Here is a 121,896-nt window from a genome sequence, read left to right as displayed (position 1 = left end):
CACAGTAATTCTGATGACACTCATTTATCAGGTAAGGGAGAAGAGAAACTCGGACCTTTAGAGCAAAGTCAGTCATTCCATTTTAGCAACCATATTTTACTTTATACAGTGTAGGTCAGCAAAGAGAGCCTCTCCTACCCTGTTTAAATTAATAGATAAGCCTTTCTGAAGACGAGGAGTGAGTAGCATGAATGTTGTACAAAAGGATGCATTTTTTTTACACAGCCTCTGTCCTTATCTAGTTCATCTAATATTGATGATGATTATCCACAGAAAAAACCACAGTGCACTGTCAGTTAAAGGAACTGTTTCCATGTCTGCAAACAATGCTTTTCAGTCTTGTTGCTGTCTCCTGAAACCTACCTGTCTAATGTACCCATGAGTATTTTGAGATACTATATTGCATATTCATACCCATGGGAGAGAGATCCCATTTGGGGGAATACAGAGCTGGGAGCTATGCTTCTCTCAGAACTTACCCAGAGAATGGCCCTCTTGCCAGTTGTCTCTGCCATGCTGGGGACCTTCCCGAAGGCCACAGCTCTCCTTTCCTCCTGCAGGACATGCTGGCCCTACCTATTGCTCTGGTGGGCCTGCAGGTAGAAGTCCTGCAGAAGGGAAAGAGGCACAGAGGCAAGTTTTTGAGACAACAAGAACCCAAGAACATACAAAGGCCCAAATATGGTGTCACTGGTGGAAGTACTGGAGGGACCTCACAACCCTCTTCCTGAGGGACATGGCAGATGTCCTTCCGTCCCTTCTGCAAGCGTTTGTGAACCAGTAGGTACCAGGTGCACCTTACGGACAAGTGGAAAATATCTGGTACAGCTCTTCCCTCCCTCAGATGTGTACCCTGTCTTTGTCAGTAGTAATGAAATACTGAGCCTGTGAACTTCTGAACTGATTGACTGCTTCTGTTTTCCAGAGTATTTTGTCATGATATCGTATCAGGACTTTCTGTGCTGGCTTTTATCAGCCACACCTTAAACAACAGCAAATTAAACCTCAGCATTTTCCTCACATTTGGAGCTTCTGTTTGCAGTCCAGCAGCTGAAGATTTTCCTGCACTCATCCTGCCTCTCTCCTGGAGATCAGCAGCAATGGCAGAACAGGCCTTGTGTCTGCTCCTACGGGCTGCAGGAAATGGGCTGATGTATTCATTTCAGCCACCAGTGCTTTAGTACATGCTGTAGATCACTGCTTCATGCTGAGTGCAAGCCATGGGGGCAGATAACCTATTCTGTCTTTCTTGTGATGCAAAGCGATAACTTATCTCAGATGGTGTAGCAGTCAGTAGGGTAATGATCTTGTAGTTACCTGTGCAGGACTAGAGGATCAGAACCCTTGCATGTAAGTGGGAATGAGCGACTGTCTCTTTGGTTAGTTCACTAGTGAATTCCACTCTTCCTGCTTATATACCTCTAGACGGCTTCCAGATAATTGACTCAGCTAGTATCTGCAAGGTTTCATGCATATAGGTTTGATAGAAATACTTTCAATTTTAGAGGTGTGGCCATTTTGGTTGAAAGCCTCTGGGACAAACCTGCTTTGCAGTGAAGGGAGAAGAGGTTTCATTTGACCTCTTCCTTAGTAGCCAGTTCTCCATTTTCATCTAAGCAGTCTCCATGGGGCTTTGAGCTGCCACCTGCACTTAGAAAATCTGGGCCAGATTTCAGGTGCTGTGGATTTTTGTCACCCTGGAGGTCAAATGTCTATAAGAGAGAAGCATCTATAGCAGGAATGCTCTTAAGGTATACACGCACATCACATACAGTGCTGCCTTTGTTACATCTTGATAATATATTTGCCACTTTTGCTTTAGGCAGTAGCTGATAAGAACTTAACTTGTCCCAAGACAGTTCTCGAAGCTGGCTCTATGTACATAGATATATAACTCACTTGTTACCATTAACACAAAAGAGCATACTGATGAGTGTGTTCAAATTCCAAGACCTGGGTTTTTCTTTCTACGGCTGCTGGTTATCATTCTCAAATCACCCCAGCATTACTAATAGCACTCCTCAGAAGCCAGCCTACAAAATTCTGATCCTTGTTAACTCCCCATTGATGTTATAGGAGATACAGAGGAGAGCAACAAAAAAAAGATTGCATGCATGAATATTCCTATTTCCTACTTTAATGATAAATACATAGATAACTAGATAATTCTGATGGGCCTACCAAGACAGTGACTTTAATGGTTTCTTGGTGGAATGGCATCTAGCTTCAGATGCCGGCTCAGAGAGATACTGCCTTCCGTGCAACCCCAGTCCTCTGCAGAGAGAGATGCTGAACACCTAGTTCTTAGTTTGGTCATCACAGTGGTTCATAAGAAGCAAGAAAGCAAGGCTGAAGAAGCCAGTTAAAGAACTGGGCAAGACCATGGTGTGAGGTCTATTTCCTTCTTAAGTTCCCCTTGCTTGTTTAGTCCAGTTTTACCGTGGAAAGCAACAACAGTTATGTACCTATGGTTAAAGCAAGCATAGGTGGTTGATTCAGTATATAGACCCCAGGCCATCCAGATACTTGAATATAAACAAATATCATCTGTTTATGACAAATGAAATGACAGCAAAAACTAACATCCCTGATGGACATTTAGTACCCTTCCCTTTTTTGCCTCATTAGCCTGCTGAGCATACATAAACACACTACTATCTGTGCACAGTTGTTACTGTAAACTTGTACGTGTGTTAGAGAACAGAAGGTGTATTTGGTTACATTTCTTTGTGGTGGATATGTTAGCAATTTGCACTGGTTTCATTCACTGCAGTATCAAGAACTAGAGCTGCTTCTTCTCTTCCTAAACAAGAAACACAGCTCTAAGCTAAAGGGAGTCAGTCAGTGCTCTTCAGGCAAATTAGATAAATGATCAACGCTTGGCAGCTGGTTTCCTTGTTTTGTGGTGACTTTTTCTAACATTATGCCTCCTATTTAGAGCTGAAAAATGAAAGAGGAGGAAAACTTTGAATAGCGTCATCTTGAAGTAGTCACGTCTAAGGTGCAGCGGGTGCATGTATTTATGGCTGAGGCTAACTATTCAAGAAAGGGCACTTTCAGGGCAAGCTGACTCTGGTGAAGCAGAAGATGGCAGTGTCCCTAGCTTCATGGTAGTTTGCTCCTGTTTTGCAACAGCTCTTTCTAGCTGGAGAATCAGCTACAGCCGTGATAAATCAGTGATAAAATAACCAGCAGAGGAGGGGTATTTCTGAGTCTGCCAGACTCCAAAAAGCTGGTGCCAAGATGTTATATCAGGAATATCATGGTTCAGTACAAAACACTGCAGAGCTGTTCACCTTTATATTGCCCTCTTCCAAATGGAAAGGATATAGCACAGGCTGAGATGCCATACTCTGTATTTGCAGTCTGTAAGTTGGTTTGCTCTACCTATATATTGATGCAAAACAACTTACGTGTTCCTATATTTGCGTTGTTCTTCTCAGCCCTTCCTTGTTAAAGATGACAGTTTTTCCACGACCTTCTGATTCTGGGATTTAGTGTCCAAATTCCTTTTCTTCTCTGAGGGCATATCCTCTTTAATTCATTATTGTGTTCTGGCTTAAAAACCATAAAAAAAGTCCAAAAGAAAAAGCTTTTTTTGTCTACATTTACTTTCCATACTTATATGCACATCATTTTGCCACAGCATAGATGGGCTTGTGTTTCAAAATGATGTGTTTTATGGATACTTACTTCTTGTGTCTGAAAGAATCCACCGTTCCTTGTTCTTAATTTCCATGCTCACAAAATCAGGCTGTTTGGTAAATAGCCTTTTTGTTGAGCAGCATTTTCTGCAGGTGACAGCTCTGCATGGACGGGTACCAAATTCCTCAGCTTCTTATTTAAAGCATTATTTTAACCACGTCAATATTATCTTCAACAGAACCAGTGGCTCTTCTTCCCTTGGAGGAGAGTACCTGTTACTGTGTTCTTCTGATAAATATTTAAACACAGGACTATCAACTTACAACTCAGTATTTCTTAGTGCAAGTTCTTTCTGGCAGTGCACCTCAGATTACCCATGTTTAATTCTCTTCACAAACAAACAAATTCTGGCCTAATAGCACTAATAATCCCAAACCACCACCTATTTATCTCCAGTGCAAAGGAAGAACCCATGGCAGCCTTACACCTAAAGCTAATCTTACAGTTCCTGGAACTGTCTCCCCAGGTTTTTCACTCAGCTATTTTTGACTGATTGATATTTGAAGCATCCAGTGATATTTCTTGCATCCCTACATAGCACAGAACTACAGTCTAGATTTTTCCATAGGTAACCTATAGAGCAGACACAGTATTTTGAGCTTCAAGGATTTAGGAACAATCCGTTTATTCCATTCCAACACGATTAGTACAGGCATGGCGTGTATGCTGTGTAGAACAACCAGTACTGACAGCCAGCATTACTTTTCTTAGAATCAGGGAACTGCAAAATGACTTGGGCTGGAGGGGACCTTAAAGACCACGCAGTTCCAAACCCTGCCATCATCAGAGACATCTTACAATGCATCAGGCTGTCCAGGGTCCAACCAACCTGGCTTTGAACACTTCCAGGGATGTGGCACCCACAGCTTCTCTGGACAACTTTCTTTTTGCAAGACTCGTTATACTGTGTCTCCTGCAATCACCTTCTCTTAAATGCTGAAAACCTTTTGACCACTGCTGTATAGGAAAGGCTGTCCTAAGCCAGGCCACAAGTCAAACTATTCTGCCTTCTGTGGGCTATAGCATATGAGAGGAATTGCAAGAATAGGACAAATGGGGCAGCAAACACTGCTAAGAATACTCTTTAAAGCCTTCCCCAGCGTCTTGAGCCAGCCATGGAGTTTGTGTTTTCCACATTTCATTTTATCATGTATTACTGGAACCATACTCACTATATAATCTGAAATAATCTCACATATCTCCTTCCAGTTTACATTTTGCAGGCTTTTTCTCTGTAGTGCCTATTTTTGCCCAGATACTGCATGTGACTGTCTGATACTATCTACTGTGGCAACCACTTTTCTTTTCAAAACTCACAGCCTGTCTGAGCACACATTTTGCTAGTTTTCATATGGTTTGGTTCTCAGATGGGTGGAGGCAAAGGCCTTGGAAGCAAAGTTGCAAAGTGTGTTTCTATGGCAAGATCCAATCTCTTTTTCTTACAGGCACAGTTTAAGACAAATGAATCTGGATCTTGATGTGCAGTGAAAGTGCTGCAGTCTGGATCATATCTCTTTGAGGGCTGTGCATCCTCACTGATTGCTTTCTGCCTTTCACATCATGTACTAATAAACAAGAACAGGGAAAATATTGAGGAAGATGTATTACATCTCAGACTACTCTGTAATCTGCCATCTCCAAACATCTCTAATGCTGGTCCCTGCCAGCAGCATTAGCTAACACATCAGTATTCCTATGCAAAAATAGGAACAGCAGCTCAGTATTGTGGTGCAGATATCAGCAGATGTTTCTTTAAAAACCTGAGAGTGGATCAGGAAGAAAAAACATTGTGTAACCTTTGTGTGGCTTCAGATTCCCATTCTGCAAAATGTGAATTGCAAAACTGAGCTCCGCTTGAAAGAAAAATTATAAGCTTAAGTAATTCATGCAGTGTAATTCATCAATATCAGTATGAAGAAGGAAAATTGGGTACCAGTGCTACAAGCTCTGGATTGTTATTAAAATTAGATTTCTATTCTCATATTAATTGTTGTGCTTACACGCAGAGCTCCTTTGGTAGGAGAGCACCCCTGTCCCAGTGGTCAGGCTGTAAACACACAACAAAAGCTGCTCCAAGTGTTTCCAGAGCTGCAGCTCAGGGTTAGTTGGAGCAGAGTGGTTCTCCTGGGTCTTCTCTGCTACAGGCCAGGATGACAGGTTTCCCAGGGAATTCCTTCCTTCTTTCCCCCTCCTCTACCCTAACTACAGCTCTCAATATATTTTACTGTTACTATAGTTATTCAAAAGACCCATGGTTAAACTTCCCATGACCCAGTTCTTATGGTAAGGTGAATGTGCAAGACCACAACTGAGCAATCAATCTGAAGGATGCAAAGATTTGAGTTGCATAGGACTCTACAACAGATAAGGGGAAATGGTTTTAAGTCGAAAGAGGGAAGATTTAGGTTGGATATCAGGGGCAAGTTCTTTACTGTGAGATGGTGAGGTGCTGGAATAGGTTGCCCAGAGAGGTTGTGGATGCCCCATCCCCGGAGGCATTCAAGGCCAGGTTGGATGGGGCCCTGGGCAGCCTGGTCTAGTATGAAATGTGGAGGTTGGTGGCCCTGCCTGTGGTGGGGGGTTGGTGATTCATGATCTTTGAGGTCTCTTCCAACCCTGGCCATTCTGTGATACACTGGCACGGTTTGAAGCTGCTAAGGCAGAAGCAAACTCCCTCTATTCTTTATTCTGATATGGAAAAGTTCAGAGAGAGAGAGTGATACACAGGAGAGAGCTATGATAAATTATCTTTAAGTTTGCACTTTCACTCTGCATGCTGCATAGCCCTCAGGAGCATAAGTTAATGTTCCAGTAAGATGAAAAAGAGATAGAGTTTTGGGAGCTGGTGCCACCTATATACACACTGAATATCAATGTCATTTATTTCACCTGACATGCTTACACAAATATGTTAAACTTCAAGAAAATTAGCTTTTCATCTTACTCTAGAAAGTTGAATTTGAGCTTTGGAAAGAAACCACAGAGCAATTCTTTATTTGTTAGAAAGCTTTAGCTGCCTTCTGAAATAAGGTGCTGCTGAGAATAGATGCATTGATCAAAGCTGCTCTGATCAGAGGGGCCAAGGGCTTTGTTATTGGTGTGGGTTTTCTGTTTATGTTTGTTCTTTTGTTTGTGTCAGCTTGTTTCCCTGACTCCTTTACCCTCCTCTCTCTCCCACGCAGGTTTTTCTTTTTCTCCTGACCAGAGCTCACAGACATCAGCAGTGAATGACCTGCAGCTGTGGGGGTAGTACTGTTAAAGGTAGTGCTGAGGATTTGCCATGTGGTGCCTCAGTCTTGGACCATGGTTTTAAGCAGAAGGATCTGGCCCACGCTTCTTTTGGGTTTGGACTATTGTCTCTGCTCTGATTTAACACGGTCCATAAGAGCCAGCAAAAGCTGGCTGCCTTCATTCCTCACAAGCCTCCATTATGTGGCTTGCAAAAACCGGATGCCTTGCAGCTTCGTTCTCAGTCCCCAGCCACCCAGTCCCCATCCAGTTGGTATTTTTCAATTCAAGCACTTTTGTTCTCAGAAGCAGGTGAGATGCAAGATTAAACAATCATTTTACAACCACCTTTCAAATACCTGCCAGAGATTTCTCCAATTAAGTTAATCCTCCTCTCTCTCCTTCTCACACAAACATTTTGTATGGAAGTAAATTCTGTAATTAGTCACCTAAATCCTCTAATCCCACCTGTCTGGCTCTGAATCCTGGCAGCTGGTTCAGTGGGCACAGGATGGGGTGAGCCCAGATCCTCAGGGCTCTGGGGCTGCTGCTTTCCACAGCAAGGGGGATGCTGCAGAGATGCAGCTCATCCTGGGACTGCCACGTGGCCCTGCAGCCTCTAAGGGGGGACAAGCTCTGCCATTGGGAAGCATGTGCTTTGGTCCCCAGGTCTACATTCTGTCCAAAGATCCCCTTTCCCAATAACAGAAATAAAAGCATAGAATCGTTTGAGTTGGAAGAGATCCTTAAAAGTCATCTAGTCCAACTGCCCTGCAGTGATCAGGGACACCTACAGCTTGATCAGGTGCTCAGAGACCCACCCAGCCTGACCTTGAGTGTCTGCAGAGATGCAGCATCCACCACAGCTCTGGGCAACCTGTACCAGCGCCATCAGTGATGAAAGCTGCTAGCTGGATGTGGTTTGACACAGCCCACATCACAATTTCAGGATGTGTAACTGTCCAGAAAATCAAAGCAGACCTTTCCTGTATATGATGGAGTGGTGTTGATCAGGTAGCTGTCTTCAGACGTGAAGCAGTTAACACAAAATGTTCATAATTAGACTTCATATTAGCTCTCAATTAAGGTGAGCGGGGGAATGTTCACACCTCTCTCAGTGCTATTATTTCAGCCTTACTGGCTGGCAGGCTCAACAAGACAGCAATGTATCCTTGTCATGGGGACCAGCTGTCCCTGCTTAGGTGAAACAGTCCCTTTTTTGTCATTCTGTCCCATTAAAATAATTCATCAACTCCAATGCATTTTAGTAGGGGCTAATGGTGCGACCCTTTTTTCCCTTCAAATGTCCCTACTAATTACTTCTACATATTGCTGTCTTTGTTATATGGTAAAATATTTTGCAAGTTCTCTTTTTTTCTCAAAAGAAAAAAAATTCAATAAACAACAACCTGTTTCCAATACAAACCTTTTTGGGAGGTGATAAGTCACTACTGGATTATTTTGTCTTTTCAAACACATTGCAGTTAATTGCTTTTTGGGCAAATATCTGTCAACACCCTCTGCTGGACAGAATCCAAATGCTCCAATTGTAAATCACAGACTGTGGTGTGGGCAGCTGGCCTCCATTTTGTGGGACTGCAGGTAAAGAAGCAAATAGGAAGAGTGGAAATCAGTAACTTTAAAAACTGTTGAATACTGGGGAAGGGGGAAAGGGTAAAGTTGGAAGGGGCCTACAAAGTTCAAGTCCATCCATCTGACCACTTCTGAGCTAAGCAAAAGTTAAAGCATGTTATTGAGGGCATTATCCAAATGCCTCTTGAAGGCTGGCAGGCATGGGGTATTGACTCTCTCTCTAGGAAACCTGTTCCAGCGTTTGGTCACGCTCATGACAAATTTGTCTTAATGCCCAGTCTGAACCTCACCTGCTGCAGCTTTGTGCCATTCCCACATATTCTAAATATATATCTTAAGCTATAGACTCAAGCCATATAGGAAAGTGATATAGGTAATTTGTGGAAGGTTACACAACGCAAGAAAAATCAGACTGCATGAAAGATCAGACCATCTTCAGACCATGTAACTTGTTTTTAGAAGTCAGCAAGCTACATTTGAAAGGACAACTTCATTTCTGCACCCATCTAAGGGAGGTCCTCAGCAAAGAGAAATCTCTCCTGGTTGCTTTAAAGACCACCTACGCTGCTTTTGAGGCTCACTTATGCAGTGGCTACCACTGCAGGGCAGAAACGGTCGAGTTTGCCTTGACTTCAGAGCAAGGCACGAGCAGAATCCTATATGCAGCCAAGGCTGATGCTGAGGATGGCAGCTGCTAGGGGCTCTGCCCACAGAGGTGGCTCGGTTCTGAACAGACGGTGAAGTTACTGATGCTGAGAAGAATGAAAGGAAGGTGAACAAAATCAATATTAAGATGTGTCATGGTAAGATATTTCCCCTCATATCTCCTCTCCTCTCTTGAAAAATGCCTTTCTCAAACACAAGGATCTGAAAGATATGACTGGTGGGGCATTTCCACAAGGTCAGGAATTCCAGGATGACACACACCAAAACAAAGAAGCAGAGCTGACTTCCATAGACCAGCCAGCATTAATCTCTGTTGGATGAGCATCTCAGCTTTCTGTGGCATTCCCATTGATAACTGATACAAGAGGAACAAACATCAAGAGGCAAAAGACTTAATAGGAATGAATCTGCTTTGACTGAATACCCAGGTTTCCCTCAAACCATCCTTTCTCATAAGGTACCACCTTCCTGCCTCTAGCAGAGGGGATGTTGAACGAGAGCTGTGGCTGGGTTTCCAGCTGGTTTCCTCACATCCCATATGTTTCTCAGCAAGAGGGAAGAGTGGGCTCATTATTCAGACAATTGAAAGACGCCGTGATTCATCAGTCAGTTCCTCATGGAAGGCTTCATCATCTCTGCTGTAAGGGGTTTCAGCTCAAGCAATCTTATACTCATTTCAAGGGGCTTCTTCTCTCGTTCTTTCTTTATTTCCTTTAAATTCAAATGAGTGAGTTCAATCAGCTTGATGACAGTACGATAATAGATTCACACCTATGAGAGTATTCAGAAATTTACCTTTCATATGACCTTGTGCCATGCCATTAAGAGAGACTAACACTGAGAAAATTTGGTGTGAAACTATGCAAATAAGTCATGCTCAGTGAACAAGAACCTGGTTTTAGCCTAGATAAAAGTTCACCAAAGCTCACATCAAGTTAAGGCTCTATCAAGTACAATAGCTGAAATATCTAAAGTATCCCAAGTGATACAAAATCATTAGGATTATTCAAAAGAATCTGAAATTTGGGGCGGACTTCCTCACATGAATCACACGTGTATAAACTGGTAAGAAACATTGCCCGGCATCATTACTTGCAGTTTGTCTCCCAGCCATTTCCTCTCAGAAATTACGTGTGAAATTAGGTGCGAATATGCTTATCATGTTGTATGAGCACAGACGCGTGCAAATATGCATTATGTGGACATGTTCTTCCTTACCACAGTATGTGCTAATAATGAGGATGATGTATTTTTCTATTCTTTACAATCTCAGGATTCCAAAAGACCTTCCAAGACCAACGCTGATCCCAGGAATGCTAACCTAGTCCCACTAAAGAAAGAGAACATTCTCCACTGTTCCTACGTATAAAAAAACAAACCAACAACAACAAAACAGGACAGCTAGTTTGCCTTTAGCTTGACGATATTTAACTCATATAGCATCGGCTATTCTAATCTTGGTTTTTGTTTGTTTGTTTGTTTGTTTAAACAGGGAAAGTATTACTACCAGAGACTGAAGATTTTCTGTTTTTAGTGAAATGCCACGGAGCCTTTACCTTCCACCTGGACAGCCACCAAACTGAAAGGACCTTGGGTTTAATGTCTTATCTCAAGGATATTATAATGGGTTGGCCTCATTATTCACAGCAGAAAAGGCCTTTGTCATGGTCAGATGGCTTTAATGTGTTTCGTATGCTACATAAATTCAAACTTGATGGCTCATTTATTTGTTGGATTGCAGCGTTATTCAACCTAAATGAAGCCTTGGTATTTACTAATAATTTGGGCTCTGGCTCTTGTTTATTTAAGCAAGTAGTGCCCACTGTCTCTTCTGTTGTCTGTATTAAGTTGGGGCTCTACTGATTCAAGGAATATTATAGAGGGGGACAAAAAACACAGAGAAAATAGCTTTTCATTTGTGGACAATTATTTTTCCAAGCCTTGAAAGATCAGTATTCCAATATTGCAATTTCTGACATCAATTTTCTCAGGGTCAGAAACAAATTCTCAGGCTTCAACTAAGCCCCAAAATACCCCCGTGAGGAAGTGAGTCATTATTATCGTCACTTTGAAGGAGGGCTAACTGAATGTGGTAGGGTGTTAGGTGGCTTATTCCACGCCAAATAAAATTAAAGACACACTGGCTAAGATGCACCCAGAATCCGAATTGGCCTTTTAATGTCAGGTCCATTTCCTGTTGTGATGTGACAACATTGTTTGATGAAACTACAGGTAGCAATTATCTAACTAAACAAACAATCCAAAATGAAAATTTTCAGAACACAGATTCTCTTCTATTATCTGAAAAATAAGAATATATTGTTGTAATAAGGAATCTGTACTACGCACTTACGTTTGCTGTACATCCTCTATTCTATCTTATATAACGTCTTCTAATGTGATGTCTTTTAAATCTGTCTGTTTGTTTTGTTTTTGTTTTTGTTTTTTTAACTGAAATTCTGGATGAACTCCTCAAAAGCTGATTTTAAAATCCACACCCATAAGGATACTGTGGGAGCAACCTAAAAATTAGTTATTCATTAGATCAAAACAAGAATCTATCCTATATCTAGACAGAACTGAGTAAATATCCATAGCCACAGCAAAAGATACTCATCCTGCCTGCAGAAACATACAATGGGATTTTTAATAAACTAAATAACTGCAAGAACCCAAATTAGTGAACAGAGTGGGACAGGGTCTTGTATGACTATCCCACCTATAAGTGAAAATACATAGACATTCATACAAATACCAAACATTCATTTATGCCACTAATTACACCTTAAAACTGATGGACATCATTTATTTTTCTCCTTTTCCTTGTTGATACAAAAAGGGAATAACTTGAACACTTATAAAAATCACTGTTCTGGCACTGAGCACTGGTACGTTGGGCCAGTTCTCCCAGTCCAGTTTCTGCTACCAAGCAGCTGTTGCTCGCTGTTGCTCCAGCCAGTTAATAATTTTCCACTCTACCAAATAACTTTTTGAGTGATTTATTAAGCTATTAGGGGTCTGCTCGGACAAATCAAATGGACTTTATTATCACAGCAGTGGTAATTCAGCCCTGTAGCAGAAGGGAAGGTGCACATGGAAATACAACACAAGGTCCTTATTCAATGCTTTCCTCTTTCCTCTTGGAATTGCAAACTGCATTAGCTGCGACTTAACAATCTGTTTTCTCTTCCTTTCCAGGATAGGCCTGTGTGAGCATCCAGCTTTGCAGGTGTACTGGGCCTGGCTGGAATGGAGTTGCTTCTCTCCATAGCAGCCCATATGGTGCTGTGTTTTGGGTCTGTGTCCAGAACTGTGCTGGTAACACAGCAGTTGGGCTGTTGCTGAGCAATGCTATCATACAGTGATAAGATTTTTGGCTTCCCTAACTTGGGCCAGCCCCTCCCTCACTCCCAAAGCGCACAGCACATTGACTTCAGGAGTATCAGTTGCATGGTCATTATAACTTCATGCTTTATGAGAAGAACTTTTTTTTTTATAGCCTAGCACCATGTAAGGACATGCAAGTTATAGCAAGCTACAAGAAGTGTTAGATATTTTCAGTATATTTAAAACTTATGTTGAAGCAGATACCTCATGCACAGCCCAGCTCCATACACCATGAGCACAAAGCATGGCTGGGGCCTGGCTAAGGGGCAGCTCTGTAGCTGTTTGGGATCAGATGTTCTTTAACCAGTACGGCAGAACTTCCTGCAGAGTTGTTCAGGCTCACCCCTGTTAACAAAGTTTGGTAATCCTCTAATAAAAAACATCTAATCTGTCTCCAGCTTCTGTAACACACTTCATAACCTTATAATCCTCAGTTTTAATAACATCTGCAGGCTCTGAGAATAAAGCCCTGCTAGCGACACAACAGATGACAGCTCATGGGAGGGAACCCTGGAAGCTGGAGATGGAAAGTAAAACAAAGGAGAAAAAGGACAGCTTTGGAGAAAATTGATCTTTACCTTTGCTTTTCTTTCTTGTCCCCGTTACAGAAGTTTCTAATGCAGCTGAAAAATTGCTTTTTTTTCCAGCAAGGCCACAGTGAAATATACACCATGTTTTCATTCATTTATTACAAGTATCCTAACACCAAGAAGAACAATCCAAGGATTTCTCTGTCTGCTCTGGAAAACAGCTGGTTACCCAATTTAATCAGGGCTGAAGGCCTCCACATTCATAAAGCAGCCCAGCAGGAGCCTCCTTTTGTACAAATGGGACCATCTTCCTGGGGGAGGGCTGCACCAGTGTTCCTCATTACAGCTAATGGAATGCTATCAAAGCTCCATGCCCCATGAGCTGAAAACCTTCCTGTAAGCAGGTGGCAATCTCAGTCTTGCTTATTAACGCATGCACGGGAGCTGGTAAATGTATTCCCATCATGTGCTTTGCCTCATACCCATTCTCTGTTTTTCTAGACCCAGCTTTGGAGATACTGGGGTTGTTTGTACTGCTGGGCTGGAATAGGCGGGACTGCCCTGGGCTGAAATCAGAGCCAGCAGAACAACTCTGAATCTCTACAGAGATCCCCAAATCCCACAGCATTTGGGAAACTCCGGGTTTGGCATCTGGGATCCTCCACTCAGTTCAGAGAATGGAAAACAAAAAAAGAAAATATAGATAAAACCAACCCTGAGTGCATCTTCAGGTGGAGGTGACCGTTCTGGTGCACTCCACCTCAGGATGACCCTGGCTTTAAATATTTGCCAGGTTGGGGAGCTATTTGTCCAGAGAATAATTCAGGTGCAAATATTTACCTTAGATAGAAACTTCCAAGGGGAGTTGGACTAGAGGATCTTTAAAGGTCTCTCCCAACTCTAAGGATTCTGATTCTGTGACTCAGAGTCAGTAAAGATTTATGTTAAAATCCTTCAGGTTGGACACTGAAAACTTAGAGTGGTTTTCTTTGGCCTTCCTTAAAATTAAACCCACACTGTGGTCCAAGAAAACAGTCTTAATGACTTACACTGAAATGTCAGAATGATTTTAAGCAAGGTAAGAAAACTGTTGTGCTGCTAATCCCTGACCGGCTGATCTCAACAAACATGCTCCATGGGAGAACTGAGATATGTGCCCAGGCTTAGGAAAGCTGCATGGAACCGAGAGATGCTAAGGTCAGGTGGGGGACCTGGAACCTCAGAACTTTCAGAACAAAAATAAGATTTAGGACCTCGTGTTTTCACCGAGACAACAAAAGTGGATATAATTAACGTGCACTGTTAAACTCCGTTAGTCTCCCAGGGCCTCAGCTATGCTTACAAGATCAACACACTGGAATAAGTTTAGCTAAAAAGGTGGGGAGCCACTTGACCACAAAGTCATTTACTCTACAGAAAAATGCATACTTTTGTTTCCTGTTAGCGTGACAGCAACTGATACAGTGTTGTTACCACAAACTGCCCCCAAAACACTGAAGTGTTCAGGCCCTGCTCTACTCACTGTGATTGACAAAGGAGAAGGGTAACTGAGCAGCAACCCATGCCTTATTTTTGACCTTTCCTTTAACCGAAAGATACCACAAGGTCTGTAGTGAAACACCTGGTTGAAGGAAGCCCATCCTGCCACACAGCACAACCAGCCAGGGTCCATCTCCACAAGGTGCTCCTACTCTCCTTTATGTAAAGTGGAAGCTCTGGCACCTGTGGGAGTGAGGGTCTATAAAGCTGGTGGAGGCTCATTTGTGGTGTGGGGTTGTGCTTTGTTGGCAGTTATAATGAAGGTGGTGAGGAACACGAGCAAGCTGGAAGGCCTTTGCTCACAAGTTACGGGCCCAAGCTTATGGGAAGTAAGGAGACTAGAGGTGTGAACCTTTGGAACTGTGCTCAGTCCCAGTTAGTGTGAGTTAACCTCATCTTTCCTTCTGCAGCTGATGTCACCTTAAAATGCAGCGTGACAGTTGGGCTGGTCTGGCAGAAGAGAGGCAGCAACGCGGGTTTGGGAATGCAAAAGTATAAGTTTGGAGTGCCCAGCACTTCCAGCAGCACTTGGTATGGGGAAGCACGTAACGATTCTGCAGGAGGGGAATAACAGTAGTTTGTTGTGATATCACAAATATGTTGTGATAGGGACAGAAAATTATCTTGGTTCCTGTGAGCTCTGAAGATCCAGGGGGGGCATAGCAGGGAAGGTGCAGTCAAGGAGTCACAGGAACAGGAAAGCCATTAAGAGACAAACTCTTGGCATTCACCTGACAGCTGGGAAGGGGATTATACAAGAGATAGCTGGGACTTTCCGTTTTTTCTCTATAAGAGAACAACAATCTCTGCACGCAGAGAAGATGTAGATGTAAATCTTAACTTCAAAAACTGTCCCACGTGTAACTCTTGTGTGCAAGCTTGCGGGAAAGGCCTCTGCTCTGAGGCACAGGGGTGATGGGAGCTCTGCTCCTGGGAAGCCGTGTGCTCCCAGCAGGAGGACGGCCCGCCCTGTGTGCATGAGCCTGTCTGTGGTTTGGTTGCATCCAGCCCTTCTGTTTGTGGCTTGGATGACAGAACAAGAAAGGGAACTGATTAAATTCACAGCTGATACCATGCTGGAAGGGCTGTAAATGCACTGTAGGGAAGGATTAGAATTCAAAATGTTCATGACGAGCTGGAGAAACAGTAAGGGGTAGGGGAAACGAAATAAAAAGGAGATAACTCAGGACAAAGGTAAAATCCCATACTTGGCAAGAACAGCAACTGAAGTGATAAAAATGGGAGTGATTGCACAGGCAGCAGTTCTGCAGGAAAGGAGTGGGCAAAGAGCACATCACAATACAGACAGTAGCAGAGCCCACGCAGCTCCAGAGCAGTGCGAGTGTCCAGAGTGCTGTGCTATGTGTGCTTTGATGGAGGATCTCAACATCTTCCCAGAAGTGCTGGTGCTCAAACGGGAGCACAGTCTGTGCACGGGACTTCCTCACAGCAGCAAAACCCTCTCCAGGTTAATGCTATGCAGCAGAACCGATCAATGTCTAATGGAACAGGGAGTTAACGCAAACACTAATAATAACCTAAATGATCTAATAGTTGGGTTTTGCCTCTGCTTTTTAAATTACATATTTATATTTTACATCCACGTGTGGAGATGAAATTCTGTTAAATAAGGCTGACAGAACCAGGAGTTTCTGAGCACAGCTTTTTCAGGATGCTTCCTCACAGCCCCTCTCTCATAACACGGCTTCCTCTCAAACTATTAAAGAGGAAGCATTTCCATGATTTTTCAAACTGGTGGTTGCAGGCTTGTTTGACAGTTGCATGATTCTTCTATTTTTTGTGAGAAACTAGTCCCCATAGTGAACAGTTTTGTTTCCCTTTTGTGTATTTATTTAACTTAATTTTTTATGAGTAATGCCCTGAAAAGCACGTAGCTCTTTCACAAGGAGATTATAAATGGATGCTTATCTCAGGCACCAAACATCCCTTTAGAAAGAACCACCAGCTCAAGAAATGGGAATAAACAGGAAGAGAGCCTCAGCCAGCACCAGGCTGCACTGTGCCAGAACAAGGTTTTTCCCCGCCACCTCCTCTGGAAGATGTAAGGCTGCCTTGGCTGGCTGTCACTTTTACGGAGCATCGCCCTGCCATAAACTCACTGAGAGCAGAGCTGGTGCTGGGAAAACAAGCAGGGCTGCTGCTCCGAGCAGTGGTGTGCTGCAGCAGTGCCACCCCCAGAGCAGCCAGCCCCGAAGGGCACAGCAGGGACGGAGATCCTGGTGCACACTAGCAGCTGGTGTTTCTCTGGCCAGAAGCTGTTGGTTGGTTGGGACAATGAGGACACTATTTGTCGCCTCTTTTCAAGCAGGAAACTAAAACATGAAGGTGGGTACCAGTGGGCTTTAAGGACACACCTGCTTAGTGCTCAGCTACTGCCATCCTGCAGACCCAGAGTGAACATCAAACCACCCTGGCAATTGCATTTCTTGTATAGAGTGCATCTTTCTGGCAGCAGCCCACAGCCTCTCTTTCCTCTTGGTTCCGTGCATTTCTGCCCAGCCCTTCCTGTGCAGAGCATCAGAAAAGCCCTGCAGAGTGCAGCCAGGGCCCCTCAGGCTTTAAGGACAGAACCCCAGCTGGTGCACAACAGCACAAACACTGCTGAACTCAGCATTACTGCCGGTAAGCAGCTACAATTCTGACCCCAGTTCCTATTTTAAAATGCCTTCTGTATGGACCTCTCCAGTGCAGAGGCTGCCAGGAATGGACTCAGGGCTGGGTGTGTGCTGTGCACTTTGAGGGAAAGACATCAGCTGTCCTGTTCCACAGATTAGGATCTGCAGACCAGGCCTGAGCAGCACATTCAGTACCACAGTGTCCCAAGCAGAACTGAACCTGGTGTTTCCCTGCTGATGATCCCATCAGATGTTCCTTTAGTGATACTCTCCCTCACACATGAAGACTCACAAACAGCTAAGTATCCTGGATCTGACCTAGTGCACAGCACCCATAGGATCAATGCACATTTTTACCATTCCAGCAGCAGACAGCCACACTCCTCTCCCACATAGCAGAAGACGTGAACTGGCAAAAGATTTTTCTTCACCTTTTTCTTTACCCTTTTCTTACGCTGAGAACCATTCTGCATTTTTCCCAGCAGCTTCCCCCTCTATCTCTATCTCCTCTCCTGTTGGCTGAGCCCTCGTTTTGGGCACAGCCCATGAGGCACAGGGCAGAGTTATGCCCTGGAGCCCAGCTAGTTTCTCAGCTGGGGGATGGTGAAATGCAGCACGATGTGTGCCAGCTGGCTTCTGGGAAATGGCCCCGCTGGGCCCCCACTGACGTCTGCTGCCTCACCACTGCTTGGGAAACAGGGAGAAAACAGCTTCAGTGGGGCAGGGAACCAGGCAGACTGCAGCCCGTTGGCTTCAGAGATATGCCTCAACGTCTGACAGGCTGAGTCCTGCCTTCCTGGCTTTAGACCCACTGAAACTTTGCTGTACATCCGCATGCTGGGCACTTTATGTTGCTAGAGGACCCGACTCAGTTTTGCCTAATGAAGAAATGGAAACACAAACCACTCGTGACGACCAGTGCTACCAAAGCTCCCAGCCCTGCCCCGATGCTGCTCGCTGTACAGAAGGGCGCTCAGTTACACACTCCCATGGACACTGAAGGGAAAGTTGCTTTAACACTCGGTAACTTTTTTTCCTTGTGTTTTGGCCAGTTTCCTCCCCAGGCTCAGAGAGCAAGGACAAGCAGCTTAGTCTGCCCAAGACAAACTCCTGGTTCCCTCTGTCCCTCCCACAGCACAGCCGGTGACCCCTCCCTGTGCGCTGTTACCCAACTCACAAACAACGCTCCCGCTCACATCGGCCTCGCGCAGCTCCGGTTGTGTCCGATCCCACCTCGCCACAAGGGAGTGGAGACGCAGGGCTGCTGCCGAGCAGTGCTGCAGGCAGGTAACCGCTCTTCGGTTGTTGCTTTTTGTTTGTCATGCTGAACTCCTAGCCAGCATGGCAGTAGGTGGACCAAAACGAGCCTCCTGGCAAGCGGTACTGCTGGACTTCGTAATAGGAGAAAAGCCTCTGTACAAACTCAAAAACAGATTAAGCAATGCTTCCTATTACTTGGTTTCTGCAGGGAAAGAGAGGCAATTTTTAAAGTTAATATCTCGTGTAAAATATAGAATAACTGCTATTTTTTTAAGGCATGGCTGTCTATGTGTCTAAGTGTGTGTGCTTTTTGATTTGGTCTCCATTCAACGTGTTGGCTAGATGTAGAAAGTAGCAGCCCGCATGGACGTGCTCAGCTGCTCCACTCTGTCCCAGCATGCTGCCCCCAGGCTGCAAAAAGCCCCTGACCCTTTCTGGCTCCTTGCAGGTTTTGCAGGCTCTCAGTTGCCAGGATGCTTCTGCTTCTTTCTCTGGTCACTGGACTGGCCCTGTCTGCCTCTGGTGTCATGACAGAAACAGGAGCCGATCCAAGCTGCGCATCACTTCATGATGTACAGAGAAAAGTGAATGACCTCTGGCAGAGCTTGCTCTATCCTGTGATGGCTGATAATGAGACTGATGGGCTGACCTACGCCACCTGTGAAATGAAGCCCAGCTCCAAAATAGATGTTGACAAGCCACAAGTGACTGGACAAGTCTTATTCAGACAGCATTACTCACAAGGAAGATTAGAAGCCATTTTTCACTTGGATGGGTTTCCGCTAGATAACAACCAGTCTGGCAGAGCTATACACATCCACGAGCTCGGAGATCTCAGCAACGGCTGCGACTCCACAGGAGGACACTACAACCCCTTCAGAGTCAACCACCCCCGCCACCCGGGGGACTTCGGCAACTTTTCTCCTAAAGATGGCAAAATCAGAAAATACAAATCCAATCTCTTCGCCACAATGTTTGGTCCGTACTCCATCCTGGGCAGATCCGTTGTGATCCACGAGCAGGAAGATGACATGGGTAAGGGCAATAACAAGGCCAGTCTGGAAAATGGAAATGCTGGCAAACGTCTGGCGTGCTGCGTGATTGGGATCTGCAACAAGAACTTGTGGGAGGAGAAACAGTTTGAGGCTACAGACAAGAAGAAGAGATGGCTCCGAACCAGGCTCAGCTGAGGACCTGCAGTCGAGCTGCCACCCAAGCATCAAGTACCTTAGGATGCACCGTTGGCCGCTTAGATGGCAAAGGGATTCCTATTTCCATTCTCTTGCTTCTCTGAGAAATGTATATCACTTTGTAGAGCCACCTTTCTGTAAGCTGATCAATAAATACAGCATCAACTCAACACTGTGATATATTTTCTTGAAGATAGAAGGTTCCCTTTTATGCAGTTTGGGAGTTGAATGCATGTAAGTAAGAGTGCTAAGATGAATGGCCAATAAAGAGGCTGCGCATCACAAGGGGCCATAAGTTAGATACAAAAGAAAAAAATAGATATGAGTAAGGGGAGAAATTGCCTCTGATTAGATGCTGTCCCTTATTTAGCTGCAAACCTGAGGGTAAAAAGATCTCTGCTTTCAACAGCTTTGGATGTTAAGCTGTAAGACTTTGGTAATGGACATTTCGATGTTAAGCTTTGGGTCCATGATGTTATCCTACTTGGATTTCCAAGTTTTACTCTCAAACATATCTAAGCTTCTTAAATGGACTGTTTACACACAACTATAGTTGAGTCACAGTATTTACAGCAGAAAGCAGACTTAAATATTCCAGCTTTCCATAACCCCCCAGCAAAAACTCCTGAGAGCCTCCAGTTTGTGACTAGAGGCAATGCAACCCCATAATGGGTTGCATTCAAGCTTTAATACTGCTTAGATGATGACAATAAAAATGATGATAAAATAAGAACAGCAGAAATTAGTACTATTACTTTCAAAACCAAAAAAATACCGAGTGCATATCTTCACACAAAAAACTGGGAAGTTAATCAGCCAAATGGGACTGGGAGAAGTCACAGTGCAAACATGTAAGTCAGATAATGTTCAACAAACTTAGCAGTCTCACTCAATAAAGCTTTACTTTTCTCATTTTTACAGCTGAAAATACTACAATACTAATTCATGACTATCGTTCATCTGATACTGAGAGGAGGAAATATGCAGGTAGAACAAACGTATCAGGAAATGTATGCTTTTATTCAAGATGACAAAATATATTAATAGGGTTGAACTATGTTGCACAGTTAATCCAGGCAGCGACAAAAGAAGGGTTTGCAAATAAATTATACCATGTCATTTAAGAAGTAAAACTACAAAACAGGGGCTGGTAAACAAAACCCTATCTTTTAGAAACGTAGCCGACTTTCAACTTCATCTCAGTTAAGATTTCAAAATACATTCCTGAGCTCATATGGATTAAAGAAATTCTGCTGTCTTTATTATACAAATTACTGTACGCTAAAAATAGTCTCACTTAGAAAAGAGGCAACGTTCTAAATGATGCCTCTTAGCCTGGCGTTTTCACAGAATTATTTTACAAATTTCACTGAGTGTTCTTTTTCAAATAACCACAACAGTTCTTTCAGATGAAATCCTTCTCATAGATAATGCATGAATTTGCTCACAGGTGAGGCAATGTGCTTCAAATCAATTTATGGAATGCATCCTCTCCAGCTCCTTGCTACAACGCTCCCCTTCGCAATTTACTTCCCCAGAGCTCAACAGCAAAAGGTTTTACACCTAGATGTGATTTCTCCGTTTCTGAAGTCCTAGAAAGAGGGAACAAGTCTAAAAGAGACTCAACAAAATAGTGCTGATTCTACAACAAAACAGGAATGGATTTAAAACAAAACAAAACTAACAAAACCAAACAAAAAAAAAAACCCCACATAATTCTAACAGCACAAGAGCATCACTTGAAACAATACCTAAGACAGTTACTGACAAAACTAGTCAATGTGAGATCACAGAGAGGAGTCCTGCTCTTACAGCTGCCCCAGTATTGAAGCCTTGTGCTCCTGGGAGCAGGCTAAAAGCACAGTCAGAGTACCCATTCACAGGGTAGGATGGGCAGAATGAATGGGAGCAGCATTGCAGCAGTGAGATGCACTCTAAATGTGCTCTCCAGAATCCAGAGCTCTCTGCAGTTTAACGACTGAGGGCTAATGAAGTGAGGATCGTTACCAAGATGACCTAATTGCAGGGCTGTACACCAGTTTTCTTCTCTCAGGAAAACCACACTAAAAGAATCAATGAATGAGACGCTGAAAAGCTGCTGCTGGTCCACAGCTACTTCCACCTGCTCTGATTTCTGCACTAAGCCTTTCATCAATTAATAGCATTAACTGGCTGTGAGGGACAAGGAGCAAACGTCAGCTCACACAGCTGTGGGTCAGAAAAGATAGAAGACAAGGAAACAAAGGCCAAAACCAACCCTGAAAATTTCAGAGCTCAGCTATGTGAAATCCTGCCCTTTTTACTGGCTTGCATCAGTTCTGACTGCATTGATATTTAGCTCTGCATAGGATTACTCTGTGAAAGATGGAAAAGAATGCATCTCAAATAAAGTGATACCCAATGTAACATTCAAGCATTAAAGGAAAAAAATCTGCCACATTCTCCTGGAGATCTCAGTTTCTGCAGCTATTTCTCTTCTGACTTGTCAGTACTGCCATATAAATGAGTCAATAGCGCAGTCAGTTCCAATTAATGGGAACAGCAAAACAATCTTTCAAATGCTTAAACTCTTCTTGGTTTTCAGGTGATGAGGAACTTAAATTGTCATCAGGATAATGAAAGAAAAACTTTTTACTGCTTCATGTTCCTAACGCACTTAAATATACAGCTGTTTTTTCCCTAAGGGCTGCTGCTTAGCATCAGCAAAATGCTGCAATGTCAAATTACCTTTAAAGAGAAAGGAAACCTATTTGAGGAGCACTGTGACTATGGCTTTATTGCCTGCACAGACAAAGAAAGGGTTACCCGGCTGCACCTGGTAGGAAAAGCACAGGACAACAGCGACAAGCCACATTTTTTTACCTTCTCTCTATCATTCCTTATATTTGTATGTAATCATTTACATACAGCCCTTCTTCTGCTGAATACAAATTGCTCATGGACTCTGCCACCTTGATTATAGCAGCACCTGCTAGCTCAGTTTCCATATACAGAAGAGTTTGTCAGTATTGCTAATATAAACTCTGTTTATTCAGTAGCTGACAAGTGGGCTGTAAAAATTTGCAGCTGGCAGTTATTTGTCAAAGGAGAACTCAATCTGGGAGGGATTTTCCTTTTTATTAGTAGTATTTTATTAAATTTGGTTTAATTCTCTCTGATTGGTTTCAAGTTCTAGGAGTGAGAAATGAACATTTACAGACAATTAGGTCCCAAGCCAGCAGAAAAATTGCCTTGACGGCTGCTGGCCCATAGAAGCTCCACAGCTGCAGAGACTGTTCCTTATGCTACAAGCAGGAGAGGAAGGACGTGCCTCCCCTTCTCCAACAGCTGCTAACTTCACCGTTAAGTATTCCCTTGTTGCTGCCCTCCTTGGAGCAGAGTGGCACAGCTCCAGCATCAGGAGTGTGCTGGGGAATGACACAGCAGCCTCCCTCTCCCAAGTTATTACAGGAATGTTTTCTTATGACTGAATATCAACACAGATAGAAGCTAGACAGCAACAACACAAATAAACCTACTACTACACCAAAAACTGGTGAAGTGAGGAGGAAACAAACATTTGAAAAATGTTTGTGTTTTCTAAAACATTAGAAAACAAACAAACACAGATTTGGAGAGGAGGGCATGTAAGAAAGAGGCTAAAATCTACCACCCGCTTCTCCAAGGGTGTTCCAGCTCCTGAGGGCTGAGGGATGCAATTCTGGAAACATAGAACGTGAAGGAGGAGGACAAGGCATCACTGGTTCTTTTCTTGCTGCTCCCTTAGCTTTGGAACAGTACTGCTGTTTCTCACTGAAAGACTTCCTTCCTTCAGAGCATCATTAATTCACATTCTTAGTATCTGGTGAAATAACTCCGTATGTTTTCATGAGATGAGCTGGGAAAGGGAGGGCAAAAATTTGTACAATTGAGAAGATAGAAAGGTTTGAAATGAGATAATGATGTACACACAGGGATGGTTTTCAGAAAGGATTCTGCTTCCTTATAAAGCAAGGGTAATTTTATTCTAAGTATGCACTTGCAAAGGGAAACAGAATGCAGTCTAAAAAAAAGCAAAAGCCAGCAACCTTAAGATACTTCTCAATTTATCACTCCAAATTCTCCATCCTTGGAAGACACTTCTAAGCATTAAGATATGGTCCAGCACTAAGACCATACACCTCACGTGTACGTGATACATCATTATCACTGGTCTCTGTGCTACACTGTTGTAAATTATATCAATCATTACACAGAATCAGAATGATTATACCTCATTAGCTTCAAGTTCTTCCCCTCAGACAACTTACATTTTTGGTATACTGCAGTCAAAACTAACAGAATACTGTTATCAGACCAATATTAACAGACTGATGTAAAAAATCAGCTCTTCGACAGACTTTCACTGTTCATAGTCACAGTAGCATACGCACTTGCAAGAGGATTACAGTGAGAAGCTTGAGGGCTTGGATTTCATACCTCAAGCCAAGCTGTTATCCAAATATTCACAGTTTTCAGAAGGATCAGATGGTTCCTTGTTTGCAGTTTCAGGGAGCTCCTCAAAGCTGATATTTGTGTGCGCAGTTGTAGCACTGAGACTCCCATGCCTTTCGGGGTCCTCACTGGGCATCACATCCACAGTGCTGCCATTCTGACTCTCTCCTTCATGTGTAATTTCACAGTCACTCTCTGAGGCTTCATCACTGCCTTTCAGGCCCTCAGTTTCAGCTGTCTGCTCATTTTCTGAGGCTGAGGGGTCTGCAGGGTCAGACAGGACCAGGCTGAGTGATGGGAAGCCTTTCTCAGATGAACCATTAAACTCTGCTCTAACCACAGTCTTCTGCTCTTCAGATGAATTTTCTGTTCTTTTCCCTTCCAGTTCTGTAACTGCCTGTTTTGTCAGTTTAATTATTTGACTTCCAAGCTTGTTTATTTCCTCTTCCTCAGAATGTAACTGGGGTAATGAAGGATAAAAGTGTTTATTTTGGTTTCTGTTATTCAAGTTTCTTTCCTCTGAAGCCATGGAATCACGTGCAATAGCATTAGTTTCTTCATGCTCCCTCTTCTGTTCTACTGAAAGAGAAACAGAACAGCAACGTGTCATGTATCTACATATCTGACCCAGAGACCATTCTAATAGCATCAGAGCACAGAGATGTTTACCTCAGTGAGGAATTTCCAGTAAATCTCTATCTTGTCCCAGATCCATTTCTTAGATTAGAATCAATCAGCACAAGCATCTGGCTGGATCAGGAGCTGTCTTCCCCTAACACTGACAACTTCCAAAGTTGATACCATACTGCAGAACAGCACAGGCAAACCTTTTTACAGGAATATCAACTCTTAATCCAGATGCTCAGCTGCAGAATATTTTTGGCACAGTCTAACATGAATCCCCAAACCAGAACCACTTTAGGGGTTAACACAAACTTCATTTCTCTTTTTGCAAGCTCTCATCCACTAAAAAGTTCTGTTATTGATCCCACATTTCTCCTAACATAAAAGATTATTCTAATTTGAGTGACATCATAAAACAAAGCAGCAGTAGGAGAATATGAAATATACAGAAAGCCAAACACTGAATAACGTGTCAGAATAGAGAAAACAGCAATGAGCAAACAAACAGCTTTGAAAAGGAGAAAGAATTTGTCCTCGCCTCTGCTAAGTACAAAAAGCCTCGTTGAAAATAAGCTTGTGAAGTCAAGTAAGAAAAATTAGGAAATGCCAGAAGTATGGCAGCACTGACAGCTTCACATGACTCTTGCAGTGCATATGCATTACCTTTCAGTATATGAGCATTTACTCTGTTTCTCCCACAGGAATCCCACCTTGCTCAATGTAAGAGCGGCTGCAGGGAGGGATATGAGCTACACAATAAAGAAACCCACTGTCTCTATCAGACCTGCCTCATTTATAATTTGGAGTGAGAGAGACAAGGTTGGCAGGAAGGGGACATTCTAACTACCATTAAGGAAGATGGGATTTAGGCCTGTGGAAAAGGCAGGGATAAATTAAATTTCAAAAGATGATCACCCACTGGATCTAATCCTCATTATCTGAGCGCTCAGCTGGAAACAAGGAGCTTGACTTGCAGCACTGCTGTGCTCACTTTATACATATGAACACACACACTCAAAGTGCTTGAACAACAGTCAAAACTTAGCTACCCAAGTTGGCACTCAAAATTAGCAGGGTGCTACGTTACTCTCTGTGCACCTCAGTTTCTTCTGACACCATTCTGCCACTCTGCTGCAATTTTGTGAAGACAACTTGTTCCAAAGCACTACAACACCAGAGAAAAATTCATAGCAAAACAGCGCTTTTGTCTTCAGAGAATGCTTGAGATGGTGCACAGCCAATGCAACAGAAATAAAGTGTGCAGCAAGGACAACAGAAAGGAAACTGATCACTAGCAGTTCCAGCATTCAAGTACAACATATCATACAACACTGGATATTGGGCAGACTGGATTAAGAGAGACTTTGTGTCAAAAGACAGACTTTAATTCACACGCTTGTACTGCGTCGTCAGGCATTTTCTCGCAGGAACTGCACAGCACATCCTACAGACTTCTACCACTCATCCTAACTACAATGATGATAACAAGTACAGACTACAGCAAGGCTTGATGAGATCAGGGAAAGCAGACAGATTAGATTAAAAAAGGATGAAAAAACCCTCTGATTATCTATAGATATAGCTAAAGTAACATCAGACATATATTCTTCATCAGAGATTTCTGCTATATGTTAACTTCAAGGCTGAAAAGGTTTCCTGGGACAAACACACACCAAATAGCAATGGTAGTGTTTAAAGAAGCACAGTGTGCTGACAGGACATCAGGCCTAGTATTTAACGATATGCAAGAATTGCACTTCCATCACACGTATCTGTTGTCACTTAACTGATGGTTCAGCTGATAGTAAAATAAGAGTGTTTTTTGTTTTTATTTCTGAAATACTTCTAAATTAAAGGCCCTGCTTGTTTGGTAAGCAAAGGCTGATGAACACCCCATTCCTCCTCACTTCGGAAACACACTGTAGGGATTAAGAACTGCAATACACACCAAACTCCTAAAACTTAACAGCAGGCAGTTATCCTCTGTGCAAACACAACTGAAATGTTGTCCTCGTTTATTTAATCTGTCAGAGAGGTGGGTTTTAAGTTTGAATTCCCACTATCAGGTATACTGTGCTGCATGCAAATTAAAAACAAGCTGTACGTGCAGGCAGAGCAGTAATTTCTTAATCCACTGCAGTTTAAACACAGGATTTTTCTGTGATTCTATTATAATTATGAAATGAGGAGGGGTAAAGAGGATGACCAACTGGAAGCTAGTTCTTCTGATGATTGTCATAGTCCTAATCCTTGGCTATGTTCTCTCCACGGCTGTTTTCATATTCTCTTCCTTTGTCTAGAGTTTTGCTCCTACCTGATATCCTGTTGTTCCCCCACTCCCTTCATATACTCTGAACGTTTCTCATCCTCCTTTTAGCGTTTATCACCACATCTTACTTTCACTGTAAGAATTTGCATTCCTCTCTCCTGTGTTCTGAGCTAGATGGAGGTTCCTCCTCATGGAGAATTTGTCTTTTTCAACTCCTATCTATTGTAGCCTTCCCATCACTTCAAAGCCTTCCATTCTGCCCTGCTCCAAGTTTTGTTCCCTTCAAGCTTACATCATCTAGAAGGAACAGCATGTGTAGTGTTACCTATGCTGGTAGCACAAAGAAAACTCAACAGAATCGCTGTTCTTTTTTTGTTGTTTTTAGCAGACAAGAATGATTTAGAATGGGGTGGGAACTCAAACCTTACTTCTCACAAGTAGAAACCTTTTCCCCAGCTTGCAATTTCCTTGTCTATTAATTGTAGGTATACAAATTCTTGAATGTTTACTTAAAACACAACAACACAGTCATCAAAACTAAACATGAAAAAGTTATGTGGTTGATATAAAAGCTGCAGTAGAAAACACAGCATGGTAAGCTTCAGCCTAGAGGTAAAGCTTGGCGGGGTAACAAAGCAACAGAAACAGGGTTTGATGAGCACTGACAGGCAGCTTTAATCAAAGCTGTAATACTAACTTTACCTAGGACAAATACATAAAGGAAATAACATACCACCACCAAGTAAATACTTTCAGTAACTGCAGATTTAATTAAAAAAAAAATCAATGATTAAGCTGGCAAAAAAATGAATACTTACGAGCTGTTATTACCGGCTGGAGATCTATTTGCTATGGTTTCACTTTATTTTTAGCAAAAATATCAGCTGATCAAGATTATAAAAACGATCAGTCTGACTGTCAGGTTTTACCAGATGATAATATGGATAATAAAGTCAAAATTAGGCCACATTCTATTTAGTTTCAGGACTAACGAATAAATTGTTTATGATGCTTCATGGTTTGCTGAGCAAGATCTGGGCATACCAAAATATTATGCTGTTAAAGAGCTTACCCAAATGCTGAAAGGCAAGTGTAATAATCCATCTCCCATCTATTATGAAAAACTCAGGAAAAAGTTGAGGTTATCGGAAAAGCACTATCTTTTTGCTACTGTCACATAAAGCTTGAATTTGGAGAGATGTAAAAGCTTGCTATTGGGGAAGGTTTTGAACAAAACACATGCAAGACTATAAAAAAGCAGTCAATTTCTCCAGGAAAACGAGGGGGATATTTCAATTTAACAGGCGCAATCAGGAAGCCTTTCATCTAGATATCAGCTATAATGCAGCAGAGTGCTACGCCAGTTCCACAGACTGCTTTCCTACTGTGCATTTTAACAGAGGAAAAAAGAGCAGGAGGCTAACATAGATGGCACAAATAACTTCTCACAGTATCAAGTTATCTGGCGTGAAAATTCTTTGAAGTGTATGACCTGATGTCTAGCACTGTGCAATCTCTTCAACAGTCATTTTCCAGAGGTTCCTTTGCTGTATGTACTGGGACCAGCTATCCCTTTCCCTTGTGGATGATTTACTCAACCTCCATCGGCACCAAAACTTCGCCTTCTGCTATCCCAGCATGAAAATTTATTTTTACTTGGAAAGGAATGCGTGCCCAGCTTTCATTGAGTTCCTTATGCTCCAGGTGCTCACCTTGTACTTCAGCTTGCTGTGGCTTATCAGTAAATGCTAACAAGGGTGACCTAGACCGCTGTATAACAGGCAAGGATGCGTCACTGAACGTTATAGTATCCTTTCCACCTGAAACAAGGAATGTGTTAAAACCATTAATTCACCAATTACGTTCACTGTTCACTAATTATACGCAAACATATCCTACCATTTAACTTTTTTTTTCTGCAGTGTTATGAAAAAAAGCACAGAACAGAAGAAGCATCTCAAATGATCCTTCTACAGTACTGAAAAAAGTACTCCATCCTGGAGCTGGAATATGCAAGTTAAACACTGAAAAAGGCTTTTTATTTTTTTTAAAACTTTTAATACCGAGTAGAGGACAACCTTTGAAAGAAGAGCGGGTGCTGCGTACAGCTAATTGCATTAGCCATATAATTCAGAATATTACAAATCAAACCATACCAAAAATACTGGAAAAATTAATTTTGGGTAAGGCTAGATACCAAAACATGGATCATTTGCATGCTATTACCAGGAGTGTTCAGCACTAACTCTTCACTTTCTTACCACTTCATGGAGATACAATTACTGCCTGATGTCACATATATAATTTTACACTAGAGGCTAACACATATTGTCCTACAACATTTCCTTAAAACAAATAGGTAAATAAATAAAAATTAAAGATTAGCTTAACTAAGAGACAGGACAGAACAGAGGGAGCATACATTGCTGGGGAACAGGAGGGATTTTAATCTGAAAATTTCCCAATTATTTCTGAACATTTTTGTTTCAAGCCAAATGCAAGAGGGCAATTTTCCAGCTCTTTTGCAGAGAAAATTGTGCAAGAAACTCTTCAGCTAAGGACTCTGCTGTATATGCCTAGTCTTTACATATTTTAGCAACACAGAAAGCAACACCTGCAGACCCTTTAGGAAGTCCTCCACTATTCAGGATACTCGTGTCTGTAATGACTGACACTACCTTAAACCTAGAGGGGAGATGGCAGGAAATTTGCAAGATCAGCTAAGCATGGTGCTTGAGTGGCCTCCAGAACAACTGTCAACTGATAACTGATGGCTGGGAAGGTGGCAAGCTACTGCTCTATTTATCTCCATAACAATGGACATTTATGTAACAACCACTTCTCTCCTCTAAATCTGTTTGTACATTTCACCTTAAGGCAACATCCTAAATCTAATCACCCATCCAAGACAAAGTCTTTCAAAAGAGCACCAGGTCAGGAGATACCCTGAATAAATCCTTCACTAAGAAAGTTCTGGAACCTCCCAAGAATGAGTGAAAGTCAAGCTGTTCTCACAGAGTCAAACTGGGCTGCTCCATCTCTAACAGCTTTTGAAAGCACTGCCTGTTACTACCTTGATACTGAAGGTATTAATGACTTTTTAATATCCTTATAATGTTGGGGTATATACTGCAGTGATACGAATGTAATTAATGGTTTAAAAACAATGACCTTGTCAAGCTTTGATCCCACTATCAAGTATGCATCAGAATTCTGCCTTCACTATAGCAAGTAATAAAAAAAAAAACTAACAAAGTAGAGCCCTTGCATCTAAGCGTAAGGCAAAATTAATTAAAAGGAAAAAAAAAGCCAAAAGAAATCTGATGGCAACTTTAAAGCGCAGAAATAAACCCTAGGAAAATGCACTTCAAAGTAACACTGAAGAAATTCTGTGTACGTAGTCAAAAGCCAGATGAGCCGAAAATGTCCAACAGAGGTGGTCAAACTCTAACAGATTATGAATAAAGAATTTTGGGAGATGCATTGTTAACTGTTAAGTGGAAAGCAGAGAGGTTTTTTTTGGTAGTAGCTGTCAGATTTAAATAGCAAAGCCTGAGATAGAAGATTGCAACACAAGCTTCAGAAAATAAATGACTTCCAGCCAAAATTTACACAGGAAACACATTCACTTTCACATTTTTCTCTGAAAAGCAACCCAGTTACAGAAAATAGAGCCAAGCTCGGTATCCACACAGCTCAGCAACAAATGTGGCCCGAACAGTCCAATGCATATTATTTATTAACAGTGACTTTCATCCATTCATGAAGGAGGGACATGGCTGTTGCTGTAGCATATTTTGCGAATCATTATCTGAAGTTGGGTTGCACACGAGGACCTTCAATTAGCTGCCATGTAAGCTCAATTTTATAACCCATACTGCTTTGTGCAGAGCTCCCCTATTTAAAGGATTTTAAAAGGACTCTGGTGAAAAATATAGAGATCTCAAAATAAGGGGACAATTAAGTTATCAAAAGGAATAAATTAATTTGCTTTCTTCTTCAGGAGCAGCACGCATCTCTACAAGATTCTCAGGCTTTAGGATCCACTCATAACCTCTGCTCCATGTAAACTGCCCTACACCACAGCAGCTGCTGAGCCCATTAATTTGACCTCGTCACTGCTTCACGCTGATTACTGCAGAGGAAGAGGCAGCACAGAAACTTTCCTGTCATCCCAGACAGAAAAAGGCTGAGTCACAGCTGAATCTTTTCTTAGTCTTCTCTTTAGTGTATATCTGGAATTTTTGCGAACTGATACATTTATAAACATAGAGAATTACTGATCTGGGTACCTAGTGACATCTTTTTGTAAGAGTAATAAGCTGTGTTTCCTCTGCATTAATGCTGAACATACCAAACATATTATGCATGCATATTTGAACCAGCCGTGATGGATGTAAGACAAGGCAAAGAATTAAACGCTTCTGCAAACATCACTTTCTCTACTTATTTCTCAAAACAAGTGGTCTCATAAAATGAAAATCAGAGATATATCTATGCCCAAGATTACTTTCTATTTAGCAGTGAATCTCACAATAGATTCATTTAATTACAGCCCATTTTTCCAGACAGGGGAGCTGAGAAGTTTGTGATAGGCAGAACTTTTACAGAAACTGAACCTACACAAACCATTTCACCATTTCAAAAATGAAATACACATTTCCTCTTGACTTAGCTTTGCTGTTGTTCATTCAGGCATTTCATAAAAACAGGACGACAAATACGTCACCTAACAAAAATAATTAGAGGCAGTCAAGCTCTTTCTTACTAATATAGTTTATTAACACAATTTGGAAGATATTAATACCATGGTATCACTGGATGTTATAAATGTTACACGGACAGTGATGCCTAAGTAGGAACATTAACTTCAAATTAAAACTCTGCAATTCGTAATGTGTGTTCCTTTCAGTGGTAGACTAAACATCAGCTTTTATCTGCATATTTTTCCAGTTTCAGACAAGAAGTTCAACTCACAGCCAATTAAAGCTTTTTCCTCTTTGAATTTGAGACTGCCTAGATAACTTCCATGAGACATCCTCCATGTTCAGTCCTTTGCCCAACCTAGTGTTCAGCTGCAGAGCCTACTATGAGACTTCCTACACTATGTGTTTCATACTGCCTTTTCATGGAGCAGTAGCTTTCCACACTCTGAAAAGAAAAGTGTTTACAAGGCTCTCTGTGACCACCTCGGAACTACAGTGCACCTGGAAACAAAGCCACACTCTTAATTTAAAAGTGAGGCAGCAAATCAACAAACCAAACTTGGTGCTCAACAGAACACACAGTCCAGTGTAAAATTCCAAGATGATCTATTCTTACTATTTCCCTCATTTCAAACAAATTGCTTTGTAGAGCAGCCTCTATTTCTGTTGTGGTCATCTTAATTCACTTGACTAAACATCTTAATCTGACAGATAGAAAAATGTTTAGATAACATTTCTATTTATTTACATGCAGAGATAATATTTAATGTACTGCTAAAATAAGTTACTAAAAATATACATGTCAAGCAGAACCTACTCCCAAATCCCACTGAGACATTGTAGCTCAGGCCTTCAGGCAGCAAAAGAAAGGAAGGAAAGAAACAGTTGTTAATGTATAAATATTAAATTGATGTCTTACCTCCACAGATAAACGATGGAGCCATTTGTTCCCACTATTCCTTTTTGTTGTTGTTTTTGGGTTGTTTTTTTTTTTTTGTTGTTTAATACATTTTATAAAGATTAGAAACACTGCTTTTGTTAGTGTACTAATTTCATGGTTCTGTTTCTGACAAAATCCCTACAGTACATTAATTTGGTAGGTTTGTGATACATTATTTTTACTAGTGTACAGAACTACATTAGCAGGGTCTTGACAAACATTACATCTGCCCCCCTTGGACAAAGGCATTCAGCGCTCCATGCATCTTAGGTAACTACCTGAGGAGTAAGCCAGGGGAAGAAATTTGGGACCTCCAGTTCTGGAAAGCACCAACAAGAGAGAGAGCCAGTTCCAGAAAAGTGATTCAGAATGCCTACTATATTAGGCCAGAAAGCTGAACCACACTAGTTTTTCACCACATCTCTTCTGCTTTGTCAAATGTTTCCTTCTAGATGGAATGTTTCGGTACATAAGTTTATGGAATGTTTAGGTACATAAATAAGTTTAAGTCTAACCCATGCTAGTTCCCACCCCAAGATAGGAAGCTGTAAACAATGCCTAATGGTGCAAACACCAACAATGGAACAATATAATTTACAGTGGTTAAGAAAGATACAATTAAGTGTAATGGGGAGAAGAGAAGCAAGAAGTAAATGTAAATTAAATATTGTTCATTTTCCTAAGAGAAAGGTCTATTAGGAAGCAGATTAATCTCCCATTACTTGTGTAATTCAAAACCAAGTACAATACATAAGATGCTACAGGGAATAATCCTGTTCTGGAGAGACAGACTACAAAATTTCAGATCATTTACATTTCCAGTTTCTCTGAGATTAACACTCTACAGAAAAATATTACAAAACACAGCAATAAAATTTGTGGAAGTAATAAGACGTACAAAGTCAATATATAAATCTGTTGAAAAACGTCATGGTTAATATCCTATGTGTATCATCTTATACAATGGTTTCAATAAAATAGTTCCAATTTTTTTTTTAACCTGCATGCTATGGAGAAAATTTTGTTATTTCCAGTATTTAATTTATTTGTAGTATCCATATTTGAAAGAAGGCTTAAAGAGCCTTGAGAGTTTTGGCTTCAACTTAACATTTATTAAAGGCCTCAAATTTTGCAAGTGTGCTGAACAGCACATTCACAAAATAGCTGTCATTAAAATACTATAACCAAGCTTTTCTTAAATGCAAATATGCCCTTGAAAATTAAATAACACAAGCTGATCTCCTGAATTTTTACTGACCTGGAAGACTCCACAAGCCAGCAATTTCCAAGGTTCTTAATTTCTTTTCTAGTTCCGCCACTCGATTACCTAGAATTCTTTGAAAAAAGAAAAAAAAGAAAACAAGAAGTCAGGGACATTCAGTTGAAATGAAATTCCCTGTTATATTAAGGTAACCAGAGCCTAATTGTTTGTGTGACTGCAATTGAATTTTGTACTTGTTACTTAATTAGTGCAGTAAACCCGTTAACAATTTTACTGATTTTTACTAATGGCATTGGACAGCCTCCCTCAGAGTTCAGAGAGAGCAAAATATAGTTGTCTAATTTATATCATGATTAAAAATTAAATCAAACAAAAAAGAACAAGAAAGATTAAAAAAATAATCTTGGATGAACTGGACATTCAATCTTTGCATAACGCTAATGACTAAGAATAGCAACTCCCAGCATTTCTATTTTCTCGCTTGCAACTATTTCTTCCTGGCTACTTTCACTTTCTCAGCAGCTAAAATCAGAAGATAACAGCTATGCAATCCAAATGTGCAAAACTCAAGACAACATCTGGATTGATTCAGCAATCCCAAGCACAGCTTTGCCTACTCTTACTTACAAGGGTTTGTCTGTCAGTGAGATTGCTTAATACAGCAAAGAACAGCCTTTTTAGGTGCCGAACTGTTGCCTTATTTACTAAAAAGCTTCAAGCTCTTTAGTGCTTTTACCACTCAGCCGCTCAATTTTCACTGTGTTTCTTGGGTCATCTCTTCTTTTACATCTGATTCCTAAATAAATACTATTTGCAGTTAGCTCTCCTGCTGGATTTAACGTTTAGACTTAATTCCCTCCCAAGATCAAATGAGATTCGTATCTTGCAAAGCTCTTTTTTTTCTAATGAATTTTTGAAAATGTTTCTCTCACAGGCACAGCAAGTCTCCTAGAGTCAAAAGTCTCTAAATAAATCCCAAACAATACTCAGCAGAGTGAAAAAGCTAGACGAGACAGTAATTCTAAACATGACAGCAGAGATAATGGACAGCAAGCTTTACTCATCAAATTACAGCAACAGGATAAGTCAGTTAAATTTGAACTGAATGCTGAGAAGCAGTATACTGCAACACAGCAAGGCAACAATATCCTCCCAAGCTCACCAGAGCTGTGTAATACTGCACTACATGCTCTCCACCTAGGGCTTTATGCTGCAAACATTTGAGCATACTGGGAATGTCATTACTGACAGAATGACAGAATCTGGGTCATGAAGGAAAGCAAAACCAGCAAATATTAAATGGACTAGAGAAATCGATTAACAAGGACTATGTATTTTTGAAATCTCCAATGTGAGGGCTCTGCAATGATATAATAAAAGCTTCTAAGTATTTTAAAGACTACAAAAATAACAGTTTGAGAGGGAGACTGTAAAAGAGAAAGCTTAGAATGAACATCAAAGCAAGCATGGGGCGGTATAGGGATATAGAACAATTAGAAAGCAAACAGCCCATCACGTTTACAGGCAGAGGAGAAAAGACATGTGGCAGCAGTTATTTCTCCAGTGAAAGTCAGCAACCACACAGGCCACCAAGGCTATGATAGATCTATTACTGGCTTTTCCAATAACTGCTCAAGACGAGATTTCACTTTCAGAACGCTTCCTTCTGGTACAAGGGACTCAGTCCTATTAACTTTGTTTCATAGTCCTGTGCATTGTGCTGGCCTGAGGGCCCACTGAAGGTCAGCTGAAGGATATGGAACCCCCCTGGCTTAAGGATAGGGAAGACAGACAAATTGTGAAATACTCTTTCCAGTACGTTAGCTTTGTGAGGGAGCCAACAAAACAAAGCCAATGCGGCTAATGGTTGTCACTACAAATGTATCGCGATTCTGCACTTTTGCCAGGAAAAAAAACAACTGGTTATTTCAGTAAGTGTCTCCCCAGTAGGCCCAGGACAGAAAAGGGAGAAAAAGACATCAACTAGCTGTATGACAGACCAAAACTAACTTGACCTTCTACATTAAGTTCAGCTACTCCTACTCTTGTTATTTAGAGAGCAGCAATTCTCTTTCTTCTCTTAAACTTTATAATTCATTTATCTGCTGTACTACGGTAATTCTAAAGATTTTTGTGCAACTCTATCCTGGTAATTCCTGGTAATTCCTACTGAAGCCTCAGAAGAGATCCTGAGCATTTTTTTTTTAAATTTTTTTTTTAATCTTTGTTGCAGTTTCTCATGTAAAAGGATCATTCTGCAGCTCTGAATACTGCTCAGCAGAAAGAGAGGACAGTCCTTAACCACAGTCCATTCAGTCAGGTACAGAGCACATATATAGAACATGATTCTAGTTTGCTTCAAACCACATCACTGGAAGAGAAGTATGAGAGTAATTAATCCTACATAAAGCTGTGTGTGCTAATGAATACACTGAAAATCCTGAAAACAACATGGTTTGCCCTCAGTTTCTCCTTTCCCCTGTGTCCCTCCAAATAATTTCCCACCTCAGTAGATGCTGTGGAAAGTCTAAGTTGTGCTGGCCTGGAACAGCAGATATTTTTGAACAGGATGTGCGAGTTGCTAGCATTCCCACATCTATTTTCCCCTCTCTAGCAACAACAGACCAGACCCTTTAAAGAAAATAGAAGGATTGTGTCATTGACAAAGATGCCAATAGCTATTTCCACTGTTCTCTGGTTATGTGCTTAATGCAACAAGGGGGTTTGTCCAAACCTCCCTCCAGGATAAGGCTTTAGAGAAATACGTTGCTCTGGTGACAACAGCAAGGCTCCCACCTGAACACAGAAGATCCCATCTGGCAATTCCAACTCTTCCCCAAACACACGGGCATAATCTCGAGGGAGTTTCTGATTTACAGTACCTGCAATCCACTCAAACTTATCTTTAACTTAGACTTACTTATAGAAGGTGTATACCCTCGTATGGACACAATCTTCCAAACACCCATAAGTAGGGTCTGTCACAGTAGCTTATGAAGTTTTACACATCATGTGGAAATATCTACTCACAGGTTGAGGCAAGCTTTTTAGGTCTTTAGAAATAATAGAATAAGTGTAACAGTCTAAGCAAGAGAACAGCTATGAAGCTCATCTGGCTTGCATGAATGCTGGCAATTTCATGAATAAATTGCACTAAAACAAACAAACAAACAAACAAACAAAAAAACATAATAAACTGTTTATTGCTGGAAGCCAAAAAGATTTTTATCCACTTCTCAGAAGGGTTAGGAGTGTTTATTTTCACATTTACTTAACTATTTAGTCTTGCAATACATTACTGCATACAGAATTCATTTAAAATGTCTTTTTTCAAATTAAGCTGATGTGCTTGTAAGGAAAAAGGATGTTACTTAAACTTAGCAGCAATAGCACCGATCACACAGGGAAACCAACCCACCTTCTCTCTAAATAACTTATATATCTCTTTAATCATGGAATCACAATACAGTTTGGGTTGGAAAGGACCCTAAAGAGCATCTAGTTTCGATCCCCCTGCCATGGGAAGGATTGCCATTCACTAAATCAGGCTACCCAGGGCCTTATCCAACATCACCTTGAATGCCTCCAGGAATGGGGCATCCACAGCTTCTCTGGGTGGCCTGTGCCAGCGTTTCGTCACTCTCACAGTGAAGAATTTCTTCATTACATCTAATCTTAATGTGCCCTCTAGTTTGAATTCGTCACCCTTTGTCCTATTACTAACACTCCCTGATAAAGACTCCATCCCCACCTTTCTTGTAGGCCTTTTTCTTGTAAAAAAGAAGCTAAAGAAATTACAGGCTGGACTTAGCCCTCTCATTTGTAGGCACTCAGTCCCACATTTCCTTTTACCATACCAGATATTTAGAAAAACAGTAATAATCAAAGTGCGTCTGTTTCAAGAGCAAGTGAAAACAGATATTGGTTTTAAACTGTCTAACAGCAGAAAGTTAACTTCAACAGTACATTCAAGTTACAATCCACCTAGAAAAAAACCCTACTGTCTTGTTATTATTTTCATTAATCAAAACACTAATTTAGTGTACTGTTATTGTGAAGTTAAATAGCCTTGTTTCAATAGTCAAGCAAGAAAACAGGTTATGACTTTGGAGTAGGCTAACTTGTGGGAGGGAAATAACAGTCTTGAAGAATCCCTTTTACTGGTAACAGAATCACTAACAGATGGAATACCTATCATAAACCAAATGTATAACTTTTTTTCTGAATAAAACAACCACTCCAAAATCTCATGTTCTTTAACCAATTTCATCTTCTTCACACAATAATCTGCACGGTTAACTGTGTTCTCAGAACACTGTACAATAAAAGCTTGACAAACACAGTTAAAGCATTGAAGGAAATACTTCAACATTCTCATTTATGAAAACACTTTTGTCATTACATTTCTCTCTAGTTCCACTTCCTTCTCAACCTCCTACAAAAGAACGGATCTGCTGCTAGTGCCAAGGTTGTGAACTTGCCTATTCACTTGTGCAGCAACCTAAATCTCACATCTAACCTGCACCAACTAATTGAGCAGTTTTCTACTAAATTTCAGAAGACATCAGACTTCACTCCTAACTTTTAAAATAGTAATTAAGTGTCCTCAGCAACAAGCAAATGCACCTGAAACAAAGGATGTTTTTTTCCTGATGTCCTACTTGCATTGCCCTCTTTCACTTTAACCCTTTTGTGACTCGGGTGCTTCTACGTGAAGTTATTCCCATTCCTCCCAGTTACTTAAAAGCTTCCTTAATGAAACTAAAAGCCTAAGGTGGGGAAAAAAAAAAAAAAAAGAAAGAAAAAGAAAAAAAAAAAGAACAAGCATACTGTACAAGATGTTCCTGGGCCTTTCACTCAACTTGCTCAGTATTTTCTGGCTTTCCATTCTGTTTTTTCTCAAGGCATCCAAAGCACACTAAAGTTTTAAGCATGCTCCTTCCTTGGGAAAGAGATGGACTATCACCACTCTCTAAGATTTTATCTTCTGTTGGTCACAAAATCCAACTCCAAATGTGTTTTCGTGCACACGTCCAATCTCTACTCCAAAGGCTATACCAGCTGGGCACACAGATAAAATAATTGTATCTCTTGGTGAAGACTTGTCTCAAAAGAACTATGCACAGTAGTCAAAAATAAAGATAATATTATCAGAAAGTGAAGCAATCATCCCACCAGTACATCCAGTCATAGAGGACTGCAAGAGATGTAAAATTAAAAAGGAAGCTTGCTATGGCTATAGTCAGGAGTATGCAAATTACAGCACCAGGAAATGATGCAGCATCAGAAAGTAAAAGGCAAAGACTGGAATAACAGAAGTTATTCTCTTACTGTTTTTTCTGATGTTCCACTAGCAGCAAGGAGGGAGCAAGCAGACTCCTCATTTATGCTGTTCAGTGCAGGAGCTCACCTTGCATTTCACAACAGCCTTAAAAGCATGAATTGACTGAGCAGCCATCAGTTGGAGCTGGGCTACATTCTCACTGCTTTAGTCTCCCTTCAGCTGATTAGGCATTTGCTTTCTCAAGAGTATTCGAGAGTGGCTATAAACTGCTCCTCCACTTCTGCTGCCACATCCCTAAGAACTATGCAGTGAAGTCTGCCTAGTATCATAGTTACAAATTTTCAAAATGAATCATCTATTCTAGCGGAATACAGTTCATTTCAGAGCTACTCCTTCCTTTCACAAGAGATAGCTGCCTGTTTCTGACATCTGGTCCTGATGTGCTTTTGAGAAGTCTGAATAATCTCTGATTACCAGTAGTGACTCAGTGTTGCAAAAAGCCCCCTTAAAAAAAAAAAAACAAAAAAAAACAAAAAAAAAAACACAAAAAAACCCCACAAAAAACAGAAAAAGTCCTAAAGAAAAAAAACACAAAACCTGAGCATAGAATTGAGGCACACTTCCTAGCTCTGATTTTCATACACTACTTAAGGACAATAACATCAGAATGTCAGAAGATGTGTCAAAAATGATTATATTCTGCCATGATAGATGTTATACAAGATACAATAAATTCTACCGATGAGTAGAACAGCTAAAGGTAAACAAATTCTCCTTGAAACTTCAGTTCAGATTTTAAGAAATCATATGGTAGCAATATAACTGTGTTTATCTCCTAAAACTTCCGGCAAGTAACTACAGGAGCAACAGCTATCATCCACGACACATAGGCTACTTGCCTGTAACAAATGCCACACTAAAACTTTTCATACTGTCTCCTAGGTGTAACATTTGCTATTTCCACCAATGTTTAACAGTTGATCTATCATATCTTCTCCATTTCAAGGGTGTCCATCCTCCTGGCTGCTTTTCTTTAGCCCTCTCTACAGATGACTAGCAAGAAATGCCAATTCATTACAAGAAGTCAAATGATTTACTATGGTTTGTCTTTAAACTGGGCTGTAAATCAGTCCTTGCCTAGCAGTGGCAGTCAGGTCTCTTTAAACTGTATTATTTTCCCCAAACACATAGTTTATTTTTGGCTCTAAAATCCACAGTACCCACCCACCTGTTTGCAATGACAACAAATTTTCTGTGAAAATTCCTTCCCATTTCCCTGAAACTACTCCCAAAACTATGACTTTTCCATAGCTTGGTAAGTTCTGTTTTACTTAAGAGTAATGCTACTTACTTGTTGGTTTGCCTTTGGTGTTGTATGACCATGTTTTTTTCATGGATTGTTTCCAACAACGCAGTGGCCAGTGATTTGAGATCTGAAATGGACTGTGGTGTGGCTGGTAGGCTACATCCATGATCCTCAGACAGTAACTCTTGGACTGTAACATTAAAAACACGAAAGAGTTTTGGCTTCTCGAGCACAGAGACATTACACAAACATTTACTCAGCATTAAAGGATTATTGTCATTACTTAAATGAACATATATATAATTTCCTTTAAATAACAAACCCAAAAGACCAGAAACATAATACAGTGCTGGCATAAAGATGGTGGCTTTCTGAACTGACTGTTCAGAATCCACACCAACTGCCAGAGTAAGAATAGGCAGCAACATTTTGGGTCTGATGCACAGGCCTTATGAGGAGCAGCCGAGGGAGCTGGGATTGTTCATTCTGGAGAAGAGGATGCTCAGTGGCTACATACTTTAGGTTATTTCCATTTCATGTGAAAACAGCCATCCAAGAATTTCCTCTGCAGTACGGAGCCTGTTTACCTCTCAACCACATTACAAAGTTCACCAGTGTCATCAACTTCTATAACTAGAATGTGGCTCTGTTTATATTTGTACAGGTCAACATGGAGAAGATCAGAAGCATAAAAAGCAAAAAAAGGAAAAATGAGTTTTAACTGTCATGACAAAAAATACTTATCTTACCTGTGTGTGTATGAACATATCAACAAGGTATACTGTTTGGCACTGAGAATTTTCTCTAGCATTTAGCTCGCTGTTTTTGTTTGTTTGTTTCACCCTTTTGCTTCCCACAAAGAAACATGGGAAAAGAAAACTTCTTGCAAAGTACCTGAATGTAAAACCTCCCCAAAATAGGAGTAAAAAACCTAATTTAGGGCCCCCCCTCTATCCATCAATAGATTTTTCATTGGACTATGAATTGGGATTGCCATTGTTAGCAGAGGAAAGAGACTGAATAGAAAAGTGAGGTCAAAGAAAAGTCAAGGTTAAAGTTGCAAACAGGCTTAGAGATAAGACAAAAATGCATTTGATCCAATTGACTGGTTGGGGGGTGGGGGTGAATAAATGGCAGAAGAATAACAAAAGGGAAAGTAATACTCAAAAGACATTTTTTTTTAATCAAGTCAAATGAGAAAATTATGAAAAATTAGCACCTTATAATAAATACAAAATAAATATTTTTATTTGGTTGGTAAGGAAAGTGTTACTGAAATTGAGAAAAAAGAAGGGGTGAATTCAATGAGATATGCAACACCACGCTGTGTTTATTAATACCTTGTTTTGCAGACAGGACTCCCGTCAGAGCACTGCTACTGGATCTACTATGAGTCTTCGAATTTTTTCTTCTCTCCAATGCATTCTAAGGAAACAACAAATGTCTTATTCAGTAAAACAGCAGGTCAAAAGTTCTACTCTGTTCCTTCTATTAGGAGTAAAAATGTGAAACTTTGGATTTGGGTCTCAGAACTTCACAGGGCCTGAAGCTACACTAACAGTATCCTACAGGAGTGTGATCTTCCCAGAATATTACAGAAAAACTGCAATGTTAAAGGACTCATTCCATCAGATTAAAATCACAGTGCTTCAGTCTCTCCACCATTCCCCTATCCTTGTGCATTTTTCAGACTAGCACATTTTTTAATTCAAGAGTGAAGATACTGTAATATTCTGTAGAGAGTATCAGTTGGGAACAAAATCAGTCTTTCCCCAGCATTTCTTTGGATAGGCTTCAAAGGAGAAACCTCAAAACCCCATTACCAGAGCTTCTAGATGCCTTATAAGAGGATGTACTGGCTTTCGGGACTTAACAGTAGCATGATACAGAAACGAGAGTCCAGTTTGTCCTGTGACATAATACCAGATGCTTCCACTCTGAGATACCCCTGTCATAAGCATGAACAGACACTGACACAAACTTGACAGTACTCTCAGGAATTTTGCTCATGCACAAAAAGCACGCTGTTTCACATTGAAACACATGATTAACATGTGGGTTCACATTAACCCACATGGTTAAGCAGCCCTACTGACAGTCCTAGATACCCAATCCTGTCCCATGACAAGTAGATCTCTCCTCCTGTGCACCAAAATCACATCAGAAAATGATATAATGCTTGAATGCAGGAAAGAGCAAGAATATTTTTGCACTTGGAGTTCAGTCCTGAAGGGTTAATACAAAACAATATATACCTTATAAGCCAGGAACAAAGTAATAATGAAGACATAGCACTCATTAGGGTATGTGAAGAAGCAGTGATGCTGTTAGGGAACAGGAAGACAAGACCTGCTTGTGATGGGAGCACAGACACACTCATTCCCCATACACTGCATGACCTGATACTTTTCACCTACAGCAGGCTGGAAGGCTCATCACTCTCCTGCACGACTAACAAATGTACAGTGAGAAGAGTGGCATGATTAGGACAGTATTTTACAGGGTTACAGTTAGAAAGATTATCGTGATGAAAAGAGACAATCAAAAATGAAATGCTCACCCACATCCTAGGCTTGCAGTAGAAAACTTCAAAGGAAGGGATCTCCACAAAGAGATCCTTCCCCAGTGGCAGTCAGCCCTTAAATGGGGTCTAGGAGAGGTGCAGCCAGGCTCCACTCCTTCCAGTCACACAGCTGAATTGTCTTTGCCTATGCTCCCATGGCTCAGTCCTTGCCTCAGCTGATCAGTGGTTCAAGGCTGTGACTCAACAGTTCCCATACACCCTCCCCAAGAGGTGCCACAGAACTTAAAAAGGTCACTTCATTCTCTTTTCCATGTACCCGTAACGGGTACCACTTTTGTACTAGACTGGCTGAAAAAGCCTATAAAAGGAAGATTACTGAGCATGCACAATACATACATGCTAATATTGTCAGAATGTTCATGGGGGATTTTTCTTTGCAGGCATAATTTTATTTAAATACATACAAACTTGAGAATGAACAACAATCTTCACAAACACCAAAGCGCAGATTAGATGATAGATACATTGAGAGGATTTTACCTTATATTTAGTAATATTAGATTTAAGAAGGTTCACTTCCTCTTGAATTTGCTTTAATCTCTCTTGGAGGTACCTGGAAAAAAAGAAAAAAAAAAAAAGAGATCTTTCATATAACATTACCTTCACTATTGCCTAAAATATTCCTCTTTACTACTTGGAATGACTCCTCCTTTAGCTACTGAGAATTCTTTTCCCTTTACAGCTTTCTGAGGGATAAAATAACAAGATCTTACTGCTTTTGACCCCATAAAAATTTTGGCAAGAAAACAAATTGCATCAGAAAACTAGGCTGCCCTTCTCTTATATTTGTCAGGCATCCTGCACAACCATATTATATAGTTCTTCAGGATTTTGGGAAGGGAAGCTGGAATGATATATTTATGTCTAGACGAAATAGTCAGAAAACGTTTACTCATCTTCTCTGAACTTGAAAGTTGGTAAGATGAACACCTAATATTCGTATGTATGCCAAAACAAGACTCAACTATGCAGAGCTTTTGCATTGCACTATCACTCAATTCATGGTACTTCCCACTAGTAATCACAGAATATAAAATTTTACAGCTAAAAGATGATGTACATAAACTAAAACAATAGTTTTAGTTCTTCCTCGCAACCTTTAGGCACTTTGGTTAGACAGCAGTTTCCACGCAAGAATACTTTTTAATGCATAAAAAATTTAGGTAATATCCTCTCACAGTTAAACCACCCTTGCATTAGGGTCTGTAACAATTTAACTATTTCAGTGAAAAAAAAAGAGATCAACACCCAGAGAAGGAGGAGGCTTAAACTGATAGAGAACTAATAGACTACGTAAAACAAAACAAAACAGAAGTGCTGGGAGGAAGCATCTGGTTTTACTCTATCCTACCTGAAGTACAAGTAAAAGGGAAGTACCTTACAAGCCATGGTTCGCTTTAAGATAATTGTTGACATTAAGGGAGGTACCTGCCATGACTTCCCAGTGCTTCTTCTGTTGACCTTTGTGGAAACCATAAAACTTTTTTTTTTCTTCCCCATGGAAGTGGCAAGAATATCTACACGGGTGACTTCACAAGTACAGTGTTGTTGGAAAATCACACCTTGTTGTAAATCACTCCTTATGGTGAAAAGTATGTCCAAAAATGATAACTCAGTGTACTTGAAATCCCTATTTACAATTCAGGATTAGCCCATTTCAACTCACTACAAGTTCCTTAAGACACTGATTTTTAATACTCTCTTAGTGCCATACAGCAACAGGAATAAAAGGTCTGCACTTCTCTTTCTTGCCCAAGACAAGACATATTAGGGAATATCACTTACATCTTTGTAGCCAAATAAAACAGCATTACTAATTTTCTGCAGCATAACTTTCCCAATATTCTTCAATGGTTAGTTACAGCAGAAAAAAAATAGTCAAATCAAATGACCAAATCTCTCAGCTGTGAGATTTTGTTGTGACTTACTTCCTGGTGCTCCTGTTGAAGCAATATGCTACTAGTTCTAAGGAAACAGTGAGGTGTGCCATGTACTCACCTGTTCTCCATACAGAGAGCATCTATGTCAATGATACGGTTTTCATGTCCTCCTAAAACATGATTGAGTTCTTGGTTCAATCTATCAGACTTATCTTGATAAAAAGAGCGTTCTTCTTTAACATCCTGTAACTCATCGAGTGCAGATTGAAGATCATGTCTCAGAGCCTCAATCTGAAGAGAAAGGAGAGTCATATCAATGTTTTGAAGTCTAGAAAAAAGAGTGCACAGTGACCAAACTGAAAGCACCTACAATCAAGCACTACATCTCTGATCAGATGGATTTTTGTACAGTTTTTCCAAAGCTCATAACTCCAGTACTTTTACTCTATTTTGTTATTATTATATTCATTTGAATTTAAATAACCTTAGCAGTTAGACTTGTTTTACAAAATGACTAACACATAACAGCAAAAGAAATCTTAATTCATACTATAATCTTGCTACAAACATACTAAGCTAGTTTTAGAATATAACATCTAGGTCTCTGAGAATGAACTGAAACAAATTATAACTAGGCAAATTTGGAAGATTAGATAGAAGAAAGTCTGTAAGTGGGAATTTGTACTACTTATAGGATTTTCAGCAATAAAGCTCCATAGAGTAAAAGGAACTGAAAGAAGTAAAAAAAAATAAGCCAGCATGGAATTGACAGGGTGAGCCCTGCTATTAAGCAAAAGGGTAAAAGAAATTAAAAGAACATTCAGGGACACTGAGCTTCAAATTTCTAAGGAGAGGAAACAAAAAAATGTTGAATAAAGTCTGCAATGATTTGAGAACTCCATGGGCAGATCAAAAAACTCTGATGAACTAGAAAAAGACAACAGAAAAACAGGTAACGAGGCTACATGCTGAACAGACATAGAACCTGGGGACAGAGATCACGGAGGAATCATACTGGAAGAAGAGTAAGAGCAGGCAAAAGTCCTCCTGGTAAACTAAGGCAGTAATGCACTTGATGTGCAGACTGAAGAATAACAAGAAATTTGCACCTTTTCCTGGACCACAGAATGGCTGATTGAGGGTAGAACTGCCACTGGTATGAATGAGCACAGGATCAATAGAAAACAAAAATCCAGAACTGCTCAGAAAGCTATGTATCACTTTTAGGGAAAGCGCCTGATGGGCTGAATAATGCCTAGTATGTGATATTGATACAAACTTGATGTAGAAAGAAGAAACCTGATGAAATATTTTATCAAAAGGGAGGAAGGAATGGCTAAGATACAAGAGGAAAAGGAAACAACCTCACATGTTCTACAGAAAATGTGATTCATAGGACATACATCAGCCATCATATACTATTTTGAATACTACATTTTTAGTTGCTTTCACTAAAAAGTCTTTTTCATTGACAACACTCAATTGTCATAAGCTGTTGATGGCTGCACATGACAAAAAAGAGCATCTATAATCTCGAGAAGGAATTGCTGAGATCAGAAAACTCACTCTTACCATGTATACAAGCTTAAATTAGTGCTTTCTTTACAATTCTTAAATCAGTAAGAAATGCCTCAGTAAAAATGTCAGCACCTTTACCACTATTTGCAGTAGTAGATAGTGGTACCAGCCTCAGAACACAGGGGAAAACTGCCATTTACTTGCAGTAAGGCAAGCTCTATAAAATACAACACCATGTGCCTGTTTTGTTATTACTTGTTCTCGAGCCTTCTCCAGTTGTTGAACAAGATCCTCACGTTCATGTGCTGCAAAGTGGCGAGCTCCAACTTCGTCATCTCCAAGTCTTTGCTTTGCTATCGTCATTCGAAGGAGCTGTGATGACAAAGACGTATTCCGTAAGCAAGAGATCACAGAATGTAGCATGAGAGTACCTCTAGGTTACAAAGTAAGGCTGTTAGATTTCATCACTTCCAAGCCAAATAGCTAGTATTATTTAAACCAGATGAAATTTTCTAGCTGAGGGCTTAATTCTCTTCTCAGGAAAAAATTCCTGTCAAACTCTCTGAGCATAAGAGGTGCTGCATTACATCCTGCAACATTAGTCAGCAGAGTATACAAATATCCAAATGCTGAAAGACCAAATAAACACAAAAATGTGGTCAATAATTTTTAGAAGTGGCAGGAATTAATTCTAGACAATTCTCATAAAGCCAATTTCATATTCGGATCATAAAATTATCTGCAGCAGAAAGTACGTTTCCTAGTTAAGGGAAAAAAAGACACCAAGCAGTTCTCAGCATCACTTTACCTATGCCACTTAAAATCCCACTGTGCTACACTAGTGCAAAATTTGCATTAACAACTGCTCATCAATTTTACTGCTCTTTTTTTTCATTATTTCAAAAAAGTTAATTCACGCTAAAACCTAACAAAGAAATGGGCCAACAACAAACAACTTGGCTAAGAAATGCAAGAAGCTAATGAACTCATCAGCTTTGCGCTCGCTGAAAATAGCCTGTCTTGAATTAATACACAGCTGTGTTAAATATCTGAGGCAGATAGGAACTACCTTTGAGAATTATCAAGTATTAAAATAAGACTCTATAAGGCATTCAGCATTTGCAGTTGCTTATACTGTGCACAGCCAGGCAAAAGTGTGGCCTCCCTGGGGCCTAACTTGTAGAAGCTCCACAGAGACTGCAGAAGCTCACTATGATAACCAGCCTGAGCTTCCCTGTATTTGACTGTACCAAGGAATTAATGTACATCATTACAGAAAAAAAAAAAATCAATCTTCTGAAGTAGAGACAGTACATTAAAATTTGTCTTTGGTATTTATGGGATGCCAGTCACTGTAGCTGCAACATGCCAATTAAAATCCTGCTGATACAAGACAGGTTAGCAAAATCACCTTCCCCACTTATTTCAGCTACAGTTTAGTACAATCCAGTAGAGTCTGTGTGACTCTATCCGATAGGCAGTTCACTTGCTCAGGAGAAGCAGTGCCCCCAAAAGTAATGCTGGGGAATACATTTCCCTCTCCCCACCAAAAAACTACTGCACAGTCAGGAAGGCTGAACGGATCATAGAAGATACAATTCCTGTTAATTCCTTCACCAAAAAAATAGTCCAGAAGGCAACTAGCAAATTCTGGAATGATCTCAAAGCTATGTAATAATTTTTTAAAGACTAAAAGCTCAATAAGCACAAGTCTTGATAACGTGATTTAATGCAGTTAGATTAATTACGTTTCTATAATCTCTCTCTGAGATAATCAGCGAGAAAGGTAGTAAGAAACAAATGCAGTAACATTTTAAGACTCAACCTTGTTCAGAACAACTGGAAATGGGAAGAGGATTACAGTTTACCGAGGCCTCAGTGCCTGCAGCACTGCAGCACTAGGCTGGGAACGTATCAGGGCCGCGACTGTGCGCTAAGAGCAGCCCTCCTCCTGCACAGGAGGGGTGATCATCAGATGCAATTATATCCGTGAGCAATTAGTACTTGCAAGGTCGAACAGTCTGCCAGTAAAACGAAAGCTATTTACTAAGAAGTTTGAGATAAAGAAAAAAAAAAAAAAAGCATGAAGTCTTACAACAAGAATGCTTCAGAACCCCAAATTCCATCAGTAAAAGTACAACAAACATAGACAAAACAAAGTAAAACACCAATCCATAAAACAACTGAGAGCTTCTCCCAGGCAGCTGGCCGATCAGAGAGCTGGCAGGGCACAACAGGCCAAGTCCTTTAATTCTGCACTGCAAAAGCCTCACAAGGCAGCACTACCTGCTGTAAAATTCCCACTTAAAACTCTGTGACCCAAACAGATACTAATGCCAGGGGGTTAAGAGTTTATTTCATATTTTAGTGCTTTATTACAATTTTTATACACTTGTCCTCTGGCTGCTGTATTTTTATTTCTATCATTCAGAAATCACCGAGTAAAGAATCACTCAAGCTCATTTTGCAGACACAGAACAGGTTAATGCTGCCCCTCAGGAACCTGCAAACAGCATTCACAACAGAACAGAATGGAGTTAACAGCACCTCACCAGAGATAGCTCCTGTTTGTCAAGAACCAACGTGTTGTTAACCCAAACACTCTGATGCTGCAAGCCACCAGTCTGTACTGCTTAAATATTACACTTCTCTCCTGATCAGTGTCAGCTAAAATAGCTATTCATAAAGTAGCAGCACTAACACAATGCCTCAGAGGTTTCACTGCAAGAGCTGCTGTGCCAGCTAGAGACAAAAGATAATGTCTGTGCCAAAGTTTTATGTCCCTGGTTATCTACAAAACATGCAAAGGAAGAAGGGAAAATAAGCACAGACAGTAAGTTCTTCACAGAAGGCAGAAACCATCATGTTTAGCTACAGTCACTGACAGCCATTATCTTTCCTAAGTTGCCTATAAAATCTCAAGAAGTAGATGAGGACTATGCAAACTTGCAACATTAAGTCCCATTTCTGCCAAAACAGATGCACCACAATTAACATTCTGCACCGTTGCTGCCTTACAATAACAAACTGTCAGTAATACCACAGCTATTGTTTCCCATGCAGCTTCCTTTCACTTAGCACTGCCCTCCACAGCCTACATTTCTTTGCGTGGGTAGGAAGACAACTGAGTCATCTAGTCTTCCAGAAGCCTCCAGTTTCTCTTGTGCCTTCCATTTTCCTCTACTTATGAGAAAGAATAAGATCTCCTAGCTACGCTCACTCCAAGTTTCAGTAATTGTTCTCCAGGTATTGCTGTCAGAATGTTAGAAAGGAAAAGGACTTACAAAGAACTGTATCACAAACATGGAATAGTTTTCATGTGTCAGAGCTGATAAGAGATTGTGATCAATCATAAAAATAAACAGTCCTAGATATCTGCTGCTGGAGTGCTGCAGTCCGACTGCTGCTGTATTTCTGAAACTGCAGCAACAAACCCTTCCAGAGGCTGCCTAAAGAAATTTTATTTCTGCCTATTTGATTCTGGTTGAAAATACATGAAAAAAAAACTAGTCTACTTAAGTCAAACTCAAGTACTTTGTCATTGCCTGTTAACATACTTAACGTGGTTAGAAAAAAAAGGTAAAATGCAATCACTGTAAGGTCTTCTTGCTAATCCCAGTAACTGTACCCAACTAGCAGCAAACATGAAAGCAGTTAAAAACAAGTCAAGCCATCAAAACATTTCTTTATCAATAGGGCTAATGTGCGATATTTAAAGATTTTTCATTCTTTTTTAGCCCTACAAAGCTCTTGCCATTCAGTGACAAAGCCTGCATGAGTCACCCCTGCTCAGACATAGGCAGAATTGTTCATCCATAAGCAGCTTCACTTGCTGCAAAAGCAGCTGTTTGTTCATCTCTTGCCAGAAGTAAGGTTGACGTAGACCAGCTGGGCAGGATGCCCTCCCTCACTTTGGAAAAGCAGAGAGAAGAATGCAGAGGAAGAATGTAAGAACAAGCAAATTATTATAGTTCTTTGGTTTTTTTATATACCATGTATTATTTGGACTTTAGTGCCTGAAGTAACCCAACCACCAGTACAGGAGAACTGATGAGCAAAACAGAATGGCTTCAGGAACAAGTGTAGAATGTTATCACCAAAGTTGGAAGAGAGAAAAATCTGACATAGGAGGGAAGCATTAAACCCCTCAGAGAGATGGCAACATTTTTTTTTTTAGGCACTTCAAAATGTGTAACCTGCCTTCAAAATAAGCTCTATTTCTCATTTACTAGTAAAGTAAAGAATGTGTTCCAAAAATGAAAATCCCAGTCTAAATTAATCCCTGTCTGATGTAATTCCTGACCACCGCTCCCCACCCCCCTTTATTTAGTGATGCATTATTTTGCACATTTTGAACAGGGCCACAGTGGGCAGAATGACCCTTTTTGTATTCCATTCCTTATGAGAGTCATGCATTTAAATTCACTCTGACAATACAGATATCAGAATGACAACCAGCTACTATCACATTAATTTGTAAGGCATGTTTGAACAAAGCCACTTCAAGCACAAAAAAGTAGATTCTGTATTACCAACATCATGTATTTAGAAGGAGTTGGAATAAGTACATAACCTTGATATTTAAGTATGCTTTAATTGTACTACCTTTGTGTTCTGTCTGGATTAACAAACATTTGTTACCAATTCAGGACTGGCATGGCAAAGGCTGTACTGGTTCTGCAGAACTGGCACTGCTTTTAATGCTGCAGTGTAATTCAAACAGTAGACGAACAAAAAGTTCCTGGGGAATCCTTTGAAGACTTGAGCAAGTTGCACTGAATGTTATGCACGGGACAAATGCAGGCCTCATATGCCATTTCAACAACTCCATTCGCATTTCTAAAGATCTTTGAGACAAACAGTGCATAAAGCTGCTTTATCATAAAATACTTAGGTTTGAAATAAAATAAAATGGAAAGAACAAAACTAACCTGATCAATTGAAAGAAAAGAGCTCTTATTCACTTTTTTATATCCTGTAACTTTAAAGTGGTATTTGAAGAGAAAGTTATCATTCCATGTTTCACTTTTTACTTGCGAACTGACTCAACTGGTCTCAAATTCAACCTTTCACTAGTTTGATCTCTGAAGGTACTTCTGCATATGCTCCAGCTGTGAATGTTACACACATTTGGCATGAGTTTAAATATTTCAATTAACAGAGACAACAGGAGTTTGATTAATACCAAATGGCAGATTTTGAGCAATGTTCCACATAACTTGCTAAATTTAGCAATAAAATAAATTAGTTATGTAACAGGACGAGAGCGTTGCACTAAGCTAAATATACATTTTTTTAATGACCTGCTCCATATTTTTGTAGGGAAAAATATGCCTTCCTGGTTTTATCATCTACTAATATCTTCCATTTTCATTGCAGTGAAAAATATCACATGCTGAAGATGAAATGCTTATGCATGTAAGAGGAAATATCACTAATAAAATATATTTAAAAAATAACCCTGAGATTATTAAAGCAAGGCTGGGTGCAATATTTATAATTAAGGACAAGTGAGTAAAAGCAGTAAATCAAAATATCTAATGAGCTGCATTTACTGCTCTCTTATATAGGCTTCTTTTGTTTGACTGTACTGAGCATTTATTGAGCATATATCCAAATGTTCTAGAAGTTCTCTAACCCATTGTTTTGATTTAGTTCTTTGTTTTCCTAAGAAGCTAATGCAAAACTCCAGTCCTGTTTACATATTCCAGTCAATTTAGTGATAAATTAAGTTTATAATACCTTATTGTCCCCTTGTACTTCCCCGAGTCTCTGCTGAAGCTCCCTAATCTCTTGTCCAAGATGTTTATTTTGATCTTGAGCCTCACTCAGCAGTTGAGTAAGATTTGCCTAGAAAAAAAGCAAGTATCAGTCAAAAGTTAGTGCCTATGGAGATAAGTGCAAGTGGTAATTGCAAAGAAACACTAGGTTTAGCCCTTATCTGCCAACAATCTTTACTTTTATAGTTATTGGTATTCAGACTTCATGCTTCATTGGAGAGTCACCACGGTTCCTTCATCTTCAATAGCAGAAAATACATATAGCATGCACGCATTCACTTTTCCAGAACAGCACACAAAACCCAAACAAAATAAAATGAAAATATTTACACTAGTTCTGGCATCTTGGCTGGCACCAAGAGGAAAACATAGAGTACTTTGACAGTATTTATAGAAAGTTGCCAAAATTATAGTTTTAAACTTACATGCAATTAGACAAATGGCATAGCTGAGAAATAATTATGATCTAATTATGTTCTTTAATAGTCTTTAAAGCAGATTCCTATTCAATAAGGCAGAGCCATTCAGAGTCACTGCCCCTGTTTGGAGCTGCACCACAGATACCTAATGGCACAAAACTTCAGACATGGCCTGATTCGTGGTCTTAGCATAGAGACTTCATAAAGAGCAGAAATGAAAGCTAGAGATTAATTCACCTGGAGGCAGGGAAGCTTCCCAAATAAGTCAAAAGCCCATCATGCACGTTAAGGTGAGCAATCTGGTATATAATTTCATAATTCCATCTGCTTGATAGCTAACCAAAAAACAAGCAATATTCTTCTTTCCTAAGATATCTGAAAAGGAGCAAATACTACCAACAAATTTTTTGCCTAAAAATAACTCAGAAATACACAAATATTGACTTCACACAGGGAAAGTCTATCAAAATGACATCTCTTCTAAGAGCATTATAATCGTAGCAGCTAATACGCAGCCTTTAAAGACATCCCCTGTGCCAGCTAGGTATGTCATCTATTGTCATAGATCTGAAGGATATAAAAAGAAATGGAATGAGAATTTTCAGCTTCTCTGAGGCAACATTTCTAAATTAGCCCTATACAGAGTCTCTGGATTTGAGGTCAGTGCATCAAATGACTGTTCCTTGTTCTCTCTGAATATTTAAGTTCAGTTTTAGCGTCCTTACTTGTTGCTCTTTTTATTCCCTCATTTCTCTATTATTATATCTCTTTATTTTTTGGTCCTGCTTTTTTACCTTGTCAGTTTCATTACTAGGCAGTCTCATAGGAATTGGTCTTTCCCTTTAAAACCTCTAATCTATTGAACCAACACAGTTGCCACCCCTGCAATCTCTCTGTTTACTAAATGCTATTTCCACACCTCCTGTTTTATATTTAAGTCAACTACTAACACGAATATAGCTATGCATGCATCTGATATTTCCAGGATTAGACTATTAAACCGGGACTTTTGTACAGTGGCATACAAGGAAGCTGGCTCCAAACTCCAGCTGGCCTAAAATAGCAATACCTTCTAACTTTTAAACAGGAAAAATAACTCAAGATAGTGATATCTCCTACTAGATTCAATGATTCAAGACTGATTCACTGCTATCATTTCGACCCTTCTGTTCCTCTGAGACCAAAGGTTCAGAAGAGAGTAACTTTTCCACAATTCTGGAATAGATTAAAGCATTTTTTAAATTACTGATAAGCCGAAAGTCTGCAAATAAAATAATGTGAGAAAAGAGCGTAATTGTAAAAACTGTAAATATCCATCTGCAGGGCCAATATTACCTACTCATCATTTTATTTTCAAGACAACAATCACTTAAGGAACATAAATGCTCCTCAAATATGCTTTGGTATTTCTTTTCCTATGCGTTAAACAAATGAGTAAAAGTCATTTATGTACTGAATGAACCAAGGGGCTTCAGATCACATTCAGTCAATGGTTCTGATAGGTATTTCTTAATGACTGCTTAGAAGAAATAAAACAAAAACCCTATGCTTCTATGAAATTGTATTTAATCTGAAGTACCCACAGCTTATGCTCAGATGATTTTTAATCAACTGAATCCAATCAGTAAAGCGAACCAGTTGAAAGGAACACTATTTGCACAAATGTCCCTGAAAAAAGAAAATTCTATCTATAAAGTCCCTTTTTATGACGAGTCTGAACAACTCCTGACACTGCAACAGCTATTTCAACACCAGGGAGGACCTCAGTCTCACTAATCTGTCCTTATGGCTACAACACCAGGACTCTAGCAGTCAGTAGTCAGGACCCAGCTTCCAGTAAGTCCAGGAAATGCATTACCATGCTTATACTAAATCTTCCTGCTCAGATTTCTTTCCCCTAAAACCATTTCTTCTGCAGCGTGACTGTATGCTGAATTTTATTTTTCAGCCATATAAATGACTTAACATGACAAAAACCTTTCTACTTGAGACAGGTATTTTGGAAGAAACTGTAAACGAAGAATTTTAGACACCAAAATAAAACAGCTTCATTTAAGCATACTAAGAGCATTACAATGAGCTAAGTATAGACCTGTTCCTTAATGCAAAGCTTCTATTATACTGGTGTTAGACTAAAACAACTGAGCTATGTCACAGGAGCAGTCTCTAGCAATTACTCATTTCCCTGGCTTAGAGGTACCATACAACATGTAATTTAGATTGTTCCCTGTTTTAAAGGTTTTGGCAAGAACTCATTAAAGCTCCGTTAAATGTGGGTAGAAGGAGAATTATTTGATTTTCAGGTGCTCTGCTGGGCTTCAAGAGAGCCAGCCAAGAAGATACTTTGAACAACACCTGGACTTGGTACCAGTACTTTGGCACACAGAAGAGAACATACCATATGGTTGAAAGATGATAAAATTAACAATGGAGGACCTCTAAGAATATATTTTATGAAGAAAAGGGAGAAATAGTAATGCAAGGAAGGAGAAAGGTGATTCATTTTTCCAACTGGCAACTTCTTCTCAATATTCATAGAACACACACAGAATTCACTTAGAAATTCAAGACAAGTTACTTTAGCAGGGAAGCTAAAGTTTGTTTCATTTACCTGCATAACAGAACTCTCAAAAAATTAGTCAAATTCAGCTTTCCTACTGTCAGTTTCTTCAACAGTTTGATGCTAAGTGAAAACTTAAAAAGAATCCTGTAAACTGCCAGAGATTTCACTTCTTTCACTCACGCTACTCAAAGCTGTGTCTTTGAATGATGTGGATAGATTTATACACTGTGGTTAAAGGAAGAGAATCATGGAATGGCTTGCGTGGAAGGGACTTGCATGGAATGGCTTGTGTGGAAGGATCATCAAATTCCAATCCCCCTGCCACAAGCTGCTAGATCAAGTACTAGATCAGACTGCCCAGGGTCCCACCCAATCTGGCATTAAACCCGTCCAGGGATGGGGCATTCACAGTCTCTCTGGACAGCCCGTTCAGCACCTCACCACTCTCAGTAAAAAAACTTCTCCCTGACTTCTAACCTAAACCTCTCTTCCTTTAGTTCAAAGCCATTCCCCCTTGTACTACTACTACCTACCCATGTAAAAAGTTGATTTTCCTCATGTATATAAACTCCTTTTAAATACTGGAAGGCTGCAAAGAGGTCTCCCGGCAGCCTTCTCTTTTCCAGACTGAACAAGCCCAGTTCCTTCAGTCTTCTTAGGAGAGGTGCTCTAGCCCTTGAATTCTTTCCTGTGTTGGGTGTCCTAGACTTGGACAAAGAACTCCAACCGGGGCCTCATGAGGGCAGAATAGGGGGGAACAATCACATCCCTCACCCAGGGAAAGGGAAAGATGCAGAGGTCTGTATCGTTCCGCAGCCTCATCTTTTCTTGCCTCTGCAACAACCCAAAACAGGAAACCGTCCTCTCTCAATGCAGCCACTTGTTTTTCTAATTAACAAAGAGCATTTCATTCAAATATATCAGAAAATCTTTCCAGAGCCCGATCCACCCTTAGTGTCAGCTTGGGGTATACTTGAGCCTCCACAGCGTTCTTCTACATGTCTGCTACAGGAAGCATGCCTGTATATTTCAGCACAGTTCAACCCCACATTATAGTACTGGACAAAAGAATCTATGCCAAAATTGCTTTTTCTGCTAACCAAAAGCAAGTGCAACATATGGCAAAGATCCCACTAGAAGCTGAGAGAAAAAGTGTGATGTGGGAGTGCCCACTGGGAAGTGCCTCCTTTTTTTAGCAAGGAAAAAAAAAAAAAGCAACACAGAGCAGACAAAAAAGATTCACTGGGATGGGATTGTGAAGCTTTTCCACTTAGACTTCTGCTAAAATTCTCAAGAATATTTTGAGGATAGAAGGTTGAAGAGAGCCTTACTTTCAGCCACGGACAAACATCTGAAACTACTGACAAAAATACCTATAAATATGAATTTACTAATGCAAGTCAGTTGTCAGACAGCAAGAGATCTTTGCTCGTTACTGACCCACAGAATTTGAACTGATGACCTTAAAGAAAAACTATAAATAACATGGAACTGCAAACAGTCATCTCTGGCATTACACACTACCCTTGGATTTGGATTCTTCAACAATTTTGCAAATCTAGCTACACATTCACAGTGTTATTTTTCTTCACATCACTTTAAAAAATGATGGATAGTAACACAGGCTTTAATATACCTCTCAATCCTCTTGCACATAAATCTTATCTGACATTTAAAAAAAATAAAAAACTTCCTGCCTTTAGATGCTGTCTGAAAAAGTAATTTGTTAAGGGGAAGAGAACTTCCAAAATACCTTTACAGTTAAAAAAAATATTTCAAAATACAAACAGGTATTATTTCTATACCACAGCTTCCAGTCTTTTGTTTTTTTCAGCCACACCTTCAAACAAAGAACACTGAGTTCTTTGAGTTCCTAGGACAGGTGGAAAAAAAGCGTGATGAAACATTAAGCACACTTGATTGGTGTGACTGATAGCAAATTTAATTGCAGTTTCTCCTGCAGTGCTTTTATATGATTGCAGTGGCTGAATTAATACAGAAAAACCTGTTTTGCTTACCAACTACTACTGTTCACCTACAGTTTCCTTACAATAAAGAAGCAAAAATCATCTTTCTTTTTAAGTTGAAAGATTATGCGCAAAAGACTTTCACATTTATACGTCCTAGGCACATTAAATTCACAAAATGGGTCATATTTCCCCAAGAAAAACAACAGCAAAAGTCAAAGCCTTGCCAAGCAGTCGAAAAGAAGGAACACCTCTCTTCTTCTGACTATACGCACTTTGAGAACCAGGAAGGAATCCCACCACAGAAGCAAACCAGTCAAAACTTGACAGGGCTTTGCAGAACAAGAAAAACTTGCTAACATTCATATACTTACAAGATACTCAGCACTCTTGCTTATAAAGCTGTTTTTATTGAGTTGTTTAATAAAACCAGAAAGCCATTCTATCGCTAGGCATATAAGCCAAATACTCCTACCCTCCTTTACAATGAGTTTTCTGTGTGTTAGCTTAGCACAGTGTTACACAGGATCAAACAGCACATAGCCAAACTTAAGGCACACGCTGAAGACTGACAAAGAAAGAAAGAAATGTTACCATCAACTACAGACTCTTAAGAGGACAGTTTTTCCAAAGCAACTTGCTAACATACATCATAAGCAGCAGGTGTTAGTATTAACTTGTAAAGCCTTTCTTGTTGCCCTTGGCATCTCTGGGCAGATTCAATTCCATGTGGGATTCGTAACTTCCCCAATTCCATCCCAGCTGTTTATACAGTGCACCTGTACTCCCTCCCAGGTTACCTGTCCATGCTGTCACTTTCTGTAGGCTTTCCTTTTGTGATTGAGTTTGTCCAGGAGCAACTTCTTCATCCACGAAGGTCTTCTGGTATTTGTGTCTGACTTCCTTTGTGTTAGGATGCATCATGGGACCACTCAGATCCCTGAAGATGCCAAAGTGTGCTCTCCCAAAACCTCACCTCTCAAACATCATGAGAAGTTAATTGGCAGAGATTTCTTCAGTGTCAAGTTTCAGCAGCATGCTTCAGTTCCCTCATACTTCATACAGGCAAAAGTAGGGCATCAGTTTTTTGTTGACAGCAGATGAACGTATTCAAAGAGAAATGATTGATTTTTACTTATACAAAGACTGCCATACTAGGGCAGAAGATTGTTTCATTGGTTTAACAAAAATGGCTGCTTTGAGACTCTAGGGACCTAAACTTTGTCATAATGCAGACAAAGAAAGAATCAAAATCTCTTAAACACATTGAGTGCCCTGACTAATTAAAAGACTATTTATCAAGAGTATTCAGGTGCAGAGGTGGGACAAGTATCTTTATTCCATCAAGGTAAGACACAGCAATCAGAAGAGCAGAGCACATGATAAACATCAGATCTGAACAACACTCAAAATTTTAAAGAGCGACAGTCACATCTGTTAGAATCAGCATTTCGTCTCTCCAAGCCTCATGCTCACTGCAAAATCTACAGGTGGAAGACATCAGTGTCATTTCAAAAAACATAATTCACAGCATGTTCAGGAAATCCTTGATTTTGCATACATGCAGAAAACAAAATCTCTTCCCTGACTATACTCTCACATTTTGAAATCCATGGGAATATTGTTCTCTCAAGTGTCACAAAGGCAAGTGATCTCACTGTTCTGCACCTGCTGCCTCACGCTGTGGCAGTCAAACATGCACCTACAAACCACAGCAAAGCACACAGGTCTCAATCTGGCACATGCATAATGTTTTTCATCTTCAAACCCTCTGAACAAAGGAGGAAATCACATTAATCTTCACAGCACTCATGAGAGATAAATACAAAATGATTGCTTACCCCGTACGGTGCTTTATCTGAAGATTTTATCTCACAGGACTCTGAACGCAGCTTTTGTGCCTTAGCACAAGGCTAGCAAAACTTCCTGAATTCATTAATGAAAAATAGTCACAGTAATCATTTTTTTTCCAACGACGTCAAAAACGGTCATGAGGCAATCCCTGAAGTTTGTTTTGAAACTGCATTGACAGTTGAGTACATTAAGCTGGAAGCAGAAGTGAAAAGGACCAAAATGGGTCCATTTGCAGCATGTCACAACATATTTCTGTCTGGAACCTCCAGCCTTTCTGATGTTCTGCTTGGCTCTAAATGCCACACTCATGAATTTATACATTAACAGAAGTCAAGCTGTCTAAACAAAGTCTCAGTGAGTGGCTAATGTGTTTCCAAGATGTCAATCTTGGCTGAAGCAGTAAGAGTTTTGGCTTGAATTAATCACTTTGACATCTATGGATACCTATAACAGGGTCAAATGCCATGCATGACTTTCAGGGAAGAGGCACACAAGTTCTTGATGAGCTTTCTGATCTGGCAAAGAGATTAACTGGAAAGCTGTGCTTTGTGGTACGATTATGTCACCATTAAGTCATGAGACTCCTAATAGCAAGGGTGTTGTTAGCATAGGACTCTCATCAAGGCTCTACAGCTGCTTGGAAAGCACTGGACCCACTTGCCTAAAAGAGAACTGATAGAGAAGAGAGAATGAGTACTAAACAAACATGCAAGGAAGATGCACTAGGATGATTAAGGAGTTGGAGCATCTTTTATGCTCATGTGAGGAAAGGATGAGAGACTTGGAACTATTCAGCCTGGAGGAGGCTCAGGCAGGATCCCATCAATGTCTGCAAATACATGACAGAGGAAATGAAGAAAAAGGAGCCAGAACTAATGAACACAATTTAAAATGTGAATTTCTACCCAAACACAAAACCTGTGAGACACTGGAGCAGGGTGCCCAGAGAGTCTGTGGAATCTCAGTCCCTTGAAGATATTCAAAACCCAGCTGGACAGGGCCCTGGGCAAGCTGCTTTAGCTGACCCTGCTTGAGCAGGGGGTTGAACCAGATGATCAAGGGGTGACTTCCCACCTCAACCATTCTGATTCTGAGATGTTTAGTCCAATTTAATTTGCAACTTTGCATATTTAAAATACAAACATAAAACCTCACCAGAGAACACACGCATTGAAGCTTTACTCTTGACACACAACAACAAAGCTTCTCTCAGACTAAAGTTATACCAAAAATTTAAACAATGTGGAAGACAACAGTAATCACTGTAAATCAAGCTAGAAATCCCACTGGTCTTTTTTTCTTTAACTTTTCCAGCAATGCTACACTGCCCAACAGATTCCTAGTATTTGTCATAAAATGTCAATGTCATCAAAATGTTCTGTATCACAGCAAATGCAAATAAATGTATATAAAATGCATATCACTGCAGAGAGGGAGATTTTCAACAACAGAGGCTCTGCAGGCAGACTAATATTTTAACATGCTTTTAAAATAGGAAATGTCTACTGTTTACGATCTCTGGTGAACTCTAACATCAAAAATCAACTCTTCATTATTCCTACCTTCCTGAAACATTTCATTACACCATTATTTATCCAAAAATTACTCCTGACATCACAAAACTACATTACCTTCAGCTGCAGCACTTAATACTGAATGTTTGGTGTAAAGAGGGGCCAAGAACACATTTATAGCTCATAGGCTGTGATAGCACTACTAGTGGTAAAACACCTACTGTGAGAGAAGAGATTACAGCAACACAATTTCTCGTTCCCACTGCTGCTGCTTGGCAGAATGGTACACATCTAGATTATGACAGAAATGTGTACCATCACACACACATGGCCTCAAGAGGGAAAATACTGCAGAGTGTTGCATGTAATGATACCTTTTAAATGAAACCAGTCCATATGTGCTTGCTGATTGAAATTGCCCAGTTACATGAGATCTCCATTCAAGAGAACTCTGTGCTGTGACAAATGAAAAAAGAATGCTATTGAAGAAAAGATGTTTTAAGAAGTCACAAAGCAGAAGAAAGGTGAAAAATGAAGAAACGGAGAAGAGAGTAGCAAATCCAACCCAACTATTACTGTTAGCATTGCAGACTGAAGTTTTCAACAATAATTTTTCATTTGCAATACAGAAACATAACAGGCAGCAAATTGTTCAGCATGTGATGTTTTCATCTCACTCCTGACTGCAAGAACAGTATGTACTGTTGTGTCACACAAAATTCATTACAGGATCAGGATCTTTTATGAAGTGACTGCAGTAACAAACTTCTCCCAGCACATAGCTAGATTTTCTGGGTAAAAAAGGGAATGGAAAAGTCCAAAAGAGCACAGAGAAGTTAACTCTTTCTTGAGTAAGAAAAGGTACTCAAATAAATGCATTTACAGTAACAGTAGAAAAAATACAACTTTCTTTTATTATGCTTTGGTGCATTTCTCAAAGTAAAAGTATTCTCTTCCTGAGAAAGGTTGCCCTGACTACTCCAGATCAAACACCTTGTGTGTTATAGACAACTTCCTGAGAAAACAAAAACTCAAGAAGGGAGCTAACAGCCTATTAATATACAGGTTATAATACATATTGTCCTTCGGGGAGACATCAAAAATGACCGCATCTGAGAACAAGATTTTCTTTCTTCCTCATCTAACATGAATACATCATTTCTTCAGAGAAAAGGACTCCTGGCTAGATTAAATGACTTTCCAAGCACCATGATGAAATTTGCCAAAACTTAACATAGCCACAGCATCCGAATTCAGAATAAATTCTACCAGTATTTTAAAAACAAGCATCAGCTTTATTTGTTTTAAAAAAATGTAAGAGGAATTAGAACAGCGTCTATGGGATGCTGCCAAGTCTCCCTTCCTATTCATCTCTGTAATGACCCATATACTACATTGCTGATTTTATTTTTTTTCATTTTATTGTATATTCTTCAATCCCAATTTGAGTAGTGACAATGCTCAAACCCACATCTGGTCATAAAGTTTCATTAGAACTGTGTTAATAGAATTTAAACAAATTATGCAAAATAACAAGCATGTTAAATGGTTCTGCACTGAGACACTGACTTCTCAGCAGCTATTTGTTTAAGTGCATGAAGGAGTAATTACATTGCCTCTGAAAGTTTACTTTAAAACAACCAAAACTCTATGACACTAAAATTTTAATAAAATAGCAAGAAATACATTCAAACTCCAAGGGAAAGGATGATCAATAAAAATTCTGCCACTGATACCCATGCAATATCCATGGTTCAAGCAATCCAAGTCTGAGACTTTCGAGACTAGCAATTACATGAACAACTTTTGTCCTTTTGGATACTTTTATCTTCTCACATATTTTCCTATGGGCATTATTTTTTTTTTTTTCTAAAAGTTAAGATAATATCAGGGTGTGACAAACAACATCCTGCAATAGGGACACTGATTAGAGATTTCTGGGGAAAAAAAAAAAAAGATTTTCAAGGGAACCATAAAATCCAATTACTGTTGTTCTTACCACTTATAACCCATAGAACTCAAATGACTTGGGAGAGTACCTAATGGAAAACAGTACCCACAACAACAAAATAACAATTATAGGATGCAGAAAACGCATTCCCAATCTGATTCTGAAGTATGAAAAGTTCAGCCATGAACTCATTTTAGAACTCAGTGCAAGAAAGATAAACAAGAACAAAGTCACATTTCTGTACACTGCCCAGATTCAGTCTCTGGTGAACATAAAAGCAATAACCATATATTCTAATTAATGATATTTCAGGATTAAACGTTTAGAACAAAGCAAAAGATGTCTGAATTTATAACTTGACTGTTCAGTTTGCAGAAATGTTTGCTTTTTACCAGATTCCATAGCTAGCATTTTCACACTTTTGCAAAAAACTTTCGAAGCAGATAAGTAATGTCAAACAAAAAATAAATCCTACCTGTTTCCTCTTTTCAGGGGGAAGGGATGGATCTCCATCCTACAAATAAACAGATGTTATTGGCAAATTACTTCTTAAGCTTTGAGTCTCACTTCTTAATACATAATTTTAAGTAATTTTTTTTTAATTGTTTCAAAAATACTGCATCTTGATTAACACCAGTAATGTTCATTTCACCTTACATTTTTTTCTAAGGCTGAATATTTTTTTGTCTTTCTAAAACAGCAGGTCATTACAAATTTATTTTGCATTGTTTTTCATAACGGTACATTAAGTTGCTGTGGAATAATAATACTGCAGTCAGTTTTTAAATGGAGTTATGACTGAAACTAATTTTCTCCAAGCACAAACTGTCTTACTGTGTCTCATATAACAGCCACTACCTCATCGGTGCGGAACAAATGAGTAATAATATGATCAGGACTGTACAACTGCAGGGCTACTATAAACAAGTACCTAAATGCTTTCTACAACATTCATTATAGAATGCTTTTGATATTCAAGTTGCTTCTTGTCCCCTACTCATGTGGTGTACAATAAGAACAACCTACAATCAGCTCCCGGTACTTCTTTTTCAGGGACTGATGTCGTTCTCGAAGCTGGTTGGCCATGAGCTTATACTGGTCTCTTTCCTGTTGACAAGTGTCCAGCTCTTTGGAGAGGATCAGCAGCGCCTCCTTTTTACTTTCGAGCTTCCTCTTGCACACCAGGTACTGCAGAGGAGAAAAAACAACATGAATCTTTCCAGTCACTCCTACCCCAGCCAGTACTAGATTCAACAGTCTCCAGTTTTTCACGGAGAAGATGGAAGACAACTCACTGCACAGAATGAAACTCTGTTACAAATCTTCTTAGCTTATTGTTAATCACTGAAAAGAAATTCGTTATTTCAGAATCATGAAAATCCATTTGCAAGGCCACATGCTCTCCTGACTACCGTGAGCTACAAAATTTAGCAATTCATATTTCCACTCTTTTCCCTCATACATAATAGAATGAGAAGTCTCACATTTTGGCCTGAAAGCCCAGGAAGGTTGCTGGAAGAAGCAGCCTTTGCAAACGCCCTTTTCTACTTGATTCCACAAGAGCCAGCTCTGCTAGCCACCAGCACTTCCTGCTTCGTTCTCTCTGCCCTCCCTCTTTTCCCCACTACCAGCAATGTCCTCTGGACTCACACTTCTCCCAGGCAACGAAAGAGGGCCCTGTTATGACCAAAAGAGCAGTACAAGTGCCTACCAAAAAGTACCTGAATCATTTTAGTGTGTACCCTATAAACACTGACAAAGGAAATTACTTCACAAGAATGTGAAATAATGCAGGAATATTGCAAGCATTTGAAAGGAGAGTGAAGATGCAAGTGAGACTTTCTCTCCTTTCACCACCTCTTACGTGTAGGGCTCATACACAAAGAGAAGCAGAGCTTACAAATCTCATTTCTTCTACATTTATCTACTTCACTGCATTTCCCTGTGGAGAGGAACATCTACAGCAACTGAATTTTACCTATCAGAAGCTTCAGGCAACTTCTTCGATTTAACACAGTGGTCAGTCAGCAGATTCTTCTCACCCACCTCCTGACACTACTCATTCTATGTAATATTTCTAATTCTGATGTTACTCACATGAAATCTGGCACTAAATACACTCTGACTGTGCTCTGCAAGAGACCAAATACCACAGCATTCATGAAAACAATTTATAGTTTCATTACGTACTCTGACAAGAACACTTTGTCATTACGGGCTCTTGCACAAAGCAAGAGCATCAGCACTTCCACACTCTTCAAGTCAATGCTGTTCTTTGGGATAAAAATCATCACCCATATGTAGAACTTACTTGGAACTGACTTTGTTAACCTCAATTTCAAGGAAATGAGAGAGGGAAAGGAGATTTTAGCACAGTACTACAGACAACATTTTCCAAAAACGGTAAATGCTTAGTTGCAAAAAAGACGAAAGGGAATGAGAAAAGCAATTCCAAGAAGGATTTGAACTCTCAAAAAGGACACTTCTACCTTGGATTAATTTTATTTCTGGCACTACTGAAGTTGAAATCCTGCCATAAATTTTCTGGATTATGATGCCTTCGCATCAACTTTACAAAGGCAACTGTAACTCTGTACTTATGTCCTTACTGATACCTTACACAAATGTCAAGTCCCCTGATAAAACATGGAAAGGCATCAGAAGCTAAACTTTAATATTGTCAGCAAAAGATTATAGTGACGTGGTAAACTGCCCTAAACTTGATAAAATCATTCTTTCACTTACAGTGAAATACTTGTCTTTGACAATCTATTTTCTCTTTTTCCAGCTTCATCTCATGCCTTAGTCAGTTCAAAAATACGCCTTCACTATATGCTTTGTAAATAAGTACAATCTGACACAGTAATTACAAACAACTCCCCCAGTCGCTTAAAAAACACAGAAGAAAGCAAAAACCCCAAACCCTGAACCAGCCCCATTCCTGCAAATGGCCACTCATGGGGTGCTGTGTGAAAGTCAGAAGCTCATCTGGACTGTGAGCTAGATCACAGAATCCTTACCAGGCAGGTAACATAGTGACAAACAAAACCTGCTTCTGCCACACTACGATGCACACCTTCAAGGCAAACCAGTGGGGCTTCACCTTTTACAGCAGCATTGGTGAGAAAAAGGAAACTCTCCATTATCTGTCATGCCAGCAGTGGCTGAACCCTAAGCAGGATGCAGAAACAGGAGTTCAGGACCTACATGAAAAGCGTAATCGTCTGCTCCTACCATAGAATAAGTTTTACCTTGGTTAATTAAATGCTGATGATAGACCTTATAGAAGAAAGTGGCCTGGCATCTCTTACTCTGGCTTTTACCATAAAAATCAGCATCTAGTGGGCTTTTTGAAACCATTTTTGTCTTCTGCATATATTGAGTTTCCCAAATAAGTGGCATAAAAATAGCAATAATATATAGTAATTTGTTTCCATGGGTTTGTGGTACAAGAAACAATAAAGTCACAGCATTCTTGTGGAATTTGATTATTCAGCAGAGCTATGTTTCCAATTCCAATTACCATTTTTGAAAGAAAAACAAATGATAAAAAGAAAGACCTCGAGGAAGTTATTCAATATGGATATGCTTCAGAATATATATTTTTTAAAAAAAAAAAGAAAGAAAAAATTTACTAAAGACCATAAGTTGACTTAACCAGTGTATAACAGATAAGAACTATACTTGCAGAAATAACTGAGTCCCATCAACAGTCTTCTACACATGAGCAAAGGCGTGCAGCCAAGCTGGTATGCTTTCAAAAGGAACGTAAGACTTCAAAAGTCTTTATGGAGCAATGCAAGCACTAAGAAAAAATTTCCAACACAGTCTGAGAAAAGGAATTCAACAAATGCTTCTGGCATTTGTACAAAGATTTCTTCCACTGCACTTGACAAAAGAAGGCAATGTCTCACATACAGCCTATCAGTGAGACAAACAAGTGCATTCTGTTATCTGCTGTAAGAATACGGTATATTCTTGTTGTTTTTTGTTTCCTTTTAATTGACATTTCAAAAGAATCTTTGAATTTAAAAAACAAAGTTAAACAAGAACCAGCTACTACGCTTTCAGTCTAAAAGCTACTGTGTACAACTTCTCGTATCTGTCTAGTGACTTTTATCTATATTCGCTGTTATCTGTAATAAAGCAAATTATAATTGCTACAAGGAAGATCATAATAATTAAAGGAAAATATATGACATCCTACATTACTGCCTGAACTGCTTTACAGCCAGATAACTACTTCAGAGAAATTGAGTAAAAAAAGACTAACATTACAGGAGAGTGGAGCTACTCCAAGGTGACTCTACATCAAACACTTACTATTTGTCCACTGCTATTTTTAGTGGTAGATCCGGACACATCTCATTAATGGCACCACAGACATGGTCTAAAAATCAAATGAAGCTGGGACAAGCTTGGGTCAAGGTTTTCAACCTCCTTTTTTCAAACAAACAAACACACCAAATTCCTATCATAAAATAAATTTGTACAAATTACTTGGCTATTTCATGGCAATTGGTGCCAAGAACAAAAATACCTGAGGCTAAAAGCAAAGATATTTTCTCCAAGATCTGCTTTGAAATCAGCGTGGCTCATACTTTACGTTCCCTGAACACTCCAGGATTTTGTGTCCTCCACACGCACGGGACACCATGAGGTACATGGGCCTGGAAATCCATCATTCACCACACTCTCAGAGAAACTGTAACCTCTATTCAACATCCTTTGGACAATAGATCCAACTACTAATTAACTGCCTTTAGTTTTATCAGATTTCACTTCAGTTTGCTCTTGCAGGCAAATTTGTTGCTCAAGTTACAAGTGGAAAAGCCCCAAAATGCACTGCAACATCACTGTCCGGGTTGTTTGCTGGACAGGTTTTGGTGATGTTGCTTCCCAGAAGTTGGAAGAGTTTAACCTGAAGTTATCTGGAAGAGCCAAGCACTCAAACTCAAAGCAATATGCAATTACTGGCCATTTGCCTCCCATCTCCTATAAAATCCAAAACAATGTACTTACCTTGGCTGTAACACACAGTACCAACTCCTGACCAGCACTTCCTCCTCTGGCTACCTCCTAACTTCTGGAGTTTGACACAAGTTTGTATCATTCACTGTAATGTAGGCAGCTTGCTCAGAATACCACATCTTGTCCTGGCGACAGTATTACACCAAATCAAAGCTTTTGATCCTTTAAGAATTAACATCAAGTCATCTCATTTGGTAACTCAGAATGCCTTCACAACGTGACCCAGCCCTATGTTTGCATACTAATATTTGCATTACAAACTTCACCATGTTTGTTCCCTAGTGTCCTTGTGACTAGGATTCTATGATTCTATGGTTCTATGACTATCTTAGTCCAAACTGCAACATGGAGACATGAGATGCAGACACTTGCTTTGCTGCCTGAAATGGCAGCAGGCAGGTGTCTAGCACTTCTCACAGTTACCAAGAACTATGGAAAAAAGTAAGTCACAGTGTAAGAACCTTCAGCATTTCCACTCCCTTTCCCAAAGGAGGAAGTCATTAATTACAGTGCCAACTCAATCACCCAGGGACCTCAGAGCATCCATTTCCCTCAATCTGTCCTGGTCTACAGTTGCTGGCATTTGCCCTTATTCTGAAAACCTCTAAGATAAGTGGTTCTAAACCCTGCACAATCCCCTCAGATGGGTTTGTTTAACTACACTTCACACCGTCTTTGAGAAGTCAGAAAATTAAAGATACATTGTAGTTATGAAAATCTCACTAATTTTCCTTCCTCTTCTCTTTAGTTTATTGTGCAGCAAAAAAGGCTAAGTTACAGGCAGGTTAAGTTTCTTACTCTTATTCAGAATTCACATCAGGAACACATGGCTATTTCAACCAGAACTACTGCTCAGTAGTTGTAGTTTGGATAAACCATTCCCCAAAACTATTCCTCCAAGTTTTAATCTGGCAATTATTAGGGAAAGAAGCTCAAGAGCACATTCCCTGTGCAGTGCCAAAGATCATACACAGTTAATAATCAAGAAGTAGCCTCTTGAGAATGACAAATTAAATGGAGACTAAATTTCTTCCAACTAATTTTAGGAAGCACAGTCATGCATGAGTAGCAGTAAATAGCATAAAGTAGATGCTACAGTATACGGGAGGTGACAAGGAAAAAGTACCATTTTGACGTTGGATTTAATTCTGAAAACTGGCAAATGCAAGAAAGGAGCCATCAGAAAGAAGGGAGGAGAGCCACTCTAACCTATGAGTATCCTAGGAAACCTGCTTGCTTTCAGTGGAAAACAGGGCCAAAAGTACACGTCCTCCAAGCAGTATGATGTCAGAACTGGTGCCGACTCTGAGGAAAGGCAGTGGCAGAGCAATCACTGACTTCAGTAGAAAGCACTGTAAAGACTGTACTGACAGAAGTCAGCAAGGACAGAGGTGGTCTTGCACACTATGCAAAAGTGTTTTTTCCCTATCGCAAATGATCTTCTGATACTGTTCAACTCATCTCACCACCCCGTGATCATGCTAATACTTATTTCTTTATCACTATTTCTGTCATCATCTCTAGATCACATGAATTCCAAGGCAGATAACATGAAAGTCAAGCAAAAACTGAAATCACTCTCCTCTGTAGCAGAACATTCAGAGTCAGAAGTTTCTACAACCAATCAAAACTACCTCACCTATCCTCGAACAGCATGCATACACCACAGCTTTCACTCCCATTAACAACATTTAGTTACGCTTCCTCTCATCCATACAGGGAAGAAAACTGAACCAGTAAGGAATTGACTTACTTGAGTTGTCTAAATTAGTAACTTAGCTTATCCATAAGTCAGACTGGGAAGTAAGCACGGACATTTAAAAATACTTAATAGCAAACAAACAGAACTCCACAATGAAGATTTTGGTGATCAAAATTATTTTCACAAACTCTTTTCAGTGAAGAGCCCTGTATAACATCTTACCATAACAGCTTTCTAGCGGTGCACTCAACCAAACAAGTAATATCAGCCAAACTACCTTTTCTTCATCTTCTTCCTGGTGGGACAGATATCTTGTTTGTATCATGGATTTTGGTGTGTTTTTTTGTTTTGTTTGTTTGTTTCCCAAATAAAGAAACATTCAAAAACACGTTCAAAGAAATGAGCCCTCCACTTGAGATAGTATTTTGAGATTTATTAAAATCACGTGGTTTTGGAGGATTTAGGTCACCAACCCATCTCAGTCCAGCCAGCAAGAAAGTTCTTGCTATGACATTTGTGTCAAACAAACAATTATTAACAGATATTAATTCTACAGCTTTACATTGTCTTTTAAATATCTTAAACATGGGCTATGCAGTAATGCAAATGGTAGACAAAAATCCAGACTTCAGGCAGACTTCTTGTATAATATAACAGAGTGCTTTACCTCTATGCATATTCACCCATGAAGAATTCTTGAACTCTGCTCAGGAGTGGGCAAAAATTACGTAGATTCTCACTCCTGTAGCTTGCTCTTTTGTATTTAGTTTTCAAGATGGAAAGAATGACTCCTTCTGTTCCTTCAGTTTTTGCAAAGTTGGCTTTTACCCAGCATGCCTTTCTATGTCAACCTATTCAAAGTTAATGACTATTCAAGGTACATATGGCACAAAGACTGTTGAGCCAGGTGCACACTATGCCTGAAAGGCTGTAGCACAAGTGGAAACCACTTGTAAGCACGGAGGCCAAACACATGCACGAAGCTGGTGATGAGCATTATAAAAGCAGTGAAAGAGATGTGAAAGAGCACACTGCAGAAGGCGCTAGAGTGGAACAAGAGAAAAAAAGACAAAAACAGTAAACACAGAAAAAGAAAACACTGAAATAAGCAAGCACTCCTTCTAATGAAGAATAAAGAGCCAAACTACAGAGATATACAATTGTGTGTACAAGTGTTTGTCTATACACCTATCTGTAAGGATCAAAACTGCACTCTGCCACTTTTCCTAACACCTGCAACACCAGACTTAAAAATCTTACAGTTGCTTTGACAAGTATTTCAACAGAAGTGCCTTACAGCTTTCAAATTTGGAGGACCAAGTGTGTGGAAATGAACAAGTATGTCACACTGATTTGAACCTACTGGCTTCTGGCCTTTTAGGTCAAGATTTTATATCCCACTCCGCGTTTTAACTGTCCATCAGCTGTGCGAGTGTGTTTGGTTAGAGCTACCAAGTCTCCTCCTGCCAGTGTTAAACCTTATGCTTTGACAGTGCCTCAAAATGCTTGTATAATGTGTACAAAACAAATTTTAAATTGCCTAACTGAAACTAAGAGCTCTGGAAACTAAGCTCTATATCTTACCCTGAAATTACATGTTGAGAAATTGGGTAAATCAGAAAAACAAATTACAATTTACTTAATAAGCCAGAGCCACTTTCTCACAGACCCCCAAGCATGTAAATGGGTAGATCACACAAAGTTAATCACAATAGTGGAAGAAGTATGAAGGCAGAAGAGAAACTGTATCACTGTCACTGTGTTCTACAGACTTCACATAGAAACAAAGCTTACAGCCTGCTGTAGGAACAGATAGAAGGGATGTCACTACATCTCTGTTTTTGAAAAACAAAAACAAGAAAACAACAGGAATTATATGCATGCTACAGTGTTTGCAGGAATGTAGCTTAGCACAGCCATTAAACTTTGCTACAATCAAGAAACTTTAAAACAAGTAAGTGTTCAATTTCTGGATTGAGTTTTTAGGTTAAATCATAACAGAAGTCAAAAAGTTCTACAGTAACTCTAGAGGCATTCAGAGCTGAGGACAGAGCTGTTTGCTTTGGAAACACCTTGTGAACTGTTAGTAGTTCTTACCCTTCCCTGACACACAATACTATCCCTGCCCACAAACAAAACTCCCATTTGGGAAGGGAGATGGCAGATGCAGTTCTGCACAACCACGTACTGAAAGTGTGTCTTTCACTTTCTTATGGGTTATCTTGTGCGTTTGAAAGCATGGTGTTATGGAAAGACTTCAGTTCTGAATGCAGCGCGCAATTCCGGCACTCATGAATTCTGAATTCATTGGGACACGTCAGGTTTGGCACTGAACACGTGCACCTTTGACAGGGCCTTAGGCCATGTTTAAAAGCACAGCAGAAGCAAAGCCCTCCAGAAAGAGCGGTTTACTTCTGCGGATGGTGCTCTGAAACAGTTAGGCTCTCATTTAGACACGAGCCTTTTGTGAAGGCAAAACCAAGTTTTGTTTGTTAGCTGTAAAAGTAAAATGGTATTTTCACGTTCTAAAGCAATTCCATAAATCAGAATGCCAAACTAGTCAGAACAGCATGGTATTGCCTACTGAATTGGCTTAACATTGACGATACTCCTTAAATGATCCTGGTGTCATGTCGGTTTGAGTCTGGTAACATCTCTCAGATGAACATGTGCACTTGTAGACATCGAAGAACTTTTAATATGGAAGCAGCACATAGCATTTGCTAATCTTTACCCTGAAAATCCACTTCTACCTGCATTAATGGCACCGTGGATGACAACACCCTGCCGTTTACGGTGCGAGCACTCTAAACGCTGAAGCGCCCGCTCCGTCCCGCCGTGCCCGCAGCCCGCAATGCCACGCTGGCGGCAGGGCTGCAGGTGCCGGACCTCCCGGCTTCTGTCAGCACGAGGCCTGAGGCCTCAGATCCGCCCGTCTGTCAAACCAACAGCAGCGGTGTCACCGGTGCGGACACACCGCCTTCCAGCGAGCGAACGGGAGTTAAGGCGGGCGAACCGAGCGGCAGGGCCGGCCACGAGACGGAGGAGGCAGCGCTGAGCGGGCTCACGCCGTGCAGCAGCGGCCGCACCCCGCCCCGCTCGGCCCTGCGCGGCTCAACCTCCCGCCCCGCGTCCCCATCGCTCCCCGGCTGGGGCCCGCAGCCGGAACTCCGCCGCACCGCGGCCCGCACCGCGGCCCGCCCCTCACCTGGCGGGGCCCCGCACCCTCCCGCCGCCTCACCTCGCTCACCAGCCCCTGCCAGTCGCTCTCGCTGCGGTGGGAGCTCATGGCTCCGGCCGGCGTACGGCGGCGAGCGGCTCCGCCCGCACCGGCGCGGCCTTCCGCCGAGCGGCCCGCGGGGAGAGGCGGGGCCTGGCCGGGCCGCGGAGCTGGGCCCGGGCCGCCTCCGCGCTCCGAAGGCGCAGTGCGCGGTCGGGCGCCGGGAGCGGCCTGGGCAAGGCACGGCCAGCCCCGCGTGGAAGGAGCGGCTCGAGGACCGCTGGTGTCACCGGCGGAAGCACGGCAGCCCGAGCGCGCTGGGGACGCGGTGCTCTCTGCTCGTCCGGGGGCCTCGGGGGCTCTACCTACCCTCATCTGAGCAGCGAACGCAGCTGCAGCGTAGTGCGTCCTCACAGACAAAATCCACCCAAGGCACGACCGCCTCAAAAATGCCTAAACTGGGAAATCCGGGTACGCTGTGGGGGAGAGGAATTGGATGGATCGAGAACCTCAGATCAAAACAAGTAAAAATCATAAAATGGCTTAGGTTGAAAGGGACCTTAAGGGCCATCAAATTCCAACCCCTGATGCGCACATGGCCATCTTCCGCTAGATTAGGCCGCATAAAGCTCCATCCAACCTGACCTTGAATAATTCTAGGGATGGGGCATCCACAGCTTCACTGGGCAACCAGTTCCAATGCCTCACCACCATCATACTGAATATTTTTTTCCCCAACATCTAATCTAAATCTGCCCTCTTCTAACTCAAAACAACTACCCCTTTTCCTATCATATCTGTCCACAAGGAAGAGTCCATTTTCTATCTTTCCCACAGGTCCTCTTTAAAATACTGGAAGGTTTCCACAAAGCTTTCTCTTCTCCTGGTGGAATAACCCCAACTCTCTCAGCCTGTCTTCATCAGAAAAGTTCTCCAGCTCTTTGATCATCTCCATGGCCCTCCTGGGAACTCACTCCAACAGATCCCTGTCCTGCTTATTTTGGGGTTCTCAGAGGTGAACACAGCACTCATGGTGATGTCTCACAGCAGTGGAGTGGAGGGGAAGGATCACCTCTCACCTTGCTGGCCGTGGTTCTTTCAGTGCAGCTCAGGATACATTTGGTTTTATGGGCTGCAACTGCACATTGCATCTTATATCAAGCTTTTCATCCACCAGTACCTCCAGCTCCTGATCTGCAGGACTGCGCTCTATCCACTCATCACCCAGCCTGTACTGATGTTTAGGATTGCCCCCCACAGTTATTCTTTGTTTTAAATAACACAATAAACAATCCAAGATGAAACAATAACACATATCACTCCTTACCACAGTATCTCCATTGTTAGGATGTTGTTTGTGGTTTGGCATCTAGTACCAGTGTCATTCTGTTCTCTGAAAGTTAGGAGTCCTTCTTTTACAACTTCACAGCCCTTCAAGCAGGTGACCCCTCAGTCTCAGCATGAATAGCATCATTTCTTGCCCTTTCCCTACACTTTCTTCTTCATCTTTCCTGTAGGTCCTCCTCAAATGCTGGAAGACTTTAAACACTGGACTGTCTCCCCAGTGCCTTCTTTAAACAAAATAACCCCAACTGTCTCAGCCCTTCCTAACTGCAGAGGTGCTCCAGCCCTTTCATCATTTTCATGGCCTTCTTCTGGACCTGCTTTTTTCTATTTCAGGTGAGTAATTAGCAGCCTATGTGGAAAGAAGCATAGGTCACATATAAACTCAGAGGAACTCTATTTGAATTAAATTAACAAGTCTAATAAATATCTACAGTTACCTGCATATACATATACTTTTGTAAATATATATATATATAAAAAAAAAATATATATATATATATATAAAAGATCAAAAGAGCTGCTAGCTTTGGTATGGAGCTGTAGTTTGATGGGGTATATGCAGGGTTCATACATTTTAGGTGCAAATTATAAATCAAACTTAGACATTTTCTCCAAATTATAGACCATTTTCTTCTAAATTAGCTTTTTGTCATCTCTAGGCATTCTGTAACTTCAGTGCTCTAGAGGGTACATTCATCTTTCCTCCTGTTCATATTTTTCTGTGGTCTGTTATTGCACACATTGTCATGTGTGCAATACATTGCAAGCCTGCACATCCTCTCAGGCTTCTCAGCAAACCCTGCTGAAAAAGAAAGCATGTCATTCTCACAGGCAAATAGCAAATAATGAAAATTACATGAAAAATAGCTATAATTTAAATGCAATGATTAGAATTGTTAATGGTATTAGAAACCCCATAATTTTCATATTATTGTAATAGTTAAAGCTTTACCATTACAAGCATAGTTGAATTCAACAATCTTTTTCCTAGCTTTAATTCTCATTTATGGAATGTGTCTCTGTTTTCTTGGTCTTGCAGTACTCCACACTCAGAATGCTCTTGCAGAAAGGGCTCTGCTTGTAAGATAACTCTCTAATAACCCTCATTTTTTGAGGGATGTCACTCATTTTAATCCCACAGCTGCTTGCAGTCTTAACAGACAAAAGTTTTCATTTTTATTGATGATAATTATTCAAATGAGAAGTAAATATTCATGAAAGAGAGGTTATAAATCGAAAGGAATTCTCAGCACTTCCAGCTCTTACGATTTTATCAAACATCTGATGAGAGCTTGTGTTTTTCAGAAAGCCCCAGCTCTTGGATGAGAATAACTAATTTCTTCTGAATTAAAAAGCAAGATTCAGGGGAATAAATAAAAAACAAGCTGAAGTATGTTTTGAATGGACTTAATAGGATAAGAAAGGAAATAAAAGAACACAAATATGTATTTTAAAATAATCACATTTGGTGCCTGATAATAAAGTCTTTTGGCAGCTTCTTCACCTTTTCCAATTCTCTCTGTTTTACCTACCAGTAAGTGCTACTTACTTTACTCACCACTGCAATGCTCCTACAGAACGGACCTGGCCAGGACGAGTTACTCTGCTGGACTATGAGCAGATATTCCTACCTCAAATCACACAAACAAGCCAAGAAAATGATTGAAAAGAAGTACTATCAACCCCAATTTAGAAAGAAGAAGCTGAAGAGAAAAGCAATTGTCTTGCCCAAGAAAAGCAAAAGTCTCAAACAGAACCAAGAAGCAGAATTGCAGATTTCAGGAGTACTGAAACATTCTGTTGCTTTGTCTCCACGTTACCTCCTTTGCTTTCCTTCTGTATGTGTTCATTAGATACACTGAGCTGCTTCTAGTGCTTCATCTCTTCCTTCTGCAACACTTTCCGTATGATCAAACTTCTTGGTATCTTGAGTTCATCTGTTTTTTAACCAGGTTACCTGGCTTCCACTTCTTTAAGTATTTTCTACATTTCATTGAGAAGGTTCCAGACTTTCTAAACAGTTTTATGCTTTATTTATTTATTTATTTATTTTTGGTGCGTGTGTGCTTGGACAAATTACACATTCAGAGCTGCATCCAAACTACTCTGGCTCTTTTATGCAATTTCTCAGGTAACCATCTCTAGGAGATTTCACCAACAGTTTTCACTTGCAGATGATTTAATCAACAATTTTAAAACACAACCTTCAGAAAGCTGTGTCTTTGTAAGACATAGGTAGAGAAAACAACCCTGTTTTTTTAGCCATGGATAAGCCAGTGAGTGGATCACTTCACATTTTGCTGCTTATTTTTGTCATCATTTCTCTACTGCACTAACATGATCATTACATTCATGTCCAGCTCTAAAGAAATATATGATCAAAAGAAGCGTGTAAATCCTTAAGATCTGGGCAAGCTTCGTAATTGAAATGTAATGAAAATGTGTAGTACTTGTCCCCTGAAGGATGATTCAGTCTGACTCTGCACAGATGTTTCAGGGTTCCATTTAATCAGGGTTTAAATACCTCTGAATGAGGCTCTAGCCTATCATAGATAAAACAGATATTTTAGTACCTTTGGTAATTTATAGCGGTGTTATTCTGGTTTGCATTCTTGTTGCATTCTGGATTAATACACACTCAAAGCCTCATGTGTGCATTTTGGAGGGAGCATCCCATGTTTAGGAGTGCGTTTATGTGCTCCCCAATTTTTTTATTTCCTTTGATTTTTGCCTTTCCTCATCAGAGGCTGCTTCTTGTCCATTTATATTCCAGATGCACCTTCTCAGTTTTCTCAGGTTCATTGCTGGTTTCACTATCCTGTATCAGCTCTGCTACTTCACATGCATGATCTGTCAGCAGGACAATATGATCTGCAGATCAGAAGCAGTTATTCATTTATGTTGAATCCTTTTGTGCCCAGTCAAGTCCGTGAAGGACACATCTTAGGCAAACAATAAAGGATCTTTAAAGTGATGGTGTTTCTTTTTTCTTCCTCAACAGTTTTGGTCCTTCACTCTATTATGTTATTTTGTATTTTAGCTGCTGAGTGTTACATTAAAATTGGAGACAGTTTCTTTTTTTCTGCTTTTACACGATTGTTAGCTGGAGCTACTGGATTCTGGAGTTCAGAGTTCAGTAGCTGCCTCCTCCAGAAAAAAAAAGAGAATTTGGGAGAAGAGACAGGATGACAAGACCTGACTGTGAATTGCAGAAGACAGCTCTAGGAAGGGTGAGGTCAGGCCGAAGGAGGGAAGGGAAAAAATACTGTATTACCTAAACCTTAGGAAATATGGGGTTCCTTGAAAAATAGCTGTTTGATTGCCTACTAGTTTGCTATGGTGAAATGTTCTGAAAAATGGGTAGAATTGTGGACAGAGGTATTTGGTCTGGCCTCTAGATACTGTCAGTTAACACCCACTGCACAGAACTGCTGGGCTCAAACGCTCTCTTGAATGGACATAATCCTGATGTGAACTTCAGTGAAATCCCATGGCAGCAGCAGGCTATGGATGAGCATGTGGAAGGTGCTGGGGAGAACCAGAATCCAACTCAACCAAGAAGGAATCAAGTTCCTTAAGAGCACATGTGAAATTAAACGATTAATAACTTAATGGATAGTTTTGCTAGTGATAGTAGATAGCTCTGTGAGGTTTATGAGTAAATTATTTTACTTTTACCAGCAGAATTCATGGCCCTTCTTTCCCTCGACATAAAAGTAAACTCAGTAGGAACTAGCAGTAAAGAAAAAAAAATACAAAAATTGAGGATCATATAGAATCATGGAATGGCTTGGGTCAGAAGGGACCTTAAAAATCATCTAATTCCAGCCCCCATCCGTGGGCATGGTTGCCACCTTGTTGTTATAATCAAATATAGACGTAGTGTAAATAAATTCTGTTCTCCCAGAGGCATCAAACTCCTCCTGTCAAGAGCCTCTCACTGCCCTCCTTATGCATTATTATTACTTCCCTTAAAATATCTTGCTACTGATGGCACTAGAAATGCAGTATAAGATCAGAGAAAATATTTTGTCAAGTGACTCAGACAGGCACAACTGATGGGTACCAAGGAAATGTGTACTGCATTTTATGTTCATCTAAGTGTGCTAGAAAAATTTAAGAAATAGTTCATTTTACTGAGGAATTCAGGTAGGGAATTAAGGCTACTTTCTGTTACTGTGAAATTGAAGAGTGCCCTAGTACTGTCATCAGATCTGACATATGAGTGGCTTTTCAGACTTGTAAGTTCATTTTTCAACCAGAGGAGTATATCAAATCCCAGAAAGCTGTCTGGCCATTTCAGAGACATTTATTGCTGTGACCACACACTCTTTGGCACAAAGACTATCACTTTCCACATGTGGTCAATATCCAGCAGACGGTAAGCAAAAAAAATGAGGTGGAGATCCTGCTCTTCCTAGTCATTAGGAGGGAATGAAGAAAGAAGGATGGCTGACAGAGAACACAAAAATAAAACTGAAACAGAACTTGTTAAAAATATCACAGCAAAATATTTTTCCATTTGAAAATGTCTATTTGAAAGAAAAAAATACGTATCAGTTTTAATACGCAATTTTTCTGGAGTCATGAGGAATTTCTTATCAAAGCTGACTACACACCTTAGAATGGATAATAATACCATGCAGAGCCACTAAGCTGAAGTTTGTGTGTTCTGTATTCAAATTCTGAAGACCTTTTATGGCTTCAACTTCAGTCATTTCTAGGGGAAGTTTCTTGAGCACTTTTATCTCTAGAAGCTTTACCAGTTTGGTGAAAGCAGTTCAGCGTCAAGCGAAGCAATGAGCTGAATCTTGGATTCCTATGTTTCAGATAAGGTCACAACTGGGGGGATACAACCTCTCTCTCTTCACATAAATATTTAGTTATTTAAAAAAGCAACAGCTTTAACAAAAGAAATTAAGGAATCTGTTTTTATGTTCCAGGTTTTAATCAAGCAGAAAGAAAAAACTACCATAATTCCTGTGTCACAGTATCCATGGGAGTGAATGCTGCTCTAAAATGATTGTGTCTTGTCTTCTCCCCTACTGCCTTCTTGTATTGATCATGCAGAATCAAGGCACTGGACAGACACCTGCTTTATTTTGTCTGTATTTTCTAATTGCTCTATGTTATAAAGCTTCATCTTACACCTCCTTAGCGGGGTGCTTACAAGCTCTTTTAAGCATACACTCCTCTTCTAGCCATTCTGGACAATATATACATATTATGCAACAGCTGTCAAGATAGTCCAGAATTTCACTTGGCTTTTACATTTTACTGATGAGTTTATGATCCTGTTAAATTCTTAGGTAACAAATGATTGGTTCAGTGAAACCAATCTTGAATTTATTCATTGCTGCTTGTCTTACCTTTGAATTTCATAACTTTTGCTTTTATTCTTGCCTCTTAAATGTTTATTTTTTAAGTGATCTCTTTCACCAAGACGGGTTTTGTTTTCTTCATGCTTTTTGGTCACTGAATCAATTGAAAATATAATCTCCTATTCTGAGTGGATAGTACCATTTATTTACTCACTCTTACAAATGGTGAAGGCACTAAACCAAGCAGAATCAATTTTGTACCACGCAGAACCTCTTAAACCTAGGTAAGGTAAGGTCAGAGAACTCTGATCTGTGTTTAGCAGTAGATAGAGATCATGGGCTGAAGTGGGTACTATCTCTGGTCATTACCTTGTGATCCAGAGGCAGTTTGGAGGAATAAATGAGTATTACAACAGCTTCTGAATCACAACTTTAAGCCAATCATACTGAAATAAATGAAAATTGATTTGAAATAATCTGCATATGCTATGCAGGTCTGTGGTATCTTTAGTTATCTGTTTTATATCTGCCTTTTTCTGCAAGTGGTATTCCCCACACCAGCCAACAGGAACGAAAGGGTATGGAGGTCTGTATCAGCAGTTTGGTCTGCTTGGCTGTATGTAGAGGTGGGGAGGCAAAGACTTGCAAGCCTCTGCTGAACAGGTCTGCTGTATGCTTTTGCCAACCTTTTGTTGATGAAGGGTTTTCTCTGCCTGAGACTTAGAAGTTTAGCTCAGGAGCCCCGCTGAGTTAAAGTATTTTTGCTTTACAGAAAAACATACATTTAAAGCCTGGAACAAATAAAATTAATTTGTGCTTTCTCCACTGGAGGTGGGGCCCAGAGGACCACTCTGCTCAACTTCAGGGCTAGAAGATGGGGAGAAACCTATTGTGGAACACCAGGTGCTATGGGGAGCCTAATTCCCACCCAAACTTTAAGACACCTGGCCTTTCTGCTTCAATAGAAGCAATCGCATTAGTGCCTGAAGAAGTGCATTGAGTAATGTGGCCCCTTGTTATCTCAGTGCTTGAGGGGGGATGGCAGGCAGCTCGCATATGAAGAATGAGACTTTGGTAGAATATCATCAGTTATTAAGAATCCCCTACGAGCTTGAAGTGTTTGCTCACAGTCAGTACAGTAGTCTTCTCAGTCTATCTCTACAATAAAGAGAAAAAATCCTCACATTAAGAAGAGATCAAAGCTTGGTTAAAGCATGTGGATGCTTTGCTGATGGCCAGCACTGAGTGCCCTCTAAGTCTTCACTATTTATAGCTTTCACTAACACACAGCACAATGTCATTTTTCTCAACTTCAGCGGTTGTGCTGATTCTGACACACCAGGAAAATGTATCTGTTTCAATTTGGAATTTAACAAGGTGCACAGATGGTGTTAAAAAGCAGGTAGAAGTGGTTAATCACCTGTGAATTTTAGGCATTTTTCTGCTATCCACAGAGGACTGTAGAAGTGCATTTAATGCACAAAATCCCCCACAGTGATTTGCATTTTTGAGGTTGTTTTTAGATCAATCACTCCAGCGAGGTTTGCGACTCTTCACTCCAAAGCTATGAAGACCTCCCCATGTCCACATTCCTATCACAACAAATGATTTGGGTCCTGCATCACGTGGCATTCAGTATTCATGTTCATGCACATCCGTACCTCACTGCACCCTGAATTGTTTCATTTTACTGACACCATCTGTTTCTTGTGCCTAAACCAATTTGTATTCCATTTCAGGAGTTGTCCCCTATGCTCTGCTTTCTGACCTTGTAAATCGATCTCCTGTACAGTATGTAACAAATACTTTCCTGAAATCTGGATGAATTATGTCAACAATTTCATCTTTATCAATTCAGCAGTGCATTGAAATGACCCTAATACATTTGTCATACATGATCTTCTTTTAACAGAACTACGCAGCTTTCCCCTTACTAAATCACATCCCTAACTGAATTATAATCTACTCCCTTACAGATGTTTCCATTATCTTGCTCACTTCTAAGGCCAATCTTACAAGTCTGTATTTCCTTGGATCTGCCCAGTGTCTTTTAGACAGCCACTGAAGTCAGAAATGGTGAAGTGCATTTCAGGTAAATATCGTCAATATGCTACTTAAAAGAAAGGGAAAAAAATTAAAAACTAGTTAAATATACTCCTGGTGTTCAACAATGGCTTCAGAAATTTACTGAAATGAAGAGAGTAAAGGGAGATTTCTTTATAACTGGCAGTCAGTGGCATTGATGGATCACAGCATAGCCATTCTCAGTGTGACCAAATAATTTCACTGTATAGAATTTTATATAGCTACAGCTAAAATTCAATGAACTGATTCAGGAGTTTCAGTATAAACTATAACAATAAGTTAAGCCCTTAAATTGATTTGATATTTTAAAAGGATAGGGAGCAGCAAGATGCTTGCTCATCTCGCCTTCTTTCACAGATGTAACTTTAACTGGAACTGTAAACCCAAAGCAGAATACTGGGGGATGAGGGTGTGTAATGTGTGATTTAAAACCTGTCCTGGAAGTCAGTGAGGATTTGAGTACATTAACTCTAAAACATAACTGGAGCATTATAAGGGTCCATCCAGAAAGTGAGGAGGATATTTTTTTAGAAGAATAAAGATAAATTTCATATCTTAAGAGGCTATTTTTTAAGAGTACCAGGCAAGATGAGAAAAGAAAATGACTGTGAAAGAAGCAGCAGAGCAACAGAGCCATAGATGACCACTCACCCTACTATCCTCTCAAGATATGAGCTGGGGATGATTTCTATCAACGACTTCCAAATATAACATTATTCATCTCTCATTATGTTGTCAGTCTAATTTGAATGCAAGTTATTCAGAGCACATGGCTGTTTTTCCTTTGTGTTTGCCTGTAAAGCACAGCACACTCCAAACCAGGAAAAAAGAGAATTCTTGCATTAGAGGAAATAATGTTCTAATTGAAATGCCTGTGTGTAAATGTTTGTTTTGTAATAAACCTTGTGAAACCTGTCCCTGCCACACCACACGGAGCAATTCTGCAAAGGGAGTAATTGCAGCTTATTTTATACTAACCCTAGACAGCTTGTTCACAAAAAAGGAATGAGAAAAGCTCCTAACAAATTACGTGAGCTTTTGGAAGAAGAAACCTTCTGAGCTCACAAGGTTTGGTTTTGACCCATCACCTCAAGTTTACAGAGCTCTTATGTTGAACAACCTCCATGTTTGAGATGAAATCCTGAATTCACACTGAACTGAAACTGAATGTTTTTCAGTGACATTAGAAAGGCCACAGTTTCAATTCTTGGTTTGGATATAGGAGTCATAAAAGTTTTTGCATGCTGTGGCATGGTTACATCAGAATTGAGTTCCGTAGAGATAACCCACAGGTAATGAAGAAAATTCTATTTTACTAGGTCAGTGAGATCCAACATACTCACTGTGACTCAAATAGTAACTCCTTATGTGCTGGCAAGCCCTTCTTCCTTCCTTTAGCTCTAAATAATAAAAGCATGAAAATTTAACTGAAGACAATTAGAGCTTGAGAATATGTGTCTGCTTGCCCTTCATTAGCCAGTAGGTAATCTAGCTTTCACCCTCCCTTTACTTTCCCTTCCCCTCCAGAAATGATATATCTACTTTAAATCTCCCTATTTTCATTGTGCTGGTTCTTTTTCCCTCTCTCAGAATTTCCCTTTCTGCCTGTGCCTGACCTTTGCTCTATAAGGATCTCCTTTTCTCTGTAACTTTTTGCCTTTGAGCAGTGCTTCCTGCTCCCCACCCCAGGATGACTGAGGAACAAACTCTCTGTTAGGAAAGTCCAGATCAGAGGTGCTTTCTTCTGCATGTGACAGTCACGGATCTGCCCACACGTGGTCGGACCATCACCTGTCCCAGTTCTCTGGGCAGCACATGAGAACCACATCCAGCCCAGGGATGACAATTAGGCCACTCACACTGTGGGGATATGCTGTGGCTCTCACAGAGCCTTTGCTCCCTCCCTAGCATGCGATGGAGGACTTTGCAAGTTGCCATCTAACGGTAGAAAGTGCAATAATTTAACAAACAGGATGAATACCAACCAATAGTGCTGGGATATAAAAGGCGTATTCTCGAGCTAAGCCAAGTGATGTGCAGTGACTATCCAGCTGAGCGTACAGCCAGAGCAGTTTAACAGACAAAGACAACTCTTTTTCTGTCTCAGTCACCAAAGAAACCCAGCCAGCAAGTAAGCCTAGGTGCAGGGCCTTGAACACCACCTGAAGACACAGGAAAATGCTTTAAGCATTACTCATGTAAATGCATTTTGTGCATATTCTGTCAGGGTACACATGACAGCACATGAGGAAATATGAACAGTCTTAAAACCCGGCATGAAAGCAAGCCACACTGACAAGATCCAACGATGGGTTTCAGGACCAGTCTTGAGCAGAGAGAATTTTGCTTCCATAAATACAGTTATTAAAGGTGACCTCATATTAAGGTGCTACTTTCAAATTTACCTCCCCAAAAGCCTGAGTTGCTTGGAGCAAGGCTTTTCATTTGGATTGTGCCTGTCACAGCATGAAGCTGCATGAAACTGCAAATTTGGAGAACATGAAATGGTTTGATTGATCCCAGAACTCTTCCATTACAGAGACTTACTGAAATGTGCTTGCCAGAAAAAAAATTTGTCTGTTCAGTGCTACCACCGTCATGTCTAGGAAATTCCTCACAAAACTAACTTACCTGTGATCTTAGGCAATATGTAAAGTTGAATGGTAAGAGGGAATGCTCACCATCATTTAATTCCTGAATATGTATAAATATCCAGATAATGCAGAAATCCCCAGAAATAAAAATAAATTTAAAAAAACAAACAAACAAATCAGTTTCAGTGATAGAAAAAGTATTCATAATAAAGAAAAATCACTCTTGATATAAACACCACTGACAAGCCACATATCTGGAATATACCTGCTGCCTTGCCATCTGCTTATCAGAGTCATGACTGGGCTTTTCTCTCTTTGTTTCTGAACAGAGTTTCACATCTTCAGATACTTTAGAGGCAGTATGAATGTGAGAAAATGAAAACAAAGGAGATTTTTTCCTGGTCACTTGAACCTTGGATTTGAAGGTCTAAATTACCTGCCTTATGAGAGTGAATTACGATGTTTAGTCTGAAACAGAACAGCTTTCAGTCTACAACAGGCACGCTTTGCCTGGGTTGCATGCTTTCCATAGGACAGGATTTCAAATGCAGCCCATGTCCGTATTAGCCATATTGGTACCCATGTACCTTGCCTTGCTTTATCTGTCTTTAGAAGTCTTTGTTCAGTAAGAAAGCTTCACTTTAGTCTTTCTGCAGATTGTTTTGTTGTTTACGATCCTCCTCAGGCTGCTGTTGAAAATGCTTTTTCCTCTTCCCAGTGGGAGAGTACAACATGCTGTTACTGTTTACAGCAAATAGACTATCATGACTATGCAAGCTAAGGAGGAGCAATACATATACTGGTTTATCTGCTGTGATATTTTCACAGTAACGTGAATATGTGCATATTAAAAGTAGTGTTGCTATCAAAATGCATAATTTTGTAAAGGAAAAGAAAAGAGCTCAGAATGAATTTGTGGAAAACACTGTGAAAGAAATAACTTGAGAGTAGAGTCTGTCATTAATAACTTGTTAAGAATTGGCTTAATTTTAGAGACCTCTTAGAGGAGTGTAATGCCATTTAGTCTACTTAGGAGTAATATATTTGTTCCAGAAAACAAATCAATTAATACATATCAAGCTACAAGTTATTGCAAGAAGAAAGACTGAAAACTGCATTCTGGAGAAATTATTTTCAACTTTGCTTATATTGATGTAACTCAGCCTGTCAGCCAGCTGACAAAGAAGTGGTCCAACCCTAAGGACCAACCAGACTTGCAGACTGCAAAATTCAACACTGAGACTTGGAGCAGGAGGCTGCTCTTGGAAGAAATGAAATTACCTGTAAACATCTAATGACTACTTCTTGACTTTCTGCAAGACTTTCTGTCTTGCACTTAGAACTCTGCCCACATCTGCCATTTGTGCATGTATACATGCATTAATCAATATACATCGCTCTCTCTTTGAAATATAAAAAACCTGTCAGTTAACGTCAAAAGGACTTTGGTATGAATTATAAAATAATATAATAATTGACTCTAACGTGACCTTTGGAGGTCCTTTGGTCCAACACCTTGCTCACAGCCAGGAAACATCAAAGTCAAGTCAGATTACTGAGGCATGGTGTAGTTATATTCTTCTCATCTCTGAGGGTGGAGGTCCCACAACCTCCCTGAACAAAATGGCATGGTATTTGACTACACTCTTTAAGAAGAATTTCCTTTCTAATATCTAACCTGAATGTCCATTACAGCAGCTTCTCTCTCCTGCCCTTCAGCTATGCGATGCTTGAACATAGAAGAAAAATTGTTCTGTGTTCCATCTGACGCTACACAGACCTACCCACACTACAAGTCAAGGAGAATGAAGATATTTTCTGCTTATTACAGTTTCTTTTTTGCAGGCTGCCCTAAATTAAATTATACAGTCAATTCTCCATTATCAGAAGGTAATGGCTGAATTAAATGTTTTCTATTGATGCATCACACTGGTGTTCAGATACAGGTTTCCTGTGCCTCAAGGCTGCTTTTATGAGGATTAACTAGTCTTCATTTCAATGGCATAAGTACTCTGGATGGTTCATATTTATGAGAAATATGAGACATTAGTGACATTCACTTATTCTTCTACTCAGAAATTAAATTACTGAAAAGCAACCCTAAGAAATAATCATGTCTTAGCATTACTTACGCATTGTGTAAGTAGGTGGCTTAGCATAGGCCAAAATGTCTATTTCTGGATGTTAGGGATCATGAATAAATGACTAGAAAAATGCAGATGGGGAAAACCATCAACTTCAATAAAAGTAAAGGGACACTAACAGTTCTTTGTCTTTAGAGTATGAGTAGCAGAGGGGTATTAACTGATGTCATAGTATCATAGTATGGCTTAGGTTAGAATGGACCTTACAGATCATCCAATTCCAGCCCCTTGCCATGGGCAGGGCTGCCCACCACCAGGTCAGGCTGCCCAGGGCCCCATCCAACCTGGCCATGAAGGTATTAACTATTGAAGTAGCTAGTTAATAGTTAGTATGTGTTTATGTTGGCTAACATACAGATAGGCTGTGTGGGGCATGTCTGTATCTTCTTAGTCTGGACTGGTTTACTTAATTTTTGATTAACTGTGTTACTGCAAGAGCCTAAATTATAATTTTCTTTTTAAAAATTTAAAATTACGTTCATTGCAATGCTTTTTGAACCCATAACTAAATACTACATTAGGTGGAACTCTGGTCAGTCATAATCGCTGATATATCAGCTTGGGACAGAGCAAAATACAACTTAGGTCTTCAGCATCCTGACCTGAGTTTGAACCGTTCTAACAACGTTATCACCCACAGTTCTGAAATGCTGAAGTTGACGAGCTTCAGGCAGCCTTCACGGCTTTAATGCAGAGGAATTTGTCCTGTACTCACTAGGGGGAGCCCATGTGATCCCAGGAATACTAAAGAAACTCTGGTTTTGACAGAAAGAAATGAAGTGGCTTAAAGGCAAATAGCAGCAGCGCCGATCTTTTCCCAACCCGGCTGAAAATGATCTTAGTCCCTTTTCTTCTTATGTTGATCTGGGGTTTTTATACAGACTGCAGTGAGAGAAGGAGAGTTTTGGAGTACTATCTTTTGAGAATCTGGCATTTTTACAAAGAGAAGAATGTTTGTGCTTCAAATACCAACAGGGCCAGGAATGCTCTGGTCTGAAGAGTATTTAATGAGGTCAAACAGCATAAGCGCTGCCTAGGTGCTCACTTAAATATCCCCCGATCAGCAGGACAACATTAACATACCTAGACACTCCTCTAGGCCCAAGCCCTACTTATGGAACAGTGCGTTGAGAAGGTGACCTCCCCATGCTCCTACATTGCACTGCCTTGAGGAGTCCAGCCCACTCACTGGAGGAGGAACGGACTCACCATGCAAGCAGCTGGGACAGACTTCAGCTTTGCCTGACCACTGGCACAGTGCACATTATATGCTTGTGCAATAGATGCTACGTTGCCTTGTTCTTCTTCATCCAACTGTGCACTGCTGCTCTATCTTCCTCTGATGCATGATGAAATGCAACCAGAAGATATACATAGTCTACCACAGACCACAGCAGAGGTAGCTGAAGCATCATGGGGTTACTCCTGTCACACGGGAGAGCAAAACAAACAGGGGCTTCCTTGAGGGCTTGGTTTGCCAACACTTCACCGACCTACCTGTAGTGCCATTAGCACTGCATTTCACTCACCTGGGCTCTTGCAATGCTTCCCATTCCTGTTTGAGGAGGCTTGTTTAATTTTGCTAACGACTCTGAATGAAGATAAGGCCCATGTGTGTAATAATAGACTAAAATTAAACTTCAAACAAATTATCTGTTAGGATTTAGGAGAATCTTATCTGGGGAGGAATTAATCCTCACTGCTTGTTTAGGGGCTTTAGCGGGCCACTGGGGATTTGAAAGAGAACACTTTCTCAGTCTGGCATACACACAACAACTGGGAGCAAAATACTTAATTTTTCTGGCTACGCTGAAAAAACTAAAACCCCAAAAAGACAGCTTAATGTCTAAAGTGTAGCTTGAACTGATTGCAAACCAAATGCAGCTGCTGTACATCATCAGCTGTCACTGTCAAAGCCCCGGTCTCCTTGTGACTAATGTCCCTGCTTCCTTCGTCACTGCTTATCAGGATAATTCTGTGAGCTGTCTCCTAAGCCCTCGTGCTCCACTCTGCGTGGTTTGGAAAGTAGCCATCACACCATCCCAGTGACACAAGGCTGCTGTGAGGAGCATGCTACTCGATCTCACTTAGTAATCAAATTTACCAGAAGGAGCAATAAGCACCTATGGGACTCGCTGCTGGAAAATGCTGGGGCAGCTCATGGTGAAGTTGGGAATGGGGCCAGACCTGGGACTGGCAGAGACTGGACATGGTTGGCCCTGTTTGAATGTGACCACTTCATGGGGGTTTGAGGGCTTTAATCTCAGGGATGATTTCAGACTAACAGTTTTGTTCTGCTTCACCAACCTGGAGTAATTCCCATGACAAAGACATAAAGACCTCTGGCAATACCTTCTTAACTCTTACCATAGGAATGTCTCAAATTTCCATCCAACATAAATTCTTGATGGATTTCTTTCATTTTTTCCCTTTTATCCATTTTTTCTTTCAGCTTAGCTGCCCACTCCAGTTTGGAGTGTGAAAGAACAGCAGCAAGAGGGAAAAAAAGAGAGAAACGGAGGAGCTTCACTAGTCAGGAGGAGATAAACAAAGACTCTTTAGAAACATATACTAGTCTGATAGTCAGGAAAATCATGTGGGATAATCTCTAGAGTTTACTAAATTTCATGGTGTTTTTTTATTTAATATCAGTATTTTTCTGGCAGTTCTGGGGCCATAGAGTTCTCAGACTGCGGGGTAAACAGCACTCCCAGGACTGCATAACTGTACAAGAACAGGAACTGCCTGAAAACATTGTCTCACATTTCTGTTATTCTCAACCACACAATGGGGTAAAATGCAAATTTTAGATGAATACACTCAGATGCCTGAACCCTGCAGAGGCTTCCGCCAAAACTGAGGAGTTTCTACTAAGTATACTATTTAAATATTTTCTATATTTAAATACATCACCTTGCTATCAGATGGCTAAAGTTCAGAGTACTTTAAGATAACTAATTAGTAATAGCATGGGTTCAGTCTGAATCCTGACAGTATGGAAAACTGAATGTACACAAGGGAGACAAGGAGACAAGTCACTCTTGGCCTACATCAGTGATGCTCTTTGTCAGGAATTTGAACAGAAGAGCACTGAAGCTCACTCCGCCCCACTTGGCTCCCCTTTTCCCATTCCAGAGCTGCTCATGACCCCACATCATTTATCACAAACGTCAGGTGTCAATAGAGCAATTGAGGGCAGGTGGACTGCTGTCTTTGAAGTAACTTTTTCATCTCAAAGAGAGTGAGAATAAAAAGGGAAGACTTCACAGCAAAACCTTCTGGCAAAGACACCAAACATTTAGCCACTGAAGCCTGATAGCCCATCTCAACGAAGAGAGGTGCAGGGTTGTCCAGCCCAACAAACTGGAAGATCCACCAGCCTAGACACACTGTGTTTGTGAAGCACATGCTCTACCACCTACTGCTGTGCAAAGGGCAAACTGCTCTTTTCTTCCTCGTAGCACCCAGCAGTGCTGCAATTACACCAAACGAACATGGTATTCTTGGCATTTCTCTTATCCATCTGCAAAATGTAAGCCAAACCAAACTTGCAGCAACTGAAATTGTTCTCTCTTACTATATATTGAAAGGCATTGAAGGACTTGCTGGCAACTGCTACCTGCATGGTCATTCTCAGTAGGCAGCCAGGCAGAACAAGGCAGAACTCCCTAGAGGTGCATGGTCTTTTTTCAGTTCAGCCTTTAAACGGGCAGAGAGGTCACTACTAAGCAATCTCTGGTCCGTGCAAAAGGAGTATGTTATCTTGGCAATACTCCAAAAGCTTTCTGACCTGAGGATTGAAAGACCAAAGGCAAGAAGTTAAGTAGTTTGGTGTGCTGAAGACATGGTATAAGACTCTTCTTACCTTTCTTGAATTTCCATCTGTGTCTCCTGCACAGCTCTTGACAATAAATGTTATATGCTTTATGGCAATAGATATTATTAGCAAAAGGCAAATATATTCTCAAAGGATTGAATTTGTTGCCATGGCAGACAATGCAAACAATATGGGGTTAAATACAAAGAGACAAAAGAAAGCTCTTCTATTAAAGTAAATAAAATCTCATTGCTTTCTATTCAGCTCTGGAAGGTTCGCAAGTATCCTTGCTTTCCGTAACCTTGCACATTATTGAAAAGATCTTTTAATTACTCTTATTTTTTGCCATTCCCTTAGATATACTATTTCCTTGCAACTTCTGAGACTAAGATGCTTCTTTGTGCTTGACATACCATCAACATCAGCATGCAGAAGGCTTCAGAGAGAGTAGAAACTAACAGAACAAAAAACAACAGAGAGGAACCTTTCATAATCATTTTGCTTTTGATTTTCACACCCTTGTGCAATATGATGTATCCATTCGTAGGTTTTTCAGAAAATCTTTTTGAGCTGAGAGAATTCAGATTTGATGACATTGACGAAAAATCTCAGTGAAAGAGGCAGTCTTGCCTTTCTTACTTAGAAGTTACCTCACACCATAGCTGTGTGCTCATTGTGAGAATACTTTCAGTTCTATAGAGGAACTAGTTGGAGGATGGGTATTGATCTGAGAACACAAAACAAAAAAATAGTGGAATTTTACAGGAGTGATGCTTACTGGAAGAAGCACCCATAATTGGATGGTCACCAGAATGCACACAGAGTTGGTATACCCAAGCACTGCTCAAGGTCACACTGCAAAAAGGTAGGCTGTAGGAAGCCCCAGGACCCCCCTTGGCATAGAGAGATTTGGGCTTTCCTACTACCCAAGCTCTTACAATTAAGAGGGCCCAGCAAATATTCTCCTTCATCCACCCACTGGAGAGACCCTGGCAGAAACTCATGGCCTACCTCAGATCAGGGTATTGCAAAAGACCATTTAGCCATTGTTGCCATAACTAGATAATTTTACAGTACACATAGATATCTACAGAGAGATGGTCTTGGGTTGAAAGAGAAGATCCTGAACTAGCTACCAGCATAGACAATTGAAGGTGAAAAAATGCATGGATCAACCTGAGATGTTTTCAGTGAAGACAAACTCAATGCCTTGAGTGCAGTGGGAAGCAGTAGGAGTGACTCACTCTCTTCCCTAAATTATACCAGCGCGTGGGGCAGGCAGTAGACATTAGCTCCCAGTTATTCCAGAAGTTAGTATGCGGTGCCAACTCATTACTTCCTAAATAGCTTCAGTGTCAGTGCTAAGTGGCAACTGAACTGACTGTTGACATTCACTGCAAGGTCACCAAACTAAGTCTATACATAGGAACAGTTTGTCACTGCAAACGACATGGAAGTGATTTCATCTACGTATGTCTTGAGGAGGATAAGAGAAACAGGGAGCTAAATAGTCTTAGAATGGCTGGATTTTCAGTGCAAGTTGTTATTAGCAGTGTATTTCTTTCCTGCTCTCCTTCCATAGGAAAAAACAAACACCAGGCAGCACTCCTGTGCTATACAACAATGGAGTGCTAGCACACACTGCCTGATACTGGTTTGGGCACCCTTGCCCTGATGGAGCAAGGGTGGGATCAGACAGACCCAGAGGGCCCCTACACCTTAGCCATGCTGTGGTTCTGTGACTTTTTCTGTTTTGGCTCAAGTCCTGTTCCAATAGTCTTCAAGTTACCCAAAAGCTTTATCTCTGCTGATCCTTTCTATAACAGGCCTGGCTAGCACAGACAGAATAAAAAAAGAAGGTAGAAAACACTATTAATATTCAGGTCACTGAACTTGGAGGAGTCAAAAAGCAGATACCAAAGACAGCAACACCAATATGAAATTGAGTAACGGCCAGAAAAAATGAATATTCCTGCAGTGTTTCTTAAGCAATCTAGCATGCTTCTGCTGATGACTGCAGTAGATGTGCAGCAGTTCTCACTGCAGAACTCTTCCAGTTTTGTGTTGCCCCCTTTATGACCCACATGAGCACCTTGTATAATCAATGGATATCAAGATGTTACAATCACAATATAATCAAGAGAGTTAGGCAAAGTGGACAATGATAACAAAAGAGAACAAAATGGGAGGCTTACCCTTTGGTTGGGCTCACCACGAAACACCCATAGAGGCGATCTCCAGACGAGATCCTTCCCCACTGGTAGCCAGCTCTTAAATAGGTCTAGGAGAGGTGCAGCCTGGCTCCACCCCTTCTGGCAGCACAGGTGAATTGCCTTCACCCGTGCTCTTCTGGCTGGCTCATGGCTCACCTCAGGTGATCAATCAGAGGTTCAGGCCGTGACTCAGTAGTTCCCATACACACCTCTTCTATGAGGAGGGGAGGGAGAGCTGGAGTTCCTCAGCCTGGAGAAGGCTCTGAGAAGACCTTACAGTGACCTTTAGCACCTGAAGGGGGGCCTACAGGAAAGCTGAGGATGGACTTTTGATAAGTGCATATAGCGACAGGATGAGGGGAAATGGCCTTAAATTGGGAAAAGATAGATTTAGACTAAGTGTTAGGAAGAAATTCTGTACTGCAAGGACAGTGAGACATGGGGACAGGTTGCCCAGTGAGGCTGTGGATGCCCCCTCCCTGCAGGCATTCAAGGCCAGACTGGACAGGGCTTTGAGCAACCTGGTCTAGTGGGAGGCATCCCTGCCTATAGCAGAGGGGTTGGAACTAGATGGTCACCATTCAGTGATTCTGTGTCGCAAGTGGGTTGCTCAGTGTCCATGGTCAGACAGCACAGACCTGCACACTGATCCACCTAGCAGCCTGCAGCTTTCAGCACCTTCACGAACTCTTGAATTCAAAGGATGATTTGCTTCTCCTTGACAAGTAGACTACTTTTATCTGCACCTCTCTTCCTGCCATAGTATGAAACCTCTGGTTAGCCTAAAGCTCCACACGGTCTAGAACCTGCAATCAAGCCACATCACAGAGACTAGCCACACGCAACTGCTAAGATCCAGAATGGAGCAGAACAGTTAAGTCAATGGCTTTTAAAAAGAGAGATTTTGCTTTTGCTTCATTACTGTCACTGATTAATAGCTTAACTTTCCCTCCGTTTCCCTCCCTCCTTCCCTTCTATATGGAAGCTGCTCCCTTCACTGAGGAAAAGCAGGGCCAGGAGCTGCCTCATACCAAGCCACCAGAACTTTAATTCTCTGTCCACTATGCCCAAAGACCAGGATCTGCACCAGTTGGCCCCCACTGACAATCCCTCAGAAAAGAAAAAGCAAGTTATCCTCATCCAACCTGCAGATGTTGATATGAGTTGTCCTACAGTAAAGATTAACATCTCAGCTACCATTTAAATGAAAATGGCATATGGATCTTACAGCCTACTGATTCAGACATAACCTCCAAGAGACTAGAAAGAGAGGCAAATAAATTAGGTGCAAAGAAGAAAAAAAGAAAACTCAGTGGAGACAAATTCTCTGTTACCTCTCATTTTACCCCAAAATCTGATTCATATCTGAGAAAAGAAACAAACCACTGTTAGTAGAAAGTCAGCATGAGATTGGGAAATGTATTTGCATACAGGTATGCTCAGTTTTAAGCCAACAGTGACTAAAAGGCATTAAAGGGCCAATTAACTTACCCTGTTCTCTTGAATCAGGTCAGATATATCCTTAGTGCACGTCATGATAAACCAAGCAGACACTGCCAACAGGAGCCCTGATCTCTTGCCCACTGAGTACTGCCCTAGCAAAGGGCAGCTCCATCAAACCTTGCCTGTCCCACTGTTTTTACAAACCTGAGGCTTTTCCACATCATTGTATCTGTCTGCACCTCTTTGTTAGAAAATCATCTGGAGGATTGAGTCCAGCAACATTCCTTAATGTACAAGAACAACCCTGAGAGAGAAACAGGCTCCTGTCCCACACTTCCCATGGGCTCCCAGGGCCACAGAACAGACTTGCTCATCTGCGTTAGAGACCTACATGCTGGAAATCAGCCTAGATATGAGCAGAGTCCTCCCCACGCAGTTGTCACCCAGCATTTCCTCATTATTCAAGGTTGCTTTCCAGATTAAAAAAAAAAATAGTGGTTTTGGTTAGTTTTTTTATTCTCCTCCACTCCCTCCAACCCACACACTTCTTCAGCCAGCAATTTGCTCTAAGCTCACCTGGTCTGCACAGAGATAGGGAAGAAAAGCAGCTCACAGAACCCCAATATTTTAGGATTTTGCAGGACAAATTTCAGCAGGAGGCTCCTTTCTTAAAAATCATAAAAATCAGGTGGTTGCTCTTCATACGTTGGAGGCAGATGCAGTACGTTGGTGGGAAGTAACTGCAGGACTCAGTAGTTACTCACTTCATTAAGTCTTAATTGTAATGATTTCAAGGTGCAACCCCAGCAACATAATCAGATCCCCAGGTGACAGAGGTGTAAATAATTGCAATGGGCTTTTCTCCAAAATGAAAGTCCTGTTGTTTTCTCCCCACAAGCTAATGGTAGAAAACAGAGTCAGAAAATGCTGTCAGCAAGAGCTGAGAGGAGCTGGGATCCAAAGAGACCCCTGGGCTATAGAGTTTGGAAAAAATCATTAAGCAGATTTGCTGATTTAACTTTTATTTCCCCTTTCTAATTCTGGCTTGCTCTGAGAAGCATCCCAAGTAAATCTTCACCATCCTGTCCTCGTTGGCACTTTGCTTTTTATTAAACTCTGGCAAAACCACGTGCTACACTGGCAAAACTAGAAGAAAAAGAAATGGAAGAGAGAAATCAGAGCACAATGAGCAGTACTGCTGCTTCCTTCCATCTGCCAGCTCCATGCTGACCCCAGCAGCCATGGGTGATGAGTATTTCATGACCCACCGCCCTTTCATTCACCAAAAGAAAATGGAGAAGTAATTGCCAGGGCACACCTGCAGCTGGGGGACAAGTCATTGCCCTGGTCTGCTGAGTCAGAAGAACTGAAGCAGTTCTTGTACAATCCAGAGCTGATGTCCAGGCAGGAAATAGAAATGGACTCTGGAATAAAAATCAACAATTGCAAATGAATAAAAATGGGAGCAACGCTACCAGAAGCCCTTCATCCTGATGATGTCATGGTTCCCAAATGCCCTTCAGAAATGCAAATTACCCACAATGTAATAAAAAGGGCATTTTCTAGAGTGTGCAGAGCTTGTATAGTTTAATTAAGCATAAACTAGGGTGACTCTGAAAGGGAAAATGATGTGGATTGCATTCTCTGAGTGACCTTGGAAATGCATTTAGATACTTTGTCTATAAAGCAATTAAACACACACTTCAAATTCTGCCATTTCTGTTCCTTTCCTTTATTTAGTAGCATATATTCTTTTTGTTCTCCCTGATCTCACATTGATATATCTCAGTGCTTAGAAAATGATTTGTTTTCCTGTAGCATTTGTCTGCAGCCTCACCATCTCTGGTTTTCTAGATACTATTCCAGTATTTACTTACACTAAACTCCTGCTACCTACTTTCCTTGCTTTCCACCAAACAGCAATCAAGCCATTTCACTGAAGCAGCAAAATTGGAATAAGGAAATGCCCACAGAAATCTCTCATCCCAAGACCCATCCCTTCTCTCTCAACACATCCTACAGACTCTAAGAAGCCCTTTCCTTGCTCACACATTGCATCACAGCCCTCTGTGAATGTTTGCAGTGTGACTCCGAGCAGCTCCTAAAGCTTCCTTTCTATGTTTTCTTCACAGATCTGCGATGTCAGGCTGTTTGCCTTTGATTTTACTGTGTGTGCTTCTGCACAGAACCATGGCCAACTTGCCGTGTTGGCAGCTGCCCACTAGGCAGAAGTTTGCAGACAAAGTTTTGCCAAACACCACTGCAGATCAGCTCAAGGCTCTGTGGCAAGAGCAGCAGTCACATATAGGGGAAGGTAGTACAGGTGGCTTTCAAAGATGAACAGACTGACTTGCAGCTGATGTATGAACCGTGGCTAGACATTTCAGTGAAGCATGCACAAAGACCACTGACTCACAAAGAGATGGAATATCCAAAAGGGAGAAACCAGTCCTGGAGCAATTGCATCCCATCGTGGTACACAAGCCCCACTGTGGTTGTGCAGGCTGTAAATTAGCAACAGAGAATGGTGCTGCTGCTGGAGGAGGAAAGGGAAAGAAAAAGAGTGATTCCTTGCATTATTAGTGACTCGATCAGTGATTGTGCTTAAGGGTTGCTTGAAATAGCATGCATTCACTGTTGGTACATCTATATTTATTTTTCAGTGTCATAGTAAAGGCTGACGACTGCGTAAAATTTAATCAATCTTAAGAGACCCCACAGTAAAGATGTGAAAGTCTGTGGATTACTTTCAGGGTTTGGTGCCCATCCACTCCGCATTTAAGAAACCTGCTTAAGGATCTTACGTTTTGAAAACGAGGATCTCTCGTGTCTGCGGTGAGGAAAAAAGATGAAAGGGAAAAAATGCCTCTAATGCGAACGGCGGGCCGCTGCAGCAGCTGCAGTGCGCACTGGGTAACACTAGAGGGGGTGGCCGGAAAGAGCGAGCGGGGAGACCACGGGCCGGGGATGCACGTCCGACTGAGCCTGGCACAGAAACTTCGGCTAAGAGCACAGCTAAGAGCAGAGGACGGCTTCGTTCCTTTCAGGCTCCCAGACCGCCACACCGCTCACGAAAGGCCCGGGCTGCTGGGACCCGGGCGGAGCTCGGCCTGTGTGCCCGACAGCTCAGGGACGCTTAACAAACACGGCACAGCCCCGTCAGTCTCAGTAACTACATTTTATTCAAGGATTAAAGAGTACATACAGCGTCAGTAGCACGGAGTACATCACCTCTTTACTAAAAAGAGCCGAACTGAACACAGCCTTCATGTGCTCCCACTGCAGCAAGCACACTGTGTTAAAGCTATGTTGACAGCAACCACTGCTCTTTACAGAATTGTGTATTTTAGAACACGGCAAAAGTTACCAGTGGGATGTTCTGCCATCCTGTCTCACATGAGATTTTCTCACAGCTGCAGTCCGTTCTGGATATGCAAAGATTATTCGCTACTTGCAACAACTGCTTTACAGAATACAGGAGACAGAACCGTTATCGCATTTGGAAAGGCAGAATTTAGGTGCTTGGTTGCTTCACCCTGGGAGCAGGAAGGGCAGAGCGAGACTATGAGATGCTGTTAAGCCCTGAGGAATTTACCCTGCCCCCTTTTTCCCACCAACTGGTGCTGTTCCGTCCTCTCTCTGGATCTTCTCCTCACTCTGTGCACTCACCCAGCAGCTCCTGCTCTGTCCTGAAGCACGATGCTGAGCCCAGCTCCCCAAGCCCCAGCAGAGCCCCTCACATCCATGGCAGCCTGCCCGCAGCATTCATTTCCCCCACTTTCCTCTCCTGGTCCCATGCGAACGAGCCAGGCTCCTGCTGATCACTTCATCCTCTTTATTAAGCCCGTCTCTGTGGAGACCGTTTTAATTTAATTCAACTTGATAGCCGACTCTCAAATCCCCTGGACTCCCTCACAACAGTACAATCTCCTGGTATTGGATACAAAAGCACTTTCTCACCGTCCTCTTGCTTCCCCTCAAATAGAAAATATCAAGATCCAATTTCTCTAAGCCAGCTTTTAGCTCTTGGATGTGTGCCATCAATGAGTGCATAGCACTAGCAGTGAGCCCTACAAGAAACTGCTGAGAAGTGCCCCTCCTCATCAGAATATGTGACTGTATTTTAACACATTAGACAGGAAAGAAATAAAAAATGCCTTCCTACACAACTTAATGTGCTCGTCAGCCGTAGTGGCTGTATGAAGAGAGGCTGTTAAAAGCTAATGAGGAAAATGGTAAGATGTTTCGTTCACATGAACTATTTCTTACTTTTGTGGCTTTGTTAGTCTGATCCTAAGAGAGGCATTGCTAGAACTTGGAGTGCAGAGCACCAACCAGTGCTTCAGAGGTGTATGGGCGGTACTGCCCATGTAATTAAAAATAAAACCAAAATGACCAACCGTACAGGAAGAAAATAACATGTAATTTAAAAACAGAATAAAATGAATTATATCTCTGACAGGCCAATAATAACACTTTGTTTCAGAGGAGCACGGCAAAACTTGGAGAAGGCTGCGATATCCCAGTCACTGTTAGTTGAGACTTCTCGTGGGAGCCCTTCTGCACAATCCTCACCTGCAGCACTGTTCAACCTGGATATGGGAAAACCTGTGAGAACATCTCTGGTTTTAGTAATAAACCATGTTTCACATGTCCAAGGCAAAAATGTGAAGCTCACACAGCAAAGATGGTGAGATGTTCTCAAATACGGAAGAACAAAGGAAAGCTTTGTTTGCTCTGCTTCTTTTGCACCAAGTCTCCAAGGCAGAAATGCAGCAGCAAAATCCATGAGAAAATAACTTGATAAGCTACATGACATGAAAACACAAAGAAGCATAATCTATACATGGAAAAAAGAAAAAGCTTCTGTGTACAGCTGTGTTGGTTAGTATGTTAGAGAGCCTTTCAGGGAAAACAGATGCCAGCTGCTATCCCGACAGAGGCTCAGTGCACACCAGGACTGCCTTATTTAAGATGAATGAATGCCTTAGTCTGTAGCCACCCAAAATACCAAAGCAATATGGTCCGTTCACATCCTACTGTTTAACCTGCAAGACCTCCAGCAGCATGGCAACCTGGCAAAAGCCTGGAGTCACCAAGAGGAAACTCTTCATCTTGGAGGCAGAAAACACTCTAGCTTGGAACAGCTCCAGTTGTCCTGGTTTCAAAAGATTTGGTGATATTGAAGTCATATCTGGTCCTCGGCCAGGAAGACTCCCCAGATACAGCTTGTGATGAATGAAACCTGAACTTATTGCTTGTGAGCTGTGCTGGAGGAAGAGCTCTAGGGAATAAATCATCTCACTGTGTAGAGGTGAGGTGCAGCATGGAGAACACGAATGTATGTTACAGACTCAGTTTAAGCTGTGCCTCATGGAAGAATAAGTCAACTGATCTCCTTGCTAATACACCCCAATCTACTGGAACCATCAAGAAGAGACTGAACTAGGTCATTCTGGAACACCTATTAGTACACAAAGTGGACTCAATCTGCAGTCTTTTCATTCATGGCACCAACCAGACCTCTGTTACTTTCTGTTTATATTAACTTGTTAAGATCACACAGTCTGGAAGTGACATACCTTTATTTCCTGGCCATCCAAGTACTCTGGGCTGAGCTATTTGCTACGCACAATTTGTTGCTGAAACACTGATTAAGAAAAGAAAGATAGTAACAGATTTTGACTTTCTGCCTCATCCGCAGTGAGTTAAAACCTCCTGGTCTTGTTATAAACACAAATAGATGCAGATTTTGAGAAAAGGGCTCAAGTAACCAGAATAAAACACGTTCTGGAATGTTGCCATTTGCTTTTACAATTCATCAGCAGCCATAAAGAACTGCCTCTAATCTTAAAACCTTTACTGAGATGTTAGCTTAAGACTCAAAAGCATTTCTGCGCCTTGGCACAGAAATGGTACGGCTTTCCTGTCCCTTTCTCTAAGAGATGCTCAATTTACGGTATTTTCCTGGATAGAATTCAGATCATTTTCTAAGATATCAAAATTAATGCTAATGCACTGCACTCTCCTCTGAATGGCTGCAGGTTGCAAAGTGTCTTTGAAAAAATATAAAACAGACATGTCATGCAGCAATCAAGTAAATGCACTCCCTGATTAATATGCAAGTTTTAAAGTTCAGAAAATGTCATCATACTCCATAGGTGCAGCCTGTTCTTGGAAAGGTCTCTGTTTTGCTTGTATACAAATGTCATTCTACAAGAATTTCATTCCAGCAGCTTTTCATAAACTCAAGTCAATGATTATATGTTCAAATATTTGTGTGTTTCCTTTAAAACTAGAGGCAAAGAAAAAATCTCTTCGATCTGTTGACACAGCTGTGAAAGAACGTGGCGCTTGCACATAGATTTCTTTAAATAGCCTAAAGAGCTTTTTTTCACCATCCCACTGGTATATCTGGGAGAAGGTATAGTCGCTTCCCAGGGCTAGGTAGTAATTATTCTTAAAGGAGAAAGGCTGCAGCGTCATGGCTCCTCGGGATGGAAGAGCCTGAATCTCCACAAACTGTTTGCTATTCCATTTCATAACTCTGGAGTCCCCAATGAATCTTGTGAGTGTTATGTACAGGTTGTTTTGCATCCTGAAACTCTTCACAGCCAGGACGTCTTCCATGTTGGGGATTTCACCATGCGGGACAAACTTCTTTGAAGCTTTGTTCCACTGAAGTATAATGGGAACCTGTGAGCGGCTAGAGAGGATCAAATGCGATTTCCCATCTATATCAAGAAACTCAGCATCGGTGTCCCTGAACCACTCATGAAGGGACTGGTATGAGTAAAATCCTTTGTTATTCCACTTGTACACTGTTGACAAACCTGCTTTGGAGCTATCTGCTATGACAAAAAACATTTCACTGTCTATCTCAAAAAGCTCTATATCATTTGGCTTGGAAATGCGAGATACTTCAATATCCTGGAACTTGACAAACTTTGTCCAGCTCTCATCATACTTGTAAATGTGTGAGCCACCAAAGAGCTGTGCCACCACCACAAAGACTTGGTCACCAACAAGAATGGCTTTACATCCCACTATGGACTGACCTAATGTCCAAAGAAAAGAAAAACACACGTTAGCACTGTACAAAGCACCCTTTAAGCCACAGAGACATCACCACATCACCCTTTGCTCTTTTAAATCTTTATCTCATAATCTGTCTTTTGCTATGCACTCTCAGAGCTTCTTATCTTGCTTCCTTCCCCCCCCAGTACCTGGACAGATGATTTCAAATCACACCCCTCAAGGTGTGCAAGTTCCTCTTCATCCAAAATACGTTTTCTTTCTCTGTCCAAATATGTACTCCCTATTATCCAAAACAATTATTTGATCCAGTTTTTATTACTCAAAATAACGAGTTATCTCCTGACTCAGCAAGAACTTGAAATTCTTTTATTCATAAGAAATCTACATTTCTGGTTTAACCAGAAAGATGAAACATTCTGTTTTTCTTGAGGAGTCACAGCCAGCTTTTTGCCACTGTAAGTAGAAATACTGTGGATATAGCCCCTGACAGCAAGATGAAAAAGATAAATCTAACCTTGTTGTTTGTTAAGCATTTAAGTATTCCTGAAATTTTAGATTATATTAAACTCAGAATATTTAGGACTATTGCAGTTATGATCAATTTTGTAATCTCAAGTCACTAGACAAAATCTACACCAAAAGGTAATAACCAAACTGTATGAAATGATCTGCTGCAGCAAAGGAAGTCTTCTCTGAAACACAGTTTATGTAGTACCACATCTGCACAGACTCCTCTGTACTTGCTTTGCTGCAGTCATTCCAACAGACTCGTGTTGACACCATAGTTGACCCCTACCCACTGCTGTTTCACAGCTGGCCTGTGATGAACTATCATCCTTCCAGAGCCAGTAATGCTGGAGGGATAGGATTAATCTTGAATACCATAAGATATCTGCAGTGTAGACAGGAATACTCAAGCTGATTATCCAGTCTCTTTCTGGTCTAATTTAGTCACAGAATACTCTAGTGAAGATTTTACCCAGCCTGTAGATATCTCCTTTAGGAGAGGATATCAAGATCTATTTCTCTATGTACTGAGTATAAACATAATTCTCAACAACTGGTTTAGGTCCACACTGCAAAGGGCTAAACTCCAACTAGTTTCCTGTTTCCTTTTCACTAGTTACCTGTGATGTTGTCATAACTCCTGAAATTCATTTCAATATGATCCCACTCGAGCACCATGCAGTTCTCCATGCTGGGCTGTGCAATGGCTACAAACACATCATTTTTAGAGTTGAATGTATCCACTGACACTGACTGGTAGGGCAAAATCTGGTGAACAACAAAATCTAAAAAAGCACATTACAACAGTTAGGATATATTCTTGCTGAAAATGCAAACTAAGTAGTAGTTGATTACAAACAGCAAATGAGTGATATATTCTGAATTCTATATAAGCCTATGATGGAGGTGTCAGTGCTCACGTTAAGCATGCAGCAACAGGGGAAAGCGTCTTCTTGCTTTAAGCATCCCTAAACTGTCCTCTGGAAAGAGAGTTGTGAAGGAGATCAAGCAGGTAAATAATGTCAGAATTTCAGTTTCCCAGCTAGGCTGGCTGGTATCCTTGAAATCAGGATACATTCAAACAGTCACATGCCACCAAAGAGAAGACTCTTTCCCCACAGCTGGAAGTTGCTTTCCCATCAAGTCAAATGGCCTTGGTAGAATCATTTTCAAGCTGAGAGCCAGCAACTTCCAGCTGAAGTCCAATAACTTCTTAAGACATGCAAATTTAATCACTAGCAATTTGTGTTACGCTAAACCAGGCAGAAAGTGAAATAATATCTGAAGTTTGCCTGGGGATAACCCCATTTTGGCTAGACGATAGATAAAATGGTGTAATCAAAATCTCAGTTAACGTAGCGTTTTATGGGGCATTGTAAAGTAGTTTAAGCATAAAATACAACCAACCTTCAAATTACTATCCAGTGGAAAACTTAATCTAAATACTAAGACTGAGGAGTTGGAGCAATCTGTAAAGACCAGCCCAAAGTTCAAGATTTTTGCTCAAAAGCCAAGTGCCTGCAGATTTAGTCCTAAAATTCATATTGAGCTAAGTCAGTACAGAGCCAGCCTGGGGCAAAAAAAGGAAACCCTGAAATTGATATTTGGCCTAAAACTTGGCAAAGTCATCATTATCAGAAAAAGAAATAAATATAGCAGAGTTGACAAAGAAAAGCCAGCACTTAAAAGGTACTTTGGCCTAGGAGGTACCAGAAGACCTGCATGGAATTTATGTAGATATAAGCATACAGAAAAGGAAATGAACATTCCACTAAGATGGAGTTTCTCTGAAGAACCAGACATTGCCCTGCTTCAAGTTCCATTTGCTACATGCTTCCACTATTCACTCCTACTTTTGAAGGGCCTGAGCATTCAGGGATTTTGGGATTTCTAATCAAGTCCTCACTTTGGTCCCTCAGTCTGGCATGTTAAGAAATACTTGTTTTTCAATTAAGAACTCTTTGTCTCTGCATGCATGAAAGCTTTTGCTCTTGAGGAGTTACACTTCTGGAGAACAAAGACAGATGACAACCATCACGCAAACACAACAGGTTCCAGAGCTGCAACAGAAACAACAGTCACTATTCTGTGAGGGTCTGCTACAGGCAGAGCATGGGATTGACACAGCAGTGCAAATAGGAAAACAAGAAAATTACCTTCATTCCCACTGGAAAAAACAAAAAGACTGGGGAACACCAACAACAAAATTTGCAGAAAGAAGTGATAAATCATAAGAGGTAGCGAAGGATGGGACAGAAACAGATGTAGTCAAAGAAAATTGAAATACTTTTAAAATCTTGAGGGGAAAAAAGCATAGCTCTAACACTGAAAAAGATATCTCAACAGTTTTGAAGCACTTTGAGGAAATCTGCAAATTAAAACAGACCAGTTTGTGAGTTAAAATCTGTTGCTTGTTCAGAAATGATTCAGTGTTAACACTGCTATTTTTACTTGCACTTGTCACCGGGCTCTTTATGTCACTGCATGACTAAAAACGGGTAACTAAATCAGACATAACCAATTAAAAAACAGTAAACCAAGCTGTAAATACCAGACTAATGTGGAACACAGTTACACACTAAAGAGATGTTGACGCATCAGGCTTGCCAAAAATTTAGGCCTTAAAGGTAATAGAAGTGGTAAGACTGCTTTCAAGTCTCCTGAAAGTAAGTACACATTCCCTCAAGGGGCTTATAGTCAAACCACAGTGCTGCTGGATACATCTGTAGGAGAAATAAAAACAAACAAACAAACAAACAAAACCCAAAGTGAAATGGATTAACCTGCTTCATGATGGAAGCTGTGAGAAATGGGAAAGACAAGATGGTACAACTGCAAGAGTTAGAAGCGCAGGTCACAGGCACTGTCAATAATTTTCACAGTAAGTGACCAAGCATTTCGTCCTCTGGATTTTCTTTAATTTGGCAGCACTTCTTTACATCTCCCTTTCTGTCACCACTGCATCAGTTCAGCAGATGCAATGAGCCAATGGAGCTGATGAGAAAATACTTTACCAAGCAAACTCCTTCATTACCACATCCAACCAATCATGCTGGACACACCAGTCCTCAGGGAATGAATGTGGGCATATTTTGTTTCCCTCCAGATCTGGGGGAAGCAAGGGCAGAGAAGGGAAAGGCAGTTGTGGCCTAACATAGGCCACCAGCAAGTCCACTAGCAAGTCCACTGCAGGGCTGCAGTTTACAGCAAGTAGTGACTGGTTCAATGCATGGGACGTGATGCTGTCTGAAATGACACAGTCCTGAAGACTTACATTTACACTCTATTTGATAGTCTCTTATAGGTCACTTCTGTATGAATGCTATCCCTCTCAGATGCTCTGTAAGGATGCTGAGGCCCCACTGCTTCTACACCTTCACTACAGACCTGAGCTCCAGACTGCTGTCTGCTCTCAGGCCAAGCAAGGTTAGGCACAGTGTCCTTGTCTGGTTGGAAAACATCTTTTACTATCTGAAGAGTATGTTATATCCATATGCCTGCGGCTAGAGCATAGGTGGCCTTTGAATAAAAACATTCACGGTGCAATCCTTGCACCGCATAACACCTTAGCTTCCCAGCAAAATCTACAGCACGTGATGTTACACTTATGCTCAGTGAAATTTCATTTATAGCAGACAAAGAGACTAACTTTATGGATGAATTTAGCCTGTAGCCATTTCAGTTCGTATCTAGACGCAAAGAAATGACACAGTATAGGGAGGTTAATTTAGGTCTGAGGGCCAGGAAGGTAAGTAAGGATTGTTTTCCCATACTGTCAGTGCTGTGCAATTTCTTAAACTAGATTCTTAAACTAAAATGAAGCTTACTTTTACACCTTATTTCTGCACCTCCATGGATTTACAGACACAGTAACCTAGGCAAAGTTCTAAGCTACATTGGTCACCTGCATTTGACATCCTTTTATGTGGCACATTATCATGCTTTATCCCTGCTGCTCTTCTGACATATTTTTTAATTTTTAATTTATTCTCTTTCCCTTTAAATATTGCCCTTGGATTACCATTCATATCGTGTCCCAAAACTTTATTTTATATTACTAGTAATATAAAACTTCTCTACTGTCTCTTAATGATGAAGACTAATTTGATGACAGATGAAAGAACTTGAATGCCTCTGATATTACTGTATAGAAAAGAAAAGGCAAAGTGCTGACATAATATACATGAAACATGAAAACAATACCTGCAGCTGATATTCTCAGTTGTATGATGTGACTACATTTAAATACAGGCAACTGCTGCTATCTGGTCATGAAATATAAGCATACCCACATGCAAGTGTCTCTTCACTTCGGTCTGCATGCTTTACATTACCTAAAATAAAAATCAAGAACCTAAACAAGACAGTTCTCGGAATATTAATGGACATTTATCTCCAATTTAATGGAGTACCATAAAGAACAGCTGGCAGTATTGTTGCCACATTTGGTGATATTAAATTGTGGTCTACTGAATAAAGGTAGCAGATATAGCCAAATCATTTGAACTTCTCTTCATTGCTTTCTGTGAAGCAAAAAACGATTTAGGAAGTTCACCTGACATAACTATACGGCCTTATTCCATACAATAGAATGCATGCTGTGATGAAAATTAGGTCACTAGCAAGCCCTAAGACTTTAAGAATAAGCAAGACTTCAAGAATATGGCTACTCCCAACTCTTCTCCCATTATCACTTAATCTCAGTAAAAACTGTACTTTGGCTTCAAAATGTAATTTCCTCATTTTATGCTTGTTCTAGCATTCCACGGTGCTCTGTATGTTACCCTTTTTTCTCTTCCTCCCACCATGTCATGCTCACAGAGGTGCTGTAGTGTAATATACACCTCTGATATTTAACTATTTGTAGTGTGCTTAGAAATGTACATTCTGAATACCTGTAGCGGTGCATTCATAATCAAAACTTGTCACATCATTTAACTTCTTATCCTGATATTCTGCTGGACCAATACAGAGGACATCAGAAACAGTGGAATTTGTCATCTTTAACCACAAAAACAACCACTTGGCTTTGCAGTCACACTCAAATTTATTTCCCCTTAAATCTCTAAAAAACACACAAAAATAAACATATTTGAAAAGGTTGATAGCAATATGAATTTACAGAACTGTTAGCACCTTGACATAATGAACTTAAAACACAACTCTGATATGTTTTTGAAGTGAGAGGAGGAAAGACTTCTTAATGTGCTCTTAATACCTACGCTCATTCACTGAAGTGTTCACCCTAGAAAAACAGTTTCAGTCTAGGAAATAAACCCAGGTATAATGCTAGCAATAAAAGCACTGTGATTCATGTAAAGTCACCCCTGTTTATAACTTTTCATAGGATTAGGACTATAGCATAATAAATCCTCACAGAGCACTTGTCTGCTGCAAGTCTGCATCCCATCATCTACTGCTGGCACAGACAAATCCCATTCCTTCACTGAACTACCCAGGCACCTTTGGTGAGCAGGATGGTCTTGCTGGTATAATTTCTGTGCAGATGTAAATACAGATGTAAGGCTAGTATTTTTAGAGTCACTCCTGATGTGGAGTCTAACTTACTAACAGCTTAACGGTAGGGGCAGCTTAAATAACATGCCCCTACTAACGTGCCTGGTCTTCAACCCCACGGCAATTCTTGTGGCTACAGTCTTTAGTTGAGAGAGCCAGGCCAAAAACAGGAAGCTGACTAGCAGCATAGCTATACATGAAAACACTGGCAATAAGACAGCAATATGCTACAACTGCGTGAAAAAGTATATTTGTAAATTAACACCTTCAACTAAAATAATCTCATGGAATACTTGCAACATTAACAGGAAAAACTATTCAGAGAAATTGCTGTCATAAAATTAATTGTCCATTCCACTAAAAAAAATATATGCAAAACATTTGTTTCTCAAATCAGTGATTTGAGAAACAGCAGTCATTTTGGAGAAGTCCATCAAGTAAATAATATTAAAATGAGAAAAGACAGAACAACAAAGTGCACATTTACATACACAGCACCACACAAATGCAGAACTTAAACCGCAGAGCAACAGAGTGATAGTAGCAGGAGGTCAACAGAAAGATTTTCATTACTTACAGTTCAATTAGAGAATCTAAATCACTGAAGACATCCCTTGGCAGAGTTTTCAGATGGTTATTGGCCAAAGAACTAGAAAAGAAAGTTAGAGCTTAGTATCATTGTTACATCATCTCTCATACCATCTTGTTGACACCTGCTAAGTCTGAACTCACCTACAAAACGTTAATTATGGGATACTTTCCAGTCTCCAGCATTGTTAATAACTACCAGGAACACGCATGCATTCATTATACTTATTTAAGAATGGTGATTCCTTGAAGAATATGAAGCTGATGCAGAAGTAAAACATATAAAGCTGTTTTATTGGATGAAATGTAACAGAGATCAATGACTGAACATGCTGGAGAAAAAGAGGAATGTTAACTACAAGTATGTAACACCACAGTGGCACCGCTGGCAGCACCCACAGGCAAGGGTTGTACCCCAGTGAGACCTGTGAGCATGCACAGGCAGCTGGATGTGCGGCAGTGCTGCCTGAGCAGGCATTTTTTAAAGGTCACTTCTCAATTTATAGAAGGCACATTACCAACAGTCAGAGGTGTTGGCTTGAAAACCATCTATTGCGAGGAAGAGTTGTGCTCCAGTACAAATTACTAAGTGTTAAATAACTTACAGGTGGGTCAGGTCTCGAAGGCCACGAAATGCATTTCTTGATATGGTTTCTATTTTGTTTCCTTCAATGAATCTAAGAAAAAAAAAAAAAAGTACTTTAGAAGACTTCAAGTAACATTATGAGCACCATCAGTGCTTTAGCCTACGTCCGCCAAACTCTGGAGGCTCCTGCGTAGCCCCTTCAGACTTAGACAGGGGGAAGTCTCAGTGGAGTTGTCACCTTTCCTCTGGTGTACTGCAAGAAGTAAAGCATGTAGCACAAGGGAGAGCAAGTGACACAAATATGCAGTAGCAGAGAAACAAAGTGAGCTAAGCAAAAACCATTATTTCTCTGTTGCTTAATTCTTGTGGAACGTGCTGCATGAGGAAAGAGACTTGGGTAAGAGAGACTTCTGAGATGGACTTAGAAGCTCAAGTCCTGCCTTCCTCAACAACCTAAATACAGAAATGACAGGGCAGCACAGAGGTGCCAGTGTTGTGCAGGATGCAGATGGACACTGCTTGCAAGTTCGTGCCTGAAGGGATGGTGCCCACAGCCAGAGGGCTGCATATGCAGTGCCACCTTCACACCCACAGAACCAAAAGGCTCTCTGCTGCAGTCACTGCTGTCACATGAACCCCAGCAATATATTGGCATTCCAAGCTCAAAGACTGCCTATGTGGCAAGACCTCTGCTGAAAGCCTTGTGTCTTCTTGCTGCCATGTTCCAGTACTCTCCAGCCAGGACATCACCTCTGCAGGGCTCCTTAACACACACAGGTCCTGGCCCTGCGTGCTGGAGGAACTGATAGCCACATATCGATTGCAGGAGTATGCTGCTCATCCTGACTGCATGTCAGCATTTAGAAAAAGAGCTGACATTTGAGCATCCTGCACCTAGAGCACTTGAGGACACATTCATAAATGCACCATCAGTTCTGTAAAGTGGCTGTAGCCAGGTGGCCATCAAGATATTGCATGGTACAGATGTATCTGGATGAAGAAAGCTGCATACGGACTTCAGAAACAGTTTATGAGACAAGAATATCTCCTTCCCCTCTACAGGCCCTTGTTTGCCACCCAGGAAGACAGAGGACAAATGTTGTGAGTCAATGTCATTTCTTGAGTGAGTCAAGAAGGGGCTGCAGCCTGCAGTGGAATGCAGGAGATGACAAAAGCTCTGTTTAGACAAAGCCAAAATCCTTCATGAGTTGACTGGCATCCTCACTGCACGCAAAGGATGCAGATGATGAAGTACTGCATGTGAATGGAGGGCGTCAGTTATGGGTCAACCATACTCAGTTACAAGGCAGCCTGGAGACATGAATTCAATCCACAGAGCACAAAGCCACAGTGCTCCCTCACACAGTACTCAGTACACAGTCAGCTTGTCGGACAGTGCAAATAAACACTGAACGCAGTGCAACAAGATGGTGGAAATCTGGGCTGGGAGTCAGTAAATTTGCTGGATTTCTTTGCAACCAAACCCAGTCTCAAAGGACTGCTACCCTGGGAACGTCAGCAAAGCTCCCACCTTTATCAGACATTTTTGTCCCGACTCTGCAAACGTAGCTGGGTAGATTTAAAGGTGCACGAAATACCATCATCAGCTTTGTGAGTGCAGTGTGACACAGCACAAGAGCCGCTCCTGCTAAGGGGTATACAGGTATCTGCTGCAGCTGCTCCCCTGCTGCTCTTCATTTGGAAACTGCTCGGTACGCAAAGAGCCTTGACCGTGTTCATCAGCAGTGTCCTCTTCTCTGTAAGGTCTGATCATTGGTAACTGAGAGACATGAGTTATTACAATTGTAATGATGTTACCATCTGTACAGCTGGAAGAAAAAAAAAAAAAGGAAAGGAAAGGCCACTCACTCATGTACAGTTCCCAAAAGACACAGGTGAGATCTGCTGCAAGAGGAAGCGCCCTAGGGACTCAGCTGGGAGGATGACCACAACCATTAACTGAGACCAGTTAGTTGGCTGTTACTAAAAGAAACTGAATCTCCAAGGCTTTACCAGTCTTAATTCTGTTCCCTGATTTGCAATTAGCAGCCAGGGACAGAAATTGTCCCTTAAATGAGATGAGGAGGATCAGAGGTCTCTTCTTTCAAACAGAGGTCTGGCCACAAATACCAGTGCAACAGCTATTGTAGTGCATGTTGTTGTGGCAAGGCTCCATTTTAGACTCATCGCCGCTTCAAAGCCTAAGCAAGTCATCACTGAAACAACATAAAAATATTTGCAGGGTTTTCTTCTCCTCCTTTTTACCAGCATTCTGCAAATTACTTTTTTTTTTTTTTTTTTTTTTCCTGTAGACACATGTAAAAGAGAATGATTAGATAACTACCACTCAAAAATCGTGAGCTGAATCGTAGATTCCAACACATGCCACATACAATTATCCTCTATTTCTTGGTCTGCTAATTCTACCGGTGGCTGCTTCTCCTGTATTAGATCATTAGTCCTCAATGCACCCCAACTTCATCCTACTTACCTGAAGGACTTTAGCAAGAGTCAGTTTTATGAGCATTGGTCTTCCTTTAGACAAAGGCAATTGTTTTCCACAGCAACCTTTCAGCACAGAAAGGTGGGTGGAAAGATGAACTTTCTTTCAGATCATATTCAGAGTTTAGAACATACCAGCTCGTGTCCGGTAACACAGAGAAATGGCAGTCCTTTGGAGTATGAAGTGAGGACAACCTGGTACCAGGGCTATTACTTTTTTTAAAAGAAAAAAGGGTGACCTAAAAAAAGAAAACAAAAAAGATCGCGAAATGAAGATAACGTAAAAATCAACGGAGAACTGAACTAAGTTCAGAAAAGGAAAGTTAAAATAAATTTAAATAATAATGTAAATAATTACAATAATTTCTCTTATATGAAATATATATTGATATATTCATATATTCGTAATTATTTATAATATAAAAAAATGAATGCCACGGGCATTAAATGGAATGTCAGAACAAAGACAAAGTTGAAGAGGAAAGTTGGGGAAAGAGGATCAGTACGGTAATCAGGGCTGTTCCGGGCAGTACACCAACGCCCTGCAACTCCTCCTCAGGCTGTCAGCAGGCCACGGGAGGCTTCACCGCCTCTCCTGAGATCCAAACTCCTTGAAAGTGATGGCACTGTTTTGTGAAGCCGGGACAAGCTCTTGCTCAGCAACGTTTTTTCAATGTACTGTAATTGCACAGAGCCATCTTGCACTCACAGCATATACTAAAAATCCACTGCAACCTCTGAAAAATGGTGAGCAACCATAAAGGACATTTGCACAGAAATGGAACATCAATCCATCATCCATCTCCCCTGCTTCTGGTAATCACAGTAAAGAGTAAGACTCCACAGCAGGAGTCTTGGTAACGTATCAAAACCCCTTGATTTATAGTGGTCAGGTGAATACAAAAAATACTGAACTTACAGGTATTCTAGATGGAAGAGACCAGCGAAGGCATCATCTCGTATAACAGTAAAGGAGTTTGAGTTCAGCAAGCTGAAAACAGAGAACAGGCAATGGGAAAGCATATTAAAAGCTGACACACCGGATTATGCCAGTTGTGTTTATTGACTGTGACCAAACCCATCTTACTGACTCAAGCCCATATTGCCCCACCAATGCAGCACACATAAAATACCGTGGAATGGTCTATGAAAAATAAAAATCAAAGGCATAATGCAGTGCTAGTTAAAGTCCGCACTCCCCGGGAAATATGTTCGCTGTACCATTCATCTTGGCTAAATACAGCCTAGCCCTGGATTGCTTTGTCCCCTAAGTAGGACAAGCTGTCCTTTCAGGGTAAGTCTGCTGTGTGTGTATCCCAGGTGCCCACAATAATCAAGACACACGGAAAATTTTCAGAGGCTCAGTGTTACTCCCCAGCTTTGAGAAGTGGTAAGCCCTTTTGTACAAGCACCAGCTTTCATTTAAGCAGTCTTGGTGCACTGGGGCTCACCTGTTCTCAGCTCACAGGGAACTTGCCCCAAGCTTGATCTGCAGTGTGGAAGGAAAGCACCCATTATGCACCACCCCACTGTCAGCTGCAAACTGAGACGTGCCTGAACAGCCAGAGATAAAAAGCCATGCTGTCTCTGGGGAGCGTAACTCTGCGTCTGCATGCACCAAGGAGAAGGTCTCCTGGTGCTGCATTGCTTCCTCTGCAAACTTCAGGGTCAAAAAATGGTAGAGCTACATTGAGCAGTTGTCACTTGAGCCAGGACAGTGAGGTAGGGAGAAGGAAGCTACAGAAAGGCTTGGCCAGCAAAGCTCCTTCTTTGCAGTATGAGAGCACAAAGGAGCACCAGACGCCTCCAGTGTCTACGGTCAAGGCACAGACGGCAATCTCGTTTGAAGAAAAAGCAAAACTTTCCATCCAGTCTAAAAATCAAATATTACTCAAAATAAATCATTTTTAGTAAAACTTCTGAATTTTCAGCCATGAGTGAACGTCTGCACTAATTGCTTTACTCCAGTAATTTATTAATCCTCCATTTGTATGGTTTTAGGCATTTTATTAAAATTAATTTTTAAGACTAATGAACACAAAATACAAACTTTCCCTGTGATCGTGGGTTATTATGTTAATACTAGACAAATATTTCTTAAATTATTCTGTACAAATCTAAGAAAGATTCAGGCTGCAATCAGAAAGAAATCACTGCATTCCTGCTTCATCATGGCTACTGTGACTGAAGATTCAGTCCTGACGTACAACAGTGCCCCATGCAGTGTTTAATTTTTCATCATTTAATCATTCCTTTTCTCCTGTTTGAAGGACAAACTCCTAAATTACACTGACCAACAAAATTTGTCAGGGGCTGGGATGATGATGATGGTAGTGGTTACAAACCCTTCGCACTGCAACAGAAATGAAAAGGGCAACTTCTGCTTTTCTCCAGCTGACCCTCCCCCTGTTAGCTCAATGTTTCCTCCTGGAAATCCTCCACATCTAGTGAGAGGAAGTAACCTTCCTCTGCTCTTCTTCCCTCCTCCTGCTACCACTGTCCAAACCAAAATAGATTCCCCATCTCCCATTTCGTACCCACCATTTTTCTCAAACCACTGTCAGGTTCATCTCTTTCCATTCCAAATAGCACAGGTCCTGCTGTTTCCTGCAAAGTCCTCCTGTCCTCTGTCCCGGGTTCTGTACTGGTCATGAGCTCCCCCTAAAGCTTTGGTTTGGACTTCGGTTATGCTCAAACACCCTGGGGTAAATCCTCTATTGCTCTGAGGAGATCAGAGAAGGCACAGTACGAACATGCTATGCTTTTAGTCCTGATCTGTGCTTTCAACAAAAAGGGGGTGGGGGTCACCAGCCTCTCCTTTCCCAGGCAAGTTTTTCATGTGAGAAAGGTTACGGAATGCTTCATGTACTAGAGAAAACCTTAGCACAACAGTAATTGCCATTTTCCCATTAGCATACACTGGAATAACTATATTTAGAAATGAGGTGGTTAATTGCCCTACTTGCTCTTGCTTACTGTATCCTCTCACCCTAAAATTCAATCTGACCAACTACCTCATCTCAGACTTCACTGCCTGGTGCTAATGAAAATGAATACCTTCATGGCACCTGGCCAAAGCTGAGCCAGAACCTGTGAAGACTCAGATTCTCAGGCCTTACAATCATACAGTCATCTAGGTTGGAAAAGACACTCAAGATCACCAAGTCCAACCATCAACCTGACCTATCGAGTTCCATCATTAAAACACATCCTTCAGTGCCACACTCACAGGTCTCTTAACCACTTCATTTGATGTTGACTCTACCACCTCCCTGTGCTGCCCATTCCAATGCCTGGCCACCCGTTCTGTGAATAATTCTTCCTAATGTCCTCCCTAAACCTCCCCGGCACAATCTGAGACCATTTCCTTGCATCTCATCAGTTGTCACCAGAATAAATAGACTGGTACAGTCCTTGCTGCACCCTCCTTTCAGCCAGTTGCAGAGAGCAATGAGGCCTCCCCTCATCTCCTCTTCGCCAGACCCATCAGCCCCGGTTCCCTCAGTCATTCCCCATAACTTGTTTTCCAGCTCCTTCACCAGCCTCGTTGCTCTTCTGCACACACCTGAGCAACAAAACATCCTCTTTGTAGCGAGGGGCCCAAAAATGAGCACAGTACTTGAACTGCGGCCTCACCAATGCTGTGTACAAAAAGGCAGTCCCTGCCCTGCAGGCCTCCATCCCTCACCTTGCCCACCGCTCTGCAGTGTCTTTAACAAGGTGACGTCCCTCTCCCTGGATGGTGAGCCAGACCTTCTGGAAGAAGGTGACGGGGCACAAGAGCACCAGGGCACTCCACTACCACATGCCCTTTGGGATTACCTCTTGCCAAGACCAGTTTTAACTGATTTCTCTGTGGCAAGCGCTCAGCCTCTATTTCTGGCAAGCCATGCATTTTCTCACCGTATTTTTCCTCAGAGCACCCCTTTACTTTGGGAGTAACCCAGTCCCTCCAGGGTGAGGTGTTCAAGCTGGGGCTGTGCAGCTTGTGCAGGCACCCATATCTGTGCTCTGCCCTGCTCCTGCCTCCCAGGACAGCTGAGTGAAAGCCCATGGGAAACACTACACGACTGCAGCATGGGCACAACCATGGGACTGACCCAAGGTCACCAAGGAGCACTGGGAGGCATTGGAGGGGCCGGCCGCCCTGCAGGCCAGGTGCCAAACCTCAGTCGTGCCGCAGGCAGCGCACAAGCTGCTCTCCTCGGTTGGGCACGCGATCCTCCTGTCCCCAGCAGCCACGTCCCGTGCCGCGCTGAACTGCCCCGCAATGTCCCGAAGGGACGCAGGAGTCACCCGCACAAAACTGGGCCCACCGGCACAACCTGAGCGGGGGACAGCGCTCACGTGGCTCCAGGGGGAAACGCTGTCCTCAGCTTCTTTAAGCTGAAACTCAAAGTGGAATTCAGGACATCAAGGTAACACTTTTTCGCCTTTAGCGCATAACTACACGTTCTATGAACTGGTTCATGATGCTGTAGCAATACAGAAAATTCACGCCTGGGTTACCGAACGGCGGCTGTGCCATCGAGATGCACCGGCTGTGGCTTTACCTGCTGCCGCTCCTCCTAAAGGCGCGCCCGTAACGACATCGAGGAGCGGCGAGCAGGGCGCTAGCGAGATGCTTCCGTGCGATACTTACAGCAGCTGCAGGGAGGGCAAGTGGGAGAACATCCTGTCCTTGACTTCGGAGAAGGTCCCGTTCACCAGGCTCCTGGCGGAGGGAGAGAAAAGCCACGTTTGAGCCAGCGCGGGCTGCCGGCAGCCCCAGCGCGGCGTCCCTGCCGCGAGAACCCCGGCGTCACGGCAAGCGGCACCGCCGGCTCCGCGCCCAGCAGACCCGCCCGCAGCCGCCGCACTCACAGCGAGCCGAGCCCGACGGGCAGGCTGCGCGGCGCCCCGGCCGCCCCCACGCACAGCGCCGACTCTCGCCAGCAGCTGCAGGGCGGCGCGCAGCGCGGCGGCGGCCTCCGCGGGGCGGCGGGCGGCGGCGGCAGCAGCAGCGCGGCGGCCCAGAGCGCCAGGAGCCGCAGCGGGCCCGCCATGCCCGCGCCGCCGTTGCCCGCCGGCCGCCCGCCGCCGCCTCCCGCGCCCTGACATCAGCGCGGCGCCGCCCCGCGCTGCGGGCCCGCCCCCCTCGTGGGAACGGGCAGGGGCTGCGTGCCGGCCCGGGGCGGGGTGGCGGCCGTGCTGCCTTGCTGTGGGGATGGGGAGTGGAAGCTGTGCTCTGAGGCAGCGGAGGTGTTAGGAATGCCCCGAGGGCTGACTCGGAAATTACTTCTGGCAAGTTGTTGAACGAGGAAAGCGTTTGGGGTTGGAAGGATCGTTTGTGCGATGTGCAGATCTCAGTATGTCTGCGGGGATTATGTCATTGGCAAGCGCGTGGAAATTGTTGCAAACCACGAGCCTCGCTGGGTTTTGCTGGTACAGCTGGGCTGTGGGTGCCTTGTGCCGTCATTACAAAGAAAAGAAAGGAATTCTTTTATACAATAGAAATATACAAAGAAGCAGGAATGCTACCAGCAGTGCAGAAGGTGATTTTCCACTAGAGAAGTTGTGACAAGAGTTGTCCCCATGAAACACAGCTGCTGGGGCCATCTGGGGATGCCACTTCAGGATGACTTGGGTGTGTTCACAGAACCACAGCATGGCTGAGGTGGAAGGGCCCTCTCTGGTCCCACCCCTGCTTCAGCAGGGACACCAGAGCAAGGTGCCCAGGGTCATATCTGGGTGGCTTCTGAGGATCTCCAAGAAGACCCACAGTCTGTGGGCAACCTGTGCCACTTCTCTGCCGCCTGCTCCCAGGGGTGTGCCCACTGCCTCTTGTCGGGAGGCTGAGGAGGGGCCTGGTGGCAGCGGGGTGCAGCAGGAAGACCTGTCACCTTAGTTAAGAAAGAGTGGTTTGTTCTGAGCACTCAGATGACAGAAACAGGTGCATGAGAGTATAGGAATGTAAATATGCATACACTCCCACCCCCATATAAACAACACTTCCACATTCTGTGGCTTTCCTTCACACCTCAGCTCATAGATGTACGTGATTTGTTCTGTAGGCCTGCAGATGCATTCACCATTTAAGTCATGGCACAAATAAGTGTAGCCAACTGCATATGAATGCTTGTACAATCAGATACACATAGAGAAGATAGCATTTTAAATGGTAAAACACTCCTAGCAGCATGCAGACAATACGTAAATGAGCTCAGTAAGAAAATTTGATCTGAGGCATGGGGTGCACAGGAGCATGCACAAGTGCAGTATGTATAAGGGCATGGTTCTCTGAGTAGTTGGGGTGTGGAAAACACTGATTCCTAGCTGAGAATGGCTCCTTGTGTTACTCTGGAGTGTTATCATCATCATTTCTACTAATGCAATGACTCCCTTTTCCAAAATCTCAGGTATATGTTGAATTGCAGAGATAAATGGAATGACACAAACATGGAGGAGCACATAAATATTAAAAGCATATCCAGATGTGAAAGTTGTCAGCTCCATTTCCTCAAGATAGGAAGGCGTTTCTCACACATTATCATTCCCACTTCTCAGTTCCTTTATCAAGTGTAATACCAATGTGAATCCTTTTGTTGTGTTTTGCTGGTGCTGGACAGCGGACAGAAGGCTGCTGATAGACTCATACAATCATAGAAGAATCATAGAATCATTCAGGTTGGAAAAGAATTCAATGATCATCTAATCCAGCTGCCAATGCATCACTACCACATCACTAACCCAATGTCCCTCAATGCCACAACTCCAAGGTTCTTAAACAGCTCCAGGGACAGTGACTCCACCATCTCTTTGGGCAGCCTGCTCCAGTGCCCTTTTAAGGCAGAAATTTTCTTCCTTTTAAGAAGAAATTCTTCCTAATACTCAACCCGAACCTCCCTTGGAACAACTTAAAGCCATTACCTCTCCTCCTATCACTAATTACCTGAGAAAAGAGACTGACCCCCAGTGAGGCTCACCCCGTACAAAGCAAGAAGTATAAAAGAAAAGAAAAATTCCAACCTTCTGCAGAGAGAAAATATAATTTCTAGGTTAATTGGCAAAGAGCAATGAGTTTTGTTGGATCATACATCGACCACCTGTCCAAAGTAAGAGATCTGAAAAAACTTTGAGTAAGAGCAAAGTATGTCAGTAAAAGTGCTCCTGCTATGAGGACTCTTAATTGCTTGTGACCCTGCTGTGGCGGAAGTATGGGAAAATTAATGCTCTGAGCAATATTCATCTTGCTGAGTGTTTTCCTTTCTTTCTTCACTCGTGGCTCATGTGACCTTTTTGGAGTCCAACTGTTAGAGGAGATGCACTGCAACATGCGGAGTACATTATTATTGTCTTGAATATTCTCCAGCTTTTGTAACCAAATGTTTGCTCTGCTTGGTCAGGATTAAATGTCCTTTGCTTTTGCCTTCTGCAGGTTTCTGTTCCAGATCACGCACCTGGTATGTTCCTGCAGTTGGCTTTTAAAGAAGTGCAAAAGCAGTTTTCTTTGCTGAAGTGCAGCACTACAAAGTATGCTTTCATAAAGTCTTTCAAAAATTTCTCAGGAAGGAAACAGAACTGCGGCTTGCCACAACCTGTTTTGGGAGAGTTGGAAAGTCTCCTGCAGTGGAGTGGCACCCTGCTCTCCTCCCTGGCCTCTTATCTCAGGTGTAAGCTGTGTGCTGCCTGTGGAGGTTGCTACTCACATTGCACACTGCTGGAGGAAGAGCATTTGGTCACACGCCTTGTCCTTGCTTGCATGTTGTCCAAGAGGCCACTAAACATGGGTCCATTGTGGCTCCAAACCCCCAGCCCTGGGAAAGATGATGTGGAGCAGGCAGAGCAAGTGGGGGCTCCCAGTTACCTTCAGCTATGGGCCTACCTGGCAATAGTCTTTCTGCAGAAAATGCCTTCATATGTGGGCAAGCAGCATGGTTCTTGCTCCCTGCCCATCCTTCAGCTAGGACTGATGGCATCTCTTCTTCCCCCAGCTGCTGGTGGGAACATAGGATCTCTGTGTCCTTTGCCTTTTTCTAAAAACATTCAAAAGTTTTCAGCAGTTTTCCAGAGGTTCTGACAGGCAGACTCAAATGCAAGCAGATAATGAATTAACAGAAATCTCTTTTATTAATGGCACTGGAGAAAAGAAAAAAAGGATGATAGAGATTTGTATCTTTACAGGATGACCAAGTTTCAGTCACTGTTTGATCACTACCCCCAAAAATTGAACCAGGAATTTTCATTTATCTGTCTCCACCTTGATCTCAGTAACAAAAATTCTAAATTAGACTTGTAAATGAGAGCAAAATTCATCCTTTTTAATTTCAAGGACAGAATACCTATAGCGCTTGCTATAGAAAAAGTGAAGAATTTGTAGGTGGACTACTCCCTTTGAAATCAATGAGACAGAATTACTGTTTGATTTTAGTATATGGCCAAGGCTCAGATAACCTGCAGTCTCTCAAAACCATGGGCATTTGAAAATAAATCCTTAGATAAGCCACAGTTCAGATAACCCATGGGAAAAACAGAGGCAAAGATGGGGAGGCTGTGGGAGAAGGGCAGCAGCCTTCGTGGGAATCACGGCAAGACACTGTGAAGACAAAGACTTTGCCTTTTATATACCTGCTTACTGACAAATTGTACAATCAGCTAATACATTTTAATGCCATTTGATCAACTGCAGTTCTCTGACCACTTCACCCCAATTTTACTTATTGATTTCATGTGCACTGAACTGCTTCGGAAGAGCACCAATTCTCTGCATTCCCATTTTGCTGAAAATGACCCCAAATTATCTTGGCTTCTGCACATTTGAGACAAAGCTAAAGATTAGGTCTATCACACAACAGACATTACCTAGCTAGTAGGTTGTGAAAACCAGTTTTATTCGAAGTAGTTGGGCCTAATCTGACATAGCTTTATATCTGCTAGAAAGCGCTACTGGTGTTTTCTGAATGTCGTATAAGTTAAAATCCATTTGCTACCTACAGACAGGTTGCTCATGGCTGACTGGCCCCCTGCTTGCCTTTCCATCTGCAGAACATCAGGCCTGATGGTTGATCAAAGCAGGTCTGAGCTCAGAGCTAGTTCTGCTCTCAGCAGAGGTTGGACTGGATACCTCCTGAGGTTTCTTCCAAGCTGGATTGTTCTGTGACCATTTGAATCCGTATAATGGAGCCCTGTTTATAGGCTCTGTGAACAAGGAGCCTGGTTGTAGGCGGTATTGCTGAGAATAAGAAATGCAGCTGTGAACTTTCTTCCTGCCTATGTTTAAACTCTCATTAAAAATGATGGATTATTTCAGCTTTTTTTTTTTTCCACGTCACCCAGATATATACATGCACATCTGTATATATAGAAACTGGGAGTATCTGAGCGTTTTCCTCTGTGTTTTTATCCACTAAATGTATGTTTTATAATCCTCAGTGTTTTGCAAGGCTACAGGGTAATGTGCTGCATTCGGTAGTTACTCTTGCTCAGGAAATGCACAACAGTCACAAATGCTGCACAGATTGGTTGCTGGGTAAACTGTGGCTCATTTGTATTCAGCACCCTGCGTAAAAGTGATAAGAAGCCAAATACTCCTAGGAAACAGCACAAATGAAATACAGCACGCAGGAGGCGAAGTATTTATAGAAACAAAATATCAGCATTTTCCACACATTTACACAAAGCAATTTCAGTCTTTTCATAGGAAAAAAAGAACATCTCTGGCACTCATTTATTCATTTCCCTGCAGTCATATATTTTGGCCAAAAAGCACTGACTACATAGAAAACCTTCAGGTCACAACAAATTAAAGATCAATGACAACCCAAAATAGATGCTGTCATATTTTCACTCCTAACATGTCTTTGTAACGAGCCTTGTTTTAGTAAGTAAATAATGTGACATTTCTGCTTGAATGGGATTTTAGTGTCGTGGCTGAACTCTGCCCACAGATCCCCAGCTTGCCATCAGAGAAAAAAAAGGTATCTGCTGCATTTAACTCCCTGGGACCTCTGGGCTCATTAGTGCAAGTCAGTGCAATGTTAAGGCCTGGCAGTCAGAAAACCAACCCACCACAGCTTTCTTCATGTGTGCATAACCACCCTGGGCTCTTTTGAGGATGGCAAAGCGCTGCCTTGCTTGGGCACAACGCCCACCTGCACCTCAAGGACAATCCCTGCAGTCCTGCTCCAGCAAATGGTGCTCAGCTTAGCCAAAAACTTCCACCTTGCTGAAGGGAAGCAAAGAAATGCCCATGGCAGCCTTTCAAAGGACGAAATCTTTCCATCTCACTCAAGTCCAACTATCTGCAGAGGGAGATGTGGGCCCCCAGGCCCCGCCTGTGCCCGTTCTGCGGGGTCACCGAGCGCAGCACACACTGCTGTTTCTGTCACTGTCTGACAGAGCAGCCTGCCCTACTTCTTTACATGACAGGTAGGAATACGGAACGATTCCCACAGTGCAGGTGTTTGATTCTTAAGTCTAAGAGTGACATTTGAAAACTTACTTTGTTACACGTGCTTGGTCCTTCTTATGTGTGTGGCTCACGCAGACATCCTATGGGTAGAATTAAGACTATGCAATAATTGCAATAACACAGAGGAAAAATATTTGTGAAATTATTTAGCTATTTCACGGTGAAGTAATACAATATTCAGTATTCAATTACAGCAAAGTAATACCCATTCATCCAATTCCAAGTATTATTCCCACTTGGTTAATGATGTGAGAAAAGGTTGGGGGATATCATTGTACTTTCTGCTGTGATCCCTTGACTGAAATAACAATTTGCTATTTGTTTGTTTTGAGACAGGGTTAGATTTAGGAAAACATGAAAAGTGAATGACAAAATCTCTGCCGCAGCGGGAATTTATCTTTTACTGCTCTTTTATTGCTGAAGTTTTCATTAGAAAGGCTGGGAAACAGGAAGAATAAGTTGAAACCTTTTAACACAGAGCAAAGAAGTAAAACATGAACACATCTAAATTGGAAAACAGCTGAAAGACATAAAAATGTCTTTTTTTTTTGCTGACGTTCTATAACCGAGTCAGGAATCCTTTAGACAAAAATTGTGTTAAGTGGTAGTAGAAAAGATTTTACTTTTAGTGCTACGAGGTGATCTTTTGCATATCTCTATGTTAAGCTTAATTTTTTTTTAATCTTTATCAAGGTTAAATAAGCAAATAAATGTGCAGAGGTCGCTACATGCCAATGATTTACCAACAGCAAAAAGGAGGCTCAGACACTGCTGGCAGCTGTGGCAGGTCTATGTGGAGCTGTTAGGTTTGACGTGGGATTTTCTCAAATCTGCTTTCTGTCTGTATCTACACACACAGTGTGTGCAGGTAAAGGAAACATATTTCAGAGATGAATTCCTACAGCACATGTTTCTTGATCAACAAGAGCAACCTGCAAAGCCTCTAATCTCTTTCTCCCTGGCAGAGGAGTGACAACACGTACCAACACAAAGCAAGCCTGATAAAATGGAGCAAACCAGGGAAAAAAGGATAAGGTTAGAAAATGTACAAAAAGTTGATCCTAAAGCAGCTGCTAACCAGTCAGTCCAAGATTTTTTATGGCCAAAAAATGTGGAGGCCTTACAAGTTACTCTGCTCAGGAGAAACGGATGCAGTGCTGTTACAGCATTTCTGAGCCCTGTTCCTTTGGGCATTGGAGGGAT

The 121,896-nt window shown here is 41.2% G+C and overlaps 3 protein-coding genes across 3 annotated transcripts; 1 reads left to right on the top strand and 2 right to left on the bottom strand.

Annotated features, from left to right (window-relative positions):
- Window positions 1-19,017: 19,017 nt before the first annotated feature.
- On the top strand, window positions 19,018-19,734 carry SOD3 (superoxide dismutase 3; the record flags this gene model as incomplete). The annotated part of the gene is made up of 1 exon (XM_079534250.1): window positions 19,018-19,734. One exon carries the CDS (start codon window positions 19,018-19,020, stop codon window positions 19,732-19,734), a length of 717 nt encoding a protein of 238 aa, XP_079390376.1.
- Window positions 19,735-24,193: 4,459 nt separating this feature from the next.
- On the bottom strand, window positions 24,194-72,610 carry CCDC149 (coiled-coil domain containing 149; the record flags this gene model as incomplete). Its single annotated transcript, XM_079534879.1, has 13 exons — window positions 24,194-24,786; window positions 28,813-28,920; window positions 32,624-32,656; window positions 34,005-34,081; window positions 40,604-40,748; window positions 41,899-41,983; window positions 43,623-43,695; window positions 45,141-45,313; window positions 46,796-46,912; window positions 52,283-52,390; window positions 63,064-63,102; window positions 63,615-63,776; window positions 72,563-72,610. 13 exons carry the CDS (start codon window positions 72,608-72,610, stop codon window positions 24,194-24,196), a joined length of 1,761 nt encoding a protein of 586 aa, XP_079391005.1.
- A 27,135-nt stretch (window positions 72,611-99,745) lies between these two features.
- On the bottom strand, window positions 99,746-115,288 carry LGI2 (leucine rich repeat LGI family member 2; the record flags this gene model as incomplete). Its single annotated transcript, XM_079535138.1, has 8 exons — window positions 99,746-100,563; window positions 101,671-101,835; window positions 105,946-106,115; window positions 107,145-107,216; window positions 107,761-107,832; window positions 111,163-111,234; window positions 114,886-114,957; window positions 115,107-115,288. The coding sequence occupies 8 exons, from the start codon at window positions 115,286-115,288 to the stop codon at window positions 99,746-99,748; spliced, it is 1,623 nt and encodes a 540-aa protein (XP_079391264.1).
- Window positions 115,289-121,896: the final 6,608 nt, after the last annotated feature.

Source organism: Tetrao urogallus (assembly GCF_951394365.1).
Source record: "Tetrao urogallus genome assembly, chromosome: 4".
Classification (NCBI taxonomy): Eukaryota; Metazoa; Chordata; class Aves; order Galliformes; family Phasianidae; genus Tetrao; species Tetrao urogallus.
This window is presented reverse-complemented; position numbering and strand designations above follow the sequence as displayed.